This window comes from Monodon monoceros, unplaced genomic scaffold (assembly GCF_005190385.1).
Source record: "Monodon monoceros isolate NGI ecotype Baffin Bay Population unplaced genomic scaffold, NGI_Narwhal_1 Super_Scaffold_4, whole genome shotgun sequence".
In the NCBI taxonomy this organism is placed as follows: Eukaryota; Metazoa; Chordata; class Mammalia; order Artiodactyla; family Monodontidae; genus Monodon; species Monodon monoceros.
Window position 1 is genome coordinate 52,020,702 of NW_021703781.1, and position 134,094 is coordinate 52,154,795.

The 134,094-nt window shown below is 43.7% G+C and overlaps 2 protein-coding genes and 1 pseudogene across 5 annotated transcripts in view; all 3 read right to left on the reverse strand.

The window, feature by feature from the left end:
• Positions 1-21,724, reverse strand: part of SLIT1 (slit guidance ligand 1) — a 169,165-nt gene extending 147,441 nt beyond the window's left edge. The window contains exons 1-2 of one of the 2 annotated variants that reach the window (XM_029245813.1): positions 21,249-21,724; positions 557-628 (exon numbers count right to left, since the gene is read on the reverse strand). In XM_029245813.1, coding sequence (XP_029101646.1) covers positions 557-628; positions 21,249-21,445 — 269 coding nt within the window. In that variant the 5' untranslated portion in view covers positions 21,446-21,724. The remainder of the gene's footprint in view (positions 1-556; positions 629-21,248) is intronic. The other variant, XM_029245814.1, reaches the window with a different exon arrangement.
• A 38,267-nt stretch (positions 21,725-59,991) lies between these two features.
• ARHGAP19 (Rho GTPase activating protein 19) lies at positions 59,992-121,482 on the reverse strand. 3 transcript variants are annotated; one of them, XM_029245816.1, is made up of 13 exons: positions 118,851-118,909; positions 97,922-98,187; positions 96,523-96,603; positions 94,496-94,705; positions 92,056-92,282; positions 90,253-90,339; positions 79,136-79,201; positions 77,689-77,880; positions 74,241-74,339; positions 70,135-70,245; positions 69,518-69,596; positions 68,438-68,456; positions 59,992-60,037 (listed from the first exon to the last, which is right to left on the reverse strand). In XM_029245816.1, exons 1-12 carry the CDS (start codon positions 118,904-118,906, stop codon positions 68,443-68,445), a joined length of 1,488 nt encoding a protein of 495 aa, XP_029101649.1. In that variant the 5' UTR covers positions 118,907-118,909; the 3' UTR covers positions 59,992-60,037; positions 68,438-68,442. The 3 variants fall into 3 exon arrangements, with proteins under 3 accessions (XP_029101649.1, XP_029101650.1, XP_029101648.1); XM_029245817.1 differs by lacking the exons at positions 59,992-60,037; positions 118,851-118,909 and adding exons at positions 64,498-65,318; positions 121,423-121,482; XM_029245815.1 differs by lacking the exon at positions 59,992-60,037 and adding an exon at positions 64,498-65,318.
• LOC114908985 lies at positions 72,530-73,245 on the reverse strand (annotated as a pseudogene).
• Positions 121,483-134,094: the final 12,612 nt, after the last annotated feature.

A 134,094-nucleotide genomic window follows, 5' to 3' on the forward strand; every position in this document is an offset into this window, starting at 1 on the left:
TAATCTGATAGGACTGGTGTCCCTGTAAGAAGAAGAGACACCAGAGATCTCTCTGTGTGCACACACAGAGGAAAGGCCACATGAGGACGCAGCGAGAAGATGGCCCGGAACAGAGGCCTCCCACAAACCAACCCTGATGGCACCTAGATCTTAGACTCCTAGCCTCCAGAACTGTGAGAAAATTAATTTCTGTTGTTTCAGCCACCCAGTCTCTGGTCTTTTGTTACGGCAGCCTGAGCAGGCCTGGTCTTCCTTCACCCCAGGAGCCAGCCAATGGACAAGGCAGCCCCATCTTCCCAGGTCCTGCCAGGAAGTGACTACCGGTGCCCACTCCACACCCAATTTTCTCAGCCATATGGGAGACAGTGGCCACTCTGGGTCAGGACTTGGCACACCTCCACCCACCCGCTCACGGCATCCCAAGACTGACTGTGCAGGGGAGGGGCCCAGCTGGCCTACAACCCTACGACCCACAACCAGGGCTCTGCCATGAGACCACCGCTGAGGGGAGGGGGCAGGAGAAAGGTTACAAGCGGCAGCAGCATGCCATACTCACAGCACCCGCAGCTGCTTGAGTCCCGCAAAGTCATTCTTATGGATCCGAGTGATTTTGTTGCCGTTGAGTTCCCTGGGGGAGGAAAGGGGAGAAGGAGATGGTGAGCTGCCCAGGGTGCCCCCAGGCCAGGGCTCCGCTCCCTCTCCACGTGGCTTACGTCAACCATCTCACCAACGGGGCTGGGTGCTTCCCAGCCAAGCCCCGGGACCCCCGAGTCTGTGTCGTCCTAACAAGCCGGGACCTCTTTGCCGCAGACGTTTGACCAACAGGAACGCGCAGGGCACGGACGCACTGCCGAGAGTGCTGTGGAAGCCCAAAACGTAGCTTTTGCCCTGAAAGGGCTCAGCCTCGTTGGAGAGACAAGACATTCACACAGGAAAGAATTTAGAAACGAGCCAATTAGAGAGGCTCTTCAGGTAGAATCCTTGCTGAGCCTCAGTTTCCTCATCTATAAAATAGGGATAATAACTGTCTACCTCATAGGAGTAACATGAGTCATAAACAAGCAAAGAGCATGGCCTGCACCTAGAAAGGGGCCCCTTGGGGATACCAATGCCATCATCTGGTGGCACTGGTTCCCACAAGCTGTCCAGATTCCAAGCAGGAGAGCACAGGGAGGGCCATGCCATTTAAGGGGACTGAGGAAGTGGGACTCAAGCTGAGGTCCAAAAGACAAGGCAGATCTGTAGCAAGAGGGATGGAACGGACACTCCAGGGAAGGATAAACGCCGGAGTATCTGGAGGGCTGGGAGCCGTGGGAAGCAGGGTTGGGGGAAGGTGGGTCGAAGCCAGAGGGCCTGAGAAAGGAACCAGAAGAAAGACAGGGAGCCAGTGAGGCCTCCGGGCAGGAGCTGCCATGAGGCCAGTCCTGCAGCGGGGACAGGAAGGCAGGGCCCAGGAAGGGAGGCCGAGCCCCACAGTGACTCACACCACCAGGGCCTCCAGTCCTTACTCCCTCCCAAGACCACGTGCTCCTCCCTCAGCCCTTCCAGTCATGCCCTGGGCACCTTGGACATGGACCCCCCACCTCCCGCCCCCTCCCACCCAGCCTCCCGGGAAAGGTCACTCAGCCTCTGCTGGCCACTCCTCTTCACAGGGAGCTGGCCCAGCCTTGGAAAGGCAGGCCACTCCAGGGGTCAGGCACTCCACTCCCCAGAAAGTTCTTCCACTGAGCCACACACAGCGGAATCTCACTCAGGCCCAGCTCCAAACCCAGCTGTCACCTCCACATCTCACCTGGCTTCCTGTGCAGCCCCGTGTCCACAGCCACCCTGCTCCCTCCTCTTCCTCACCATCATCACGACCCCCGTACGCTTAGCAATAACTTAACTGTGCTCGCGCGCACACATCCACGCACACAGACACTCACACGCTCTACCTGCGGCCCAGTCTCCTCATTTACCAACTCTGGTCAAAGGTTCCAGGTGTTTCCGCCACCCCAACCCAAGTCCAAGCTACTCTGAAAAACCGCAAGCTCCCTTTCCTAAGAGTGTTTCAGAAGTGTGATGTTCTAGAGCTGCTTCCACTAAGAGCAAAATGTTATTGATTTCCACACACTCTGGGAACTAGGCTTTGCATACATCCTTACAAGATGCTGGAAGGTAGTTATCGCGCCCATCTTACTGATGAGGAAAAAATGTCTCAAAGAGGTCTTCCCGAGGTCACCACCTGGTAAAGGACAGAGCAGGGATCTGGACCTGTAGCCGTCTGATCCTAGGGCCCAGGCTTCTTCCACCAGGACAGGCTCTCTCCCCAAGTTGACAAGCTGATAATTTATTCAACTCATCACTCTCTCTGTCCTTCCCCTGGGCCTGGCTCCTGATCCTTTGGAGCAGCTGGAAAAACTCATTCCCTGTTCCTCAACTCTTTTCTAACAGGATCTCTCTGAGGGGTTTGAGGCCTCTCCAAGGTAACGGGGCCATTGGTGAGAGCACCAGACTGAGCCCCTTCCCGCCCTAAATGCTGGGAGGATGCCTTCTCCACGTGAGATGGGCTCTTTTCAACGTAAAGGCCTTTTTTGTTGAATGAAATATTCTTCCCCGAAACGGCCACCTCTGAGCCTCTCTTTGCTGCTCCCCCTGCCACACGACATCACTTCAAACAAGGAGAATGTCATCTCAAAGCTCTGAAGACTGGTTCCCTCCACAAGCAGGCAGTTCCCTCTGGGCTATCCTGCTCAAACTTTCATCCCTGAACCCAAAACCACAAGGAATTTGGGGTGTTTTTATGGGGTTTTTAAAAAAGATTTATTATTTATTTATTTGTTTATTTTATTCCTTTTTGGCTGTGTCAGGTCTTAGTTGCGGCATGCGGGATCTTTCGTTGCAGTGCACAGGCTTCTCTCGAGTTGTGGCGTGCTGGTTTTCTCTTCTCTAGTTGTGGCCCACAGGTTGCAGAGCACATGGGCTCTGTAGTTTGCGGCACGTGGCTCTCTCGTTGAGGTGCGCGAGCTCAGTAGGGGTGGCTTGCCAGCTCAGTTGCCCCGCGGCATGTGGGATCCTAGTTCCCCAACCGGGGATCGAATCTGCGTCCCCTGCACTGGAAGGCAGATTCTTAACCACTGGACCACCAGGGAAGTCCCGGTTTTATGTTTTTGATTATAATATATGTCATCATTGATTATAAAAGCAAAAATATTAAACTTAAGTGGACGTCGACAGAGCCATGGTTAGTTAAATTTCAGTACATCTGTGAAACTGAATGCCATGCAGCCATTTAAAACAGTACAGATCCCTTTGTATTGACAAGGGAAGATGTCCCTGATACAAGCCCCTGGGAAAAGGGTTTCAAGACAGCTTGTATGCCCCGAGCCCACTTATGTAAAAACTCACAGGCATATCAGTAGAGGTATATGCATAGAACCAGTTCGCTGGGGGCTGTTCGCTGCATGTGAGTGCCTGTAACCACTGAGTGCTGGGCCTTAAGGGAACTTCAGCTTCCTTTTCATACTTGTCTGCATTGTTTGAAATTTTTTAAGAGACATCTCTATTTTTAAAGTCAACAAAATAGGCAAGTTATTGTGCTGAAAAATACGAGTAATATATATGCATTAGTGAATTTTTTCAATTACCTTAAGAATAAAGAAAAATCACACATTAGCTCATCACCCAGAAAGAACGCCTTGTTAATATTCTGGAATATTTTCTCTCAAGCTTGTTACCTTTGGATGTAAGTTTTATCGAGTGGAGATAATATGACAAATATTTACTGAAGACTTGCTATTTGCAAAGCATTTTGCAAGGTTCTGAAGATACAAGAGTGAATGAGACATAAATGGTGTGCACGCCTTCTGCAATGTCATTCCCTGCTCGTTCTCCATTTACGTTTTGATTGGCATAAAGGATCCCTTCCGTTGGATATATCAAGTTACTGGGCATGCCCTGATTCTCTGTCACTGGAACATCTGAGCTGTTTTGGTATTGTTCGATTATAAATAATACCGCATAAAGCTTGGTGGGCATTTGGGAGGAATACGTTCCTAGAAACGGAATTAGTCAAAGGTCATGAGAAATCTTGAATTTTACAATCATTCACTCACTCCTTCTCATGGCAACCATGGTTCATCAGGCAATTGACTACAATAATTATTCAATTCACAGACGGCAAAACTGAGGCAAAGACAGATGTCAAGACTTGTCTGAACAAGGCAGGGCCCAAATGGAACTCAGGAATCCCTGAGGATGGAATTCCCATAAGGTGGGCAGGGTGGGGTGGGGAGTTCGCAGGGACTTCTGATGACATGCTCATCTACCTGCCTCTCTTCTCACCTTTGGCACCAGGCTCCACTGGGCAGACTCTGGGGCACATTCCTTAGCCATCAGTGGATTCCAACCCCTCCCCCTCACTTCCTGCACCCCACTCCACCTCCACTCAAGAAAAGACCTGGGACAGGCAGGCACAGGAGGACAATGGTACAGACAGCAGAGCAAACACAGCCCCTCTCTCCGGAGGCCCTGCTGGTGGCTTCCAGGCAAGAATGTCGATGGAAGCCCAAGCCGCCCCAGCCCCCAGCCTCCCCCATCAGCTTTGGTCTGTAACCTGGAGCTAAGCTAAGCGCCTCCTCTCAGGGGACAGCCCTCGAGAAGGCAGCCTGTGAAGCAGAGGCAGCTCTCATCGGGTTCGCAGGTCTGGGGCTGCAGCTTAAGGAGTCATTAGCGCCACTTAGGCTGAGAGAATGGCCTCCACAGTCCCCTCCCTCTCCCCTCAGCCGGGCAGCCCAACAGGATCGAGTTTCCAACCTCGAGGTGGCCCGGCCACCTCCCCTGGAACCCTCAGCACAGGCTGCTGGAATGAGGCGAGGAGGTCATTTTTCTCCGGTGCCTGATTCCTCCAACAGGTGCTCCTTGAGTGTCGCCATGGAGACCCCTCCCCAGCAAGCCGCCTGGGAAAACCAGAGAGGCTGCTGTGACCTTCAGACCTGTGCAGCCAGAGCAGGCAAGTGGGGTGGGCCCTCTGGGGCAATTCCCGGCCTCGCTTCTCAGGAAGAAGCCAGGACCCAGAGCTACCCTGGGGTCCCTGAGGTTCTTGCCACCAGGGCCCACATCCACCACTTCTCTTTATTGGGCGCCTCTGTGTGCAGGCTCTGAGCCCAACTCCAAGCATGTTTCATCTCATCTCGCCTGCACAGTAGCCTACGAGATGAGTCAAGTTCTCTCCGTCTTGCTGATGAGGAAACTGAGGCACAGATTGGTGAAGCAATTTGCCCAGTGCCACCCAGCTCATAAGTGGTGGGGCCAGGACCAAATCCCACCCAGGCCAACGTGAATCCAGGTTCTCTCCCCTTCATCATGATGCCTCGTGTTGCTGGATTCTGTAGAGGCCACCCCTCACCCTGAGCAATCATGCCTTGGACAGAGCCAAGGAACAACTTAGACAGACATCCTGGGGCCCTATAATAAGACCGTGTGCTCTGCCCAAACAACAACATCAGGGCAGCTTCCCAGCCAGCTGAGCTTGGGCTTTAGAGCCAGACTATCCGGCTTCAAATTCCTCCTCTACGATCACTAGCTGTGTGACCCTGGGCACAAGGCTTAACTTCTCTGCGCCTCAGTTTCCCCATTTGTAAAACGAAGATAATGATAACACCCACCTCTTAGAGATGTGGTGAGGTTTAAATGACTTAACTATTTCTAAAGCACCAAGAGCAGTGCCTGGCATACATAAACGCTCTCCGTATCAATATTCCCTGCTGCAACTATTTTTACTACTACTATTGTTGCTGTTGTTTTGTTTCCCTCAAGGACCACAGCACCACTAGAAGGGTGGTGCCCCAGGCTCAGCTCAGGCTGGTGCTGGGCTGGCTGTGCCATGCTGAGCAGGGAGGAGCTGGCTGCTCCTGCCCTGCAGGCCCCAGGATGCTGAGGCCCAGGGAAGATGCCCTGAGACGGTTCTCTCTCTTCCGAAAGTGATGGCTCTGCATCCATCCTTCTCCCCAGGAGGAAATACACTCCAGTGGCAAATGGCCCTGACTCCCATCCGTTCCTATGTGGTCCTAACCTGAAAGAAAAAACCTCGGTGGTGAAAGATTTGGGAGAAAATCCTCTGAAGCAAAATTACTGAGGAAAAAACAAAAACACACCAGGATTTCTCGAATCCTCTCGGGAAACAAGAATCTGATCCCCAGCATCTGGGTGTTTGTGATAAACCGAAAGAAACCACTGGATTTCCTAAAGCTGTAGGAACAAACACCCTGGGCCCCTCTTGGGGTGCTCTGGGGGCTACACGCCCTTCACAAGCATTTCTCACGGTTGGGTGGGAAGGCAACCGCTCCTGGTGCTGGTTCCTCCCCAAGGGCCCAAACCTGCAATGGTGATGGGGAGGCTCAGCTGCCCTCTAAATTCCCTTCCTGCCAGGTCTCCAAAAAATAAACACGCACGCTCTGACTGTGAATGAGACTGGCCTCCGGGCTGGGGAACTGTATTCTCCAGCGCTGTCCTTTGAAATCTTACCCTGGCCAAATCCACAGCACTCAGTGTCTGCAAAGTCAGACAGGAGAACCAAGGGAAGGAAGAATGTCCCTACCCAGCTGCCGCCCAACAGAGGTAGAGGGGCCCACACCCCAACCTGCAGGTGGACTGGCTGCATGGAGCACCCAGAGCCACCTAACTGGGCTCCCCACCTTCCCTCTGGCTCCCCTCCAATCTGTTCTCCAGGCCACAGCCAGAGTGATCTTTTCAAGATGCACATCTGATCATGTCACTCCCCACTTAAGCCCTTCAATGAACCCCCATCACTCTTGGAATCAAGAGAAAACTCTCCTTAACACCGACCACAAACCCCATGTGGCCTGCCCCACTCTCCCTGTTCGGATTTGCTCCCTCTGGTGGCAGGGCCTTTGAACTTGCCATTCCCTCTGCCTGCACTGCTCCCTCCTTCCACTTTGCCTCACTCACTCCAACTTTTCCTTCCAATTGGTCCAACCTCCCTATCACAGGCCCACAGGGCACTCTAACCCTCTCCTCTGCAGCACAAATCAGGGGCAATTTTATATGGATTTGGGACCTTCCTTGACTGGTATCTCTACCCCTCCCCATGTATAAGCTCCTTGAGGACACGGACTGCGCCAGTTTTTTCTCATTATTGTATCTCCAGGGCCTAACGTAGTACATGGCACCTGTTACCTGATAGATGTTTTAGTAAGTATTTCTTGAATGCAAGAATAAATTTGCATTCAAACTGACATATTCTAAATAGCACTGGGTTGGGTGAGTTTTCCATGTTTCCCTGCTCCCTGACTCAAAAAAAAAAACCCACACTCATTAAGAAATGCTCTCCCCAAATGGACATCAGCCAAGGAAAGCTTCACACAGAGAGGACACTGCTGTTTTACCAACAACCATTCCATAGCCCACAGGTTAAAAGACTGATTTTTCCTCAGTTCCCTTGTTAGGAAAATACCAGCCCCCAGGGCTTCAGCCACCCTGCTCCTCCACTTTCAACAACCAGCTCTTCTGCCTTAGGGCCTTTGCCAGTGCTGGCTGGGCTCTGATCCAGAGCCCACAGAGTAACCCACAGCTGGCTTACTCCCAACATCCTTCAGGCCTCAGTTTAAATGTCCCCTCCTCTAAACCACCCTCCCCACAGGTGTTCACTCAGCTCATCCTCCAGAGCTGGCATTTTGATTTGTGCATTTAATATGAGGTCCTTTGGGGACTTCCCTGGTGGCGCAGTGGTTAAGAATCCGCCTGCCAATGCAGGGCACACGGGTTGGAGCTCTGGTCCAGGAAGATCCCACATGTCCCAGAGCAACTAAGCCCGTGCTCCCCAAAATGGGAAATCCATGCACCACAACAAAGAGTAGCCCCCGCTCACCACAACTAGAGGAAGCCCATGGGCAGCAACGAAGACCCAACGCAGCCAAAAATAAATAAATAAATTTTTTAAAAAAAAATTACAAAATAAAAAAAGTATATATGACTGGCCTTAAAGGCCAGTCTCCCCTGCCAGGCTGTGAGAGGCAGAGGCCACATCTGTAAGCCAGCACCTGTGGGGGTGCCTGGCACACAGCAGTTGCTCACTAAATGTAAGCTGAACTATCCTGCCCACGGAGCCTGGCTGCTGCCAGCACATCGCAGCCGAGGCCGGCGCATCCTCCCATCAGCCCCAAGCCTTCCTCAAGCCTCAGTGGGTCATGATCCAGAGGCTCCTCCACCCCCTCAGCAGAGCCCACAGGCCTGGCACCAACCCCAGGGCTGGGGTCACCCTCCACCGTGTGATGAATCAAGAAGTCCCAGGGATGAGTAGTCAAGGGCCTCACACCACAGCAGATTTCCTACGGATCCTGCTCTGCCCAGGCTCCTGGCTCCCATCTTGTTTCCTTGGCTTGAGTACTAGCAATATCTATACTATCACAGCCAAGCCAGCTCATTTAAGCCTCATAATACCACCTGGTTCAAAGGTTTGCTATCAGTCTTGATTTCCAGATGAGGAAACTGAGGCATAAAGAATTTAAGTAACCAGCTCAAGTTCAGCCAGCTGGTAAGTAGGTTGAAAAGGCAAGACTTGAACCCTAGCATGTCTGACTCCAGGGCCCAGGTCTTTTTTTTTTTTTTTTTAATTGCTATAAAATACACATAACAAAATTTACCATTTTAACCGTTTTGAAGCGCAGAGCTCAGTAGTGTTAAGTACATTCACATTGTTGTACGACAGATCTCCAGAACTTTTTCATCCTGCAAAACTGAAACTCTGTACCTGTTAAACAGTAACTTCCCATTCCTCTCTCCCAAAGCCCCTGGTAACCACCATTCTACTTTTTGTCTCTACGAATTTGACTACTCTGGGTACCTCAGATAAGGGAACTGGCTTATTTCGCAATGTCCTCAAGGTTCATCCATGGTGTAGCATGTGTCAGAATTTCCTTCCTTTTTAAGGCGGAATAATATTCCATTGCATGTCTACAAGTTTTGTTTATCCATTCATCCATCAGTGGACACTTGGGTTGCTTCCACCCTTTAGCTATCGTGAATAATCCAGCTATGAACATGAGTATACAAATACCTTTGAGATGCTGCTTTCAATTCTTTTGGGTATATACCCAGAAGTGAACTTGCTGGATCATATGCTAATTCTATGTTTAACTTTTTGAGGAACCTTCTTACTGTTTTCCACAGCAGTCGCACCGTTTTACATTCCCAGAAACAACACACAATGGTTCCAATTTCTCCACATCCTCGCCACCATTTGTCATTTCCCAGTTTTTTTTTATAGTAGCCATCCTAATGGGTGGGAGGCGATCAGAGCCCAGCTCTTAACCCCAACTCCATGGTGCATTCTGTTCTGAGGCACAAACTGCACCTCCGTTCCTTCACTACTGAGGCCTGGCCTTGCTCTTGCCAATACCATTCTCAGGTCTGGGGCCCACCCCAAAACCACATCCCTACAGACAGGCCCCACTCCCTGGTGGCCACCAGGCCTCCATGCCCATTGCCTGCCAGCCCCCTCTCCACTCACTGCCCACCCTAGGCCCCTGAGAGGCCACCCAGCAGCTAACTCCCTGGCCCTGACCTCAACCTGCAACACCACCTCCTCGCATCCCCCAACTCTGCTCACCACCCCCCACCCCTAGGCTGGACACCCCTCCCTGTGCCAGCCTGCAACTTGGGTCCACCCTGTAAACACACACAGGAAGGAATCAATCTTGGCCAATTTCCCTTTATGTCCTAGTGCTAAGCCCCGACAGAGGTTTTGTAGGTGTTAAATGAATGTCTGATGAATGAATGAATGAAGCCAAGCCTTATTAAGATGTGTGGAGTGGTAGTCAAATTTAAAAATTAAACACAGGGCTTCCTGGTGGCACAGTGCTTAAGAATCCACCTGCCAGTGCAGGGGACATGGGTTCGAGCTCTGGTCCGGGAAGAACCCACATGCCACGGAACAACTAAGCCCCTGTGCCACAACTACTGAGCCTGCGCTCTAGAGCCCGCAAGCCGCAACTACTGAAGCCCACGTGCCTAGAGCCCATGCTCCACAACAAGAGAAGCCACCGCTATGAGAAGCCCGCGCACTGCAACGAAGAGTAGCCCCCGCTCGCCGCAGCTAGAGAAAGCCCGCGTGCAGCAACGAAGACCCAACACGGCCAAAAATAATAAATAAATAAAATAAATAAATTTATTAAAAAAAAAAATTAAACAGAAACACATCTCAAAGCCTCGAGACTCAGAGCATCACTTACCAGCTGACTGTTTAACCCAGGGCAGACGATTCCACCTCTCTTACCTTCTCCTCATCTACAAAGCAGGGGTAAGTGCAGTAGACTCTTATCCCCCTTATCTGGGGGTTCCACTGCCACAGATTCAACCAACCATAGATCGAAAATATTCCACACACAAAAAACAAATTCCAGAAAGTTCCAAAAAGCAAAACTTGAATTTGCCCTGCTCTGGCAACTATTTGCATATCATTTACACTGTATTTACAACTATTTATGTAGTATTTACCTCTTATTAGGTATTATAAGTAATCTAGAGATTATTTAAAGTATAGGAGAGGATGTGAGTAGATTATATGCAAATAGTACGCCATTTTATATAAGGGACTTGAGCATCGGGAATTTTGGAAACTTATTTGGTGCTGGGTGGGTGGATCTCCAGGAACCAGTCCCTCAGGGACCTGTAATGCCTTCCTCCCAGGACTGTTATGAGGAGTGAAAGAGTGGACGTGGGTAAAGCACCTGGCTCGGAGCCTGGGCACAAAGTAAGGGCTCTGAATGGTGACCACCAACACCATCACAACTCCCTCCTCGATGCTCTCCATCTCTGCTCTTTGACCTGTCATAGGTCCTCCCCTCCCCAACCCACCCAGAGCTCTGGCTCCTCTTTTCCACAGTCGCCTCCCGCCCCCTCTCCCCCGAGTGGGACTCCAGTCCACCTGCCCCTCTGCAAACAATCTCTGAGCGGCTCCCCTTGGAGCTCCCGTGCTTGTTCTCTCCTCCTGCAAACTTCCTCACCACCTACTCGCTCCCGACCATCTGCTTCCGCCTTCCACTTCTCCCAGGAAACCGTTCTGCCCAGCTTTGCCAGTGACCCCCCAGTCACAGTTCCAGAAGCGTTCCTTGGCCCTCATCCTCAGACAGACTGGCTGCTCTCCACACTGTTAACCCTCCCCCCACCATCTCCAGACGCCTTCTTTGGCTTTAGCAGTAACTGCATCGCCCAGGTTGGAATCCACAAACGTCGGGCCAAGGCTCCCCTGTGGACAGGAGCTCCTCCTGCCCCTCCCCCAGCTGCTGCCCCTCCCCCAGCTCCTCCCTGGTGGCCCTCCCTTCCTGCTGCCCTCTTAATGTGGGTGGAAGCCAAAGGCAGTCCTCCTGCGTCTTCAAAGGACGTACTTTCTTCACCAGGAGACCCCAGCACCAAGCAGTGTTCCTCGGATTGTGTCCTGGGCACCTCCCACATCTGAATCACCTGAATGGCCTTTGCCAAAGACCTGCTGCCTCAGCTACTCTGGAATGGGCCTGGGGATCTGCATTTTATACCAGCTTCCCGGGAGATTTTTATTCCCCGTGACATCTCTGTCTCACTGCCCTCGTGGGTCCCATTACTTCCCCAGGACACCCTCCCAACTGTCTCTCCAGCCTGAACACTCAACAGAGTGACCATCCCCTATTCCTGCCTCTAGGGTCATTTTTCACATGGCTGTTTATTGGTAATTCAAACAAAAGAGGCAGAAGCTAACTTCATGGCTTCTCTCCAGGATCAGTCACCCTCCCAACTTTACTCTGCAAAATCATCCTCCCAGCCTCGGGCCATAGGGTCCCCTGTGACGTTCCCATTTGCTCTGACGTTCCCATTTGCTATTTCTGCACCCTCTGCCTCCGTCCAGGCCTGCTTCCCCTCATGCCTTGGCCTCTGCTGTACCCTCCAAACTCTGTGAGGACTGTAACAGTTGCCTGCTGCTGTTATAACACATTACCACATACTTAGTGGCTTAAAACAACACAAATTATCTTACAGTTCTGGAGATCGGAAGTCTGAAATCAGTCTTGCTAGGTTAAAGTCAAGACATTCCCAGGGCTGCATTCCTTTCTGGAGGCTCTAGGGGAGGATCCATCTCCTTGCCTCTTTCATCGAGAGGCCGCCTGCATTCTGTGGCTCATGGCCCCTTCTTGGCATCACTCCAATCTCTTGCTTCTGTCGTCATATTTCTCCTACCACTGACTCTGACCCTCCTGCCTCTCTCTCTCTAGGGACCCTTGTGATTATGTTGAGCCCACCCATATAATCCAAAATCATCTCCCATCTCAAGATCCTTAACTTAATCACATCTGCGAAGTCCCTTTGGCCCTGTAAGGTAACGTATTCATAAGTTCCAGGGATTAGGATGTGGACATCTTTGAGGACCATTATTCAGCCTATCACAGTGATCATATTTTCTAAAACAAGGATCAGAATCATGAAATGTCTTACCACAGGTTTAAAAAAAAAAAACTCATTGAACACACATTTTTTTTGAGCACCTACTATGTACGAGGCGATGGAAACATAAAGATACATGAGACAGAGTCCCTGCCCTCAGGAAACTCAAAACCCAATGTACCCATCCAACAAACCACCTTCTTAAAAAGAAATAAGATTTTCTTCCCTACAGAAGAATTCCAATTAATAAATGTAGAACCAATGAGGGAAATAGAAAAGAAAAATTGGATAATAATGGTTGCAGGCAAGATCCGTTAATGGATGCTAAAATTAGTAGGTGAGAATTTGAGGGCAAAAAGGATATTACATATTCTCAAAGTATCTCCCCCCGCAAATATTTATTAATTGCAAATGGAAAGATAATGTTATAGTGGAGAAACCTGGCAGACACCATCTTTTTTTTTTTTTTTTTCAGTATGCAGGCCTCTCACTGTTGTGGCCTCTCCCATTGCGGAGCACAGGCTCCGGACACGCAGGCTCAGCGGCCATGGCTCACGGGCCCAGCCGCTCCGCGGCATGTGGGATCTTCCCAGACCGGGGCACGAACCCATGTCCCCTGCATCGGCAGGCGGACTCTCAATCACTGAGCCACCAGGGAAGCCCTGGCAGACACCATCTTAACCAAGAGATCAAGGTTAACATCATCAGCAGTGACACATATCAATGTCATCTACCCTCTGATAGGATGCTCTGGGAAGGGCACATCACCTCTGTGGCATTCTTGCCAAAAATGCATAACCTCAATCCAATCATGAAAAAACACCAGAGAAACACAAACCGAAGAGCAGTCTACAAAATAACTAACCAGCACTTTTTACAAATGTCAAGGTCACAAAGAACAAGGAAAGACTAAGGAACTGTCACAGGCTGAAGAAGACTAAGGAGAAATGACAATTAAATGCAATGTGGGATCCTGGATTGGGTCCTGTAATAGAAAAAGGACATTGGTGGAAGAAAACTAGTGAAATACAAGTCTACAGCTTAGCTAACAGTATTGTACCAATGTTTATTTCTAGGTTTTGATCATCGTGCTATGATTAAGAAAGATGTTAACATTAGGGGAAGCTGGGTGAAGGGTGTATGGGAATTCTCTCTGTACTATTTTGGCAACTTTTCTGTAAGTCTAAAATTGTTTTAAAATAAAAGTTTTTTTTAATTTTTTTTTAAGAACAAAAATACAGCAGTGATAGAAAAACTGCTGTCAGAAATCACAGTCACCATAACCAACTGGTCTCCCCACCACCAACCAGCTGGTCTCTCCCTCCATTTATTGTCCATACCAAAGCCAGGAAACAGAATATATTAAAACACCATTTTGCACTTGTTACTCTCCACTCAAAACCCCTGGAGGCAAGTGCTTAAAGGGTCTTGTCAACGAGACACGGGAGCACCTTGAAGGGGTCCCACTGGCCAAATGTGGGACACTCTGAACATCAAAATAATGTAGTAACATTATTACAAATTATAACCCAATGAATAAAATAATAATCCACAAGTCCATGCTGTTACAAACAATCTTTCTTACAGTAGAATGCCAACTAATAAATAGAGAAGAAATGGTGGAGTTACAAATTTCTCATCAGTGGAACCAAAACTAGTGAATGAAAGTTTGATGAGTAGAATACTTACATGGCCTGGAAGTGTCTCCCTGCAAGTCAATTATTAATAACAAAGGGGAAAATAGTAACTTTTCAGCAGAGAAGCCTGGCTGACACCAAATTACCAAGTAATCAGAGCTAAAATCACCAATATTGGGACAAACTGACATCACGCGTCTTCTGACGTGACCCACTGAGAAGGGCACAACGTTGCTCATTTAGCATTCCTGCCAAAAATGCATAACCTGAACGCAATCATGAGAAAAAAGCAGATGAAGCCAAATTGAGGGACATTCTACAAAATAACTGGCCAGTATTCTTCAAAAATGTTAAGGTCAAGAAGAACAAAGAAAGGCTAAGGAACTGGTCCAAATTAACAGAGAATAAAGAGCCATGACAAGTAGATGCCACGTATGATCCTGGACAGAACTCTGAACCTGAACAAAACAATAGCTACAAAAGGCATTACTGGCACAATTCATGAAATTCTAAAATGAACCACGGAGTAGATAATAGTATTGTATCGACATTAAATTTTCTGATTTTCATAGCCTTATTGTCCTTAGAAAAATACACACCGAAGCTTTTAGAGGAAAAAAGTTATGCCTCCAATCTATTCTTAAATGGTTCAAGGAAAAAAGGTGTGTGTGCGTGTGTGTGTGTATAATATATGATAAAGCAAAGGGGGAAAAATATAAACAATTGAGTCTGGATAAGGGATATACTTTTGTTGCAACTTTTCTGTAAGTTTGAAATTATAACAAAATTTAAAATTACAGTGAACACAAAGAATCTTTTTGGGTGATGAAAATATTCTAAAATTGGACTGTGGTGATGTTTGCACAACTAGATTTGTTAAACATCACTGAATAGTAAAAAAAAAATTAATATAAAAGTTTACACACACACACACACACACACACACACACACACACACACACACCCTCGGATGGCTCCCCATTCCCCAGCCACATGGCCTGAGCCTACCCGTTACTTTAATCTCCTCTCTCAGAACTCACCAGCACAAACGTTCACCCCACCAGCTGGATCTCCTTCCCAAACATACGGCACTCACTTCTGGATGCCCCCAGATTCCCTTGTCCTGGCTTCACCGCTCACTCACCTAATTCCTGCCCAACCTTCAAGGCCCAGTTCAAATCCCACCTCCCCATCACTGTAGGGATACAACTCCTCCTCCACGTCTCACTCCCATCTCCTCATCTCTAACATTGATGGAGTATTTTCTACATGCCAACGTTATTCTAACCACGCTACATGGACAATTTCATTTGAACTCACAGCCCTACAAGGTAAATGCTACGTTGCTCCCATTTTACAGATGAGAAAATTGAGTCACTCATGAGTCAGCCAAGATCTCTCAGGTGGTAGTTGATGAAGGCGGGATTCAAACAGGACCATTCTCACAGCAAAGACTGCGCTGGTTGCCACTGTGCTCTACGTCCCCACGGGCATCCTTACACATTTGTTCTTTCGCAGACAGACCTTTCTCCCCACCAGGCCGCAAGCTCCCAGAGGAGCAAGTCCATACCCTGAACCTCTGCAGACACTTCGCACACGGCAGGTGCCCAACAGCTGTTTGTCCACGGCAGGCTGGAATCCAGAGAGAAGGGGAGGGAGTCTCGAGCTCAAAAAAAGGAGCCAATTCTCCACCCCGAGCACAGCCCAGCTCCCTGGCTACTGCCCAAGGCCCGGCCGTCATCTGCTCTGGGTAATAAGTATTTGTATGGCGATAATTACAGCATTTGGGAAGAAAATCCCATTAAGCAAGAGCCCTGCCGAGCTGCTAATGCCGGCACAGAACTGAGACAGCAGCTCCAACAAGCTCCCGTCTTGCTCCCAATAACGCGGGGGCTGCCTGTCCCCGCAGCCCTTCAGCCGACCCCCAAAGAGCACAGCCGCCCCTGCTGGCAGTCGCGGGCAGCTTGGGCCACAGCAGCCAGCCCCCTGCCTCCAAGAGGGGGCACCACGAAAGGGGCAGCTCGGTCTCCGTGTGCCCCAAGGATCCCCGGGGATCCAGAGCGCCCAGTGGCTGCCTGATGAGGGAATAGAGAGCAGGGCCGTGCTGGGATCCGGTCTTGAGTGGCACCCAAGTTCCTTTCACAGCCCTGCAATTCTCTGTCACCTTAATAACAATAATAATACTACCATTTACTGGGCACTTGCTGTGTGCCAGACCCAGTGCAAAGTGCTTCTCCCAGCATCACCACATTTAATCCTTAGGACCACCCTCTGAAGCAGGTCCTGTCATCATCCCCATTTTATGGGCAAGGAAATGGGGGCCTGAGAAGTCACACTTTGCTCCAGAGCACTTATCCCAGTTTGCAGTTACGTGATTCTCCTCCTATTGTGTCATTCATCTCCATCTCTCCTGCTGGACCAAAACTCGGAGAGAGAGGCGCGGTTTCCATTTCTGTCCGGGAATATTCATTCGGCACCATGCAGACCTTCAAGAGACAGCTATCTGTTGAATGAGTGAATTAAACCCCATACCTTGCCCAAGGTCCCCCCAGCTGCTGAATGGCAGAGAGGGGCTAAAAAGCCAAGCAGTCTGGCTCCAGAGCCATCCACCCTGCAGAGACTCCCCGCATGACACTGACCCGCGCCTTGTCTCCAAACCCTAAGGGACGCGGGACAGTCCAGGGAAGGAGCATTCTGAGAGCCAGACCCCAGCTTGCAGTCCGGCCAACACTCAAATGCTTGCCCCCCACCGCCCTCTCTCCTGCCCCACCTGAACCCTCAAGCCTTTAGCCTGAGCTTCTCAAATAGTAAAACTAAGAGTCACAAAGCATTTTCACACACATAGAATGAGTGAATCCTGGCAAAAACCCTATGAGGTACTAGGTATCACTCTCCCCGGAGGCAGAACACCCACCATGTGCCAAACACGCCTGCAGGCCCTCTACATGCATGCACTCACTTAGTCCTCACCATCAACCTGCAACCGTCATCCCCTTTTACAGATGGGGAAACTGGGTCTCAGGTCACATGGAGTGGCAGCACCGGGCCGTACCACCAGTCACTCAGAGCCCAGCAATAAGCCCAGTGCACCTGCTACTAGAGACACGAGCTTCACTAGGAGGCAACTCCCGCTGCACCACGTGCGTCTCTACTGCCGGAGCCCATCGAGTCCTGCTCAGAGAGCCCAGGCCGGCCAGGCCCCGGGTGGCAGACGTGGCTTCTGTCTGGCCCTCTGACCCCTCTCACCGCAGCCACCATCCAATCAATGTTTGGAATTCCAACCAGGCTCCCAGACAATCAGCCTGGGGGTGCCCTGGGCAGCCTTCCTTGGTCAAAACCACCCACCCGCATTGAAAAGGGCCTCCAGACTCGGGGCTAAGCTGGGAGAAGGCATGGGCTTCCCAGGCCTCAGCAGCGGGCAGGGAGCTAGGGCAGTGGACAAACTGGCCAGGAGGCAAGGGGACATACCGAGGAAGGCAGGAGTGTAGGCCCCCATGGCCCAAAGAGCAGGAGAAAGTGCTGGACCTGGAGGCAAACAGAAGCCAGCAGGCCTCCCAGGGCCCTCTCTCCATCCTCAGGCCTCTCTCCTCTCTGCATCCTACACCCACAAGGGGCATCCGCGGCAAGCCTGGAATACAAGTGTCCAGGGTGGAGGGGAGAAGTGGTGTCCACACACACTGCACTCTCTCATCACACTCTCCTAAACACTTTTTTAAATTAGAAAAAAAAAAATCCAACTGAAAGGTCCTTGAGTGGAAGAAAAAACGATAGTGGCCATGGCTGGGCCCCTCTGAGTCTGGGCCCTGCAAAGAGACAAGCCCCCAGGCCTCCTCTACCACACTCCCAACCCTGCACTGGACTTCAGTTGTTCCACTGCAGTGAATTACTCAGCATCCCTTCCCCACCCGCCCAACAGCCCCACAGTCCCTCTGGCTGAACCAATTTCCTCAACAGCTCTGGAGCCTGCACAGCCTCTTCCCAGAAGGCCCTGCAGCAAACCAGTGACAATTTCTTCCCACTTGGGAAGACGGGCTGGACCCGGAGTTATGGAATATATGATCATAAAGTTGCTGGGCCTCACAGGCTGCCGGAGAAACTGCCCAGAAGACAAAAGGCGAACGATTGCACAGCTGCGGTCTATAAAAATTTCACAGCCTCGGAAGAAGCCACTGTTTCAGGCTCTGATACTGCACGACACCCATATTGATTAGAGAGAGCATATGCCACAGTTATTTTGAGCCTGCTCAAGGCCTCTTTTCAGGATGTTCTTTTCCTCTTCAAATGGCTCTTTCACGGCCTGCCTGTTGAAAAGGCAGGCTCCCTCTGCTTTCTCCAGCCTTTCCCAATCCAAGAAGTTTTGCACACAGCAAAGGTCAGACCTGATGACTTACCCCTGGATCTGAACCCTGAAGTCTCTAAAGGAAAAATACAGATAGAGAAAGGCCTTCCTGACCCTTCCCAACCTTCCCAGTCTCAAATCCCATCACATTCCACTCCACAGCATGTTTCAGACCCAGGGCAAAGCTGGTCCGTTCTCCCAGCAGGCCGGCCACACTCCCATCTTCAAACTTTTTGCTCCTGCATGCCCTGTCTGGGCTGCCTGCCCTCTCTGCTTGGCAAAATCCGACCCAACCACTGTTGAGTCCCAAAGTACCTTCAAAAAATGGTCCATCCTCTGGAAGCTCCTTCACCCCAGAAAAGGGCTTCTAATCCCAAAGCTTCCTCCCCACAGCCCCATTACACTGCCAGAGCTTACAGTTAGGTGCACCTGCCCGGTTCTCTCAACTGTACATCCCTTCAGGGCAGGGACTTGCTCACTCCCAGCTGGAGCCTCAGCACCCAGGGCAGTTACGGGCTCCACAAACACTTGCTGAATTAAGTAACAAGACTCTTCTCCTAATCCTATTATAATATTGGCTCTCAGCAAGCATCATAATGTACCAAGAATTTCCCATACATTACCTTCAGTCCTCACAAGAACCAGAGATCTTACGTATCAGCAGCCTCGTTTTCCTGATAGAAAGCAACTAAGGCTCAGAGAAATTAAGTCACTTGCCCAAGGTCACACAGCAAATAACTGACTTTATACCAGGAAATTTCACTTCCATCTCACTCTGATTGCAAAAGAGCTAGAGTTCATCAAAGTCAAAACAGATACTACCCTCAAAACTAAAGGTGGAGAGAGAGTAAGAAATGAAATGACTTCAAAATTCAGATCCAAAAGCAAAGGAGAGGGGCTAAAATTCTCAGACCTAGGCCGCTACCAGGGTAACAGCTGCAGGAGAAATGCCCCGAGGACAAGGCAAAGGAACAGAGATGAGGTCCAGAGGGAACATGGAGGGTGACCCTGCAGCCTCAGGGGTCCTTTAGACAGATTTCTGACCCTCCGTCCCTCTTCAGGGCCACACAGGATCCCCAAGGAATCTCTGTTTGTTCCAACTTCTCCCCATGCAGTGCCACAACACACACATACACTGATTCCCATCTAGATTGCAAATTTTCTGAAACCTCCAAGGGAATTTTTCAGTCTCAGCCAAGAGTCTGGGGCAAACGTGCTAATTGCTGACCTTGGTACAGAGTTTGATCCAGGAGACAGTTCCCAGGGCCAGATTTCTGCCTCTGACCAGCTGAGAGTCATGAAAATGTGCTCAAAAGTTCTCAAAATCTGTACGCCTTTCCTGAGAGCCACTGCAGGGACCCAGGAGTGTGAGAAGAAGGAGAAGGCAGATTTCAAAGGGGCCAGCAGCCTCCTCCGAAGTCCAGCTCAAAAATCCCCCAAGGCAGCCACCTCCGCAAGCGGCACAAAGGCCCTTCATGAGGGACTTCCCAAGCGGCGCAGTGGTTAAGAATCCGCCTGCCAATGCAGGGGACACGGGTTCAAGCCCTGGTCTGGGAAGATCCCACGTGCCGCAGAGCAACTGAGCCCATGAGCCACAACTACTGAGCCTGCGCTCTAGAGCCTGTGAGCCACAACTAGCGAAGCCCATGGGCCTAGAGCCCATGCTCCACAACAAGAGAAGCCACCACCATGAGAAGCCCTGCACCACAACAAGAGTAGCCCCCGCTCGCCGTAACTAGAGAAAGCCCACACGAAGCAACGAAGACCCAACGCAGCCAAAAAATAAATTAATAAATAATAAAAAATTTTAAATAAAAAAATAAAAGGCCCTGCATGAGACCAAAAATCTGCACACACAGCCCATGTACACGGGCTCTCCCAGGCTCACACTGCTGAGGTGACACCACAGAGACCAGGAATTCATGCAGATACACATTCTGCAAGAGAATCTGGGAAAACAAATTATATATGTCTATAAACACACACACATGCTAATCCCACCCCCCCACACACACACACACATTCTACAAAATTTGGTGAGTCTAGAAAGGGCCAAGTTTTCTCAAGAATTTAGAAGTGAGTGACAACAGCGTAAGAGAAATGATGGTTTTTATGACTTATCATGGTCAATATCTTTAACCTCGTATCTCCCACTCCAAGCTCCCGACCTCTCAGCATTATTTACGGGCTCCTTGTCCAGGTCATATCTACCCCTCCCTGTGTGCTGAATGTAACATACCCCAAGGCTCAAACCCAAATCCCTCAGGTCCACTGTCTGCCTGGGTTGGGGATGGCTGGATGTGTAGTAGGGGACAAATGCCTCACATCTGGAAGGAAAAAATTCTAAGACTCTGAGGCAAACAATGGGGAGAAAGGGGGAGACTAAGACCTTCAACTCCATCCCATCCTGCTGCCCATCACCAGCCTACAAGCCCTCAGAGCCCAAATGCACGCCTCCCACTCAGAACACAGCCCAAGCCCCATGTGCCCAAATGGAGACATGGTGCCTGGTGAGTGTGAGCTTCCCTCCTGGGTGCCAGGAAGGCTTTCTGGCACCAATTCCCAGACACCCTGGAGAAATAAAGTGCTGGCGCAGTGGGAAGGCCTGCCGTGCTGAGCGCAGGGTGCAGGTGTGAGGATGGGAGCTGGCAGCCCCGCGAGGGCCCTCTGAATCCCAAGAAAGGGAAACATTGGCGCTCCTGGCTCCTGGCTCGGGAAGGACCCTGGCAAGCACTGACTCATTTATTGGCTGCAGAGCCCAGGCCCCTACGGTCCTGCCCCCACCTTTAGCCCTGAATTGCATCGGGGTGGGAGGGCAACCTCGAGGCTCCCCGCGGGCTGCGGATGAGGGCCATACTCACAGGCGCTCCGTGTTCCGTGGAATGTTCTTGGGGACGGCCTGCAGCCCCGTGCCGTGGCAGTCCACCGTGGTGCCGGTGCAGGTGCAGAGGGCGGGGCACGCCGTGGCGCCCAGGCGCCACGCGGCTGCCCACAGCAGCAGCCAGAGCTCGGGCCGGACAAGCCCCGCCGAGGGCCCCCTCCAGGTCGTCAGCGTCATGGTGCCCGCACCGCGTCCCGCTTGCTTGCCAGACGGCAGGAGCCGCTTACCATCCCCGTCCGGGGTGGCCTCCAGGTGCAGTCCCGGGGCAGAGCCACCGAAGAGACCGCGGGTTTGTACGCTGCGCCTTTGCGGGCTGGGTGGCACCTTGCTCCTCCAAGCGACGGCGCCTGTGCGCGGACGAAGGGAGGGCGCCTCGGGCGGAGGGCGCTCGGCTCCTCTCCGGTTTCTCGCGGGCTGCGTCTCCCTCCCTCTCTCCAGCTCCCAACTGACTACTGCGAGGAGGAAAATGGGCAGGCCCCGCGCGCGCACGCACCCCGCGCGCACACACACACACACACTCACACTCACTCCCGCACGCTCGCTCCCACCCAGCAGTCATCCATCAATCGAAAAGCACACAACCAGAACCAGACTCCTCCTCCCCTCCCCGCCCCCGCGTCCCGACGACCACTCGGCTGCCGCTGCTAGCAGCTTACACTTTCAAAGGTGGAACCTCCGAGAGCGGGCAGGGGCTGCGGGGGGAGGGGAGCACACAGTTGGGCCCGTCAGATCGCGACCCTCTCCAGCTCTCTCTACACACACACACACACACACGCACACACACAGAGCGAGGATGCGCACACTTAGACGCACGCACCCGGCTCCCGCAGTCCCAGCTGCTGGTCCAGAGAGGGGGGAGGGGATCTTATTTTGCTGCCTGGACCCCTTCCCCAGGCCACAGACACGCTCTCCCCGACGGCTGAAACGGTTCTAGGGCCCCACCAGACTTGCTTTTTCAATTCTTGGTGAAAGGAAGCCCCGAGCCCCAGGTGACCTCTCCAAGCCACCTACTTCACTTAGCCTGGGACCTTGAGGGTGGAACAAGAGCACTGGGCGGAGGGGGCTGGGGAGTGGGCGGTGCACCAAAGCCCTCGGCCCAGCAAGCCTCCTCCCTTCCCTCAACGCAGTCTCTGACAAGATGGCAGCAACCCCACTTCTCCAAGGGGAGTGCGGAAGTTGACTCCCCCCAGAGTGATAGTGACCCTGATTTGAACAGTTGCACAGCCGGGAGATGTTATTTCTGCCCATCGGGCTACCCTGGCTTCCCAGAATATCAGTGGGGTTTGGAAATCCAGCAGATACCCTAGTGTGCTCACACCAGTGTTCCTCCATTTGTGACAGGTGAAAACAGATGAAAACGAATATTCAGTCCTGTCATGAAAGGACCACTGAGAAGGCCAGGAAAGGGCTTGAAGAGAAGCACCACAGGCCACCCACATCAGACCCTGGGCTTTCACAGTCCTCTAGGCAGGCACTTTGCTCACTGTAAGACCGATATGGTCATGGGTGTGAACAGGAAATGCAGGTGGAGAGAGGACTGACCTCAACCCAAAAAAGATAAGGACCTCTGCCAGATCAAGGAGAGCTGTGGTTTGTTGGTACCATAGGACCCATACATTGTTTGTCCATCAGTTGGGGCCCCTGTCAAGGCTGCTTAGAGCCCAGCAAGAAGAGTAGTTGAACAGGTCAAGAAGCACTTCGAAGTCAGAAAGAGAAAAACAAATACCGTATGCTAATGCATACATGGAAACTAAAAAAGCGGTACTAATGAACCTAGTGGCAGGGCAGGAATAAAGACGCAGACGTAGAGAACAGACTTGAGGACACGGGGAGGGGGAAGGGTAAGCTGGGACGAAGTGAGAGAGTAGCATGGACATATACACACTACCAAATGTAAAATAGCTAGCTAGTAGGAACCTGCTGCATAGCACAGGGAGATCAGCTCCATCTTTTCTTTGTGACGACCTAGAGGGGTGGGATAGGGAGGGTGGGAGGGAAGCTCAAGAGGGAGGGGATATGGGGATATATGTATACATATGGCTCTTCACTTTGTTGTACAGTAGAAACTGACACAACATTGTGAAGCAATTATACTCCAATAAAGATGTGAAAAATATAAAATAAAAACTTTTGGGAAGATGGAAAAAAAAAAAAGAAGCACTTCCCCTCACAGGTGGTGGCTACCTGGGTTTCTCCTTGGGAAAAAAACCAGAAGGAAAAGGTGGCTGGTCCAGGAGGTGCCAGGGGTAAGCACAGCACACTACAGTCTGTCAGAGCTGGTGATGTGGTACTGAAAGACCCCACAAGATTAAAGCTTCCTCACCCACCAGGTACCAAAAGCCTCAGGGGTTTTCTTCATTTTTCTTTTCCATCTTGATGAAAAATTTGCAGTATCTCTACTGTCATAAACAGATAGAACCGGGGCCAGTACATCATAACTAATGTGGCTGATTTTATGGGCTTCTGACAGTTCTTTTGAAAGTTTTCACAGTTTTATCTATGACCTCTAACTAGGGCCATGGGTCCTGGAGCACCAATTCAATGACAGTTCAGGGGGAGGGGGCTTTCTCAGGGGTCCCTGTGCAGTGTGATCTTAGGGAACCCTTCCACAAGTCAAGCCAGGGCTGCCTGCCATCTACAAGGGCCTCCTCTCCCCTCTCCTTCACGAATTCCTTCTTCCCCGCCACTCCACAGGGCGCTCAGCCCCTTTCCTCTCCCTGGTCCTCCCCAGCTGCCTCAGGCGGAGTTAAGTCCCTGAGCCTGCTGCTCTGTTTATCCCCTCTTAGCTGGAGCTCTGTTTACACATGTGGCTCCTTCCCTGACCCTCCTCCTGGGGCAAAGCCTTCCCCCACTCCCCACCCCTCACGGCTTCCTCATCTCCTCACTTTGGCACTTAACCCAGCACCTGGCATTTAGTAGGCCTGTCACAGCCGGCACTCAGACCGTCGAAGGCATCTGGTCTCCAACCTTCGGCTCCAGCAGTGCCTCCCTGGCCCCATGACCTCAGAGGGCTCCTCGGAAGCCAGGACCCATGTGGGGAGGACGAGAGTGTTGATTAATGGGCAACATGCCCTGGGGGCTTCAGACTGGCAGGGTGGAGGAGAGGCAAGAGGGGTGGGAGCAGACGGGGGCGGGGGGGGGGGCTGGAAGATTAGCTCTGCCAGTGACTCCTGAGAGCCAGCCGCTGCCCTAGAAGCTTCCAGACTAGGATGGACAGTGAGTCCCAAGCAGGCCTTGAGCCAAATTGTCACCGCCTGGCAAGGCCTGGCCTTTCCTTTAAAGGGGAGAAGGAAGGAGGGCTCCTCAGAGCCAGGACAAAGACTCCCCCTGCCAGCCCATCATGGGAGGCCCTGCCCCAGCAGCCGGGCAGCTCCCCAACTTGGCTCCCGTCCCCAGTTCCTCCACCCCAGAACCTGGCCGGCTCCCCGACTGGGGAAGCAGGTCACCGTGAATGAACGCAGCTCATTAACGTTCCCAGCACATTTCCTCCTTAAACAGCCACCTGACCAGCAACACCCCTGCCATCCCACCCCCCTTGCTTTTTCAGCTTCCTCTTGCATGCCCCTCCCTCTGTTGGATCTCCCTACCCACTGCCTACAGCCGGGCCACCTGCTCCCTCTGCACGGGTGGGGAAGAGGCAGGCCTGTCACACTGCTTCTGCCAGGAAGGCCCCTCCAAGCCCTGCTCTGCCCACTGGCCACCAGCAGGGCGACCCCCCAGGGGAAACTTGGGGCTGGGTCTCTCCAACCCAGGGGTGTGAGCCCCCTCTGCATCCCCTCAGCATCACATGCTCAGGACTTGAGGGGCCCCTCCTGCCTGTGACTCAGGGAGAAAATGCCCTCCTTCCAGCCTTCTGCACCACCAGCCCCTCTGGAGTGCAAGAAGGTGGAGATCCTGGGTGAGGCTCACCTTGGTTTGGATTTCCAAACTACACAAGGCAAGAATAAGACAGAATGCCTGCTATTTGAGCATTCATTGAACACCATTTATTGACTATCTATGTACTATGTACATTGTACTGGGACTCAGCAATTCAACAGGGAATACGAATGGCCCCACAGTGAGCTGACGGTCCAGCAGGGGAACAGAAAGAAAACCCCACTCAGCATGATAAGTTTGGTAACAGGGAATGTGGAAGTGCAGAGAAGCCAGAGTGTAGGACACGGGGTAAGGCTGGAAGACTCCCTGGAAGAAGAGGCAGTTGAGCTTAGTTTTGAAGGATAAATAGGCATTGGCGGGCAACAAAGAGGAAGAAAGGCCTTCTGGCCAAAGAGAACTGCAAGAGGTAAGGCACACAAACAGCAGCAGCATCTCAGTGGCCGAGTTGCAGCAAGTTCTGTAAGGCTGGTGCACGGCAGGGGGTTCAGGTGGGGAGTGATGCGGGCACATCCCAGAGGCCCTGGTGCAGCCATTCTCTGGTTTATTGGGCTTTCAGAATCTCCTGGCCTGTCCCTGTGCCCAAGCACATGCCTATATATGTGTGTGCTTGGAATGCACTATCCCTCAAATGAGAGACAGTGGCTTCCAGGGAGGGGACTGGGTAGTAGTAGGGGGATAGTTTCAGCACATGTCATTGTTGTTGTTGTTTTCCTACTGTTTGGATTTGTTTACCTGTGTAGTATGACCTAACCCCCCATTACCACCTATACATTGTTTTAATCCCCAGGGATGCTTATTATAAATGCCTATTCCTAGGGGCCACCCAAGACTTCAATGAGAATCTTCACTGTTAGCAAGCTGGAGGGTGAGGCAGTATATGCTGACGCAGGTGGTTCCAGAAACCATGCTCTAAGAATCAAGGCCTAGTGTGCTGAGTTAATGAGTTTGAACTTGGACCTGAAAACTCTGGGGAGCCATTGAAGGAAGGGGCCTGGCAGGAACAAAGGGTCTGAGGCCTGCCTGCCTCCCTCCTCCTCTCCAGCTTCCACACACTTTTAGTGAGGATGAGACACATCAAAGAGGAAGATAGCCACAGGGGAATGGAGAGGGACAACTGGAGCCAGGTGACACTGGTTACACTAGCTTCAATCGCAAGATGCCAGAGCTGGAAAGAGATTAATAAATGATCAAATCCAAACACCACTGGCCAGCTGGTGGCCCAGAGGCAACCAGCCTAACCTCACAAAGGAGTTGCAGGGGTGAGCCGTGAATGAGGCTGGATCTTGCTCTGCTAGGCCCACACCTGGGTAGAACCCAGCATCCACTCCATCCTGGGCTCTCCTCCGGACCCTGTCACTCTCACAGGGACTGAGGAAGCAGGAGTCCCTGGAAGGTCATAGCAGCAGAACTCAGGATATTTTAGCTTTCATCTCTAACCCCCTTGATGTACTCAAGTTTGAAGGAGGCTGGACCACTTGAGGCTGTCAATGACAAAGCCTGAAGCTGGGACACACTCCTAGACTTAAGATCAGTGGCCTTTATAGAAGCCACCATATGCATCCAGGACAGCTCTGGCAGATGAGAAGCACCGGGGGCAAGAGAGAAGCAAAGCGGGGAGGGGAAGAGGGAAGAGGAGAGGAAAGGGGGAGCAGGGTGAGAGTCCGTGCAGACAGCAGTTTGCTCACTCACTCATCAAACATTGATCGCTCGCCAACTGTGAGCCAGGCTTCGGGAATATAAGAGATTTTCGCTTGGGGTTCATCGGGCTTCTTGTATCTGGTTCATAGTTTTTATCAAATGTGAAAAGTTTTTAGCCATTGTTTCTTCAAAAGTTTTTATGTTCCCCTCCTCTCTTTTCTCTCCTTTGGGGACCCCACTGACACACATATTAGGCCACTTGAGGTTGTCCAATAGCTCACTGATGCTATGGTCATTTTTTTTTCTTTTTTGTTTTTTGCGTTACGCGGGCCTCTCACTGCCGTGGCCTCTCCCGCTGCAGAGCACAGGCTCCAGACGCGCAGGCTCAGCGGCCATGGCTCACGGGCCCAGCCGCTCCGCGGCATGTGGGATCTTCCCGGACCAGGGCACGAACCTGTGTCCCCTGCATCGGCAGGCAGACTCTCAACCACTGCGCCACCAGGGAAGCCCTCCGGTCATTTTTTTTTAGCCTCATTTTTCTCTGTGCTTCATCTTGGTGAGTTTCCTTTGCTGTGCTTTCACGTTCGTTATCTTTTTTTTGGCGCTGACTAACCTGCTGTTACTCCCATCTAGTACAATTTTTATCCATGACATTGTGGTCTTCATATCTAGAAGATCTATTTGCGTCTTTCTTTTATCATCCATGTATCTTCTCATGTTTCCCTCTACCTTCTCGAGCATATGGAATACAGTCATAATAGCTCTATCTGTGAATTCTATTATCGGTATCATTTCTGGGTCAGTTTTGATTGATTCCTTTTTCTCTTCATTTTGGGCCATATTTTCCTACTACTGTGTATCCTGGGAATTGCAGACTGAATGCCAGACATTGTGGATTTTACCTTGTAGGGTGCTGGATAGTCTTGTATTTTTAAAAACTAGTGTTGGGCTTTTTTCCAGAACAGAGTCAAGTTACTTGGGAACAATCTGATCTTTTGAGGCTTGCTTTGAAGCTTCTGAAGGCAAGACCAGAGTAGTCTTTAGTCTAGGGCTGATTTCCCCACTACTGAGGCAACACTCTCTGAATACTCTACCCAATGCCCTGTGAATTTGGCGGCTTTCTGCTCTGGCTGGCGTGAACACCAACTCTGTGGGAGCTCCAAGGATGGTTCTGCACTGGGGGTGGGATGGGGCACCACAGGGAGGAACCATCTGGAAATCCCTGGTCGCTCTCTCTCGCTCTCTCTCTCTGTGCAGCCATTTCCTCCCCCATCTCCCCTGAGAACTCTAGCCCCCTCGGCCTCCCGAACTCTCCCCTTCGACTCTGCCAGGTTCCACCTGGCTGCCCCTCTTGCTCTGTGGCCTGGAAACCCTCTCCGGGCTGTAAGCTAGGGGACAATTATCACCACACTCGTTTTCCCTCTTAAAGGAATCATCATCCCATAAGACCAGTTGTCCAATATCCAAAAACGGTTGTTTCATATATTTTTGTCTGGCTCTTTAGTTGTTTAAGGTGAGATGGTAAGTTTGGCCCATTGCTCCCTCTCGACCAGAAACAGAAGCTTGTGAGAGACTTTTAGCAATCCTCTGTACCCTCCAAACACTTCCAGTGTGATGTGGAGAGAGACGCAAACAATCACATGATTCTGACGAGTGCCCTGAACTGGCCAGAGAGGAAGCGGCCTCAGCCTCGAGGGGCTTCTTTCAGTTGAAGAAGCGCCTCCCACCCTCTGTGCGTGACAGTCCCTACGCTGGACGCCCTTCCTGTCATTCTCAGCCTGACTGGGTCCTCCTCATCCTGAGCAGCGCCTCCTCAGGGAAGCCCTCCCTGAGCCGCTTAGGGGTTAGGTCAGCCCCTGCCCTGTCGTGTGATCTCCTGGCTCCCTGCACCTCCCCGCAGAGCACGAAACTGTCATTTGTAATTACTTGTTTATCTAGCTCTCCTCCCGCCTGGGCTGAAGCGACAGGTTTGCATCTATCTTGTTCCCTAATGCCTGTTCAGTGCCTGGCACATGGAAAATGTGGGGAATAAGTATTTTTTACTAAAGTGTAGGGGCGTCATTCTGGAGAGGGGGGATCTTGAGAATAAAGGTGCAGAAAAGGCAGGCCTGCAAAGTCGCAGCAATGAAGAGGCACATTTGTTCCTCGGGGCGGCACAAGATGGGGTGGTGGGGAAAGAGTAGGATGCTGAGGGACGGGAGGCCAGGCTGAGACCCTGGGATGTTATCCTGGGGGCATTCATGAGCCAGTGGGCAGCTGCAAATGGTCAGTACATGACACAGGTTGGGTTCCCTGGGAAGAGCCTCTGGGTTGGAGAGCAGCTTGCGGAGTATTTATTAGGGAATGCTCTCAGGGTCACTGCCGTGGGAGGGAGGGGAAAGGGCATGGTCGGGCAGAGGGCAATGCTGAGCTGTGATGCTGTTTCAATGGCAGCTTTACAGGAAGTACTGAAGATGAGATGAACCTCTGGAGCTGTTCCAAATGTGGCAAGAGTGCTGGGCCTTTATCCAATGGCATTGACCAGACACTGGACGAGGGCTGCCCCTGGAAGGAGGTGTAACCTTGGGTAAGGCAGTATTCTTCAGCTAAGGGCGAGGGCTGACAGCTGACGGCCATCCTTGGGCAACTCCTGCAGCAGCTGGGGGATAAGTCCTTCATTTCCAGAGGTAGATCCAGGCACTGCATTGCAGCACCCACCACTCCACCTGTGCCAGTAGCATTTACGGGGCAGGAGGGGGCCGAGGGGAGCCCACAAGAGGGACAGCTAACTTAAGAGGCCAAGGAAGACTTCCAGTACTGAATAAAAGCAAAGATCTAAAGGATGACTAGGAATTAGCCAGGCCAGCAGAAGTGAGGGAAAAGTGTTCCAGGCAGAGGGAAAAGAGTAGGAGACGGCCCAGAAGCAAGAACAGGCACAGGACGTTTTGGCATGATTGGAAGAAGATTTTTCAAGAGGGAGATGAGACTGGGGTTGTAGTCTAGCAGAGGCAGATCCAAAAGGGCTGAGTAAATCTGTTAAGGAATTGGGCTGAATCCTGAGGGGACTTGGAAGCCACCTGGGGGCGTTAAACAGAGGAGTGAGATATGATTGCTTTTCTCTCCTCTGCTTGTCCTCTGATTCAGCCACTTCTGCCTCCTGTGGCATATGGGAGAGAGAAGGCCCTGTTTGGAAGCACATCGTAAACCCTAAACACCCACATGAGAAGGAGGAGGCAGCCTTCTCTACTGGAGCCAGGCTGCAGTCCTCCAAAGTCCAAGAAAATGACAAAAATTGGCATCTGGGAGCTCATTAATCCCCTCGTGTCTTGGAGGCCTCATCTGTAAAGAATAATCCTAACAGCTAACACTTCCATTGTGCCTATAAATTCTAAGGGCTTATATTTCAAGAGCTTTGCATACTAAATCATTTAATCCTCCCAACAAACTTATGAGGTAGCTACTATTTTTACAAATGAGGATGTCAAAAGCACAGAGAGGTTTAGAGACTTACCCAAGGTCACACAGCACATGGGTGGCAGAGGTGTGATGTAAAATGGGGATAAGATCCACCTCCTAAAGAGGGTGTGGGAATTAATGGAAAGTACCTACAAAAGTGTCTTATGCTGTCCTGGCATGTGGAAAGTGTGTTCTTTTCAAAAACACCCAAAACTCGTAAGAGTTTTAGGTTAGGGAAAAGGTCTGTCTAGAGAAAATTCCTTCGACAAACACTATATAATTGATTTTGTAGGACGGCCTTCTCTCCTTTTTCCTCAGCTCCTTCTGCAAATGATGCTTTCTGGGTCTGCCTAGCAATGTAACCGACACAAAGTCCAGATATTCTTCGAGCTTTCCTTGTCTTCATAGACCATGGGTGGGGTCTTCTAATCTCAAATGTAGTAATCCTTCTCAAACTGAACAAAAACCTAAGTTCAGCAGCTCATAACCTAAAAACATCAAATGCATTTCATTGTAAATCTAATTTCTTTTTTAAAAAACACCAAAATGGTAACATCATTAGAATTATAGGTGATTTTTAACCTCCTCCTTTATACTCTTCTCTATTTCCCACATTTTCTACAATAAACAGCCTATAAGCAAAAAATTTAAACATTATTTTATAAATAAAAATGTAATTACTGGGCTTCCCTGGTGGCGCAGTGGTTGAGAGTCCGCCTGCCGATGCAGGGGACATGGGTTCGTGCCCCGGTCCGGGAAGATCCCACATGCCACGTAGTGGCTGGGCCCGTGAGCCATGGCCGCTAAGCCTGCGCGTTCGGAGCCTGTGCTCCACAGAGGGAGAGGCCGCGACAGTGAGTGGCCCGCGTACCGCAAAAAAAAAAAAAAAAAAAAAAAAATGTAATTACTAAATCTGTAATTATTGTCTGAATAAAATTACCATTAAGCTTAATATACCAAGTATAATGATTTTATGAGCAAATAAATGCTAAATAACACATTTTACGTTTCTGCACTGACAGAGCTGCTATAGATCTGCAGAGGGTGCTTAAAAAATAAGTGATGTCTTGTATTAAATATCTAGAACAGGCAAATTCATAGAAACAGACAGCAGACTAGAGGTTACCAGGGGCCAGAGGAAGCGGGGACGGGAAGTTACTGCTTACTGGGCAGTTTCCGTTTGGAGGGATGAAAAGTTTTGGAAATAGTGGTGATAGTTGTGCAGCATTATGGGTATAATTAATACCACTGAATTGTACACTTTAAAAAATGGTTAAAATGACATTTTAAACAATTTTTATATATTTACCACAACAAAAAATAAGTTATGGCTCAGTTAAGGGAGAAGATGTGGCCCAGAATGCCCTGTCCTCCCGCTGGTCCTTGTCTCCTGCTGCCCAGGATGGGCCCAATAACTGATAAAAACAATAGTGATCACTAACAGGGACTGCCACCCAGAGATTAAATAACTTGCTCACCATAGATCACCCACAGGGTAGGGGATTTGGACTTGAACGCAGGCAATCTGACTCCAGATGTCACACCTTTAACCACTTCTCTGCACCCCACCTGACAGCACTATCTGCTGTACATGACATGAATCACCGGCAGGTAACCCTGCAGGGAGGGGCTGTTACCCCTACGTACAGACAGAATCCGAGGCTTAGAGCGAGCTGCTTGCTGGGTTATCCAGCTGGGTGCGGGAGCGGGGGCAAGGCTGCATTCTCAACCCCCGGCCGGTGGGTGGGCTCGTGTCTGCAACGGCCAGACGACGGTGTAAAGGACCCATTGCGAGTGGAAACAACCTGCGCGGTATTTAAACTGTGAGGGACTAGGGGAGGGGGAGTAGGAAAGGCTTGAAGGGGTTTTCAGGGAGGGCAGGACAATTTTTTAAACTGATTGTTAGGCTGCTTTGCGCTTCTGCCAAGCCAGTTTGTGTCCTTGGAGGGTCTCTCAGCGTCTTCAGTGAACATTCTTCAACTGGCCTGGGCTGGCCGGGGCAGTGGCCTGGCACCTAGGGTCCTGGGAGGGCTCAGAGACACTTGCCCCCTTTGGGCTCTGCCTGGCGGGAAGCGCATGGGGCGCTGCCGTGGGTTCCCAGGGCAGAGAGAAGGGCGAGGGAGGCGGGACGTGCAAGGGTGGGGTGGGGCCGTCTGGACCGGCGCCTGAGGGTGGGGACGTCTGCTAAGCGGGTCTCGGAGCAAAGCGAAACCAACGGCTTTTGTTGGATCCAGCAGAACAGCGCCTCTGGACGAACGCGGGTGGGAGCGGGCGGCACAGAGCCCCGCTGGGAGATTTGAGGCACCATCTGCGTGAGACTGAGGGCACACTTGCACCCAGGCAAGCTCCGGGTTGGTCCAGCTCTATGAGTAAGTCTAGCAGCCCAGCCACTCTGTCCTGTTTCCCCCGGTGGGGACAGATGCATAGCACTGCAGCGTAGCACAGTATAACACTTCTCCAGAGATAAGCATTGCAATGCCCCCATTTTACAGGTAAGGAAGTAGAGCCCTAGAGGAGAAGTAAGGGACCCAGGTCACGAGCTGATGGGGACAGGGGAGAAATGCCCTCTCCTTACCTCACCACAATTTGTATATTGAGAGTGTGTCTGCCTTCCCACCTATCTAATCAGCTTTCGTGCCATTCATGTTTACAGTCTAGCACCCACCCCGATACCTGGAACTTAGTAAATGCTCAATAAATGTTTGTGAAATTAAGATGAACTGGGATAAGAAACTGAGGTCCTCAGTCTTTGAGGAAAGACAAAATTTATAAATCCAGGAATAATAACAGTTGTTCCCAGTCAGAGCAGCTAGAGTCTGGATAAATAGACCCGACCCAGCTGTCTGGAGAGGGTCACCCAGGCAGCTCCACTCCTTTTTGCAGTGAAAATAAGTTCTGCTGCCTCCAGCTGCCCACCCCCAGGGGCTTCGGGTGAGAAAATCACCTGAGGGCTTTGCCTTAAAACCTTAGAGTTGGAAGGAAACTTCCATAGCCTCTATTTCAGTCTATGTAATGTTTTCTTAAATTATTTTCATTAAGTTCATTCAATTCATATTTATGTGCATCCACCATGAACAAGGCCCTGTATTACTGAAACAAGAAGTGTGATCCTTGTTAAAATTAGAAGCAAGTTTATAAGTCAGGAGTTTTCTACAGCCGGAAGTATTTAGTCAGCAAATACAAGCCTTCAATACAAACTGTACATACAGCAGCAATTATTTCAAAAAAAACAAAGAGCTAAGGTTAAAGATGTCATTTTTTTTTAGAGAAATTATTTGCTTCTGAATGGGAAAAAACAATTTCTAGGCACAGAGAAATGATCAGTGGAGTAGGGAGGTATCTCAAGCCTTTTTCTAACAGATATAGACAAGGTCAGCTCTAGGACAACTAACCGGGAGCTGAAGATTTGACATGTGGCAAAACAAGCCTAGACAAATCCCTGAAAAATCAGGAAAGAATTAGAGGGAATTCAAGAATTATTCAAGCCTGCAGAAAACAAAGCTCAATTAAGTAATTGAAAATAGGAAATATTGCAAAAATATGAAAATAGTGAAAGGTTAGAGGATGAGCTGCCTGGTTGTATGGGTGTTGCTTTTCTTTAAGTCTTGCTCCTGATATCATACCTCAGAGTCAGAGTCTGAGTTCAACAGCTCCCTGAGGGAGACTGTTCATATTTGATGCAATTCAGTGCTTTGTGAGTAGAAATCCAGCTAAACATTCATGTACCCTATGATCCAGTAAGTTCTCTCCTGGAGATATAGATATAGATTACTGTCTTAGCTTTGGCAGCTATAACAAAATACAGTAGACTGGATAGACTGGGTGGCTTGAACAAGGCATTTTTTTCTCACAGTTCTGGAGGCTGGGAAGTCCAAGTGCAAGTGGTAGAAGGGCAGGTCCCTCTTCCTGGCTGCCTTCCTGCAGTATCTTCACATGGCAAATAAGAAGGTCTGGTGTCTCTTCCGCTTCTTGTGAGGACACTAATCCCATCTTGGGGGCTCCACCCTTATGACCTCATCTAAACCTAATTGCCTTCCAAAGTCTCCACCTCCTAATACCATCACATTAGGGGTTAGATCTTCAACACATGAATTTGGGGGGACACAAATGTTCAGTCCATAACAATACCTAACAAAAATGAAGGGTGTAGTCCACCAAACAATGTATACAAGAATATTTATAGCAGCCTCATTCATAATAGCCCAAGCTTGGAAATGACTCAAACGTTCAGCAACAGAACGGATAAATACATTGTGGTGGATCCGCACAATGGAATAATGAGCAAGAACAAACCACATGGAAACATGAATGAATCACACAGGCATTATGCTGAGTGAATGAAGCTAGATACATGAATACATAATGTTTAACTCAATTTACATGAAGCAAAACACAAGCAAAACTAATCAATGGTGATAGAAATCAAAATAATGGTTGTGTTTGAGAGAACAGTGACGAAAAGGGGCATAACAGAGACTCTGGGTTTCTAGAAATATTCTGTATTTTGATCTAAGTGGTGGTAGTGTGCGTGTGCGTGTGCGTGTGTGTGTGTGTGTAAAAATACACCAAGTTGGGACTTCCCTGGTGGCGCAGTGGTTAAGAATCTGCCCACCAATGCAGGGAACACGGGTTCAAGCCCTGGTCCAGGAAGATTCCACATGCTGCAGAACAACTAAGCCCGTGTGCCACAACTACTGAGCCTGTGCTTTAGAGCCCACGAGCCACAACTACTGAAGCCCGCGCACCTAGAGCCCATGCTCCACAACAAGAGAAACCACTGCAATGAGAGGTCTGAACACCACAACGAAGGGTAGCCCCCGCTCGCCACAACTAGAGAAAGCCCATGCGCAGCAACGAAGATCCAGCGCAGCTATAAATAAATAAATAAATAAACTTTAAAAAAAAGAAACACCAAATTATACACTTAAAATTGTGCTCTTTCTGAAGGTTATACCCTAATTAAAAAAAAATCATTTCTATCAGGGATGACAAGTACATGGTGGGCTTGCCCATTAATTGTCCATTAATATTAATTAACCACCATACTCCTTTTCGTTGAGCTCAGCACTGGAACCATTCTCAATTCAGCACTCCAGCCAGTCTGCTTTGAGACAAAAACAACTGATGCTCCTTCATGTATACACAAGTATCTTAAGAGAGAAAGTTTGATGCTATCATCTTCAATTTGCTTCTCCACACTTTGGGGAAGTCTGGTGGCAGGCTCCCTAAATTCCAGGCTCAGTTCCCAGGAGAAAGTGGCTTTGGAAGAGCAGATTTGGAAGCTGGAGAATGAGGGTGTGAGGGGCACACAACTGGGAGGAAGCCCCCTGACTGAGGGCTGGGGGATTAACTCAGTACCACAGGTTAACAGTGGGGCCCAGCCACGGCGAGAATTTGACTGAGGCCCACTTTCTACCACATAGAACAAACTGGTCTTTCTCTACTAGCAGAGAATGAAGGAAGAGGAGGGAGGGAAAGGCTGGACTGCAGAAAATAACACCCTCTTGATTTACCCAAGGTCCTCTGGCAGCTGGAAACGTAGCCGCCACGTCAGCAGCCACCCCAGCTCATCTATGTATTTTCAGGGATGCTAACTCTTCCTGTTCACTCTTCACAGCTTACAAAATCTTCTGCATCCTCTATCACACAACCACGTGATCCGGACAAAGTGGAAATACCTCCCCTCCCCCCGGCATTTGAGGTTTTAAAACTGAGGTTCAAAATGCTGGAGAGAGTGTGGAGAAAAGGGAACCCTCCTACACTGCTGCTGGGAATGTAAATTGGTGCAGCCACTAAGGAAAATAGTGTGGAAGTCTCTTAAAAAACTAAAAATAGCACCTGTCACATGCAGCACGTTCGTGGGGAACCTGGTGCAAAACCATTTGTAGAGGATCTGCTTCTGGGTCAGGGTTTCATACGTAGCAGAGCAGCTCCCTTGCTGTGAGCTATTGAAAGTCATCCCTCAATACAGGGTTTGTTAAAAAAAGGGAGGGGGGGGAATTTTTTAAAAACTAAAAGTAGAGTTACCATATGATCCAGCAATCCCACTTCAGGGAATATATTCAGAGAAAACTATAATTCGAAAAGATACATGCAACCCAATGTTCATAGCAGCACTTGGAAACAACCTAAATGTCCATCGACAGATAAATGGATAAAGATGATATGGTATATATATATAATGGAATATTACTCAGCCATAAAAAAGAATGAAATAATGCCACTTTCAGCAACATGGATGGACCTAGAGATTATCATACTAAATGAAGTAAGTCAGAAAGAGAAAGATAAATGTCATATGATATCACTTATGTGTGGAATCTAAAATACAACACAAATGAATTTATTTACGAAACAGAAACAGACTCACAGACATAGAAAACAAAGGGGAAAGGGGGTGGGGAGGGATAAATTAGGAGTTTGGGATTAGCAGATACAAACTACTATATATAAAATTAATAAACAACAAGGTCTTACTGTATAGCACAGGGAACTATAATAAACCATAATGGAAAAGAATATGAAAAAGAAAATGCATATATACGTATAAGTGATTCGCTCTGCTGTACACCAGAAACTAACACAACATTGTAAATCAACTATACTTCAATTTTAAAAACTTAATTAATTAACTAAAAGAACAATGATAAAGACAAAAAAAAACAAACCCTGAGGTTCAGAGATATTGTGTAATTCATAGACACCCTGCTAACCAAGTTACAGATTCAAGATTGAAACCCAGGCCTGCCTTACCCCCAACCCAGGCTCCTTCAGTTTGAGTTTTTATTTTTCATCAAAGCTATACATGCACAAAAATGGTCATATTCAGGGACTTCCCTGGTGGCGCAGTGGTTAAGAATCCACCTGCCAATGCAGGGCACACGGGTTCGAGCCATGGTCCAGGAAGATCCCACATGCTGCAGAGCAACTAACTCCGTGTGCCACAACTACTGAGCCTGCGCTCTAGAGCCCTTGCTCTGAAACAAGAGAAACCACCGCAATGAGAAGCCCGCACACCACAACAGAGTAGCCCCCGCTCACCGCAACTAAAGAAAAGCCCACGTGCAGCAACAAAGACCCAACCCAGCCAAAAAATAAATAAATAAAAAATAAATAAATTTATTTTTTAAAAAAGGTGGAATGCTTCTAGAAGATTTGTTATGAAAATAGCAGGTCCCGCACCTCCCGCCCTGTTTGCCTTCCTTGGAGCCAACAACCTTGACCTCTTCAAGCTGATTGATTTGGAATTTATGTCCATAATGTATGGAAAATAGGTTCACACCATGTTGAATCACTGTGGGGTTTCAGCACACTGAGAGCACAGAGAAGATCCTACAAGCTTCCAGAAAGAGTAGACATAATGTCACCTACAAAGAGCTGGAAATTCGAATGGCCTTGATCCTGTCAACGGCAACACTGACGCACAGAAGGCAGTGAAAAATACCTTCAAAATTCTCAATGAAAATGATCCTCAACTTAGAATTCTATACACAGCCAAACTATCAATCAAATGTGAGGGTAAAATAAAGACATTTTCAGATATTAAAGGTCTCAAAATATTGACTTTTCCTGTACCTGTTCCCAAGAAGCTTGTAGAGAATACCCAATCCCTTACAACTCACCTTGCATTTTACTGTTAGTCCTTTTCTGTTTTCCCTACTCTTATAGGTCTTAACACCTTTAAAAAATCCTTTTTGTCAGTTTAATAGGATTTTAAGAGAGAAAAATCAGGCGGACTCAATCAATTACCATTACCCAGAAGTTCTCTGCTCTTATTCATTTTCATAAGCAATAAACACTTTTTCAAACAAAATCTTATGCAAAAGACAAATATCTAAGACACATGAAAGCCATACATATTGCACTGGTTGTAGCATGGTTTCTCTCCATTGGCTAACTGCTAAGAAAGTTGCTGCAGCTAATTGATGGAAAAGGAATGATCGAATTAGAACAACACTATTTTGTACCCATACATTAATTAATGGATCTAGGCATTGTGTATCAGCTGCTGTTAACATCACCCCTACAGCACACACACAAAATGATAATGAGACATGGTGTGTCTTTTGATGAGAGAACATGCCACCACCTGGAGTTGCCAAAAAATCAAAACCTGAATCGATCAAGCCTCTGGATCCAGCTATCAATTTACTAGAAATACAGAGGACAGAAGGACACACTGAACTGCATCATCAGTGTGCACTCCGCAAAATCCAGACTGGGCAACATCGACTGTTCGAATGCCCTGGGTTCCTCAACATATAAATTAAAAGACGGAAAAAAGGGATGGAGGAAGAATCTTTGGATTAAAAGAGATTTAAAAGATATATCAAATAAGAAAGTGGGTAAGTGCACACCCATGTTCATAGCAGCACTATTCACAATAGCCAAGAGGTGGCAACCACTCAAATGTCCATCGACGGACAAATGAATAAACAAAATGCTGCACAGACGTATAATGGAATGTTATTCAGCCTTAAAAAGGAAAGAAATTTTGACACACACTACAACATGGATGAACCTTGAGGACATTATACTAAATGAAATAAGCCAGTCACAAAAGGACAAACACTATGATTCCTCTTGTATGAGGTACCCAGAGTAGTCAAATTCAGAGAAAGAAGGTAGAATGGAAGTTACTGGGGCGGGTGGGGGGGGGGGGGAGAAACTTGTTGTTAAGCAGGTACAGGGTTTCAGTTTTGCAAGATGAAAAATTCTAGAGATTCGTTGCACAACAATGTGAATATACTTAACACTGGTGAACTGTATACCTAAAGATGGTTAAGATGGTGAATTTTATGTTGTTTTTTACTACAATTAAATTTTTTAATTTAGTTTCCAAAAATTTTGAAATTTTTTGGGCTTCCCTGGTGGCGCAGTGGTTAAGAATCCGCCTGCCAATGCAGGGGACATGGGTTCAAGCCCTGGTCTGGGAAGATCCCACATGCCACAGAGCAACTAAGCCCCTGTGCCACAACTACTGAGCCTGCGCTCTAGAGCCTGTGAGCCACAACTACTGAAGCCTGCGTGCCTAGAGCCCGTGCTCTGCAACAAGAGAAGCCACCACAATGAGAAGCCAGTGCACCGCAATGATGAGTAGCTCCCGCTCGCCACAACTAGAGAAAGCCCAGGTGCAGCAGCAAAGACCCAATGCAGCCAAAAATAAATTTTTAAAAAAAGAATTTTTAAAAAACTTTTACTACAATTAAATTTTTAAACTTAATTTTCTTTAATCTGCCATTTAACTTTAATGGCAGATTAAAGAAGGTGCCTATGGTTGATTATATTATATAGAAATGCAAGGAAGTAATTACCGTAAAAGTTGGGATGAGAGCTATTGAGGGGAGAGGAAAGGAGTTGCATACTGGGACGGGACATGAAGAGGCTTCTGGAGCCCTTGACCTAGGTGCTAATTGACCAGAGTGGTCACCTGATAATAATTCATTATGCTATATATACATTTGTCTCCTGCAGCTTTCTGTATCTGTTTTGAATACAATTAAAAAGCAAGACAAAAACACTGAAACGAAAGAAAGCTGCTGCCGTCCTGACTGTCAGCATATTCTGGTCAAGCAATCCTTTCATCTGAATTAACAGAGGAGAGTTCGGAAGTGAGGTGGCCGGAAGCTGGGTCTGCCTCACCTCTCCCTCTTGGAGTCCTTTTGCAAAGCCCCGTGCTGCCACGTGTCTCCTCCCTGCCTTTGAAGCCCAGGTTCTGCACACAGCCCACCCACAGGGACATGCTCACAGAGCTACAACAGCTGAGCTCTGCCTGGGGTCACAGAGGGAAACAGGACTGGGCAACATGACAGCCAGGTTCCCACTCACATGAGTGCAGAAAATAAGCCTTTGTTGTCAGCTGTCAAATTTCATCTTCTGGTTCCCAAATTCTCTAATGTGAATTCTGCTAAAATCCTTGTGCCACCGTAATGTGCCATCACAGGGTCAGGATTGCAACAGCTTTCTGTCAGTCTACGCAATGGGTGTCCCAGCGCAGAGTCCCTGCCAAGCAACAGCTTGCCCGGGAGGCTGCTTGGGGGCTGTGGTTAAGAGTACAGCTCTGGTTCAGGCTGCCTGGCTTCAAATCTGGGCTCTGCCCCCTGACCTGGGGTAACAGCTGATGGTCTCGGGGTCTCTGTCTCCCCACATGTAAAGTGAGGCTTGTAAGTATTTATTTCCTAGGGTTATTATGGGGCCTCAAGCTGAAATTTGTCAAGTCTTCAAAAAGAAAGCCTGGCTCAGGGTAAGGAATCCGTACTTATTATTATTATTGTTATTATTCCATTTAAAGGATGCAGCCCCAGGCTCACAATACCAGAGAGGGAAAACAGAGAGGAGAAAAAGTTCTCCCCCAAACTTTCCTTACGTCCTGGGGGTGGGAGAGCTTGTGAAGTTTTGCTGCCTCCATACCTGTCCATCTGACTGCTTGCTTGACACCCCAAACTCAAGAGGACTAAACCCTAATTCACGCGCTTCCCCTCCCCCTCCCTCCAACCCTGATGCTCTTCTGGTGCTTTCTCTCTCTCTGGGATTTCCCTGGCGGTCCAGTTGTTAGGACTCGGTGCTTTCACTGGCAGCATGGCAAAAAAAAAAGGAAGGAAGGGAGGCAGGGAGGAAGGAAGCGAAGAAAAAAAAGGAAAAAGAAGGAAAAGAAAAGAAAAGGGAGACTGTTTCCCCCATTTACATGCTGTGGCCCAAGGGAGCCTTCTAAAGCACTTGGGGTCCTCCATACAGGAGCCGCACGACTCTCCCCACCTGCTCCCCTCCCCTTCACCCTCCCTGCCTGCTCCTCAGGCCAGCGGGGGTGGACCTGGACCAGGATTGTTCCCTTGAACTGAGGCAGCCATGGAAACCTGGCCCTCTGGCCCCACTGAGCCAAAACCTCCGCTGCAGGTCTCCACGCCCATTCCTAAGGAGCCTCCGAGTCTTCCCCCGCGGCTGGAACAGTTCTTAAAGACATGTAGCCCATCATCTGAGGCATCTCCTCCACTCACCGGACTCTGAGGCTAGCGCAGAGGGTCACTGCACAGTCGCTTATCCAGTGAGTGCTTATTGAGCACCCGCTCTGGACCTGCCACTGAGCAAGACGGTTGGGCCACCTCAGTGAACAAACACAGTAGACACAGCCCAAGAGCCATTCTCCCCGTCCTCCTTGCTAACAAAACCAGTTTTGTTCAAACCCCCTTGGAGTATTTCCTAATCACTCAAAACCCATCATGGTACTTTATTCCCCTTGTCAATGCTTGATTTAACAATGGGCATTTCTAGCCAATGGAACTTAAGGGGACAGCTACTGGGGAGCTGCTGGAAAGGTTTTCCTCACTCTACTCAATGGAAGATAAGGAAGAAATACCTATGTTGGCTGATGCCTGGAGCTGGGGTAGCCATCCTATGGCCTGGAGGGAAATAGGTGACACTCTGAGAAGGGCAGAGCTGAAAGACAGAAAGAACCTAAAGAACCTAGATCCTTGATGACACTGTTGCGCTTCTGAATTCACCACCCTGGATCTGCCCTGCCCCTGGTTTTCTTGTGGATTGCAGTGATAAAGGCCCTCATTGTTATGATTTGTTTTTTGAGGTATAATTGGCATATAACATTATATTAGTTTCAGGAGAACAACGTAATGATTCAGTATTTGTATACACTGTAAGTCTAGTCAACATCTGTCACCTATACACAGTTACAAAATTTTTTTCTTCTGATAAGACTTTCTTTTTTTTAATTTATTTATTTTTGGCTGTGTTGGGTCTTCGTTTCTGTGCGAGGGCCTTCACCAGTTGTGGTGAGCGGGGGCCACTCTTCATCGCGGTGCGCGGGCCTCTCACTATCGCGGCCTCTCTTGTTGCGGAGCACAGGCTCCAGACGCACAGGCTCAGTAGTTGTGGCTCACGGGCCCAGTTGCTCCGCGGCATGTGGGATCTTCCCAGACCAGGGCTCGAACCCGTGTCCCCTGCATTGGCAGGCAGATTCTCAACCACTGCGCCACCAGGGGAGCCCTGATGAGAACTTTTAAGATTTACTTTCTTACTTTCAAATATGCAATACAGTATCATTAACTATAGTCACAATGCCCTACATTACATCCCTGTGACTTATTTATTTTATAACTGGAAGTTTGTACCCTTTGACCTCCTTCCCCATTTCACCCTACCCCTACCAGTCCCCCTTCCCCATCTCTGGCAACCACCAATCTGTTCTCTGTATCTATGAGATTGAGGTCTTGGGGTTTTTTTAGATTCCACATATAAGAGATCATACAGTATTTGTATTTCTCTGTCTTATTTCACTTAGCATAATGCCCTCAAAGTCCATGCATGTGGTCACAAATGGCAAGTTTTCATTCTGTTTTATAGCTGAATAATATTCCATTGTATATACATAGCACATCTTCTTTGTCCATTCATCCTTTGATGGACACAGGTTGTTTCCATATCTTGGCTATTTTAAATAATGCTGCAAGGAACATGGGGGTGCATTTATCTTTTCGAGTTAGTGTTTTCGTTTTCTTCAGATAAATATCCAAAAATGGAATTGCAGAATCATGCAGTAGTTCTATTTTATTTTTTTTTGAGGAAACTCCATACTGTTTTCCATAGTGGGCATACTATAAGCCCTCATTGTTTAAGCTGATCCTGGATGAGTTTTCTGTTACATGTAGCCAAAAGCCACCTACAAGGGTGAGGCAGGAAGTTAACACTTCCGAGCAATTGCCGGATACCAGGCACCAAATCCCAAACCTTAAGTCTTTCTCAGGACCCCCACTTCCATCCTACGAGTTGGAAATGATTATGCCTATTTTACAGCTGAGGAAGCTGAGACCTAGAGATGGTGAGGAAATTCTCTGTCATACACTGAGTGACTGGTAGAATTGGAACCAAAACCCAAGTAGTCTTCAGCTCTCTTTCCACTACACCGACAGTGGGGATGGGTCTGAGCATCACGTTCATAAGAGCTCTCCATCACAAGGACAAGGGATGTGAGCCAGGCCAGCCTAAGCTTCAGAGCACATGTACTGGTTTTCATCTCTCTCTATCTCATCTTTGCTTCTCTCTGACACCATGCCCTCAGACCAGCTGCATCACTAGGCTAGAATCACAGCCATCAGCAGCCTTAGTCTCATATCCCAACAGTCAAGGGCCAAAAAGGACAAGGGTCACATTTTCCCCAGCCTGAGTTTTATTGGCCAAACCTGGACCACATGCCCCGGCTTGGGCTACTCACTGTGTAAGTCTGAACGCTGGTGCCACCTCCTGGTTCTGTGGCTTGGATGACTCAACCTCTCTATGCCTCAGTTTGCCCATCCTGAAATGAGGAAAATAATAGTACTTGCTTCACTGGGCTGCTGTGAGGATCATTCATCCATCCAAAAAATACTTAATGTATGCCAACTACATGCCAGGCAGTGTGTTAGGTGCCGGAGCCACAGGAGGGGACAAAGAGACCCCTCCCTGCCCTCATGAAGTGTATAGTCTAGCAGGAAAGACAGATATGAAACAAACAAACGTGTGAATGAATATCTCTATTACGATGTGAAGTCTTGTATAAGAATAGACAAGAATAGAGCTCTGTGGGAGAGAAAGAAAGGGGACCTAGCTCCAATGAAACGAGGAACGTTTACAGAGTCGGGCACTGGGCTTGGTGTGGAGTAACCATTCAGTCCACACTGAATATAGGGACATATATATATATACACATATATATGTGTGTGTGTGTGTGTGTGTGTGTGTGTGTGTGTGTGTATATATATGGTTTTGTTTTTGGTTGCGTCAGGTCTTAGTTGCGACACGTGGCATCTTCGTTGAGGCATGAGGGATCTTTTTCGTTGCAGCACCCGGGCTTCTCTCTAGTTGTGGCGCACAGGCTCCAGGGCGCGTGGGCTCTGTAGTTTGCGGCACGCAGCCTCTCTAGTTGAGGTGCGCGAGCTCAGCAGTTGCCCTGCGACATGTGGGATCTTAGTTCCCTGACCAGGGATCAAACCCACGTCCCCTGCATTGTAAGGCAGATTCTTTACCACTGGACCACCAGGGAAGTCCCCGGTGATGTTATATAGGTTTTTACTCGGCATCTTCCCAACCATCTGGTCTCCCCACAGCTACTTCCCACGAGGAGAAAAGCTGGTGACTTGCTGCCCTGCTCTCCATCTCTGCGACCAATTACGAGCCTCCTGTGGGACGGAGAGAAAGTACCACACACGTGCTGGGACAGCAGAAGTGCGGCAGGTCCCAGGGCAACCCGTTCCTGATGGGCAACACAAACCCAGCTCTCGCCATCTCTGCTCATCGAGAATGGCATCCCCTTCCGGCTCCAGCTGAGGTCCCAACCAGGAGGCCTGCAGAGGCCCAAGTGGCTTCTCAGGCTCCAGGGTCCCCCAAGCTCCTTCCACTGGCCCCAAGTCAAGCCCTAAATGAAGGAGTGCTGCAGAGAGATTTCCTGCGTAACAAGCCAACTTTCCACTCACCAGGGCCAGGCTCTGCTATCTCCACAGCTCCTGGCCAGAGGGAAGAGGGCCCTGCCCTGCCCCAAGCCACGGGGCTGTATCATCGTTTCCTGGTGACCGCCTCTGGAGGGACCATTTGCAAAACTCTTAGGGATCCAAGATGTGTCTGTGGAACACACTGTATCGCCACCAGGCCCCTCTGGGGCTCTCTTCCCATCCCTCCTGTACAGATGTGCTGTTTCTTTAGGGAAGAAGGGCTGAGAGCTGCTGGGTTGGATTAACTGCCACAAACACTGACTCTGTTCCTGCACCCCCATTGCCACCACCCTGATCTCAGCTCAAGGCCTCATGATCCTATTCAGGACCCCAGTGTTAGCCCATCCAGTCTGCCGGCCCCCTGGCTCTCATTTCCCACCATGGATGGCCAAAGGGGCTGCCTGGAGCACACGTCACTCCTCCGTTTGCCACCTTTGATGGCGCCTGGATCTGAACAATCCAAACCAGTCCCCTTGATGTAGCTGGCAGGCCCCTGTGCTCTGGCCCCCACCTTACATTTCCAGCTGTGCCTTCTCAGTAAACCAAATGTATCATGCAGGCTTTGCCCAGAGTGTCATACACTCTTTTCATCCAAGATTTTCCCAATATGTGCCCTCCTTGTGCATTAATTTATTCATTAAATAATGAATGCCTACTATGTGCCAGCCCCTGTGCTTGGCTCTGGGATGTGATGGTGAGCCACACAGCCACTCCCCAGGAGTTCATGGTCCAGTGAGGGAGGCAGACATCACTGAAAAACCAAGAATCACCAGAGTTTATAATAATCACCCAGAGTAGTGAGAGCTGTGAAGGAACCATGTGGATGCTGAGGAATTAACAGAGAAGTGTGACTCTGCTGGGAGTCCAAGAAGGTGTCCCTGAGACGATGCTCACCCTGACATTGGATAAAGAGTAGGTGCCATGCGGACAAGGGCTTGGGGGAGGGGGAGAGCTTCCAGACAAAGGCCCTGAGGCCAGAGGGCACCTGCAGGCTCTGGGATCTGAGAGCCTAGGTGGCAGGTGGGCAGAGAGCGCCGAGATGGGCTGGAGAAAGAAGTGGTTACAGCCAGCCAGCCAAGAGATTGCCCTTGACCCAGAGGGCCTGGGGGAGCCCTGAGGGCTTCGAGGAACTCAAACAAGGCTCGAGCCCTCTGGATCAGGAGGGGTAAGAATGAAAACAGAAAAGCCCGGTGAGATATGATACAGGCTGGACTGACATCACCACAGCAGAAATGCTGGGTCAAAGGGGACTTTATTTTTAAACTTTGTATTATGGAAAAATTTTCTAATATATAAATGTGGAGATAACAGTATAATGAACTGCCCTGAACCCCTCATCCAGCCACTTCAGCAATAATCAACCCAAGCTTGCTTCAGCTACACCCACCCACGCTGCTCACCCCCACTGGATTATACTGAAGCAAAACCCAGATGCCATATATTTCACCCATAAATATTTCAGTATGTATCTCTACAAAAAAAGGACTCTTTTCAATCATAACCACATCATCACACCTAAAAAAAATTAATGATAATACAAAGGGAAAATTTTAAGGCTTGATACTTATTGCCAAACTACCATTCAGAAAAAAAGTCATCCCCCCCATCTCCTTGCACCTTTGCCAGCACTGGGTGTTAGAAGAAAGCGATTTCCTCACGTGGTTCATCCTAAAACCTGAGAGCTAAACCTCCAGATTCATTTCATGAAAGGAGGAAGCTACATTAACAAGTCTGTGGAAATCTAATGCACACAGCCAGCTGATAGCCACATGTGGACAGCAAGCAGGGGTTCTCAGGACAGGAGATGGTGCATCCCCACAGCCCCTGCGGGCTTCCCAGGGCAGGCCTGGTGCACAGCCTTCCTCTCCCACATTTGCCAAAGTGGTCCTGAGCCAATGCAGCAGATTGAAAAAGGGCTTCCTTAGAAGTGAGAGAGGGACTTCCCTGGTGGCGCACTGGTTGAGAATCTGCCTGCCAATGCAGGGGACAAGGGTTCGAGCCCTGGTCCGGGAAGATCCCACATGCTGCAGAGCAACTAAGCCCGTGCGCCACAACTACTGAGCCTGTGCTCTAGAGCCCACGAGCCACAACTACTAAGCCCATGCACTGCAACTACTGAAGCCTGCGTGCCTAGAGCCCGTGCTCCACAACAAGAGAAGCCACCGCAATAAGCCCGTGCACTGCAACAAAGAGTAGCCCCTGCTCGCCACAACTAGAGAAAGCCTGCACGCAGCAACGAAGACCCAACACAGCCAAAAAAAAAAAAGAAGTAAGAGATTCCAGAAATGGTCAGGTCTGCCCACCGACACCTCCACCCAAGGTTTTCCTATTTGAGCTGAAACCCAGGGACTCCCTGTCTTGCCCGTCCTCAGGTTTGTTCTCCCCCCTCACAGTGAATCATTGGCCTCACGTTCACTCAAATATACAAAATATACAACCTGCACAGATGGATTTCCAGGTTCAGGGAACGGTTCTATCTTCTGCAGTGCAATGGCAGCATGCACAATTCCAGAACTCTCTGCCTAGTTCCCTGAGCTGCCTGAGCCCTGGCGTTATCCAGTCAGGGTGGACCTCCTAGTACAGCCATCTATCCTCAGCCCCCGATAGAGGCAGCTTTCCTTCTTCCATGCTCTCCATCTATTTACTGAGCCCTGCTATGTTCCAGGCATTGCGCCAAGCCTGGGAGATGCAAAGGTGAATTAGACCCAGGCCCTTCGCGGAAGGGGCTCACCATCTCCGAGAGAGACAGTCATATAAACACGGTGCAATTTGATCAGAGAGAGAGATGCATTCAAGGTGCTGTGGGAGTTCAGCCGTGGAGCAAAGAGCTCTGTCTGTGAGAGGAAGGCTTCTTGGGGAACGTATCTTTTAAGCTGGGTCTTGAATGACACTGGGGAAAGTCAAGGTAGGGGAACTTGCCCCATGGATCCAAAGCAAATAATGCTCTTTGGACACGAGCAGCAGAACTAAATTACGAACGCAGAACATTGTATTTCTTTGATCCTGCAATTCCACTTCTATAATTTACCTAATAGATTTATTCACTCACATGTGAAATGACATATGTTCAAGGCAACTTAATACAGCATTGTTTGCAAAGCAAAAGATTAGAAATAATCTAAATATCCATCAGTGTGAAGATTCATTTCCTGTAGCTGCTGTAACAAAATCTACAAACTTGGTGCTTAACTCAACAGAAATTTATTCTCCCATAGTTCTGGAGGCCAGAAGTCTGAAATTAATATCGCTGGACTGAAATCAACGCAATGGCAGGATTGTGATCCCTCCAGAGACTCTAAGAGAGAATTCTTTCCTCTCCTCTTCCAACATCTGGTGGGGTTGCTGCTGGCGTCCCTTGGTTTGTGGCCACACCACTCTGCCTCTGTGATCACCTGCCTCCTCTTCTTGGTGTCAAATCTTCAATCTCCCTCTTTACAAGGACACATGTGATTGCATTTAGGGTCCACACAGATAAGCCAGGACACTCTCCCCATCCAAGAGCCTTAATTTAATCACATCGGCAAAGTTCTTTTTTGCCATAAAAGTAATATTCACAGGTTCCAGGACTTAGGATGTGGCTATCTTCTTGGGGGCCATTATTCAGCCAACCACCAGATGCACCCACACAATGGAATATTGTGCAGACATTAAGAAGAACGAGGTATCTCTCTGTGTACTAATGTGAAATGGACTCCAAGGTATATTTTAAAAAATTAAAATTTATATAATTTAAATATATAAAGTTTAAATAATTTTTTAAAAATTAAGTGAGAAAAGCAATGAATTCAAGGATTGTGAGTAGCTCATAGAATCAAGAAAAGAAAAGCAAGTACAGAATAGTTTGTATGGTGCACTACCAACCTACATAAAAACTACGCTATGTGTGTGTGTGTTTGTGTGTCATCTCCAGCAGCACACACAATACATTGATAATAACGGATACTGCTGCGGGAGGGAATGGGGAAGTGGGGGAACAAATGCAGGGCCAAGATTTTTCTCTGAATATCTTTTTTTTTTTAAACCAGCCTTATTGAGATATAATTTACGTACCATACAATCCACCCATTTAAAGTGTACAATTCAGTGGCTTTTTAGTATATTTGCAGAATTGCACAACCATTACCACACTCAATTTTAGAACATTTTCATCACCCCAGAAAGAACCCCCTGACTCATCAGCACTCACTGCCCACTTCCCCCAGCGCCCTGCCTCCAGCCCTAGGAAACACGAATCTACTTTCTGTGGATTCTCTTGATGATAGATTTACCTCTTCTAGACCTTTTATATAAGTTGAATCATATAGACAAAGTCCCAAGAGTCACTGTATCCATGTCCGGCCAACAGTCACAGTTTCCATCCCTGAAAGGGTTAGACTACTTCTCAAATTCAATGCCAGTCCCCCTTGAGTACATTTGTAAAGTGAACTTACAATAATACCCATATATAAAATAAGAAGAAAAGAGGAGAACAAAGAAATTAGTTAATACACTAACAAACACACAGAGCAAGTAAAGGAAAAAAATGTGCATGGCTGCTACATAGAGTCCCCAGTCTGCAGCTGGTCGCAAGTCCATAGTTGATATTCATAAATTCCTGCTTCCTTTACTCATTCATTTAGGTTCCCTTCGCTGCCTACCAATACCTCAGCTGGTCAGGGTCCTTTACTTGGCGGACCTTCATTGCTGAAAGATCTGAATCCTCAGTGGCCCCATCTTTTGTTGGTTGCTATAGTTTTCCATTAACTTCTACAATTTATGTGGAAGTACTAAGAGGTGCCCCAAAGTTGCAGATATAGTTGTTCTGCCCCGTTGCATAGCAGCACCCAATTTTTCCAATTTTTTGGTTTGAGGAGCCCAAAATGGCCAAGTGGCAGACTCAGTTCAATGGAATCATTGTGGTGTCCCCTGACGGAAGCATTCTGCCATCAGAACTAAGGCCTTCAAACCAGCAGAACTCAAAGTTACACAGACAGGGGGAAACAATTCTGCAGGTAAGTTATTAGATGTAACAGTGAGAGGAGACCCTCCCATTTCCACCCCTTGACTACTGCGGAGAAACAGCCACAGATTCAAAGCACATAGTGCATCCCGTAAGACAGAACCCCAACTTTTCAGGCCAACTGGTAACATAACCGAGTCTTCAGTAGGCCATCCCATAGTTCCATCAGGCCAACTGCTTCTGGGTTTCGTGGCATGTGGTGGGACTAGTGAATTCTTATGTGTATGAATCTGTTGCTGCACTTACATTGCTCTGAAATGTGTTCCCTGGTCAGAAGCAATACTATGTAGAAAGAATACCAGGACAGTGAATGAAGTTTGCTGTGAGCACACAGATGGTTGGGTTGGCAGACGCATTTCAGGAAGAGGTAGCAAATCCATATCCAGAATAAGTGTCTATTCCAATGAGGACCAAATTGATGCCCCGCCATGATGGAAGAGGTCCAGTATAATCAATCTGCCACCAGACGGCTGGCTGACTGATTCCCTCACCTCCAGGAATGGTAAGCTTCTAAAATGTCTGGAGGGCATTTCTTTCCTTTTTTTCCTCATTCACTCAACAATTTTCTGAGCCCCCCTGGGCCCAGCCTGTAAGTGGCACTGCAGGGGCTGGGCTCTTGGCCACTGTGTCAAGCTCAGGTTTTTTTTTTTCTCATGTACAAAGGGATATGAGAAACAGTATGGCTGCAACTGCCACGTCTCAAACAGAATGGCACAGCGAAAAGAGCACTGAACAGGGAGTCCAGAGCACCTGACTTCTAGTTCTAGGTTGGCCATCAACACCCATGGGATGTGAATTGCAGCAAGTTGCCTCACTATGCTCAGTTTCCCCATCTTTGAAACAGAACAAAAGCCCCAGGATAGCAGGTACCACTGGTAGACCAAGGGTGTGATGGTTGGACCAGCTCCCCTTGGATGCAGGCCACAAGGGAGTCAGTTGTCCACAGAGGATTTTTTAAATTGTCAACTATGGGGAAGGGGGAAGGGTAAGCTGGGCCGAAGTGAGAGAGTGGCATGGACATATATACACTACCAAATGTAAAATAGATGGCTAGTGGGAAGCAGCTGCATCACACAGGGAGATCAGCTCTGTGCTTTGTGACCACCTAGAGGGGTGGGATAGGGAGGGTGAGAGGGAGGGGAGATGCAAGAGGGAGGGGATATGGGGATATATGTATACATATAGCTGATTCACTTTGTTATACAGCAGAAACTAACACAACAATGTAAAGCAATTATACTCCAATAAAGATGTTTTAAAAAATTATCAACTAATAGTTGATCTGCTTTTTATTATCGCCATATACCTGCAGTTCTAAAGAATGTCAATGAGAAAATACTCCTCACCAAAAATGCCTTTTGTTTGCCTAAGTTCTAAACAATTGCTACCATTACTATTGTTTTACTAACATATGTATAAGCTTTATATTAGCATGCTTTTACTACTTATCCTTTAATAAACATATTTTACATGGATATTAACTTGGAGAACTCCCAATTATTCAATTGCCCCAGACACACATGGACCCAGCTACATGTGTTTATTTCTAGAGTAAGTTTATAATGGAATCTTTTCAGCTTACTTCTGGCTAAAATTTAAACAAATAAATTAAAGACGGAGATTGAAGAGTGGTTCCCACCCACCCGATCGCTAACTCCTAAGGCATTAACTGGGGGAAGGTCACCTGCGCCATCTGGTGGCCGAAATGGTGATTACAGGCACATGTACCTGGACGGTCTTATCCCCGAAGGCAGCTCAGGGGAGTAGTGTAGTGAGATGTGGTGGCTATTGAGCTCTTGAAATGTGGCTTATCAAAATTGAGATGTGCTGTAGGTGTACATAACATACTAGATCTTGAAGACTGAATGCAAAAAAACGTAAAATATTTCACAATTGTTTATAATGATTAAATATTGGTTTTATATTTATTGCATGTTGAAATGCTAGTATTGGCGCAGGGAAAGCAGCAGGGAGGTTTAATTAGACAAGCCAGGCCCAGGGCTGATTGCATCCCAGGTCTGTCTAGACAACAATGAGCATGTCCCTTCACTTCCCAGGGCCTTATCACATTTAATCATCAAAATCATGGGATTTCGATGATTAAATGTGATAAGGCATGTAAAACTCCTCAGGTGCAGTGGGTGCTCAATAGAAGTTGGTTTCCTTCCTCTCAGAGCTGATCAAAGTGCCAGGAAAACTAGAGGAGGTGGCCTCCCCTGAGCACCAACAGAGGCTCTTGATTTGCTTCTCTTTTCCCACATTATTGCTAAGTTGCAGGTGCCTTAGCTGAGTAATCAGGCTCCCTAACTGTGGAGGACCAGCTCCAGCTGTGGCCCTCCTGGGCAGCCCCCAACCCTTGGCACCAACTAGGCACTCTGCACCCTTCCAGGCAAGACCGAGTCTGCCTTTCTGCCTAGGTGTCTCGCACTCCACACACCTACTCCTCCCCTTCCCGCAGTGAGCTGCCCCTCCCCTCCAGCCCCTGCATTCCACACCCACGACTGGTCGGTCACAAAGTGCTCACTCACTGCCACCTCTACATCAGCAGTTCTCAGTGTTGTCCCTGGTCCGGCAGCATCAGCATCACCTGGGAACTTGTTAGAAATGTAAACAGACCAACTGAATCAGAAACTCCAGGGGAAAAGCCAGCAATGCTGCAACACATCCTCCAAGTGATTCTGATGGTCAAGTTCAGAGCCACTGCTCTACAAAACCCCGCTCAGCCACCAGGCCTGTTCTCAGCTCCTATGTCAGGTCTCACCTTCTCCCCTGCCACCCACTCCATCCTGTGACCCCCATTCTATTGTGGAGAAACTCTCCCAATACTTGAAACTATCCTATTCTCTTCCCCTTCACCACCTTGCCCACAGTAATGCTGACCAAACCTCAGTCATAGCAAACCTCTGTATTTCTGTCACACAGGCAGGCCACTTTTCTATTTCTTACTCAACAGTTTTAAATTTGACACTAGTTCAAATATACACTTTAGGGACTTCTCTGGTGGTGCAGTGGATGGGACTCAGTGCTCCCAATGCAGGGGGCCCAGGTTCGATCCCTGGTCAGGGAACTAGATCCCACATGCATGCCATAACTAAGAGTTCACAGGCCACAACTAAGGAGCCCTGGAGCCGCAACTAAGGAGCCTTCCTGTGGCAGCTAAGACCCGGCACAACCAAAAGTAAATAAATAAACAAATATACAGTTTAGCCTGGCCCTAAAGAATCTATAAATTCAGACAGAATACAAGTTATATTTTTCTGTTGCACATTAAAATAAGCACTATAAAATTTGGAGAGTTCATCCAAAGTACCACCTAAAAGTCGTTTTGGGGAAACAGTGCCTTAAGTGTGGCCTGGCTCTCCCAAAACACACTCTACCCACCCTGCCCATCCCCCAGAGCCTCAATTTCTCCTTTGCCTCTCATCTAACTCCACACTTCCATCAGTACTACCTTCCTGGACCACTTAGTCCCACCCTTTCATCCACCCACCCATGACTCTGACAACCCTGAGGACTCCCCATGAAACATCATCAGCCCAATAAATACATACGGGATGACTGAACTCTGGGCCACCAAGATGTCCACGTCTGCTCCACAGCACCCCAGACCCCCATCCTTACATACTCTGCTCTATGCAGTACCTCCAGGAAGTGTCCCTGGGCCTCCCTGCCCCAGTCTTTTCACCTTCTCTCTAAGAGCTAAACCCTTAAATCATTAGTACACAGTTAAAAATAATTTCCTTCATGCCCCTCAAAATCTAGTCCAGGCTGATCTGGACTAGACACACGCACACACACAGATTTTCTATTAGGGTATAATATACATCGAGGAAAGAACACATAAGTGTACAGTTCAATGAATTTTCACAAACTGAACACACCTCTGTAACCAGCACCTGAGAACTTCCTCTTTCCCACTTGCCATTAATTACTGCCCACCGTCCACTCCCACCCGAGAGTGAGCACTCTATCTTCTAGTAGCATAGATTCATTTTGCTCATTTTTGTATTTATATAAATGAAATCATATGGTATGCACTTTTATGTCTGGTCTTCAGCCATATTGTTATACATAATTATAGATCATTTGTTCTCATGGCTGTGTAGTATTCAAAATTCCACTGTATTACTTTCCTATTCCTGCTGTAGCAAATCACCACAAATTTAGTGGCTTAAAACAACACAGACTTATTATCTTACGGTTCTGATGGTCAGAGGTCAGAAATGGGTCTCCTTGAGCTAAAATCAAGGTGTCGGCAGGGCTACATTCTTTCTGGAGGCTTGAGGGAAGAATCTATTTCCTTGCCTTTTCCAGCTTCTAGAGGCCACCCATATTCCTTGGCTCATGGCCCCTTCCATCTTCAAAGCCAGCAATGACTGGTTGACTCTTTCTCATATCACATCACCCCAACTCTGATCCTTCTGCCTCCCTTTTCCACATTTTAGGAATCTTATGACACTTGGCCCACCCTAGTAATCCAGGATAATCTCTTTAAGGTCAGCTGATTAAGCCCTTAATCCATCTGCAACCTTAATTCCGCCTTGCTATGTAGGATAACATATTCACAGGATGTGAACATCTGGGCGGTGGCCTTATTCCACCTGTCACATCCACCACGCATCTGTCCATTGTACTGTTGATGAGCATTTGGGTCCTTCCAGTACGAGACTGTTGGTGAGCATATTGCTGTTGGGTTTAGACATATCGGTGGAATAACTTACTTACAGCTTAGGTGGCCAGCTTTAGCAGACACTGCCGATTTTTCCCAAAGTGGCTGAACAAATATAACACTCCCACCAGCTACATATGCATTCTACTTGTGCTCTGTGTTGCAACACTTGCTATTTTCCATGGCTCTCACAGACACCAGATGCTTCCTTGCCCCTCTGCCTTTCTTCATGTCTGCAGGGCCCAAAATGTTTCACCCCCAACCATCCATGCATTTCCATTGCTGTTTCCAGGAAGCAAAACATTGTTGGATAAAATCAGGCCATCTTCTGACCCAAATTACAAATTTGTGTGGCTACCTGTGGGCACTTATGGCCATTCAACAAGCCTATTACTTATAGAATCTTACGATGACAGCAACTTCAGGGGCCACGTATACTCCATCCTCCCACTCAGAGCAGTTATATCACATGCACCATGATTGGTCTCTCATGTGCCCTCCAGAAAAGCTTCCCCAAATCTCTCAGCTGGACTCTGTGCCCCGCTCTCTGCTTCGACAGCACTCAGCTCTACCTTGCCACCTCCCACATCACATTAGAATCCACTGTCTCTCCCAGTGTGCTGTGTCACAGGGGCAGAACCCAGATGATTGGACACAGCTCCTGCCCTTGCATCTATCGCTCAAGGCAGGAAAGCTCAAGATCTCCTGTGTTCCTTAGTGACAGGCACCACCACTCTCAGCACATTTTCATCCAGGAAGGAACCAAACAGCTTCTCCAACAGATGATCTTTCTATTATTGGACAGGTCTGATCCAGTTCAGTACATTTACTAAGAGCCTCCACTGTGCCAGGTGTTGTATGAGGCATTGTAGAAACAATATGAAGAACAGCTCCTGCCTTCAAGGAACTCAGGTCTCCAAAAGCCTCACTCTTCTCATTTCCTGCCATGGGCCCCAAAAACAAGGGTCCTCCCTCCTCCACCTCAAAACAGATACAGTCAGCCAGGGAGTGAAAGGAGGCAGAGCCAACACACTAACTACAATTTAGGAGATGGGATTAGTGACAAAAATAATCTCCAGTGATAGAAATGAGATGGTAGCCTGGGGCAGGCACAGGGGGACTGACTGTAAAGTGGAACAAGAGAACTATCTGGAGTGATGGGGATGTCATACCACTTAATTGGGGCGTGAGCTACAGGGATGTATGCATCTGTCAAAACTTATCAAACAGTACGCTTAGTAGAGTTGATTTTAAAAGAGAGATGGTTTCAAGTCTCCACACTGCCTCTCACTGCCACTCACTGGATGGATCATCTCAGCCCCAAGTCACCATCTTTCCAAATCTGTTTCTGTCTGTAAAACGTTGTTTGTGAGCTAGTTCAATGATTTTCAGGACTGATTTTTAAAAATCTTACTCTAAGCCAGAGACAAGGGAGCTCCCTGGCTGAAGCGGGCATGGGGAACCTAGTGTCCTCAGACCCCCTTCCCTCCTCACAAGGACCCTGAGGGGGCACCATTACTGCTAAGTCCCAAACAGATCTGACTGGCTCTGATTCTATGTCTGTCTCTGCTTCAGACTAAATATATCTCCTTTTCCTCCAAACCAGATGGTTTCCAGATTCCTCTGGAAAGAGCAGACTTGGGAGAGGGAAGCAGAGACCAAGAAGAGGACTATCCTCTCCTCTCCACTCTCCTCCTCTTTCCTGGTTCATTCAATGCAATACACACAGCAAGTGTTCAAGAAGTGGCTGCAGTACAAGACCCCTCATTAATGGTCAATTTCAGCTACATTCAAGGACTTCATAAAGCCTGGATTACTGGGGCATGAGGTTTCCACTAAATCCCAGGGGCTTTTCATCAGGGAGAGGCAGAAGGCCCTGGCCCTGGGCCTCCCAAGCTGAACGGAATGACTAATGGGTCCTTATGCCCAGGACAGTGGGTCATGGAGGAGGGAGGTTACATTTTTAATGTTTTCTCTCCTTTTCTGATTAGCACAGCTTCCCTTTCTGCTTTCAGTAGTTCTCTGCATCTAGGAATAGAAAAAGCCTTTTTTTTCTTTTCATTAGACCTTGTCAGTTTTATTCCAGTGGGTTTTTTAAAAAATGAAATAACAACTTTACTGAGATATAATTCATATACCATACAATTAACCCATTAAAAATGTACAATTAGGGCTTCCCTGGTGGCGCAGTGGTTGAGAGTCCGCCTGCCAATGCAGGGGACACGGGTTCGTGCCCCGGTCCAGGAAGATCCCACATGCCGCGGAGCGGCTGGGCCCGTGAGCCATGGCCGCTGAGCCTGCACGCCCGGAGCCTGTGCTCCGCAATGGGAGAGGTCACAACAGTGAGAGGCCCGCATACCGCAAAAAAAAAAAAAAAAAAAAAGTACAATTAAATTTTTTTAATATATTCAGAGTTGTGCAACCATCACCACGATTGATTTTAGAACATTTCATCATGCGCAAACAAAACTCCATGCTCATTAGCAGTTATTCCTCATTTCCTCCCAACCACCCCAGCCCTTGGCAACCAATCACGAATCCACTTTCTGTCTCTATGGATATGCCTGTTTTGGATATTTCGTAACAATGGAATCATACAATATGTGATCTTTTGTGTCTGGCTTCTTTCATTTAGCATGTCTTCAAGATTCATCCATGTCATACAGTATATTAGTACTTTATTCCTTTCTATTGCTGAATAATAGTCCATTGCATGGCTATACCACATTTTGTTTATTCATTTGTTGATGGACATTTGGGTTGGATCCACTTTTTGGCTATGATGCATAATGCTGCTTTGAAGGTTTGTGCACAAGTTTTTGTGTAGACATGTTTTCATTTCTCTGGGGTATATATCTAGGAGTGGGGTTGATGCATTATATGGTAGCCTTATATTTAACCTTTTTTTTAAAAAACAAGCCTTCTTAATACCCACAAATTTCAGTTTCCACACTTCATAGCTACATTTTCATCCATATGAAAATACAGGACACACACACTACCTACAGTAAATTCATTAACTTAAAAAATATTTTGATGGATCACAACATGAACAAACACTAAACGGCAGCACCCCTCTGGGAGAGAGGCAATGCTTGGCATACACCCTGACAAAGTCCCCTTGCAGGAACCCCACTGCCCCCAGGGCGGCAGCCCACTGGTACACACCTGTGAGCTGGATCACACTGAGGATTCCCAAAGCCAGCCATGAATGGCAGGAGCCAATCCCAGAGAAGCCAAAGGATAAACCTGTCACTGCTTTTCCTCTGTCCTCCCCTCTCCTCTCCAGGGCAGTCTCAGGACTAAAAGAAAAGAGAAGATGTGGCCACAGAAGTTGATGGAGTTGAGGAATAGGTTCTGGGGGAGAAAGGACAGACTAGGATTAGAGCCCCAGGGGGTGTGGAAAATAGTAATAAAAGGCATATATGTAATTTAATATTTTCTAGCAGCCACATTAAAAAGATAAAAAGAGATAAAATTAATTTTAATGGTATAATTTTATTAACCTAATATATCCAAAATGTGAAGAAGTAATCAATATAAAAATTATTGAGACATTTTTATATTTTCCTTTTCTTAGGAAGTCTTTGAAATCTGAGTGCATTTCACCCTGAGAGAAAATCTCAGTTTAGAATGGCCACATTTCAAGTGCTCAATATCCACATGTGGCCAGAGGCTACCATATTGGGCAGTGCATATGGGAGAGCAAAGAAATGAGGAGACTCTCCCTGAGTAGTGCCCAGCAGTCAGGTGGGTGCAGGGAAGTGTGTTTCAGTGGACGCCCACCCTCCTGTGTCTGGACACCATTCCTGGAAGGCACACAGCTGCTGTCATCCCAGGGCCAGCACTGAGCAGCTCTGGAGAACGCGCTGTTCAGAACTGGGACCCAGCCAGAAGCAGCACAGCAGCGTGCAGATGCCACGTGGGGCTCATACGCCAGATCCCAACCATGGAGAACTTGTGCTTGGCTCCCATGTGTTTTTAAATCTCTTGAAGTGGTTGTCGTTTTCATGACTTTACATTTCCTTCCTGGCTCCTGTAGACATTGGGGTATGTAACCCCTGCATAAGACCACAGTTCCTGAAGTCGGGCAGCCCTGCATGTTAACCTTGACTCTACCACTTTTTAGTTGACAACAGATATATTAAACTCTTCATATGTGTCTTTTACTATAAAATTGGAGGTAAGAATACTTCAGAGATGTATGATTTTAATGAGACAAGGAATTAATTGGCTAGTACAAAGCTTGGTGCATAATAAGCACTCAATAAATTGTGGCATTCATTTCTCATTCACAGACATGAATTCCTTAGAGTCCATACTATTTTCCTCTTCCAGTATTGGAAAACTAGGAAGTACATGCACAGGAAGAGTTCTTAAAAGCAGCCCCCACTTCTATACATTGACATTGAGGATTGGCTCCTGTGCTCACAATTTTAAGGCAGTCTGTTTCCCTTCTCTGTTGCCCACCAATATGGCTCTACTGAATTAAGCATTCTTCAGTACCGAGGCATTGAAAAGACTGATTTCCAGGAATAAAAGGGGAAAGCTAACAATGACACCAAGGGCCCCTCCTGCTAACCTCCATGCTGGTTCCAAGGTCGAAGTCTCTGGGGATCTGGGCATTGGATGCTGCAGATAAAGGATAAGATATTAATGAACAACTTGGCCATTGTTCAACCCTAATTTTTGCTTTCTGTTTTTGCTTTTTATGGGGAAATTAAGAGGCTGGGACTTAAAAGAAGCATCTAAACAAGCTTGATGGTCCCATCATGACCCTCTAGCCTGGGGCTCAGGCTTCTTCACCATTCCTACCCGCCCCATGCAGTGTGCTTCTAATTCAGGAATGTAAGTGGGAGCAAAAGTGGGCAGCCCGCCACAGGGCACAAAAGCCCTGGAAGGGGGGAAACTAAGGAAGATTCTTTCTTCCCAGTTCTCTCTTTTCCCATCACCCCTTCCCACTGTTTTTTTGTTTGTTTTTGTTTTTTTGCCACACCGCACGGCACGTGCGATCTTAGTTGCTCAACGAGGGATCAAGCCCACGCCCCCTGCGTTGGAATCGCAGAGTCTTAACCACTGGACTGCCAGGGAAGTGTCCCACTTCCCACTGTTTAATGCACGTCTGCTTCTTCATTCCTTTCTGTGATTCATTATTAATGATTATGTGCTCAGCACTGTACCAGGCATTTTGATCCTCTTTCTGTTTTCCAGAATAACTCCTGTCCCTCCACCCCTTTTTCTTTTGCATTACTCTTGTTTCCCGTGTACTATCTCTAAGAGTCACTCCACATTTCACTCTAAAAGAACAGAACTGGCTCCTTCTTCTATAGTAAATAATACAAGTTGGTCCTTAGGGGATGAGGAGAAAAGGGACAGTTTGAGCAGCACCTAGGGAGCTAACACAGCTCAAGAGGAGCACATGGGCGGTAAGGGAGCAAAGACAGCAGCAGAGTTTTTATTTCTATTCCGAATTTAAGTAATTCCTTTGTTATCAAAAATAACTATGTCAGCATCAATAAGCTGCTGATTATAAAATGTATCCTTGGCAGAGAGAGAAAGAATTAACATTGAATGGATACTTGCCATCTGCCAGGCACTGTGTAAGGCTAGTGGTTCTCAGTATTTAGTGGTCAAGGACTCCTCTGGGATTCTTGTGGAAGCTCTGAAATCTCTCCCTTAGAAAAATTCAAACATACACAAAATTTTACATAGAATTACAGGAGCAAAAGATTCCTGAAGCACAATCACAGCCTCCAGATTAAAACCTTTTATGCTAAGTCCTTACCTCTGAGAGCATGGCATCATTGAGACGATATTGTTATCCCCACCTTACAGAGGAGGGAACATGCCCAAGCCCATATACATAAGTGGCAGAAACAACATTTCAACCAGAGTTGTCTAAACACTACAACTTGCTGGCCTAGATGAAAATGTCACTTGGTTTTTACTGTTACTATAAATATCACTCCTTATTTTTAAACGAGGAAATAAAGATTATGTGTGAAACTAAAATCTGTGCAAAGCATTCTAGACTCAGCCAAGGGAAATCAGGAAGCTCAAAATTCCCGGAGGTTCCAATCCCATTTCCTATCAGCCAAAAGCCCTACTCCCCCTGAACCCACCCACCCAGCTGGAAAACAAACCAAAGACGCACTTTTCTTAGATTTCATATTCCTCAGAACAAGAGGCAACCTCTATAATAATAGCTCAATTAAACTCAAAAAAAAAATTTTTAAGAGGCAACCTCTCTTTAAAATAATCCATCAGGGACTTCCCTGGTGGTTCAGTGGTTAAGAATCCGCCTGCCAAGGCAGGGGACACGGGTTCGAGCCCTGGTCCCAGAAGATCCCACATGCCACGGAACAACTAAGCCTGTGTGCCACAACTACTGAGCCTGCGCTCTAGAGCCCACGAGCCACAACTACTGAAGCCTGCGCACCTAGAGCCCATGCTCCACAACAAGAGAAGCCACCGCAATGAGATGCCCACGCATTGCAACGTAGAGTAGCCCCCACTCGCCATAGCTAGAAAAGCCCACACGCAGCAACAAAGACCCAACGCAGCCAAAACTAAATAAAATAAAATAACTTTATTAAAAAATAATAATAATCCATCAGTCAAACGTGAATTAAGAGACCAGTCAAAGCCTATAGATATGAAACAAAAGAAATTTAATTTCATAATATTACATGAATATAAAAGAAAAACAACACATATGTTTCTTTACAGTTACATATATATATATAAATATATATATATGATATAGTTGAATAAGAATGAAAAATAAAAAATGGTTAGACAGTTAAGAAACCTTGTTTCTCTTGTTGAGCAAGCTTGGGGATAGCGAAAAGGCAATCCTTGCTATGAAGAAAGGACCCTGGGGGCAGGAGTGTTTTTCCCAACCAGTTCTGCTGGTCCCCAAACATGTCTGGGGGAGTGCTCAATGGCTCTTTAGCACCTGCTGTGGCCACGCACACTCCAGTTTCCATGGTAACCCAAGCACTCAGGCTATTAAGTACTTACTCCACCTCCTTGCTAGCCCACGCATCCACTCTCCACCTGTGGAAGGAGTTCAGCATTACCTGTCTAGGAAAGCCAGCTCTCCTATAGTGAGTTTTAGATTGGATTAATTACCACTGGTCTGAAAAGCTTGTGCATCTTAGAAACCCAAATCTTCCCCAAATTCTAGAGCAATCCTGCCAATTGCTAGTATCCAGTTTGGATCAAGGTCCTGTCTTCAGTACCAAGGCTTCCAGATGCAGGAGGGCAGGGATGAGGCTCTCTCCTAGGGAAAGGAGTTCTACTTAGAAAAGACTTCAGAATGAGAGCCGTCAGTTTCAAGCATCTGTGCGAGGCCCTGTATGAAGGAAGCAGACAAAGTCTAGAGAAGTCATTCCTAAGATGGCTTCCCCAGTTATGCATGGCCACATAGCTAGTCACTCTGGGACCACAGGTTCTCCTAGAAAGCAGTGTTTTAAACCGTATCCTAACACAGGTTTCTGTGAGAAAAGCTGAACAGAAACATTGCTGTTCCAGAGGAGAGAATGGCCCTGCTCTGACACTCTGGAACCACTGGCTTTCTTACAAGCCAGCAAAACAGCCACCTCTGGAACACCCAGTGGTCAACAGTTAACCCTATACTACTCCATTTCCCAAGGGTACCGCCTCGTCATTCCTAACTCTGGAAAGACATTCAGGGTAACGAGCTTGTGGAGGATCAACTGCGGTTTCAGTTATGATCAGATACCACCTCCTTTAATATGTTTTGGCACTCAGGTACAATCAGTATCACCTAATCCTCTATTCACTGCTGCAATGGAGTCTTTCAAACCAGATTCATTGGTCCCAGTGCAAAAGTCAACCATTGTAAAAGGTTAGAAACTCCAGTGCCCATGGTTTTCACTGATTCAACCAGTATAGCTCGCCCAGTACAGATGTGAATCAAGGAAGTGGTCTGCATTTTTTATGCTTGAGCCCTCTGGCATAAATACACTGCCCCATATTGATATCACATCAAAACCCATTGCAACTGACCCCAGAAAGAAATGAAATTTTAAAAGCAACAAGAGGCATTTCCAAAGAGATTGTTCCAACACAAAAAATAAACATAGAAAACAGAGTTTTAAAATATTATAGATTTTAAAAATTGTTAAATACTGGCTCAAAAATATCTGCCCACCAAGTCAGAAGGGCAACAGTACCCTTCTGTTGCAAATGCTGAAGGGTTTTTGTTTTTGCAAAGATTCCACAGGATTAGAATAGTTACATATTATAAGGCAGAAGGTTACACTGTTTATTTCTCAAATTTGGATTCCAACTAGTTCACAGCTTCTGTTAAAAAAGAAAAAAGAAGGAAAAGACCTATCATACCCTTACAGCAAGGGAAATCATATTTAATAAATACTTTAATGAAACACACATACCCAAATACCCAAATAAACTGCCCAAGGGGGCAAGCTATATAAAAGCATGTGACAGACATCTCTCACCACCCCAGCCCTGGAACACGAACCTGGATCACCAGTTGCATTCAACCAAAGAAAGTCTCCTAAATCTCAGCTACCTCCCTTAAACAGAACCACAGAACAAACTCGATGACAAGGAGGTATCAGGTCACTGCTCTGCTCTCTCCACCTATGCCAGACCATGTTTAACAGACCACACCACTACGGAATGAGACACTTAGACAAATAAAGAAAGCAAGTATCAAGTTAAGGGAGAACACACTTTAGCCTAGGGGCTTCCCTGGTGGCACAGTGGTTGAGAGTCCGCCTGCCGATGCAGGGGACACAGGTTTGTGCCCCGGTGGGGGAAGATCCCACATGCCACGGAGCGGCTGGGCCCGTGAGCCATGGCCGCTGAGCCTGCGTGTCCGGAGCCTGTGCGCCGCAACAGGAGAGGCCACAACAGTGAGAGGCCTGCGTACCGAAAAAAATAAGAAGAACCCTACACAAATGAACTTGCTAATAAGTATTTTTAAGAATTATATAAAACTGCTCTAGAGAAAGGGGCTTCTGAGCAGTTTTATACTCCTAACCATCTATTGTTCACAATCTATCAAGTTGGACAGCCAAATTTTACATTTTTCTCTACTACTGCTGTTACAGCAGCAGAAGAAACAGAAAATACGGAAGCCAGGACTGACATCCGGATGCAAAACCAAACTGTGCTCCCCAGACTCATCTTTTGTTTCAGCAACAATACAGCATTTCAACTGTTTAAAAACAGGTCAGCAAGTCATGGTTTGCTGGGCAACTACCCCCCAACTGAGGCCTGACTCAGTTCCGGCACACAGGGTGAGAAAGGTTACACACCTAACAGAGCAGGCACAGACTAACATTCCCACCTGCCCTGCTGCTCTCTGGGCAGTGAGTTCTCACACTAGATCAGAGCCATGCCACTGCTCACCTCAAACACATGTGAACATCCCAACACGGTCAAAGCTCCAGCCCATCTCTGAACTACTCCCTATGCCCATCTTGACAAGGAGAGGGGTGGGCCAGCAGCCACCCTTGAACATGGGTGATAAACCACAACTGCTTCCAAATAAGAGCATTGTCTACTTTAAATCTCTCAGCCCCATGGAGACTGATGCTCACTTCCTCCCTCTGACTCCAGCTGGCTCTCAGGAGACGGTCCAGCCTGCACACCTGATCCCTTAGAAGGATGCAATATAATCCCACCCATCAAGAGTTGTCCTGGCCATAAAGCCAGCCCCATCCTAGTCCCTCTCCAGAGCTTCCACTACATACAGGAGTTTCAGCAAGTCTCAAGTAAGCTGTTGATGATATTCCTTGAGTCCCAGTGATTTGTCACAGAAGTACTGGCACCACACTGGCACCAGAGATGTTTTAGGCGAGAGGAAACTGAATGAAGGAAAGGAGTTCAGCAACCACACAACTATTTTTTTTGCGGTACGCAGGCCTCTCACTGTCGTGGCCTTTCCCGTTGCGGAGCACAGGCTCTAGACGCGCAGGCTCAGCGGCCATGGCTCACGGGCCCAGCCGCTCCGCGGCATGTGGGATCTTCCTGGACCGGGGCACGAACCCGCGTCCCCTGCATCGGCAGGCGGACTCTCAACCACTGCGCCACCAGGGAAGCCCCACACAACTATTTTGACATCACTGAGGAAAGGGGAAGAGAAGAAAGGAGAGAGAATGGAGGGAGGGAAGAAGGGCCACAGTTTAATATTATTTGTTTAAATATTGTATCATTCTGAATTTTCCTTTTTTGATACTGCAGGCCAAATACCTACAATCTCAGGCCCAAGAAATAATAAAAAAATTTCCAGGAAAGCTATAAATTCTTTGGACAAAAATAGGTATTGAGGAGTAAAGCCTCATAAGTTAAAGAGCTTTCCCAAAGCTTAAGGTGAAAAAGAGAGGAAAGACATCTGGCTTAGAGCCCATTTTGATTTTTTACCTTTTAAAATACACAAACAACAAATAAACAAGAAACAATAACCAAAACATCCCCCAAAACTATCGAAATAGAGAAAAGCCCAAGCTATCAGTTAAAAATAACATCAATCCACCAGGACTGACAGCACTTTTTAAAAAAATCACTGGCAGTTGAGCACAGATTTCAAATGTTTTAAAAATAGAATCTGCCTAAACAAATACATGGAATGAGCACAGGAGTCTGCCTGGTTCTACTCATTTACTGTGCTGTCTAAGCCGATTTGGCTGGTTAGTGGTTTCCCCATAACGTTTTTTTTAAAGAGAGAGAGAGAGTCGCTAGCACTGGTTCAGCAGGCAGAGTCTGTAGATGTCACCCACTGAGTGGGGCTAGAGGCGTCAGTCAAGTCACAGGATTAGTTGGCTTTCACAATTCAACATGCAGCAAGCAAGCTGCAAGTCCAAGCTTCTCTGTGAGCAGTAATGGCACCTGGCCCACAAAAGAGAAAATTCTGGGTGGACAACAGGAAACCTCTGGATCCTTCAGAGGAATCCTAGGCTGAAAGAGAAAAAGGAGCATTAAACACATTTATAAATATTTATTTCTGCAAACATTCCACCCAAAAGCTAGAGAAATCTATACTTATTTTCTAAACTGAGGGAGAATTGTTTACTCTCTACCAAGTACACATCACTTTGTCCTCTTGCTCTAATCTCAGTTCATTAAATCATCTTAATGGCAGTAACAGCTACCTGTACTAAGTGCATAATTTGTGCTAGGTGTTGCTCTGAGTTCTTTATGTATATTGCCTCATTTACCCTCACAACAACCTGTGCATGAGGTAATGCTCTTGCTAGTTTACAGGTGAAGAATGTGAAGCCTACACAAATAAACTTGCCCTAAGATATACAGCTATTAAGGCTGGGAACTGAGGTTAAGAATCCGCCTGCCAGTGCAGGGGACACGGGTTCGAGCCGTGGTCCGGTAAGGTCCCACATACCGCGGAGCAACTAAGCCTGTGCACCACAACTACTAAGCCTGCGCTCTAGAGCCCGCAAGCCACAACTACTGAGCCCACGTGCCACAAGTACTGAAGCCCGCGTGCCTAGAGCCCGTGCTCTGCAACAAGAGAAGCCACTATGATGAGAAGCCCGTGCACCGCAATGAAGAATAGCCCCGGCTCACCACAACTAGAGAAAGCCCGCGCACAGCAACGAAGACCCAACACAGCCAAAAATAAAAACAAATAAATAAATTTTTTTTTAATTTTTAATTTAAAAAAAAAGGCTAGGAACTGAACCCAAGCTTAACTGAATGCAAAGCTCATGTTCTTACCACCACTACACCTCACCAGCGAATGTTTACTAAATGCCTACTAGATGCAAGGCAGTCATTACTGGGGGGAAGAGAAGAAGACGGGGGCCACGAATATATTAAGTCTGGCCTTTGTCTTCCAGAAGAGAAACTAGCTACAGCGATAAGACAATACATGTGAAGCAAATATCTATGATAAATCACATTAAATGTCAACATTTCAGTAATGTCAATAAGAGTTCAAAGGAAAAGCTATATCTGTCTGGGTTAGCCAAAGAAGGTTTAGAAGAGGAGGTAGGGTTTAGGCTGGGCTTTGAACAATGGGTAAGATTCTGACTGCTGAAAATAATGCCCATTAATAAGTAGGTGCTGAATCAGCAGTTCTCATCAGGGAGTGATTTTGCCCCCTCCCATGAAGGGGACATTTGGAAATGTCTGGAGGCATTTTTGGTTGTCACAACTGGGGGAAGGGTGCTACTGGCATCTAGTGGGTAGAGACCAGGGATGCTAAATATCATACAATGCACAGGACAGCTCCCCACAACAAAGAATTATCTGACCTAAAATGTCGATAGTGCCACTTGAGAAACCCCATGCGAAATAAATGTCTTTGGGAGTACACTATTGATGATAATAAAATTGCATTATCTTCTTCAAAAAATACTTGTTCCTGGGCTTTCCTGGTGGCGCAGTGGTTGAGAATCCGCCTGCCAATGCAGGGGACACAGGTTCGATCCCTGGTCCAGGAAGATCCCACACGCCGCGGAGCAACTAAGCCTGTGCACCACAACTACTGAGCCTGCGCTCTAGAGCCCGTGAGCCACAACTACTGAGCCCACGTACTGAAACTACTGAAGCCTACGTGCCTAGAGCCCATGCTCTGCAACAAGAGAAGCCACCACAATGAGAAGCCCACGCACCACAATGAAGAGTAGCCCCCGCTCGCCGCAATTAGAGAAAGCCTGTGCACAGCAAGGAAGACCCAACACAGCCAAAAATAAATAAATAAAATAAATAACTTTTTTAAAAAAATACTTGCTCTTTTTATAAAATCACCATCAAAAAAATCTTGGATTGTATTCTTTATGTAAAACAAATAGATGGCAGGCACTTGGATCTCGGGGCTTGGAGACTGAACAGAGATATCAAACAGAACAGAACTGAGCTGCAGAAGGAGACCAAACTGCTAAGAGGGGGACAAGCAAGAGCAGGAACAAGCAGAGAATTTAAGACAGAGCACTGAAAAACATGAAGAGGTGGAGGGGGAGGCAGACAATAGTAAAGCACTGCAGAGATGAAAAAAATTAAAGAGGAAGGAGGAGAAGGAGAATAGTGTGAAGTCATGACAGCCACAGGTGTTCCTAGTTAGAGGAAGTGGGCAGGGAGAGGGTAACGTGAAAATGCCACTGCTTAATCCAGTGGGAGGTCATGCATTATCTGTGGGCCTCCACTTTTCTGAATCACTATCATTTTTAAGAATCTTATAAAAACTATATAATCTCTCCTCCAGAAAAATGTACATATGCACCTACACATAAAATTCCATCAACAATACCAGGAACTTTATTAGAGCCCTTAGCAAGTCCACAGTTAACAGGAAGAATCCTGCTCTAAAACGTCTTGGTAAAATATTAAACTGACTTTTTTTTTTTTTGGCTGCGTTGGGTCTTTGTTGCTGCACGCGGGCTTTCTCTAGTTGCAAGCAAGCAGCGGCTACTCTTCGTTGCAGTGCGCAGGCTTCTCATTGTGGTGGCTTGTTGCAGAGCATGGGCTCTAGGCATGCGGGCTCAGTAGTTGTGGCACACAGGCTCAGTAGTTGTGGCACACAGTCTTAGTTGCTCTGCGGTATGTGGGATCTTCCCAGACCAGGGCTCAAACCCGTGGATTCTCAACCACTGCACCACCAGGGAAGTCCTGACTTATTTTTTTAATGCATTTCTTTCTTCCAAAAGTAGAGCTGTCGACATAGAAAGACATTTCTTATCTTCAAAAATGAAAGCAAGAAAAGGTGTAATTGATACAATGTATCCTTCAAAAATAACTTATGCTGGGACTTCCCTGGTGGTTCAGTGGTTAAGAATCTGCCTGCCAATGCAGGAGACACAGATTTGAGCCCTGGTCCGGAAAGATCCCACATGCCGCAGAGCAACTAAGCCTGTGCGCCACAACTACTGAGCCCGTGTGCCTAGAGCCCGTGCTCCGCAACAAGAGAAGCCACTGCAATGAGAAGCCTGCGCACTGCAACGAACACCCAACGCAGCCAAAAATAAAAATAATAAAAATAAAAATAACTTATGCTTGGTTTTGACTTATGAAGATACAGGTAGAAATATTTAGACACAGAATCCAAACGCCAAACTTACCTCAATCAGACAGCCCAGCCTAGAAGCCAGAGGCAACAAGGAAAGAAAAGAGAGTTCAGATAATTCATTCAAGGATAAGTAAGAAGACCATACTGAAATCTAACTTCCTAGAAAAGAACAAAGATTTATCTATAAGGATTGGGCTTGTGTTCTCTTTCTATTGCTGATGTCTCAAATAGTAATTATGCTCAAATCTCTGGTAAAATGAGCATATCACACCAGAGATCGCTTCATCTGCAACACAAGCCTTATAAAACAAGACCAAGCCTCACCCAGTTTTCTTCAGTAACAATTACTACTACTTGTTAATGCTTTAACAATCACAATGTGCTTCCAAAACATAATTTCAATTGAGCCTCATAAGAAATCTGGGAAGTAGATATAACTATTATCCCCATTTGCAGAGGAAGAAGTAGGCTGAGAATGAGTGGTTTTCCCAGGCCAGAGGAATGATGCCTCAAATTAGGTCTAACTACAAATCCCCTGGCCTTTCCAGTTAGCCACATGGCTTCCTCAGAGGAAAGCACAGCAGCCACTGCACTTCACCAACTGAGCCTCCGACAATCAGCAGTCCCAGCACTAAATAATCCTTTTTACCCTAAACATCCTCAAAAACATGTTGTATGATATGATTTCCAGGGTCCTTCAGCATGAGCTGTTTATCTGGAAAGCTTTATTGAATAAACAAAGCTAAAGTCTGCGCAGAAAAGGAACATAACTGTTCCATGTTTACTGAACATCTTCTCAGCACTCCTGTACTTGGTTTCACAAGTTAGTTTACACTTGCTTTTAATTTGCTTAACAAGTATTCTTAAGATATTTTTCACGTGTCCCATCTGTCCAAGAATGCAGGGACCGTGTGGGTCTGTGTTCACAGCTCTGCCCCTCAGCACCTGGGACAGTGCTGAGTAGTTGCTCAATAACCATCTGCTAAATGAACTCAAGGGCAGGACCCAGCCTTATAATTTTTACATCTCTTCTGACTACAACCATACCACACTGGGGATTCAAAATATGCTACTGACTAGAGACAGAAAGGAACTACATTCATAAGACACACAGAATAAGTACAATTAGTACCTTTTTTCCCCTCTTTCTTCCCCTCAGACCATTTCAGTCTTGTTGGTGTCATCATGACAGCTGGAGAGCCAGAAAATAACTGTAACAAGAAAATTTTATAGTGGCTTAAATGTCCTAATGTCATTTCTATAGACAGACTTTACTAACAGAGGAATTATTTACTTTTTCAATTTCAATATGAAGAGTTTTACCAACGTATTTAGATCTCATTAATCTTAACTGTTTTATTTCTGGCTTAATGAAGTAACCATTCCTGGGATAACTTGAAGGACCACTCCACACGTACTGCAGTGCCGAGCAGGCCTGGCTCAAATGTTACCCACCCTGTGGAGTCTCCCAGTAAAAACTGCTCCCTCGAGCACTTTGTGTGTGGAGCTATTTCACTGCATTTGTCATTTCTGCTTATGGCTGGCTATATCTTCCTTGAACTCAAAATGTTTGTTGAATGAATCAATGAAAACCTACAGAAAGAAGTCAGCATAAATGAAAAGACTGGGGAAAAGGCATAGTTGAATATGGCCCAAAGAAACACAGTAAAACAGACGACAGTATATTAATTTTCTTCCTTTCTATAAATGAACACATACAAAGAGAAACTACAAAGAATAGTATCTTACTAAATTTATATTTTCTTTGCTGGCTCTCTTCAATTCATCAATGGCTACAGATTCTGGAGTAGGGTACTTGTTTTTCTTTTCTGACATCATCTGATTTCCCAGGACCTTCCGCTGATTTAGGAAGAGAAAATATTTGATTTATAAACATCTACAATATCTATATTATAATTATACTGGTCTTCAAAACTATAGTTTCTTAAGTTAAAAAAAATCTCAGCTCTTTGATAAATTCCCCCAGGCATCTTATACAAGAGAGGTCAAAGCATGTTACTAAAAAACCTGAGATCACTGCCTTTCTTTAGGTGATCACTATTCCTCTTTAAACCAATTAAAGGGCTGAAATGTTAAAAGCAACTTTATAGTTGATTTAAACCAACTAATACAGGCCAATTACAGTGCTCCTGAGGCCATAAAAGAAACACCAGTTACCTACCAGTATAATTTTTTCCCTAAAGACATATTGTCTCTGGCACCTTTTAAGAGTCCCCTCCTCCCCCTCCCCACTAAAAGACACTTACACTGGGTCCACTCAAAGATTCTGCTTCCCTGTCATGTCCTCCTCACACAGGATTGGAAAATTTGGAGAAATTCTCTAATAGTTTCTAGTACAGCCATAAAAGGGTACGGGCCTTCTTAAAAGGGTCACATGATTATACAGATATTCAGAGCAAGACTAAAAGCCCTTTCATCTCTGAACAGCTTAAAAGCTAATGTAACCTACTGTATCAGTTGACAGTGACAATTCTACCATCTTTGAAGAAATCTTTCTTTTTTCCCCTTAGAGAATAAATTTGAATTCCAAAAAAAGGAACATATCAAAACTAGAACATTAAACTTTAAAATATAAATATTAGTAGGCATATTCTGTAATAAATCATTTACATGAGACGAATTTTGGAGGAAAAAAAGTCTAGCCAAAAACAAAGTATCAAAGCAGGATAGAAATCAAACAGCTAAAACACAGAAGTGCTAGAAAAATAAGGCCAGTACATCTTCCTTTCAGAAGTCAGATATCACCTCAGAGTAAGCTGAACTGGGGATACCAGGAGCCACAGGACTAGCTATAAAATTCAGCTTCCAGTGAATTTTTTAACAGAAATTTCATTACTCCTTTGCTATCGAGCAGAAACCTGCATCTATTATTAGCTTGAAAGTCTCTTCATTTATAATGAAAACAGTTTACCCTTCTGTCCTATAAAACTTGCTAACATTGTGTTTAAAATTATTTTTCTAAAATGTTTTCTCCTGATACAATTATAAACTCTTTTATAACTCTAAAGTTCTAAATGCTCTGAAGAGGGCAGCTGCCAAGAGGATACTATATTTTTACATTTCAAGCAATAATTAGCAACACTTCTAGAACCAACTGCAGGAGAAGAGCTCACTATGAAGAGAAAACTATACCCATCTAACTTCAGTTAAAGAAACATGTTTGACTAACACACAGAGAAACACTTATTGGACTGTAACTTTTCTTGTTACCAATCATCTCTATGACAGGAAGTCAGAGGGAATGACAGACTTCCAAGTAAAATGAACCAAGGATGCTCATTTTACTTGCCACGTCTAAGCAGGTGAATACACTTTTGGGGTTCTAGCAAAGGGAATTTTTTTTAATTATGGTAAAATATACATAACATAAAGTTTATCATTTTAACCATTCTCTGGTGTACAGTTCAGTAGTGTAAAGTACAGTCATATTGCTGTGCAACCATCACCACATCCCAGAAATTTTTCATCTTCACAAACAGAAACTCTGTACCCATTGAACAATAATCCCAATTCCCCCCAGACCCTTAGTCCCTGACAACCACCATTCTACTTTCTGTTTCTATGGATTTGACTACTGTAGGTACCTCATATAAGTGGAATAATACAATATTTGTTCTTTTGTGACTGGCTTATTTCACTTAGCATGATGTTCTCAAGCTTAATCTATGTTGCAGCATGTGTCGGAACTTTCTTCTTTTTTAAGGCTGAGTACTGTTCCATTGTTCATATATACCACATTTTGTTTATCCATTCATCCATCAACGAACACTTGAGTGGCTTTCGCCTTTTGATTGTAAATAATGCCACTACAAACATGTATACAAATATCTGTTCATATCCTTACTTGGAATTGCTTGATTATATGGTAGTTCTATTTTTAGTTTTTGAGGAACTGCCATACTGTTTTCCATAGTGGTTGCACCATTTAACGTTCCCACCAACAGTACACAAGGGTTCCAATTTCTCCACATCCTTACCTTGCTATTTTCTGTTTTGTTGATAATAGCCATCCTAGTGAGTGTGAATTGTTATCTCATTGTGGTTTTCATTTGCAGTTCCTTAATGATAAGGGATATTGAGCGTTTTATCTTCTTCAGAAAAATGCCTATTTAAATCCTTTGCCTTTTTTTTTTTTTTCTTTTGGGCCATGCTGTGCAGCATGTGGGATCTCAGTTCCCTGACCAGAGATCAAACCCATGTCCCCTGCAGTGGAAGCGTGGAGTCTTAACCACTGGACCACCAGGGCAGTCCCTGCACATTTTTTTTTTTTAATCCACACTTTTATTTATTTACTTTTCAGTAAGTTTAAATCCTTGAAGGGTACAGCATCACATGGATTCTGTGTCCAATGGCCTTAGCAGGAAGGTTGCTTTGGAATTTGGCACAAACCATGCCACTGTTTCCATGAGCACGAGTTATCTTTCCCCAGATTACTCTGGTTTTGTTAGGTTTTCCACCAGGAGTTACTGTGTTGTTCTTTGCTTTGTACACGTAAGCACATCTCTTGACTAGATAGAATTCAGTTTCATCTCGAGCATATACACCTTCAATTTTCAGAAGAGCTGCGTGCTCCCTCTGGTTCCATAGATCCCGCTTATAGCCAGCAAAAATGGCCTTGGACCACAGCCTTCCAGACATATTTGTCATTTTAGAAGTCCTGTTCCCAGCAGGCCTCCACAGGGTCCAAGATGGCTGAAAAAAGCCCTGCACATTTTTTAATATGGATTGATTTTCTTTGCTGTTGTTGTAAGAGTTCTTTTTATATTCTGGATATTAACCGCTCATAAGATATATATTCTGCAAATATTTCCTCTCATTCTGTGAGTTGCCTTTTCACTCTTTTTGATGTCAAGCAAACCTAATGTCCCAAGGCTACTGGCCCCAGTGGATAGGATTGAGTGAATTCTAAACTGCTATTAATGATAATAACTACAACCAAAATTAGAGTAAGATGAAGTTGCAACTGCTAACAACTACAGTTTTAAAAATACACACACACATATATATATATATATATTACAAGGTATTTTTTTTTAAGAGCACAACTTTTAAGCAAAGATCTCCTTAATGTCGCTGGATTTATAAACGTTAATAATGTTAAACAATTTTAAAAAGAAAACTTGTAGAACGCAGAACAGTGCTAATCTCTCTCCAAATTAACTAGTTAGAACCTTGCCTTTGTTTATGCCTGGAAATTTGAACCCCATAATCAGCTATCTACTGCCACCTGCTGGCAATATTCCTTAACTACAAGTTCAGATCATCAATGAAGACTCAAATAAATTGAACCTACAGACAGCGATGGTAGCAACATCACAGAAGTACATATTGCATGTTTTAAAAACAAGATTTTTAAAGAATTTGAGACAAAGGAAGAGAACAAAACAACTGATCAAAATATTAAGCTCACAAAAATCTGAGTTACCTAAAACTCATTAGCCTATTAGAAAATCCATTTCCAGTCTCTGTCAACTTTCTCACTTTTCCATAACTTTAGCAAATTGCACAATGAAGTATGTAGCACAAAGCAGGTCATGAACCAAAAGAGATTCTCTACTCAGGGATGAGGACTCTGTCCTCAGCCCCAGAAGAGACAAAAGGACCTTTATTTCCTTTATCCCTTACTTCTCCAATCATAGAGCCCCTTCTCTGATTTGAAACACAGAAAAATGCTTTGAAAAATAAAAGCTTTTCCAAATTCTATTCTTTTCCCCTTACAAGTGAAGCCTTCATAGAATCCCAAAGAACAGAATAAAACTGTTTATGCATAAGAAGAGTCAGACTGTTAAATTTTCTCACGATCAATGCTGAAAATGACAGCACAGTGTACCTACCTTAATAAGGCCACTGAAGGACCGTGAACGGGCCCTCTTCTGCACCCGGAGGGTAGAAGGTTCTCGTCCTGGTGTTTGGGTCTCAGAATGCTTATTAAACTAGAAAACATAAAGAACATTTTGTTAGTAGTCTCCCATCAAGAGATAGCATTCTGTGACAATCAATAACTAAGTGGAAATACCCAGAAAAGCCCAGGAATAAGTGAATCTGTACATACATGGATTAGTAGGTTGGCAAGCAAATCACAAAGGCAAAAATTATGCCACCAAGAAGAAGTCAAAATGTATTAAACTAGCCTGAAGGTAAATTAAATTAAATTAAATAATACACACCCCAAAACAATCAAATTGGAATCAGATCAAGCTTCTGGAATCAGATCAAGCTTCTAGAATTAGATCTAACTACCAGTTTATAGCAAATACAGAGGACTAAGAAACATCTTAAGTAATACCACAGGGATGCAATCAGCAAAATCCAGACTGTGGGAGACAAAGAATCTGGTTTCTTTCACAAACAAAGTGCAAAGAGAGAGAGAGGATGGTTTATGTGTGTTTAAATGCAATGTGCTATCTGTATTGGATCCTAGAACAGAAAAAGATATTAGTGTTAAAACTGGTAAAATCTAAATAAAGCCTGTAATGTTACTAGTAATGTACTAATGTTAATTTATTAGTTTTGACAACGTTAGCATTAGGAGGAACTAGGTGAAGGATATGTGGGAATTCTGTACTTTCTTTGCAATTTTTCTCCCAACCTAAATTATTTCAAATTGAAAAGTTTATTCAAACAAACTTCAGCAATTTTTAGGGAGGAAAAAAATAGGAGGGGAAAGAAGGATGGACCTATATATTAAAAGAAACCTAGTAGCTGTAACAGCTCCAGAAAACGCATACCCTTTGGTCATGCCACTTCTAGGAAATAATCTGCAATGAGAATACTTATGAACAAATATGTATAAACTAAAAAATGACCTAATTTCTTTTTTTTTAAATTTATTTATTTTTGGCTGTGTTGGGTCTTCGCTGCAGCGCACGGGCTTCTCATTGCAGTGGCTTCTCTTGTTGCAGAGCACGGGCTCTAGGTGTGCGGGCTTCAATAGTTGTGGTGCACGGGCTTAGTTGCTCCACGGCATGTGGAATCTTCCCAGACCAGGGATTGAACCCGTGTCCCCTGCATTGGTAGGCGGATTCTTAACCACTGTGCGACCAAGGAAGTCCCCAAAATGACCTAATTTCCCCTAATATGTCCAGTAGAGGACAAACTGTATATATATATATCAGGTTATATACAATAAAATATATGCAACCATTAAAAATGTTTACAGTCTTTTAATGACATGGAAAATGCTCTGATATAATGTTATATGAAAAGGGCAGGATAGGGCTTCCCTGGTGGCGCAGTGGTTGAGAGTCCGCCTGCCGATGCAGGAGACACGGGTTTGTGCCCCGGTCCGGGAAGATCCCACATGCCGTGGAGCGGCTGCGCCCGTGAGCCATGGCCGCTGAGCCTGCGCATCCGGAGCCTGTGCTCTGCAACGGGAGAGGCCACAGCAGTGAGATGACCGCGTACCGCAAAAAAAAAAAAGGGTAGGATATTTTAAAAACTGCATATGTATTATGATCTCAATAAACAAAAAAAATATGAAATACATATTCATGGAAAGAAATACAAGAAGGAAATACTCCAAGATGTTATCAGTGGTTATCCTGGATGATAACAGGTGATTTTTAATTTCTTCTTGACACTCTTCTGGAGGTTTCGATGTTTCTGTAGTGAGTACTCATTATTTTTATAATCATGGAGAATAAATTATGTATAATCATCAAGAACAGTAAAAGTATAGTTTCTTCAAAAATAAATGGCAATATTTTAAATGTATGTGAGGAGTTTGTAAGCATGCATGAGAAAATGCTTAGGCTGTAATGTTTAATGAAAAAGGGAGAAATAAAAGAAAGTATATGGTATGATCATAACTACGTCAAAATATTGCCTTGGCCAAAAAGTTCGTTCAGGTTTTTCCGTATGGAAAAAAAACTTTTTCCATATTCCAAAATATTGCATTGGCCAACTAACTTTTTTGTCCAACCCAATATATCCACAGGAAAAAGACTGAAAGAAATACCCAATATGTAAGCACTGCTAGGATGAGTGATTTATTTTCTTTTAATCCTTCTCTATAATTTCCTATTTTTCTAAAAAGAGCAAAACTAATGTTTTTTCCTTTGTATAATCTTTAACCCTCAGTGTTCTTGATGAGGGAAGTCATTTACACCTGTCCTACCTGAATTACTGGCTTAGTTTCTACCAAGAATTAAATCACTACACTGCTTTAAATCTGTTAATACTACTTGGCCAACACCCTCTAAAATTCCAGTCATAGCACAGTTTGCTAGATCTCAAAGTAACTTCAAAGAGAGTGACAAAGGGAATTCCCTGGTGGTCCAGTGGGTAAGACTCCGTGCTCCCAATGCAGGGGGCCCAGGTTCAATCCCTGGTCGGGGAACTAGATCCCACATGCATGCCGCAACTAAGAAGCCCACATGCTGCAACTAAGACCCAGTGCAGCCTAAATAAATAAATATTAAAAAAACAAAACAAAGAGAGTGACAGAAAATTTCTCTTAAAGGACTTTGTCAATTGTTAAGAACAGCTCAGTTCAACATTTCTAAGCACTTGTTTCTGTCTGGCCCCATGCTTGAGGTTAGATATAAAAAAATAAATAAAAACACAGACATCCCTCAAGAAAGTTCCAGTCGAATAAGAAGTAAGAGGCTGACCTTGCCTGTTTAGCTAAAATTCAAGAGGGGCTGAGACAAAATAAATTTCCTGAGAAAGAAACTAACCAAGTCATCAATATTTACTCAAGCTATACTTTGAGTCTCAAGATAGCAAATGAGAGACCTAATTTTGCTCCCATAGCTCCAAAAAAAACAAACTCAGCCACTAGAATTCCTATTTCTAGTATCACACTAGGCCCTTGATTTAGTGTTTTCTAACTGCAAACAATGTCACTAGTAAGAACTACCACTTTTTCTCTGCTATGGCAGCCACTTTACATAGATTCTTTCTAATCTTTACAACCATGAAACATGGGCATTCCAATTACCATTTTACAAACAAGAAAACTGAAATTCAGCAAGATTAAGTTATTTGCCAAGAAAATATGAAGGGTTTAAATGTCATACATGACCAAATTAGAGAAACTAACCACATTGGATCCTTCTGCTTACTCTAGAAATCCAAGAGCCTCCACCCCTTTCTCTAGTGGGGCAATAGTACAGAGATCACCACTGAGGTTCCATAGACAAGTTTGCTTTCTTGGCTAAACCAAAGCTTGGACCAGTAAGAGACAAAAATTAAATGAAATTCTTAATAATATTCCCTAGTGATTCTACAAGCAAAAATCACATTCCTAAAGCCCCGTCACTGTCTCCCTGCATTTGGCACCTGTCTGATAAGCTGTTTCTTCTTTGCCGACTCTGGCATATTGTGAACATGTTGGAACAATTCTCTTAGTGCCTCTCCTGTACGCTGCTGGGTCTCCTCCTGATGAAGGCAGGAATCTCGCCGGTTCCATTTCTGAGATCTTGTCACTTGGAAGGAGCTGGTATGACACGAAGCTATCAGATCAAGATCATCCTATGGAAAATTTAAAAGAAAAGTGAATTAATATATCCTGCCAGCTTTGTTTCCAGATTCCCACCACACTGGAACAAAAAAAGGGGAAATGTGGGAAACAAGGTATATACTCTTACATGTAGGAACGAGAAAAATCTAAATACTATCATCAGATAAGGAGAAACCTACAATTATAGACTATATCAACAGCCCATTCCCATGACCTGCCCAGAAAACCTAAATTCATTTAGAATATTGTCACCAAAAATTATATTTATATAATAGTCCAGTTTTCAGAGCATCCTTTAATCTCACGTAATTTTCATTGGTATCCTATGAGTTAAGCAGTGAAAGTATATTACTCCCATTTCATTGAAGAAGAAATTGAAGTTAAGCTATAAGTTTAAAATCATCTAAAAAATCATCTAGATACTAACGTGACAGACCCATCTTAGAGACCAAGTACACTGGTTCTTGGCTGGTGCTCACATGACAATATGTGATAACTACACAGCAGTGGTAGAGGAACAAAAACAACTCTCTAAGAAAAACCATACTCCAGTTAAACTAGCTGAAATAAAATACTGTTTTCCTGGTCACACCAAATATTTGCTGAATGAGAGGTAGAAACCAACAGGAGCAGAAAAAAAAGCATAAGATGACAGCTTAAGTTTCTAATCAAGACAGACTAAAAAAAAAATCATCAAAAAGTGCTTGTGATGTTTTTTTAAACTTCTCACTTTTAAAACTCAATAATCATGTAATCTTGTTAATTAATAAGCATCACACATTTGCTTTCTAAAGCTCATAAGGTCTCAAGTCTTCTAGACATTTCAGAGTGTTACCTTACCACCAAACTTGAAAGAATGTATTACATAAAACTACTTTCATAACTAAAAATATTTAATACATTTGCTATTTACAGACTGTTTTTTTCAACTATAACACATTTTATTTTCTTATGTCTTTACTTTGATTTCATACTTTGTTTTAAAACTCCACTAATTTGGGCTTCCCTGGTGGCGCAGTGGTTGACAGTCCGCCTGCCGATGCAGGGGACATGGGTTAGTGCCCCAATCCGGGAAGATCCCACATGCCGCAGAGTGGCTAGGCCCGTGAGCCACGGCCGCTGAGCCTGCACGTCCGGAGCCTGTGCTCCACAACGGGAGAGGCCACAACAGTGAGAGGCCCGCGTACCGCAAAAAAAAAAAAAAAACTCCACTAATCTTAACTAGCTCTCTCCTTGTTTGGGCTAAGAGCAAATTCCTATTCTTACCTTTGATGCTTGCGTTCTAGAACCCAAATAGTTCAATCTGGCACATTCCCGAATATAAGCAGGAGCCTGGGCAGGATATAAAAGAAAAACAAGAACAAATGGTTAGCAGAATCTAAAATTCTTTCAGGTCATAAGGACAGGGGTTCTTAAAATGATCTGACTGGCAGATTACTCTGGAAAAACAAAAGATCCTCAAAATACCCTATTTCATAGTTTCCTTTTTCTTGCCACCAAAAAGATAGCTCAACAAATCCAACAGGAAAACTGTGACAAGACACTACTGTAGTTTTAAAAATCATATATGGCATATGTGTGTGTATATATATAATTTTTTCAAATTAGCCACAACAGACATTTGTAGTAATGTTTATATTTGACAGAAACTACCCCCAAATCCTTACAAATTTCAAGTGGTCCCTAAATCACATTTTAGAATCACTGTATAGAAAATACCATTTAGAATTACTATGGAGTAACAACAGACAAGGAGGAATTTAGCTTATTGGTATATTACCCGGAATCCTGTGATAAGTATCCTGATACAGTCCTAGTAGAAGTGTAAATAATGCAACCACTATGAAAGAGAATTTGGCAGCATCTAAAAAAATTACATTTTCATTTACCCTTTAAACCAGAAATTTCACTTCTGAAAATCTATCCTGAAGATATTACTCCAGAAATACAAAACATACTTGCATAAGATTAATCAAAATATTAGACACAACCGAAATGTCTATTAATAGGAGGATGGTTAAATAAACTTTTATACATCCATACAACAGAGTACTATGCAGTTATTAAAAATGAGAGAAGGGAGGGAGGGAAGAAACACTTTACGAACTGATATGAGTGATTTCCAGGATCTGCTGTTGAGTGAGAAAAGTTACAGAGCAGTGTATGAAGCACTTGTGTAAGGAAGAAGAGGAAATAAAAATATACACACATATACACAATAATTTGTTTTTACAAAAAGAAACACAAAGAAAACACTAAGAGAATAAACCAGAAAACAATGAAAATGGTTAGGGAAAGGACTGAAATTTCTCTAAATATACCTTTTTGTGTAGTTTTGACTTTTTAACCATATAAATATACCAGAGGTTCAAAAAATAAAATTAAACCCAAAAGGAAAAGAGGCAAACACTAAACCTGTACAACAACAACAAAAAAATATATCTGCGTATCAAATTGAAAAAAAAAAAAAGGGACTTCCCTGGTGGTCCAGTGGCTAAGACGCCATGCTCCCAATGCAGGGGGCCAGGTTCAATCCCTAGTCAGCAAACTAGATCCCACATGCCAAAACTAAGAGTTCGCATGCCGCAATTAAAGATCTCACATGCTGCAACTAAAGATCCCGCATGCTGCAATGACGTTCCCGCATGTCATAACTAAGATCTGGCACAGCCAAATAAGTAAATAAATATGTTTTTTTAAATGATAACATAAGCACAGAGAAAGGAATTATTCCACCTCACTTTTGAAAACTGTATTCTGACTATACAACCTTAGTGAGATATATTCAAGGGAAAAGGACCTGTAAGGAAATCCTAAACTTCCATCAACAGATTTACAGAAGTTTATTGTTAGTAGTAATAGTTGTATTATTTTGAAATTAATTTATTATATTGTAGGATAAAGCAACTAACATATATAAATGCTATTAAAATCTGGAATTTACAATGTAAAAATTTACATTTATACAAATATAAAGTAAAAGAAGTCAAGAAAAAGCTCTGTAGTGTTAAATTATACTCCAATAAACATGTAAAAAAAAATCCTCTGAACAACTATTTTAATCCTCTATTTTACTTTGAGGAAGATATGAAATTATTTTTTAGGATGTCTCAAATAGAGGGAAAAAAAGAAACCCTGATAAAGATTGAAGATGTATCTAAAACTACTGTCTCCATCAACAAAATCCACGTAAATACCTAAAATTCAGTGGAATAGCCAGTACATACCTAATTCACAGCCTGGAACTTCTGAATAGATCTGACCAATATATTTTTTTAAAAAACCTTCAAAACTATGTCAACAAATCCTGTTAATGTCTTGAAAATCAGAGTCCTGCTGTCAAGTCTCTTAAGCTATCCCTTATCTCTTTCCACTCAGCCTAGTGTCAAATATAGATGAGAGAAACATAGTCATTGCTACTAGCCTAAGCACATGTACTTTCTCTTCACAAATGGTATGTAATTATTTTGAGCTTAAAATAAATGAATAACAATATTATTTTTAAAATTTTTTAAAAATCTGAATTGGAAATACTAATATGAACTAATGATTTCTTTTTAAAAAAATTTTAATTCTATTCCTTGCCCTCAAAGAGTCTAGAAGCAATGACACCCAAGAAACAATCAGTACATATGCCCAGTGTCAGTGGAAGAAACTAGGGCTCCCTGAAGAAAATAATTGATTCCAGGCCCAGGGTAGAGCAAGTATAAAGTAAGCTGGGGACATTTATGCCAGGATGGAAACACTCAAAGACTAATGGAGTCCTGTCAAAAAGACACAGCAGGAAGCAGCTTACAAGGACTATCACAGGCCAAATTTGGTACAATTTGAATATCAAAATTAACAACTGAAATTGACTAACACTTTGAATAACTAAAAATCCATGAGTCTACAGAGACTCATAATAAAAGAGACTAAGAGAGAGAAGGAAAGCTCTTCTCCAAAGAAGAAAGTCAGCTAATAAAGATTAATAATATAATTAGAAAATCACTGTTTTGTGATACACAATATAGTTATACTGTCCAGCAGGATTATCAGTGGATGCTAAACCATTATATTAGTTAATTGCCCTGCAGGTTACTTACTACTTGCAAAGGGGAAAATGTACCTTTATAATTGAGAGATGTGGCAAGTAGCAAAATTAGCATTACTGAGAGAAAGACAATCTACATTCTGTGCCTCCTAATGTGATGCAATATGATGTATACAAACATCACCTATGAATCTTTGCCAAAAATGCTTAACCTGAATCTAATCAAGCCTCTAAACCTAACTTGTGGTTTATAGGAACTACATAGAAAGGGATAAAGGAACAGGTTAAATAACCTTGAAAAAACAGTAAGACAAATTTAAAATGTGGAATATTCTACAATAGGCCTGAATGCTTCAACAAATCAATGACATGAAGATAAAGGGTAGTAATTATTCCAGATTAAAAGTGATATAATAATCAAAAGCAACACATAAGCCTTGATCAGTTTATGTTTTGTTTTGGTTTTTTACATCTTTATTGGAACATAATTGCTTTACAATGGTGTGTTAGTTTCTGCTGTACAACAAAGTAAATCAGCTATATGTACCCATATATCCCCATATCTCCTCCCTCTTGCATCTCCCTCCCACCCTCCCTATCCCACCCCTCTAGGTAGTCACAAGGCACCGAGCTGATCTCCCTGGGCTATGCGGCTGCTTCCCACTAGCTATCTATTTTACATTTGGTAGTGTATATATGTCAAGTTTATGTTTTTTATATATTTTTAAATAAATTTATTTATTTATTTTGGCTGCATTGGGTCTTCGTTGCTGTGCACAGGCTTTCTCTAGTTGCGGCGTGTGGGCTTTCTCTAGTTGCGGCGAGTGGCGGCTACTTTTTGTTGCAGTGAGCGGGCTTCTCAATGCTATGGCTTCTCTTGTTGTGGAGCACGGGCTCTGGGCGCGCGGGCTTCAGTAATTGTGGCACGCAGGCTCAGTAGTTATGGCTCGCAGGCTCTAGAGTGCAGACTCAGTAGTTGTGGCGCACGGGCTTAGTTACTCTGCAGCGTGTGGGATCTTACTGGACCAGGGCTCAAACCCGTGTCCCCTGCATTGGCGGGTGGATTCTTAACCACTGTGCCACCAGGGAAGTCCAAGTTTACATTTTTTAAAAAAGCAGCTATGAAATACATTCTTAGGACAACTGGGGAATTTAAATATGAACTGAATATTAGCTGATATGAAATTCTTGTAAATCTTCTTAGATGTGATAACAATACTGTGACTGTTAGGAGAATATTCGTATTCTTAGGAGACGCATGCTTAAGTATTAAAGGACAAACTATCATGATATCAGTGGTTCAGGCAAAAAAAAAAAAAAAAAGCATGAATATATAGAGGACTTCCCTGGTGGTGCAGTGGTTAAGAATCCACCTGCTGACACAGGGGCACATGTTTGAGCCCTGGCCCAGGAGGATCCCACATGCCACGGAGCAACTAAGCCTGTGCACCACAACTACTGAGCCTACACTCTAGAGCCTGTGAGCAGCAACTACTGAGCCCGCGTGCCTGGAGCCCATGTTCCGCAACAAGAGAAGCCACTGCAATGAGTAGCCCACGCACGGCAATGAGAAGCAGTCCCCGCTCGCCGCAGCTAGAGAAAGCCTGCACGTAGCAACGAAGACCCAACGCAGCAAAATCAATCAATCAATAAATTAATTAATTAATTTAAAAAAATATATATATATATAGAGAGAGAGATAAAGCAAATATGGCAAGTGGTGACATTTGTTGAATCTGAGAGTTATCTGTTTCACTATTTCAACTTTTCTCTATATTTGAAAAACTTCACAAAGAAGTTTTCAAAAAAGAGTCTCATGACAAAGACATTATGCTATATATAGTTTAATTTTTACCTTGGTAAATTATAAAGCAGAGCCAAAGGAAATTTCCTCCAAACAAGAATATGACAGCCCACATCACCTATTCTATAACTTCATTTAAAAACAAAACAAAAAAAAAAACCTCTGCCCCAAAAAGATACTATGAGCTGAAGGGATACTCAGAAAGGGAGCCAGAAGCAGACAGGTTTAAATGAAAATCTGAGGGTCCGAGGTATTTTACAGTTCATAAGACTTCCCAGATAAAATGGGAATTGGCCTCAACTATATATACGTCATAATTCCCTAGGAAAAGATGTGGTGACTCCTATTGAAAAGAGAGAAAACCAGACTAGGTCAGATGGACTGATAATAGTAGAGGATAGAACTATAAATAGTTAGGAATAATTTTAGAGAAAAAAAATTCAAAGAACACAGAATGAGGCAACATAGAATCTGAGGATTAGGAGGTAAACTGTCCACCCAAGGAAACCTGAGAACAAGAAAAAGACAACAAAGGGACTTCCCTGGTGGTCCAGTGGGTAAGACTCCACGCTCCCAATGCAGGGGACCCAGGTTGGATCCCTGGTCAGGGAACTAGATCCTGCATGCATGCCGCAACTAAGAGTCCGCATGCTACAACTAAGAAGCCCACACACCACAACTAAGAAGCCCGCATGCCGCAACTAAAAGATCCCACACGTGGCAACGAAGATCCTGAGTGCCGCAACTAAGACCCGGCGCAGCCTAAGTAAATAAATGAATAATTTTTTTTTAATTTATTAAAATAAAAAGGAAGACAACAAAGCACAAGAAGAACAAATCTGGGGTAAAGTTGGACCTCAGAATAAGTATAGAGCACACAGAACAATCAACAATTTTTCATCCAGGAACAGCTCAGGGAAGAACCTACTCAGCCAAAGTGGTGAAGCAGATGCCCACAAGGACAATGATTCTGACTCAAATCCAAAGAGAAAAGTCCTGAGACTAAAATAAATCTCAAAAAAAAAAAAAAAAAAAAAAAGACATTCTTTGTCTCCTTTAGAGATAAACAGAGGCTCAAAGAGTGCTCACACTAGCCTGGAAACGAAGGTAAATAGCAAATAAGAATCAAAACCCCAAGGATGAGGAGCTAAAAGAGGGATCTATGGAAGAGAAAGGAAGAGTAAAAATAGAGAATGTCTGAAAGAAACTAATAATTAGAACTTGTACCAAGCCAAATTACATCTAGGAGACTGTACTCATGTTTTATCTCTAAGGTTTGTACAATCTGTATTCTCAAGATCCTCCACAGTGATATGTTATCTGACATAGTAAAAGGGACTTTGCTGGTGTGATTAAGTTAAAGACCTTGCAATGGGGAGAGTATCCTAGGCTATCCAGGCAGGTCCACTATAATCACATGGGTCCTTAGAAGCAGAGAACCTTTCCCAGCTGTGGTTAGAAGGAAACATCACTATGGAAGAAGGATCAGAAAGACACAACATTGCTAGCCTTGAAGATGGAGGTAGGGGACTATGATCCAAGGAATGTGGGCAACCTGTAGAAGTTGGAAAAGGCAAGTAAACGGATTTTCCCCTAGAACATCCAGAAAGGATTGCATCCCTGCCAACACCTTAATTTTAGCCCAGTGAGACTCATGTCAGACTTCTGACCTACAGAACTGTAAGATAACAAATTTGTGTTGTTTTAAGTCACTTTAAAAAAATCCTTCACAGTGAAGTACAACTTCATTGCATATTTGAATTGTACTGGACAATGAGCAAGAGAGAATGGGCTCTACAGGTAAACAGATCAGAAGGTGGAAAAGCTAGAAACCATGAGATTCAATAAGATCTCTGAGAACCCACCTCTCTTTCAACTTGTGAGTGGTGGGCTATGAAAAGTTAATCTCATATCAGTGGTAACAAGAGAACTCAACAGAAGGAGAGTTCTATTAGGAACTGCACCTAGAAATTCCCCATCTTGATTCACAACTACTGTCAGTTAATTGCACTCTCCGTACACACAACTCCTCTCAACTTATTCCTATAAATCCATGCTTTGGAACTAGCTCTTCCCCTAAATGAGAAGTATATAAAGAACTGGTTTTAAAGATCTTTGTTCATCATTAAAAACCATTCTTTCTCCTGTTGTCCTATGTCTACTGCTCTAATTCACTTACCTAGATCTTGATTCTAATTGACCATGATCTTTGACTTCAGCACCTAAGCCCCAGATACATCCCTGACCCTTTGTTTTACAGCCTACTAAATCAAAGATTCTGATCTGTCATTTCTAAACTCTGGACATTGGATCACTTGCCATCCTGTAGTGGGTAAATCCTACGGTGGCCTCCATGTTCACATTCTGCATAATTCCCTCTTCCTGAGTGTGAATGGACTTGTGACTTGTTTCTAACCAACAGAATATTGATGACTGAATGTTGCTCCTGTGATGATCAGGTTATATAATATGCTAAAGTGATGGGATGGCATAACTGTGATTAAATTATGATATATACATTTATAATACATTATATATATAAAATATGTATTATATATAAGATATATATAAAATATATCTTCATCTGAATCTTGTTAGCACATACTAGAGAGACTCTCCTGTTGGCCTTGCAGAATCAAGCTACTATAAAGTAAGAAGAGAGACAAATTGAAGGAAAAACTATGTTAAACAAAAAGGAACCAAAACTAGCCAGAGCAACTAGGCAAGAAAAAGAAATAAAAGAGAGCCAAATTGGAAAGGAGTAACATTATCTCTGTTCATAGATGATATGATCTTATATGTAGAAAACTCTAAAGATTTCAAAGAAAAATTGTTAGAACTGATAAACAAATTCAGCAAAGTAGCAGGATACAAAGTCAACACACAAAAATCAGTTGTATTTCTATACACTAACAATGAACAATCCAAAAAGGAAATTAAGAAAACAATTACATTTACAATAGCATCAAAAAGAATAAAATACTTAGGAATTAACTTAACCAAGGAGATGAAAGATTTGTACAATGAAAACTACAAAACATTGCCGAAAAAAATTAAAGTCAACATAAATAAATGGAAAGACATCCCCTGTTCATGGATTGGAAGACTTAATACTGTTAAAATGTCAATACTACCCAAAATAATCTACTGCAATCCCTATCAAAATTCCAACGACAGTTTTTGTAGAAATAGAAAAATTGGGACATCCCTGGTGGCGCAATAGTTAAGAATCCGCCTGCCAATGCAGGGGACACAGGTTTGAGCCCTGGTCCCGGAAGATCCCACATGCTGTGGAGCAACTAAGACCATGCACCAAAACTACTGAGCCTGCACTCTAGAGCCTGCAAGCCACAACTATGGAGCCCACATGTCACAACTACTGAAGCCCGAGCACCTAGAGCCTGTGCTCCGCAACAAGAGAAGCCACCACAATGAGAAGCCCACGCACCGCAACCAAGAGTAGTCCCCGCTTGCTGCAACTAGAGAAAGCCCACACACAGCAACAAAGACCCAACGCAGCCAAAAATAAATAAATATATAAATAAATTTATATATTAAAAAAAAGGAAATAGAAAAATCCATCCTAAAATTCATATGGAATCTCAATGGACCCCCAATAGCTAAAACAATCTTGAAAAAGAACAATGCTAGAGGACTCACATTTCCTCATTTCAAAACTTACTACAAAGCTACAGTAATCAAAACAGTATGGTACTGGCATAAAGCTAAACATATAGACCAACTGAATAGAATAGAGTCCAGAGATAAACCCTCAAATATACGGATTTTCAACAAGAGTGGCAAGACTATTCAATGGGGAAAGGACAGTTTTTTCAAAAATGATGTTGGTAAAACTGGATATCCACATGCAAAAGAATGAAGTTGGACCACTACCTAATACCATATACAAAAATTACCCAGAATAGATAAATGTAAGATGTTAAACAATAAAACTCTTAAAAGAAAGTAAAGGGCAAAGGCTTCACAGCATTGGATTTGGCAATGATTTCTTGCATATGACACCAAAGGCACAGGCAACAAAAGAAAAAAATAGACAAATGGGACTTCATAAAAATTTTAAAATTTTCTGCAGCAAGACACTATCAACAGAGTAAAAGGCAATCCACAGAATGGGAGGAAATACTTGCACATCATAAATCTGATAAGGGATTAATATCTAGAATATATAAAGAACACCTGCAACTCAATAACAAAAAAGCAAACAACCCAATTCAAACATGGGTGGGAATTCCCTGCCGGTCCAGTGGTTAGGACTTGGTGCTTTCACTGCTGTGGCCTGGGTTCAATCCCTGGTCAGGGGACTAAGATCCCACAAGCCGCATGGTGCAGCCAAAAAAAAAAAAACGGGCGAAGGACTTGAATAGACATTTCTCCAAAGAAGATACGCAAATAAGCAACAAGCACATGAAAAGATGTTCAACATCACATCACTAATCATTAGGGAAATGCAAATTGAAACTACAATGAGTTACCACCTCACAACCATTAACACAGCTATAATCAAAAAAATCCCCAAAACAAAGTAACAAGTGTTGGTGAGGATGCAAAGTAATGGGAACCCTTGTGCCTTGTTGGTGAGAAGGTAAAATGTAAGCATTATAGCAACTATGGAAAACAGTATGGCAGTTCTGTTAGAATTACCATATGATCCAGCAATTCCACTTCTGGGTATAGAGTCATACCTCAGGATCCAAGGTTACTGGTTCCAGGATTTCCCCATGGATACCAAAATCCACAGATACTCAAGTCCCTTATATAAAATGGCACAGTATCTGCATATAACCTATACACATCTTCCTGTATACTTTAAATCATCTGTAGATTACTTATAATACCTAATACAATGTAAATGCTATGTAAATAGTTGTAAATACAATGTAAGTGATATATAAATAGTTGCTGGTGTGCAGCAAATTCAAGTTTTGCTTTTTGGAACTTTCTAGAATTTTTTTTCCAAATATTTTTAATCTGCCATTGGTTGAATCTGTGGATGGGGAACCCACAGATACAGAGAGCCAACTATATACCCAAAAGAATTAAAAACAGAGTCTAGAAGACATATTGTATGTCCATGTTCAAAGAAGCATTATTCACAAGCACTAAATGTGGAGGCAACCCAAGTGTCCTCAACAGATGAATGGATAAGCAAAATGTGGTATATACAGTGAATGAAATGTCAGCCTTAAAAAGGAAGGAAATCCTGACAAATGCTACAACATAGATGAACCTTGAAGACATTATGCTAAAGGAAATAAGCCAATCACTAAAATTGATTGATTCTACTTTTATGACATACTTAAAGTGGTCAAAATCGTACAGACAGAAAGTAGAATGGTGGTTGCCAGGGCCAAGGGGAAGGGATGAATGGGGAGTTATGTTTAATGGGGATAGCGTTTCAGTTTTGCAAGATGAAAAGAGTTCTGGTGATGGATGGTGGTGATGGTTTACATAATAATATGAATGTAATTAATGCCACTGGCCTGTACACATATAGTAAATGTTGTCATATGTATTTTACCACATTTTTCTTTTTTTTAATTGAAGAAAGACAAAAAAAGAACCAGAACTGAGTGATCTTAAAAATTCTCAGCCTTGGGCTTCCCTGGTGGCGCAGTGGTTGAGAGTCTGCCTGCCGATGCAGGGGACATGGGTTCGTGCCCCGGTACGGGAAGATCCCACATGCCGCGGAGCGGCTAGGCCCGTGAGCCATGGCCGCTGAGCCTGTGCGTCCGGAGCCTGTGCTCTGCAACGGGAGAGGCCACAACAGTGAGAGGCCCACATACCGCAAAAAAAAAAAAAAAATTCTCAGCCTTTCCAGATGGCAAAAGATGCTAAAATTAAGAAATTCACCATCAGGAAAGTATACTCTAAAGAAAAGGCCAAGGATGTGACTATGCAACTTTTTGCTAAAAATCTTAGAAACATTAAAAGGTCAGAATATTCAGTTACACAAAGGGCCCTTTCAAAGAGTAAAAGGTATGCCTACCAGATACTCTCAATCCAACCAGAGGGCCTCCAGGAAGCTTAAAGGTATTGTCCCTCAGCCTTCTCAGCAAGAGTCCAAGAAAGAGATGGGTTTATCTTTAAATTTATCTTCTGAGTGAATCCCACTAAAATCCACAGAGACCCACTAAGTTATTGAGAAAATCATGTTGACAGACACACTGCTAGTTTGTACTAAAAAGGACAATAAATACAAGATGAAAGGAGGCTGTCAAAATTCTACTGGCTGGAAGCAGACAGGATAAAAGTACTCTGCTTCCAACATCTGCTGTCTTTCATGAAAAAGGAAGGATGACTCGGGCATGGAGCCAATTGCCCAGGGGGCAGAGCCCTACTCAGCTTCTAGGTACCTCCATATTCTTCCCCACCTTAGTTGTTCCCTCTGAGTTTTACCACTGTCCGATCTGGTTTCCATTTCCAGTCAGGGCCTTTCTTATCTAGTCATCTTTATAGCCCTCTCAGGATCCCACCGTGTTCCATCCTCCTTGTCCTGTCACTACCCAAATCCCATTCATTACCTACCTTAAAAAGTTTCTGAGAGTGTTTAATCATAAAAGTCATCCCATTGTTTAACTTTGTGATATTCTCTTGAAGGTCATTTGCAGTGACCTATTCAGAGCAAAAGAAACCAAAAAAGGGAGTTGAAAAGCTGGGAGGTAGAAGGCAGATATTCCCATTTACTTATCAGTAAGCTAATTCTTTCAAACATATGATAGTTTCTATCTCCAAGAAAGCTGACTCTAATACAACATTTAATTCTGGAAAGGTTTTTTGGTTCAGCAGGTTTCCACTAGAGATGATATAATCTAGGAAGAACCATGTGTCCCTGAAGTGATCAGGAAATCCTTGAGAACCAATCTTCATTTCCTAATTCTTCCTGATAATCAGACATACATGCAGAGTTACTAAAGAAGATCTACCCTGGGAAAAGGGGAAAGAAGAATAGAATCTGTAACAATCACCAAGGACATTGCTCTCTAGAGAAACTACAGTTTCTCCAAAGACGAAAGAGAACTGTCACTACTAATTGATACCAGAGGTGACATCCGTTTCTTAAAAACACAGTCACATGGTCACTGATTACCTTCTGTTGTTTCCCCTGCCTTTTTTTTAAGCACTTCAGCATATCTACTATCCCAAAGCCCGCATCCTCAACATGTATCTTTGTTACTTAATGTTTGCTTATACTAAGACCTCTCTCACAGGCTTCTCTTTACAGTCAATGCTTCTCTTTACAGTCATAGATCACTCACTCCTTTTCAGTCTCAGTGAGCTCGTTCTAAAATTCTTTCACTATGAGGCTTTATCTCCTTAACATGGACAAATGTCGGTGTGTCTTTTTCTTCTCACACACCTCCCCCTCATCAACCTTTCTCTGGGCAGAAGCTCTTCCTGGCCCAGAACTTTATATTATTTTTTCACTAGTTGCTTGTTAGGCAAAACATCTTACACAACCTCTCTCCTTTATCTTCCTTTTCTCATTTCCTATAATCCCCAAAATCTTTTATAAGTCACTATATCCCATCTATTTCTATTATCTTCCCAACAATCCTGTCAAGTAAGTGGAAAAGGTGCTATTATGCCCAGCTTACAGAGGAGGAGCCTACGCATAGAAAGAGGAAAGGACACAGTTAACAGGGGTTTGCAGCTTCCAACCCAGTTATCCTGACTCTAATTCCATCATACAATAAAACCTATTTTATGAATGGACAGGAATATGAAGCTATGTGCTTCCAGGCCAAGAATTAGTTCAAAAGCCTTTAGATAATGTACTTCTCGTGTAAGTCACTAAGAAGGGCATGGTCTCAGTAATAAGAAGCATATTCAGCTTTATTTAAGGAGAGTATATCTATAGGATATAGAAAAGCTACAACAAGGCAGGATTGCTCTCTGTGTCATTTTATCTAAAAGCTCAGTGACACTATCCTGTAAGATCATACAGCTCTATTCTAAATTTATACCATTCAATCTTCAGAAATCAATTTGATTTCCCAAGAAGGCTTTCATGTTAAGAAGGAATTTACATTGACCAGCCAAAATCAGTATTCTAGTTTATTTAGTAGCTATATTTTCCACTAAGAATTTCCACTAATAAATTGCTAATCAGGTCTGTCAAGAGACTGACTTATAATTTATAAGCAAGATTAACAGGAATTGGCCCCCTCAGGTTTAATAACTCTTAAATGAACTAATAAAGGAAGTTCCTAGCCTTGTAAAGCTGAAGACTAGACCTTGGGCCCTTGATAACCTCACCAAGGTACAGCCATAGGACGAGGGCCAGCCCAAGAAAACCAAGCAGTCTTTCCTTTTTCCCTCAACACTTACATTTTTTGGCCACAAGACATGGGGCGCAAACATAAGGGCAAGGTTATAGGCAGACATCTTATTCTTGTCTTGTTTCTTTGCTGTCTGGTACAGGAGATCAAGCAATAACTTCAGCAAGTTACGATTGGGTGGAGGGAGAATGAGGAATAGCAACTGAAGAGCCTCAATTTGCCGCTCTTTATCTGGTACATTGGTCTTGTTTCCTTTATCATCAAACTGCATCAAATCTTGAGGACAAAAGAGGTGATTGCAAAGGAGGGAGAAAATACAAGCAAGAAAAAAAATCAATGCTCCTACTATTTATTATAATCAAAGAAAGAAAAAAAAAGAATCAAGCATAAATAGAGATTATAGCAAAATATAATAACAAAATAATGTCAATACAACTCAATAATTAAAAGAGAAAAACCCCATCAAAAATGGGCAAAAGACTTAAATAAACATTCCTCCAAAGAAGATATACAAGTGGCCAGTAAGCATTTGTATACTCAGTATCATTAGCTATCAGAGAAATGTAAATCAAAACCAAAATGAGATACTACTTCATAACCGGAGGTGTGGCTATAGTCAAAAAGACTGACAATAACAAGTGTTGCCAAGAATGTTGAGAAAATTAAACTCTCCTACACTGCTGGTGGGAATGTAAAATGGTGTGATCACTTTGGAAAACTGTCTGGCAGTTCCTCAAAAAGTTAAACATAGAGTTACCATATGACTTAGCAATCCCATTCCTAGGTATATACTCAAGAGAAATGAAAACATGTCCACACATATCTTTAATAATGCCACCCCCTTCACATTTCCTCACCAAGATATTTTACTGCTAAAAAAATATGAGAGTGAATTATGCCCTGATAACAGGATGATCCAGGCAGCTCCTTATGGAGTCAGAATCATTGTTTCTCCCCTAACAAGCTACACAGGTGATCAATAAAAACAGTCCCCTAGATAATCAGAATTTCAAAAGACACTGAAAACCATTTGGGTATAATTCATATAGACCTGAAAATGATAACAACGTGTTGTTGAAACTGTTTAACTTCAAAAATAATTCCAGGTTTAGGAAAGGCAGATAATATTTCTAGAAACTGTTCCCTGTTAATATGAAATTGAAAACAAAAATCCCTCCCAGTTATCAGCAAGGGGTACCAAACGATACACCTGTGCCATACCTCAGTATGATATCAAAGAACAGTGAATCATGGGGTGGTGGAGGGGCGGTTTCAGATACTGCACTAAATAAACTCAACAGGAAAGCAAACAGAACAAGCATTCTTCATGTTAACCCTTATAAAAAGAACTTATCAATATTTCCCATATCTTTTTCAAATATCCAACAACTTTATTTCTCCCCCAAAATAACTGTAAAGTTATGTAACATTCTAGTAATATTTTCTCATTTGTATCATCTAAACTGTTCCTGAAAGTGCTAAAAAAAAATCTAATCTTATTAGATTTTAGAAATTCAAAACTCGGTTTTTATTTTAAGTAGTAAAAATTATTCAAAAGAAAAAAATTTTCTATTTATTTTCCTTAAAATTAGAAGCAAGAGTAAAAGACTCAAGGGTAGAAAACTAAGTAAATATAGTATGGATGTGGATGCTGTGTGCACTTAGAGCCTACTGCAGCATAACAGCTGTGCAATTTAAGAATGAATAACACAAGCACAAAGGAGAAAGAGGAAACTATTTATGAGCTGAAAATGGAACATTCTCCAAAACACAGTAAATGAAAAAAGCAAACCACAGAACCATGTGTATAACACCCTACCATTACATAAAAAGAAAGAAAAAGAATATATGTAGGTGTTTGTAAGTGTCTAAAATATCTCTGTAAGGATACATTAGAAATCAATAGCATTGGTTCCCTCTGGGAAGAAAAACTGAGTGCTGGGAACAGGAGTGGGAAAGAGGCTTTTCACTGTATACTCTTTGAACCTTTTGAATTTTAATTCATGTGAATGTATTGCCTATTTAGAAAACAAGTAAAATTATTTATAAGAAGCAAATTTCCAAGAGTAGAGATGATCTCAACTGAGGCATATTAATACTTAGCAAAAGCCTCAAACTAAGGCAAATATACAAAACTGTGACTACTGATTTGGGTAATTGATTTGGGTGTGTCAATCAATCCAGTGAAAAGCATACATTAATTAAGCAACTAAAATGTTCACAGCACAATGCTAGGATCCATCAGGAATACAAAAATAGGTAAAATCCAGACTTTATCTTCAAAGAAGTTTATTCCACAGAAAAAAATTTTGACCAAATCAACCATAACTAGCCAATGCTTATGAGTATTCAGAGAGCCCAGAAATATCATGAAGTCAAACAATATTAACAGAAGCATTGCTGTGGGTTACAAACAACAGAATATTCCAGATGACTTTACTAAATTGAAAGAAATGTATTCACATCTCTTTCTCACCTCCTATACTCACCAGCAATTTTGAGGTGTGCATGGAAATGTTTATGTGTCAGCAGGGGCTCAGGTAACTCTCCTAGAAACATCTTCAGCAAGGTAGCAACATCATTTGAGTGAAACTCCCCTGATTCCAAGTCGATATCAGTTCCATTATTGAGAGCATCCCTTAAAATCTGCTGTCGGACACTATTCCCTGGTACTCTAAACAAACCCTCTACTCTCAAGTCTGTTCAGCATGGAAGAGAAACAGAGGACATGAAAAAGGAAATAAAAAGAGGAATTATGATTAAAATAAGTCATCTAAAAGACTACTTTATACTTGAAAGACCCTTTACAAAGAACTTGAAGGACGTTTCTGTCTTTCTTCCCAGATTAGTTTAGAACCTACTGGCCCCTGAGGAAACATATCTGAACATTCCTGAGTACCCAGAGATCTCCCAGACTGAGACGTGGTCCACCCAGGAGTCACTGAACCTCCTGAGGCACACCTGGAAACTGAATTTAACCTTTTTTTTTTAAATTTTCTGTTGAAATATAGTTGATTTACAGTGTTGTGTTAGTTTTAGGTGTACAGCAAAGTAAGATATAGATATATATATATATTCTTTTTTAGATTCTTTCCATTATAGGTTATTACAAGATATTGGGTATAGTTCCCTGTGCTATACAGTAGGTCCTTGTTGGTTATCTATTTTATATATAGTAGTGTGTATATTGTTAATCCCAAACTCCTAATTTATCCCTCCTCACTCCCTGAATTTAACCTTAATAGTCAGAATGGGCTTGAAAAATAAGTTGGAAGAAAGCCAAATCTCCCTGAAGGCCCCTTCCCGTGGGTCATCTCAGACTTTGCTGGAGGGGCCGAGTTCATCTGTGGGGGTTCATTGCTCCTGTAAAACAGTTTCCCAGCCTAAAATGAATCTAGAGTCTCTGTGCTGCCCCAGGAATTAAAACTCTAACCTATCAGATCACCTTTCAGTCTAAGAGATTCCCAGAAGCTCAGGGTCATCCCAACTAAACGATTCTTCCCTCCCACCTATATTTTAAGCTAATCTAAGGGGATAAAAAAGATGAGACATATTGTTTTGGTTTGACCTGGAAGAAGCATGAGAGTTATGTTTTTAGCTTAGGTCCATATTTCTTTGTATAACCCCCTAATTCAGGGGTCCAAGTTCAAATGCCTACAAGGCCAGGCTGGTAACAGTAAATGAATGAACAGGAACCCTAACAAACTGAGGAGCACCTACCTGTGCTCCAGCTGACTGTGTCCAAGTGGCAACAGGGCCCAAGGATGCTAGATCTTCCTATTATTTCCTATTATCCAAAGAAGTTGAAAACCTGGACTGTTTCCATTTTAAAAGACTGATAAGTTATTTTATTTTTAATTTAATCCTTTGCCAAACAAACAAAATATGAATATAGATGACTTAAACTCTTAGGCTGTCAGTTTGCAACCTCTGCTCTAGCTCCTAGCACAATGTCCCATATAGAATAAGACATAAATAAGTGTTAGTGTCAAATTTATCAAGACATCACATAAAGCCACACATTTCATATACACTCAGCTCTGCCAAACACTTAGAGCAATGAAATAACCAGTATGACTACTAAAAAAATGAAAAAGGAATTAAGTGAAGAGTATATTTTAATCAGAGAATTCTAGAGATGAAAAGCATCTTTGGCAATAAATTATGCTCCCTGGAGTAAATGTTATAAAGGAGCAACGTATTTTTTTTTTTTTTTTTTTTTTTTGAGCAACGTATTTTTACAGAAGAAATGTCTCTTTCAGTCAAGGGGAAATTGTGATTTCATAGACACTATCTAATGTATATATATCTTTAAGAGTATAAAAGAAATCAATACATGAGATGAAATTTAAAAGGAAATATATTTAGAAACATACCACCTGAAATTATCATTGATTAGTGTCTTTGTTGATGGTTAATTGTCACCTAACAATTGCTAACTCAAGGATGTTAGCTCCCAGTAGAAAACTGACAATTCTTCATTAACAAAGAATGACAAAATTTCAAGTAGTCTTACTTTTGTGTAGATATTCAATCAGTTGGTATATACGGGCAATGCCTTCCTCTGTCAGTGGGGATCCAAATATTACTCCTTTTTCTGAAAAAAACCATACAATAGAACAAAGCTATATTTTCCACAAATAGTACAAAATCAGCATACTTAAAAGCAACATACCCCTTAAGTATATTATGTTACAGTTTAGCAAGTATTTTCACAGGGTCAGTAAACAAAAACCTTAAAGTTGGAAGTGTACCAGAAAATGTAATCAGAAAACTCTCAATCAACTCTCTGCGAGTTTAATCTTAGATGGTAGGTTCCTTGAAGGCAAAGACCATCTTCTTATTTAAGTAACAATACCTAGAATATTGATATGTAATTTAAAAACAAACAAAAAATAGAACTTAGACCCATGATTGTCAGAGCATGATAGATTATCCACTAGAGTTGGTATAGGGTCTGATCTGTTATAATGTTTAAACTTTTTTTGCTGCCCTCAGGATTTCCTAATATTTAAAAAAACAGGGGCTTCCTTGGTGGCTCAGTGGTTAAGAATCTGCCTGCCAATGCAAGGGACATGGGTTCGAGCCCTGGCCCAGGAAGATCCCACATGCCGTGGAGCAACTAAGCCCGTGTGCCACAACTCTAAGCCTGAGCTCTAGAGCCCGCGAGCCACAACTACTGAGCCCACGTGCCACAACTACTGAAGTCTGCGTGCCTAGAGCCCGTGCTCCGCAACAAGAAAAGCCACCGCAATGAGAAGCCTGCGCACCGCAACAAAGAGTAGCCCCCGGTCACCGCAACTAGAGAAAGCCAGTGCACAGCAACGAAGACCCAACACAGCCAAAAATAAAAAATAAATAAATAAATTTATTTTAAAAAATAAATTAATTAAAAAAAATTAAAAAACAAAATAGTACCTCTTTAACATCTTATCAAAAGCAGTGTTAATAGTCATAATTTATTATATATATCACTAATAACTTATTTCTGAGAAGGCTTTTTTTGGGTGATTCATAGGTATTTGCCTTATCAAAGCATTCCATGGAATGAAAACATTTGAGAACTACTGCAATAAAAAAATGTTCAAACTTTCTTTACTGTACTCACCAGCTGTGAAACTTTGTATCTTTAATATTATTTTAGTATAGTATTAATAGGGCATGAAAATCAAGGTGCCCCTGATAACTACCTAAACTAATCATGTTATGTCTTGGGGACTGATATATATGCTTTAATTTATCTAGACCGTTTTTATAATTTTTATTAATATTACTTAAGGTTTTACTACTCATGTAAATGAAAAATGACAAAAAGTGCTTTATAATAATAGAAACTCCTCCATGAACATGCAGATGTTCAGAATGAAGCCCAGGGAGCAGCTGAGACCTGCCCCCTTCACAGATACATCTCCTACCCTTTCGCTTGAGAGACATTAGAGACCGGAAGAATCCTGATGCCGGGCCGGCCCCACCAGGCAACTTAAGGTCCACTTCTCCCATCAGCTGAGCCAACTCAGTTCCAGGCAAGTCGATGAGCCTTGTGATATTGCTGACCACCAACTCGGTGAACACCTCAGGTTTCTCATGTCGGAGTTTCTCCACAAAAAAGTCAGGATTGAAGATAATGGGCTGACTTCGAAGGGAAGAGTCATTGCAGATAACAAAATTGCAGATGGCATCTCTGAAAACATGAAACAGAAGAATCTTTGGGGGGATAATTTTTAATATGGGTTTCGCATTCCCTCTCAACCATACAATTATTCATTCTTTCTGTGGGCTAATCTACAGACTGGTCTTTTGAAAACCTAATCCCCAATCTGCTGACTGCATAAAAGAAGACAATTTGGGCTTGTTGCTGTTTAGGTTATATCCACCTAGATACTTAGAATTTTAGTTTAAAGAAGACACCAAATAGCCTCTATGATATGACCTGAATTTGCCTCTTAATTTTAGGCATTCACTGCAAGAAGATAGAGATCCTTACAGCCTCCTGAGTCTAAAAGTATATTAGAACTGGCAGTCACACAGACCACTTTCCTTATTAAAACAGTCAAACCCTAAACTATTACCATTAAATTCTTGTAAAACATCAGACCTGCAGCTGTTCCCCCAACACAGCAATGGGTAGTCATTAAATTAAGGCCTTCCTGGGAGTATAGCCAGCACTGTATGGTATTTTCCATCCAGCGATTAACTGCTGACAGTAACACAGGCTAGTCGCAAATGCCACAGAAACCATGTGACAGTGAGCATGAGACTACTGAAGAGCTAAAACTATATCTAAACAGTATAGTAGACATTTTGAAAACATTTACTCTACCCTTAGGCTTCTTTGGTTCCTGGGTCCCTACACAGGCAGGTGTTTCCTTATAATCAGTCCCCTTCAACTGAGCCAGGCGCTTTGGATTCTGTTCCTCATAACCAAAAACCCTTCACTAGAATGGAAGGCACTTACAGGTACATAAAATAGATATTAATTCAGCCTTGCCAAGGTTCAGAAACGGGTTTTATTTTAAAATCCTTCATTCTGGATGGCTTTGGCCCATCGTCTAAGTCCAAACTTTGCTCAGACAGGTTCTTCCTCTCTAAGGCACTTAAAAATATTCTGTATTTTGCTTCTAATTTTACTCTTCTATCACTGAGTAATACTCAGCAGATATGTTCTGTTGGCCCCTGATCTTAGCTGGTTTTCCACTCCTAAATTATTTGGGCTATACTTCTAGCAAAGCTCCTCTGACTCTCAGAAATATTTTCTTCCCTATTGTTTTCTAATTTTAACATGTTACATATAAGAACTGTATTATTCCATCTCTTGTAGCAGACACATAACCACTTGTTTGTATCCATTATCAATCATCTCTAATGGCTTATTCTAATTTTCATTATATAAACAGCCATCTATTATACAACCAATGAGTAAATGTAACACAAGCCAGAAAGGACAAGTCATCACATCTGTCAGACAAAGCTGAAATCCACCTGACTCAATCAAACATTCCCACAATAAAAACAATCACAACTTAAAAGTTTCCACAACACCCCAGGTACCAAAGCACTGTTCCAGGAAAAATGATATCTCTAAACATTAAATATAACTAATCTTTAACACACTTTGCCAATACTACATGGAACTTTTTTTTTTCTGGCCACACCACATGGCATGTGGGATCTTAGCTCCCCTGCAGTGGAAGTGCGGAGTCTTAACCACTGCACCGCCAGGGAAGTCCTACATGGATCACTTTTAACATGGTATAATGAAAACAAGGCATGGGTAAATTTCAAAGTTCATCTCTACTTCCCTGAAAAGTTATTACATAATTTTATTCAACAGCCCAAATCTTCAGTTGGTGGCTACTAAATTTCTTTTCTCTAAAATGATAACACAAGAATTTACATAAAAATTATGTGTATTTTCAAGCCAAAAAGTCATTAAAGAAAGAGAACTTAAAATGCTGTTTCCTCAACCTTTTTATACACTAAGGTTATTTTTCCTGTATAAATTCCTGTATAATTTTCCCTGTATAATCATTGGCAAATGATTATAATACAAGCCAAATAAAATCAAAAGCAATTTCATCCTAAGCATTGACAAAGCCTTTCTTTTTAATGTCAGCTTATTTCAGTCAAGAAATGAGTCAATAGACAACTATTACTTATAATCACTGCCAATGAGAAATTACTACTCTACTGAGAGAGCCAGAAAATCATGAAATGGGTTAGCACCGAAAAGAGTCTTATAATTTATCAGATCTAAGCTTTTATGGATGTCACATCCCTTTTAATTCTGAAAAACAGAATTCAGATCAAATTAATTCTAACATATAAATGTACATGAATAGCATCCATTATATTCTTAAAGTAGAAACACATACATACATATAACCTCCAGATCTTTAGTTTACTAATATCCAGAGTAAGACTCAGTTGAGATTCCAAAACTTATATCACAGTTGACCTTCAGGCACTAAACTGGATCAAATAGACAAGTAGAAAGGAGCCGGAGGCACAAAACCCTACTACATCGTTTCTCAACAGAATCCTTTCTACCTTGCGGTCTGCTCCCTCCGAAATAGGTAGAATAGGTAGGAGAATAAATAAGTTCAAGGCTGCCCCTACCTATTCACAAGGAACACAAGAAAGAGACACCTTAGGAGTCCTAATACACAAGTAACAAACAAGCAATCTCAGTTTCTTTTCCCCTTCTGCTTTTTCTCCCCTTCATTCCCATAATCATTCACTTTTGTTTTGTCTCACTTTAATTTCTTTAACCTAGTTCTTTTTTTTTTCCTCTCCTTCACTTTTTCTGAGTGGAGCATGTGGTAAAACAAAAAGTAAGGGAGAGAAGTGGTTAAGAAAAGGAAGTAAAATGGAAGATAAGAGATGGAAAAGACAGATATAGTAGGTTATGTTTTTAAATTATCCCCATATCACAAAGTCCGCTAATCTCTTTCCAAGGAATACATAGTACCACAATACAAAGCTGAGAATATCACAGAACATGGTCAAGAACTTAAGAGAAGGGCTAAAGAAAAAGAAAAATACTATTTTTAAGCAAAAACAACTTCCTCCTCTACAGTATCTAATTTTAAAACAAACTCTAAGTTTGCTCAAGTTTAAGAAAAAAATTAATTTCTTACATAAATGCTGAAAGCTTCTGATGAGGCATTGGTAAATCGAAGAGACAGGAAAAAAGCTTTCTCCTTGTTCGTTGTAACAAAGAAACCCTCCTTTCCCTGCCCCATCACAGCCTACACAAATTCCAGACATGTTAGAGGACACAAGGGCACATTATGGGGCCTGAAAGGCAGTACTTATTAGGACTCTAAGCACTCATCTGCAAGTAGGAACAAAACAGAAATTAAAAACTGGACCAAGTGAATTGTATTTGCCAACACATAGATGAAACGCAAGAGCAGTCTCCCATCACACTGAAAGTTGTATTAGACAAAACAATCACACAATATAAACAGTATAAGGACAAGCAGTTTTATAATATAAAAGGAAGGGTGATCCCTACCTCACGTCATACACAAAAAATAAATTCCAGACAGAATAAAGATCCAAATATGAAAAGCCAATTTTTTAAATTTTTATTGGAATATAGTTGCTTTACAATGTTGTGTTAGTTTCTGCTGTACAGCAAAGTGAACCAGTTATACATGTACATATATACATTCTTGTTTAGATTCCCTTCCAAAAAAGTCAAACTTTAAAAAGAATAAATTAATGAGGCAGAAAAAAGACTTCTTAAACATGACATAAAATGCACAATCCACAAAGAAAAGATTGAAACATTTAACTACATTAAAATTTTAAATGTCTGTTCAACAAGTAACATTATAAACAAAGTTCTCAAAAAATGAAGTCACAGTGCCTCTGGAGAGAGGAACTGGATGAAAGAACAGGAGTGGGAGAGAAACTTTTCACTGTATGCTTTTTTGTATTTTCTGGATTTTTGACTCGTGAACATACTACCCATTCATAATAAATAAATAAATAACAAATAAATGTAAAACTTTAAAAGTAATAATAAAAGACAAGCCATAAACTGAAAAAAAATTTGTCAAAAGATATAACAAAGTAATTCATAGAAGAGGGGTCTAAATGACTAATAAACATGAACAGAATCTTAACTTTAGAAGTTATCAGGGTAAAGAAAATTTAAAAATGGTATCTTTCCCCACCCATCATTTTGGCATAAACTATCAAATTCAGGCGATATCTTCTTATTCTTAGTTTGCTAAGGGTTATTTATTTATTATCATGAGTCTGTGCTTAATTTCATCAAAATTTTTTGACAATCATATAATTTTTCTCCTTTATTTTGTTTATGTAGTGAATGAATGATTAATGTTAAACCAGCTGGGCATTTCTAGAATAAACCCAATATTATAATAATGTATTATCATTTTTATATATTACCGAATTTGGTTTGCTAATAGTTTGTTTAGGTTTCTCCATTTATGTTCATAAGTGAGATTATCGTGGAATTGTTCTTTCTTATATTGTCTTCATTAGGTTTTGTATCAAGGTTGTGCTGGCCTTACAAAGTGAGTTGGGGAGTGTGTCCTATTTTTCTGTTTTCTGAAAAAGTTTGTGTCATTTCTTCTTTAAATGTTTGATGGAATTGGCTGATGAAGCCATCTGGACTTAAGAGTTTTCTTTGTAAGGTTTTTAATTATATATACTCAATTTATTTTGTGTTACAGAACTATTCAAATTTTCTATTTCTTCTTGTATTAATTTTGGTAAGCCAGATATGTCTAGGGTTTTGTCTATTTCACATAAATATTCAAACTTTACTGGCATAAACTTGTTCATAATATCCTCTTAGGAACTTTTTAATGTGTCCAGGTTCTGTAGTGATGTCCTCCTCCTTGTTCCCGATATTGGTAATTTATGTTTTCTCTCTTTTTTAATTTATGAATCTTATTAGAGATTTAGCAATTTTTATTAGCTTTGTCAAGGTTCCAGCTTTTGGTTTTACTGAACTCCTCTATTACATGTTTGTTGTTTATTTCACTAATTTCTGCTCTTATCTTTATTACTTCCTTTCTTCTTTACTGGATTCAGGATAAGGTGGCACTGCAAATCAACGGGGAATGAATGACTTTTTCACGAAATGGTGCGGGGACACATGGACATCTATAGGGGGAAAAAATGAAAATTGACACCTATGTCACTATACACAAGGTCAATTCCAGGTGAATTATAGATCTAAAGGTGAACAACAAAACAATAAGCCTACTAGAATGTAATATAGAAGAATATATTATTGAACTCAGGGTGGGGAAATAATTTTTAAATAACACATAAAAAATGTTAACCAAAAAGAAAAAGATCAATACAATTGACTTCATTAAAATGAGAACTTGTGTTTATCAAAAGACACCATCAAGAAAGTGAAAATGACAGGCACAGAGTGGGAAAATATATCTACGATACATACAGCAAAAAAATGGCTCATATCTTGAATATATGTAGACTTCGTATTAATCAATAAGAAAAAATAAATAGCCTAATAGAAAAACAAGCATGAGATTTCCGTAAAATCTCATTTAAAAAGCTACTCAATATCATTAGACACCAAGGAACTGCAAATTAAAGAACAATGACAGGGCTTCCCTGGTGGCGCAGTGGCTAAGAATCCGCCTGCCAATGTAGGGGACACGGGTTCGAGCCCTGGTCCGGGAAGATCCCACATGCAGTGGAGTAACTAAGCTCGTGGGCCACAACTACTGAAGCCTGCACGCCTAGAGCCCATGCTCCGCAACAAGAGAAACCACCGCAATGAGAAGCACCGCAACGAAGAGTAGCTCCCACTCGCCACAACTAGAGAAAAGCCTGCACGCAGCAACGAAAACCCAACACAGCCAAAAATAAATAAATAAATTATTTTTTAAAAGACAAAAAATAGGGCTTCCCTGGTGCGCAGTGGTTGAGAGTCCGCCTGCCGATGCAGAGGACACGGGTTTGTGCCCCGGTCCGGGAAGATCCCACATGCCGCGGAGCGGCTAGGCCCGTGAGCCATGGCCGCTGAGCCTGCGTGTCCGGAGCCTGTGCTCCGCAACGGGAGAGGCCACAACCGTGAGAGGCCCGCGTACCGCAAAAAAAAAAAAAAAAAAAGACGAAAAATACAGTGTTTAGAGATACAGTCTCCAACTTACAATGGTTCAACTTACGATTTTGCAACTTTATGATGGTATGAAAGCAATATGCATTCAGTAGAAACTGTACTTCAATTTTGAATTTTGACCTTTTCCCAGGCTAGCAATATGTAGTACAATACTCTTTCGTGATGCTGGACAGCAACCATCCTGTACCCATACAACCATTGTTTTTTCACTTTCAGTAGAATAGTCAATAAACTACATGAGATATTCAACACTTTATTACAAAATAGGCTTTGTGTTAAATGATTCTGACCAATTATAGGCTAATGTAAGTGGTCTGAGCATGTTTAAGGTAGGCTAGGCTAAGCTATCATGTTCAGTAGGTTAGGTGTACTAAATGCATTTTCGACTCCATCATAAATCAAGGAAGATCTGTACTTGCTTAAGTAGCAAAATTGTAAAGAGAAGCAAAGATGTATTTACCATTCAGGATAATGGTTACCTTTGGGGGTTAGTGATTATGAGGAGGCCAGAGGGCATAAGGGGAGTTTCTAGGGTGTTAGCGCTGTTTTTGTGATAAAGTATTCAGCTGGGGGAAAGGGGAGTGGTTCATTTGAGGTAAATCTGGAAAATGTTAACATTTGTTGAAGCTGGGTGTTAGAAAGAGTACTGATTATATTATTACTTGTATATATAACCAACATCCTTGATGACAAATTTTTTTAAGAAACCAAGTATTTTTGACCTAAGTCTTGCTACAACTTGATGTAAATATCACAGAAAATCTAAGTACAGTATATACTAAAGGTTAATTTCCTCATCATAAAGGTTTTTGCATAAATGTCTAGAACCAGGCGAATTAGTAGTTAAGTATACAGGCATACAGAAATAGCAAGGACTCCAGTATTTAAATGTATATACTAGGCAACTATCCCAAAGAGTAATAGAGGCAAGACCTACCCCTCAAACAGGGTATTTTTTATTACCTATAGTCTGCAATGATTACTTTTACCACTAGATGGAACTCTACATGTAAGGTGATATGCTTAGTGAAAGGACTGGAAACAAAATTCACAGCTGAAAAATCAATTACATAAAAATGAAATGCAGGTGCTTTTGAGGCATGTTGAACCCATGAATCTGCAAAATTCAAGGAAGTGGGAGAAAAAAACAAAACCTGTATCCTGCAGATGTATCTTTTGGCTGACTACTACCAAAACTCCATACCCACAAAACTAAATGTTTCCTCCCTAGTGAATTGCTTAACTTGATTTGTTCTCCAAGAACCACAATCTTGGCAACATCTATCAAAATATGAGCTATATTTAAAGTTGTCTAAACCTGACTTACCACCCTGAGAGAAGTATGCACTCTCTTACTACTTTTTCAATCTCTGGCTCTGAAACATGGCTTTAAATGTGTCACTTTATTGGAAAGCTGTTAGATATGAATACAAGTATTAAAGAAGAGGCTATTATTCTTCCCTTTTTCTACATGCCAAAGTTAAACTGGTATTATGAAAGTTGTACATAAAAAGAAAGGATAAAAGTAGGTCCCGTGTGTCCAAGCTGGCAGGGTTTTTATAACAGAAACAGTTTAAAGTTGATAAGTAGTACCACAGTTTTTCAGGAAATAATATACAATTTCTTAAACAAAAATTTTGAAACACTTACATCCCAAGATCTGCCCTTAAGAGTAGCTGTCCAAGGTTTTGTAATATGGACCTCTTATCACTAATTTAGACTCCAATCATCTACAAAAATATATTTGGGGCTTCCCTGGCAGCACAGTGGTTAAGAATCTGCCTGCCAATGCAGGGGACATGGGTTCGAGCCCTGGCTCAGGAAGATCCCACATGCCGAGGAGCAACTAAGCCCGTGCACCACAACTCCTGAGCCTGCACTCTAGAGCCCACGAGCCACAACTACTGAGCCTGCGCGCCTAGAGCCCGTGCTCCGCAATGAGAAGCCATGATAATGAGGAGCCCCAGGCACTGCAACAAAGAGTAGCCCCCGCTCCCCGCAACTAGAGAAAGCCCGCGCATAGCAACAAAGACCCAACACAGACAAAAATAAAAACAAATAAATAAATTTAAAATATATATATATATATTTGGCCCCTATATTTATTTGATCCCAACTTGAACTAATTTCAGACTACTAGAGCAACTTGATCTGAATTAAAGTGGCAGATGAAGGAATTCCTGATTGCTTACCCTCTTAACCTAAACATTCTGGAAATGTGATCAAGATTTTGCCCTATGAAATGACGATGAAAACTTCTCAGTCAAGAAGGCTAATTATTCTTCCTACGAGCACCAATAACACAAGTTTATTAACATATATTTAACTTGTCAATTTTTATCCCTTTGGGTGTCACAAGAATTAATATTAATTCTGTTGCTGCCACCTCCGTTACTTTTTCTCCCCCTTTCTTTGGAAGAAAGTTTACTTGTATTAGAAAAGTAACAGCAAAATTCCCTATTCATTTGGAGAAAGTTCTATAGGAATCTTCACTGACAGCACAGTGTCTCTCGTATCATTATCTTAAAGCTGTTTACCCCTCAAAAAAGTATAGTCAAAGCTTCAGGAGACTATCTTTTCCTACAGACTTTAAATGCCATGAGCCTCAAGCAATTAAAACCAAAGTATTTCTACCTAGGGTCAGATTAGGTTCCAAAAGACTACTTCTAAATCCACTTGTTCCAAAGTCCAGAGTGATATTAATACTATCCAAGAGACAGCTAATGCTTTTGCTCTGGCATATGACTTGTTCATATCTATATAACTTCACATATTGAAATTTTTTAAGAGCTTTAATCTCTTAGTCAGTATTCTACGAAACTAATCGTAAGTCTCTTCATCAACCATCATAAGAAGGTGAATTGCTTTTCTGAGGCACATGTTAGCCAAACAAGAAATCAAAGCCACTCACATGTCATTTAAATTCAAACTAACCGTGATCTACTGAGTGCTTTATAATTTTAAGAAATTGTAAGGTACAGGAACAAGAAACTAAACTAAGTCTCTGGCATCCAGAAGCTTAAAATTCACTAAACACTACAAGATACTATGTTTTTTCCACTATGTCTGTTTTCAAAAATACAAGTGGTCAATTACAGGTGCAATTAGCACATGGGCACCCAGAAGACCCCATGAGATGACTTTAAAAATTGGGTTGCGGGGCTTCCCTGGTGGCGCAGTGGTTGAGAGTCCGCCTGCCGATGCAGGGGACACGGGTTCGTGCCCTGGTCTGGGAAGATCCCACATGCTGCGGAGCGGCTGGGCCCATGAGCCATGGCTGCTGAGCCTGCGCGTCCGGAGCCTGTGCTCTGCAACAGGAAGAGGCCACAACAGTGAGAGGCCCGCGTACCGCAAAAAAAAAAAAAACATTGGGTTGTGAACAATTTTTCTTTTATTGCATTTGCACCTAAATGTTAGTCTTTTAAGTGTCATTATTTTAAAGAGATCTTGGGCATTTTGCTAAAACTCCTTTGAAACTGGAAGCAAGTATGAGACTTTTTTCACTGTAGTAAATCTTAAGCAACCACCACTTTGGGGAAACACAATACAATACGCTTTCCCACTCAGCACTGTGAGTGACACCAACTGTTGAGATGATGAGATATTGAAAAGACAGATTCTAATATATGAGATTTTACAGTGCATGAAGTATATTAATACTTTTGAAATGAAATTTTTACAATTTAAATATTCAAATTTCTTTTCAACACTTTTATTTCTTAACACCTAAAAAGAATCTATTGTGTCAGCTAAAATATTTATGCTTTAATAAATTTAGGCTTTATCCTCTGTACAATCTTTTTTTTTTTTTGCTGAGTGCAGGCTTTCACTAGCTGTGGTGCGCAGGCCTCTCATTGCGGTGGCTTCCCTTGTTGCAGAGCACAGGCTCTAGGTGCACAGGCTTCAGTAGTTGTGGCTTGCGGGTTCCAAAGCGCAGGCTCAGTAGTTGTGGTGCACGGGCTTAGTTGCTCCACAGCATTGGGATCTTCCTGGACCAGGGATTGAACCCATGTCCCCTGCATTGGCAGGCAGATTCCTAACCACTGCACCACCAGGGAAGCCCCTCTGTACAATCTTTTTTTTTTTAATTTATTTATTTTTGTCTGTGTTGGGTCTTTGTTGCTGTGTGCGGTCTTTCTCTAGTTGCAGCGAGTGGGGGCTACTCTTCGTTGCAGTGCGCGGGCTTCTCATTGCAGTGGCTTCTCTTGTTGCAGAGCACAGGCTCTAGGCACGTGGACTTCAGTAGTTGTGGCACACGGGCTCAGTAGTTGTGGCTCACGGGTTCCAGAACGCAGGCTCAGTAGTTGTGGCACACGGGCTTAGTTGCTCTGCAGCATGTGGGATCTTCCCGGACCAGGGCTCGAACTCATGTGCCCTGCATTGGCAGGTGGATTCTTAACCACTGCGCCACCAGGGAAGCCCCCCTCTGTACAATCTTAATATACATACCCTGGGTTCAAATTTTCAATGAAAGTTTAACACAATGACATAACTGTATGTTTCACATTGGTGTACTTATTTTTAATATTTAAAAGCCATGTTTATTCGATGAAAAACACGGATTGAAAGATGATTGATCTCTTGCTTAGGGTCATCCTAACAAATGAAGCAGATTGAACGGCAGATCTAATTAAGGAGAGCTTGGTCCCAAGGACAGCAGCCACAAAATGACGTGACCAAAAGAAAAAAATAATGTAGACCTTGTTACTTGAGTGAAGAAACTATTAGTGCAAGCAATGCAGGGATTGTAGGGATTCCAAAATTCAGAGAACTTAAAAATGCTAAATAGACTTAAAAATACAAAAGCTAGCCACATTTCAAAGGGCTTATTATAGTGCATGTAGTGTTCTCTGATTAAAGTTTGACTTTCTTAGAGAGCAGAAAGTATTTGATGATAACATCAAGAATGTTACTAGGGCTTCCCTGGTGGCGCAGTGGTTGAGAGTCTGCCTGCTGATGCAGGGGACACGGTTCGTGCCCCGGTCCGGGAAGATCCCACATGCTGCAAAGCGGCTAGGCCCGTGAGCCATGGCCGCTGAGCCTGCACATCCAGAGCCTGTGCTCCGCAACGGGGGAGGCCACAGCAGTGAGAGGCCCGCGTACCACAAAAAAAAAAAAAAAAAAAAAAAGAATGTTACTAAATGATATTCCTGTACACTTTCTTGGTTTCTCATCTTCCCCTATTTGTTAGTTTCCTGTTATTTGGTGAGTTTTTCTTTGGTGTCATTGTTTTTACTTACTTGGTTTTATCCTTGTAATTGTGTTCAGCATAAAAATAAAACAAGTGGGACTTCCCTGGTGGCACAGTGGTTGGGAATCCACCTACCAATTCAGGGGACATGGGTTCGGGCCTTGGGCCAGGAAGATCCCACATGCCGCGGAGCAGCTACGCCCGTGCGCCACAGCTACTAAGTCTGCGCTCTGGAGCCCATGAGACACAACTGCTGAAGCCCACGTGCCGCAACCACTGAAGCCCAGGTGCCTAGAGCCCGTGCTCCACAGCAAGGGAAGCCATTGCAATGAGAAGCCTGCGCACCGCAACAAAGAGTGGCCCCCGCTCGCCGCAACTAGAGAAAGCCTGCGCGCAGCAATGAAGACCCAAAGCAGCCAAAAACAAATAAATAAATTAAAAAAAATAAAAAATAATAAAACAAGTGAAGACCTTCATTATGTAATCCCAATGTCATTCTTTAGTTACAATTCCTAAATTAATGAGGTTCCCCCCTCCCCAAAGGTACAATTAAAACACATGTAGCAATTGTAGCTGTCATAGGGCATGCAATTACAAATTTAATATTAAGAACCACGTGATTTCTATATTTCATTCATGAATTTTTTTTCTCTTTTCATTGATACTGATAGAACCCAACTGAGACACCTTTATCTCTAAACGGATAACATTATTTTAAAGCATGTCAAATAATGTTTTACTTCTTTATTGTAACACATTTCAGAAACTTGGACAAAGATCAACCAAATCATTTTAATTTTCTATGGTGAAAAATGAATGGAGCAAAAAAAGAAAATTAGGATCATATAATCAGGAACATTTTTGAAATAGATGTAGCTTTACATGGTATGTTGGACAATATTTTCTGTTGAAGTGGGGAAAGTTTATCTGTTATAGCTTGGCTCAGATCATTATCGTACTTTGTAATCTTACTGAGTCCCAAGAAATTTGTTTTATGCTATGTAATATACCCTGGTCAGTAAGCAAAAGAAATAAGGCCCAAACTTAATTAAACTTATATGCCTAATCTATATACCTTTAAAGGAAGCATCTCATTTTCATACTTTTGAGTATACACAATATTTTAATTACATATTAATTTTTCTAAAACTTAAGGGTTAATAAATACTACAGCATAATAAAACTCAGCTGGCAGGAAACTGAATTTTTCTGTGATTCTAACTGTTTCATTCTTGCAATAACAAAAAACTGGTGTCTAGCTTTCAGGTAATAGTTCAGCTTGACAAATCATCTGTATTTAATTTCATAACTGATATTGTTATTTATGTTTTCATCTGATTATCTTAAAAGCTATGGCTTTATACAGCATTACAGTTTGATACTAACACATTTCCCATTATAAATGTACTGTCATTAACGCACTCCATATTTAAATAATTATTTATAAGGTAAATCACAAAACTTGTAAGCTTCTGACAAACTCACTCTTTTTTTACCCATCACTATAGTTTTATACTTAACTACAGAAAAGAACAATGGTTTTCCTACAAGATTTTAAGTAGTGGCTAAAGACTGTAACACAAAAGATGATACAAGATCATTAACTGCCACATGCATGGTACAGTCAATGAAAGCTCTAAGAGTTCAGAGTTAGGAGAGAATTTTTCACCCTTATACAAGAGTTGAAATTTGAGGTACGTCTTAAAGATGAGAAGGGTTTGACAGTGGAGGAAAAAAAAAAAAAAGATAGGTAGTACTTAATTAAAGGGCTTTTTTGTTTGGTTTTTTATTTGGTAGGTTTTTAGGAAACATAAAATGCTTTCTCCATACATTAGTGGCAAGCCCTTTTCAAAACGAAACTTGAAGCAAAGGAGGGTGCACAGGGGAGTTATGAAGATGGGTGTAGTGGACAACTGCCGTTTGAGCTTCCCACATCTGTTTTCCCGTTTCCCCTTGAGCAACAACCTCTTCCGATCCTTTAATTTATGTAGTTTGGTGGGCTGACCCTACTCCCTGGCCACCAGTGTGAGCATATGACCCAAGCTCACATCATCGGAACATTTTATCCTCCTCACTGATTCAGACAAAGGCCCGCAAGTCAAACCAGGACAAAAAGACTCAATTCCAAGACTCTTGCTAGATGCTAAGATTGCTAACCAGATGGAAGATTGAAGCTGTTGGTGGTCCATTTCTGCCACCTTTTTGTGAAGAACCTGCCCTTTTATAAAGCAAATACAGAGATCAGATCTAAGAGAGTAAAAAGCAGATGCCTGGGACATTGAGATTTGAGATCTTCAATACAGATTGAGCTGTGCTTGATCTACGCCCTGGACTTTTGTTTCCTGAGCTAAGCAGTGTCTCTTTGTGCTTAAGCTAGTCTGTTTCTGTCACGTATGCCTGAAAGAGCCCTAACACACAGAGATGTGTAAGAGTGTCTGCCCACAGTACGAGCCCTCCTTTCCGTGCCTCCACCTCCAGAGGACAGAGCGGGCTTCTTGAGTACTCTGCCTCCCTCCTCCTCCTCTGGAGCCTCAGTTCTCCAAGATCAGTCTTGCAGGCTTCATCACCGCTGCCTCCAAAGTCTGCCCCTGCGGCCGTGGCTGGCAGCCTCTACTATTAAGTCACCCTCTCTTCTTCATATTTTCCTTTTTTAATTTTTGTCTTTTCCCTTGCACTTCTCCCTTCCACACCATTTTTCCAATGCTTCCTAGTTTTTCACAAGCCAGTCCTGTTTTTTTGTACAAATTGGAACTTCTTTTCAGCCAAATCACAGCACATAGCATGCAACCTTTGGTTCTTCAACTGAACTCATTTCAGCTATTTTCACTCTTCCACGTTACTCGGATTCTTTAAAAAAAAAACCAAAAAAAACATAAAACTTCCAAACTTAATGCTGTTATGCCAAATTTAGAGCTAAATTCTGGAAAAGAGGGTATTACTCCAACTGATAATTACAACTGGAAGCTACTCTGGTGCAAAAGATCCATGTGCAATACCCAATCCTAGAACTAGACCAAAAAAACATTACTGTACGTTAGACCTTGGCAGAAATGTAGTAACTCTTTTAAAATTATATATATTTCCCATCATTACAAACACAAATTTCTAAAACCTCATATAACTACATGCCAGTAACCCCAAGTAAAAAGATATGAAAAGTTAAAGTAGCTTGCTCAAAGGCACGTACTGCTTTAACTGAGGGAAAAGTATCAATAAACAACGTACCTGCTGGAATCTTTGCATGTTTGAAATTACAAAGACCAATAAGGTAATACTATATATCTTAGACATCAGCCTGGCTCAAAAAAATAAAATCAGATAAATTATATTTAACCTAATAACTATTGTTTAACAGTCTTGCTTCAGGCTCTTTATTCCAGAAAACTGTCATTCCATTTGGAATGCATATAGACCTTTACAAGATTACACACATAAGTTTGTCTGAGCAAATTTAAGCACCAATCACCTTCTTGTCCTCTGACTTGTTTCTGTCCCTCCTCATTCATTCAGATCCTACACACCACCTCATACTTTTCTATAGAATAGACTTACGTAGTGTTGAAGCAAAGGGAAGCTAGGAACTTGGAGATAAGATGATTCTCCATGTGCCAGTTATCAATTTATTGCCTCTCACCCATCATTGCCTACTCTGCAAAAATGGAGCCAGAGACTTTTAAGTTTTCCTTTTCCAGCTGGCACAACGTTAAGCATTATGAATAAAGAACACTGCAGAGACAGTGTAGGAGGCAGGGCCTTTCCCTTTCCGGTTCCAGGCTGCTCGTCTAGGCAAGCTCCTGCAGCATGCACAGCTTCTCCACTGATAGACTCCAGTTTACAGCAGCCAGCAGCACCCACAAGCCAGTTACTTCCCCGCATGACACCTCCCTATTAACAGCTTTCCCCAGTGTCCTAAAGTGTTCTGGCAGGTTCCATAAGGTGAATTTCCAACAACTTCCACCACAGCAACTTCTCTGCCATTCTGTGAGCCACAGCCATGCCTTCTCCAATAAGGTGGGATCTCTGCCCTAGGGTGCCTCTTCTTAGTACATTCTATCTCAGCCCTGTGGATAACAGTGGATTCTTTTCTTTTTTTCAGCTTTATCAAGCTATAATTGGCAGACAAAGTTATAAGATATTTAAAGTGTACAACATGACGACTTGGTATACACAGCTGATTCTGATTTCTCCCATTTGTATATTGTTTAGAGAGCTCTTTACTTCTTATTAGCCAATCCCTTGTTACTCCAATCCCGTTATAATCAATAATTCTTTATACTAAACTTTCTTTATTCAATTACTGTATAGTTTCTGTGTCCTAGCTGAACCCTGACTGATATAGCAGGTAAAAACTAGCAAAACATCAGCACAAAATAGATGGGCTCTGGCATTTCTAGAAACAGCCCATTCTAAAAGATGTTTAATAAAACGTAATTAAAAGGGTTCACTCCAGGTAGCCAGACAGTATCTTCAGGAAGAAAGTACTGATAAGTGCTGATTTGAAAAAAAAAAAAAGGGAGGGACTTCCCTGATGGCTCAGTGGTTAAGAATCCACCTGCCAATGCAGGGGACACGGGTAAGAGTACTAGTCTGGGAAAATCCCACATGCCACGAAGCAACGAAGCCCATGCGCCACAACTACTGAGCCTGCACCCTAGAGCCCGTGCGCCACAACTACTGAAGCTCGTGCACCACAACTACTGAGCCCACGTGCCACAACTACTGTGCACCTAGACCCCGTGCTCCACAACAAGAGAAGCCACTGCAATGAGAAGCCCATGCACCACAATGAAGCATAGCCCCCGCTCACTGCAACTAGAGAAAGCCCATGCACAGCAACGAAGACCAATGCAGCCAAAAATAAAATTTAAAAAAAAAGGAGAAAGCAATAATCTAATCAATCAGCTGTAATGTGTCTCTTTCAAGGATGAAATGGGAAAACCTGACATACATATCAGGTATATTCTTTTTTTTTTTATTGAAGTATACTTGATTTACAATGTTTCAGGTGTACAGCAAAGTGATTTAGCCATATATATACATATATATGTATATATACTCTTTTTCAGATTCTTTTCCATTATAGGTTATTAGAAGATATTGAAGATAGTTCCCTGTGCTATACAGTAGGTCCTTGTTGGTTATCTATTTTATATATAGTAGTGTGTATCTGTTAATCCCGAAATTCCTAATTTATCCCTCTCCCCCATCCTTGCCTTTCCCCTTTGGTAACCATAAGTTTGTTTTCTCTATAAGTCTATTTCTGTTTTGTAAATAAGTTCATTTATATTCTTCATGCAAATTACCTAAATTGCCTTTATCGAATGGCTTGTAAGCCTGAATAGAGTCAGTCCCCAAACCCATCTAACGGATAAAATAGTTTCTGGACTTGCAATAACAAAAAAGACTGCCACTCTCTGAGGACTTCCACACAACCACCCAGCAACCTCCCTCTTTTGCACTGTTTAATCTCACAAACTCTACAGCTAAAGGTTAGAGGCAAAGAAAGGTAGGCCACTGACCAGTTTATACAGATTAACTTTAAAATTCTATTTTCTTCTTCCCCCCCTCCTTCTACCAAGACTGGCCTTGTCTATAAATATAATGGTCAAACTCTCTAAGCCAGATAACTGATAAAAATGTAAAATAAAAAGATTCAGATTCAAGAAAGACCCCTGAAGAATCTATTCCTCATTACCGTTCATAGAATTTCACAGTACAAATAAAACACTGGATTCAGGGAGTTCCCTGGTGGTCCAGTGGTTAGTTAGGACTTGGCACTCTCACGGCCATGGTGCCAGGTTCAATCCCTGGTCAAGGAACTAAGATCCTGCAAGCCTCCAGGGTTGGCCAAAAAAAACCACAACAAATTGGATTCAGACATTTAAACCATGTTTTCCGCTTGTACAAGCGAGAACAATTTTTCCTAAGATCAATAGATTCTATCTACCACTTTTCTCAAAGGACCACACTGCTGTCTTATAAGAGAAAGAACAATATAACAAAAAAGACTTCAGGAAATCTACGGGGTAGGTAAATCAGCAGGATACAGGACACTTTCACCATCTTCAGGCACCTTCCTTATCCTCCAAAAACATTTCCAAAATGGGATGTAAGTATCCCAAAGTCTGTTCCAAAGCTCCTTAAGTTCCATGGGCAGGCTTGGGCTCCAAAACTTAGACGCTGCCGGCCTATTAACTGTCTCCAGCTTTTCACAAGTGCTATCACTTCCGCGGCTTGCTCTGCCTCCCTCCACCCCTATATGTTCCCGTTTGCTTTTTCTGGTTCACAGTGGGTTTCTTTTTTTCCAGTGAATATTGAGGTTAGAAAGCCTGTGACTCTTTGTTATCAATTTCCCCTCTTCATCTAATAATAGTTAGTACTTTCTTTTTATGTCGTTTTTCAACTCAAAAAGTACTGAGCTGTATTTCCCTACTGCCGATTGCATGGGGAGGTGGCTATATTTCTTTTCCTGCTTTAGCTTTTTCTTTTTCTCTCTTTGGCCCTTAAGAGTCTCTATTATTTTTATACCACTACTGGTAGAGTAGACACCTTCTATTTGTGGATTCTCCTTATTATTAGGTGCAGGCTTAAAATAATAATGAAGAAATAGAAATAGAAAGCTAGACAGTTCTGAACAGACGATCATATATTCTCCAACATGCAAATATGTGTTGATCTGTGCAAATCAGACTCTTTCCTCTTCTTTATGGAATACAAGGGGCCACACCACCAACAGAATATTAGAAAGGTTAATATCTGCAGAACATAAAATAATTTGCATGGCATTTATCACCACAAGGTAATATTTTATATCTTAAAAATGACAAAAACTATTATTCATTCATTATTGACCACCTAGACAAAGCTAACTGTTGGGAATTCGTAATAAAAATGTACGTGTCTCGCCCTAAAAAGTTTTAGAAAACTCAACTTCTCTTTTACAATATGAACAGTTTCAGGTTCAGATAAGATTCTGGGAATATCTACTGATCATGTAACTAATACTATAGCCCAAAATTTAAATTCAAACAGCAACTTCCTTTAAAGAAATTCAAACAGTTCCCACTACAGAAAGGTATTTTGTCTTCAGATTTTCATCACAATTCAAGATTTGAGAGCAGGCTGAAGGATGATCTAATCAAATTTATCAACCCCCCTCTATGGTTTCTGGGCAAAAAAAAACGATCAACCATTTATAGGCAGCTCCAAGAGGAAAAACCTCTTCCCTATAAAATAGTAAATAACGCATTCAACCACTCCCATCTCTGCTAAGGAGGGATTCCAGTGCCCACTCACAAACCCAGCTTTCCAAGATTTGGAATCTCCTATTCAGTATAAACAGCACCAACAGACACAAAGCCAAAGCACCAGGGCAATGTAAATAAGCTCACTCTACTGAATTCTAATATACATTTACTCAATTAAGACAACTGAGGTCTCAAAGCTGGGGTAAGACCACCTGGAAATTCTTTCTAGGAAAAGCTAAATTTCAGTGTGCCTGCTTAGGAGAAAACACTCTAAAAATAAAGTAATGATTTCCTAAACTGCAGATCCCTCTGATCTGGTCTTTAATTATTCTACTAGGAGAAAGAAAACGTATTACGTATGGAGTGGTTATTATCTACTAGGCTCAACGCTAAGAGCTTTAAAAGGATTGTCTGATTTAATTCTGACATTCTCTGGAATAGACATCATTATGTCCATTTACAGATGAAGAAACTGAAGCTGAGAGAAGTTTAAAAATTGGCCCAGGGCTTCCCTGGTGGCGCAGTAGTTGAGAGTCCACCTGCCGATGCAGGGGACACGGGTTCGTGCCCTGGTCCAGGAAGATCCCACATGCCGCAGAGCGGCTGGGCCTGTGAGCCATGGCCGCTGAGCCTGCGCGTCCGGAGCCTGTGCTCCGCAACGAGAGAGTCCACAACAGTGAGAGGCCCGCGTACAGGGAAAAAAAAAAAAAAAAAATTGGCCCAAGTATTTTATTCTTTTTGGTGCTACTGTAAATATGATTCTTTTCCTAATATACTTTACAGATAGTTCATTCTATCTGTATAGAAACACAACTGATTTTTGTAGGTTGATTTTGTGTCCTGCAATTTAAACTTGTTTATTTCTAACAGTTTTTTTGTTAGTGTCTTACGGGTTTTCTCTATATAAAATCATGTTGGGACTTCCCTGGTGGTCCAGTGGTTAAGAATCCGCCTTCCAATGCAGGGGACGCGGGTTCAATCCCTGGTTGGGGAACTAAGATCCCACATGCTACGGGGCAACTAAACCCACGTGCGGCAACTACTGAGCCCGCGCGCCACACCTAGAGCACCCGCATGCCGCAATAAAAACAAGAACAAAAGACAAGTGTTGGTGAGGATGGGGAGAAATTGGAACATTTGTATACTGTTGGTAGGAAAGCAAAATAGGGCAGTGGTATAGCAAATAGTATGGAGGTTCCTCAAAAAAATTAAAACTAGAATTACCATATGATCCAGCAATCTCACTTCTGTGTATTTATCCAAAATCGCTGAAATCAAGATCTCAAAGAATTATTAGCACTCTCACGTTCACTGAGGCATGATTAACAACAGCCAAGATGTGGAAACAACCTAAATGTCCATGAACATACAAACAGACAAGCAAAATGTAGTATACACATAGAATGGAATACTACTCGCCTTTAAAAAAGAAAATTCTGCAATATGTGACAACATGGATGAACCCTGAGGACATTATGCTAACTGAAATACGACAGTTGCAGAAAGACAAGTGATTCCACTTATATGAGGTATTCACTTACATGAGGTATCTAAAATAATCAAATTCACAGAACTAAAGAGTGGAATGGGGGTTGCCAGCAGCTGGAAGAGGAGGAATGGGGAGTTACTAATTAACAGGCATAAAGTTCCAGTTAAGCAAAATGAACAAGCTCTTGAAATCTGGTGTACAACACTGTACCTATAGTCAACAGTACTTATTGTACTCTTAAAATTGTACCAACAGGGTAGATCTCATGTTAAGTGTTTTTACTACAATAAAATTTTTTAAATGTTTAACTGGCCCAAGGACTCAAACCCATTTCCAACTGACACTCAAATCTGTGCTCCGACTTAAACAACACAAACTGCCTCGGAAGAGATTAAAAAGTACTGACTGACAGCGTTCTCTCTCTGCGCTGTTAGACGTTAGGAAATTCGCTTAACAGCTCTGGGCTTGAGTTTCCTCACCATCAACATGAGTCTCAAGGCAAAGGCAAGCAGCGCTGCCACCACCAACTGGTCGGTTTGCAGCCAACGCCGCTGGTAGTCCCCCAACGGGCATCAGCAGGACCAAGCGGGGGCCCAGCTGGAGCCCAGCGTCGCGGCCGGACCACCGCGCCTCAGCTCCCGCAGGCGCGAAGATGAGAAACGCCGCGGGAGAAAGGAACAAAGCCCGGCCCCGCTGGGTCACCGTGACCCGAGGGAAGGGCATCAGTACGACCAGCCCACGGCCTCGTTTCCAAGGCAGCTGGACCAAGAGCTTGTCTCACCTCCGGCCAGATTCGCCGGCTGGCACCTCCCCTTCACTCCGCGCCTCAGTCGCCATCTTAGTCAGTAAACTTCTTTCACCACCCCCATCCCCGACCCCGCCCCCCTGCCTTTGGATTGGCTAAGGTGTTTCCCCATCTTTTACACGATTGGATGACTTGACCGGCCCTCCTCAACTTAAACAGCTTCATGATATTATAGGTCTATTCAAATAACTAACCGTCCTTGGTCGCCCCCAGTCTTGGCGGAAAAGAAAGGAGGGGGGAACCCAGCCCCGAGGCCTGCCGGGAGTTGTAGTTTCTCATTTTGATTAACCCTTCGGATTCCACCGACTTTTAGGTTCAAGTCAGAAATACCAAGCCAATGCTCAAACTTTGTCCTGATGTATAAAACTCAGAATTACAGATCTGTTGAACTTGAAAGTGACTTTAAGAGTCACTCTCTAAAATGCAAGATTCGTTTTCTGTCCTGATACAGATTGATATACCCAGAATTGTAGGTACAGAGTGGGAGCCAAGAAGTACCTATTATATTTAGTTCACAGCCTGCTTTCTTTAGACAGCATACCGGGGGGATCACTTCTTCATTCCACCTACTCCCTTCCAGCTTCCCAAAGAACCCACAGAGTTTGCCTCTCTGATCTGAATCATGGAGATAAAACCTGCATAATTTTGTCCCTGGCTGAGCTTTAATCCTCAGTGGGAGAAATAACCATAATTATGCTTGCCCTCCCTGCCTCACGGGCTTCTGGTGAGGATTAACTGAGGCAACAGATGCGAGAACATTGTAAACTTAAAGCATTAATTTTTTCTCTGTATTATTTTTCTCTGCTGGATTTTTCTAGGAATATTTTTCCTGTTGTTCCTTCTGCATCCTTTCACCTGAAGATCTCCCAGCACTCTCCTTCTCTTTTACTAAGCTCTATCCACATATATTTTAGTTTCTCAAAAGCCTTTGCTCTGTTGTTTTTCTGGCTGGCCTGCTTTATTACATTTCACATCTCAGTTTAAAAGTCACTGGTTCAGGGAATTCCCTGGTGGTCCTGTGGTTAGGACTCTGCACATCCACTGCCAGGGCCTGAGTTTGATCCTTGGTAGGGGATCTAAGATCCCGAGAGCCGTGTGGTGCAGCAAAAAATAATAATAATAAATCAAAAAATAAATAAAAGTCACTGGTTCAGATGCCTTCCATGCCCCCCCCGAATAAATCAGTTCCCCTACTAAACTTTCACATAGCACTTGTACTCTTCCTCATAGTTCTTATCACAACTTATATAGTTTGTGTGACCATTTGTTTCACGGGAGTGTTCCCAACTAGACTTCCTGCCACATGTGGGTGGAGGCTACATCTATTTTGCTCCCTGTGGCATGTGGCACATAGTGGCCTTCAAAAAATATTTTTTCAGCAAATGAATAAGTAAATCCTCAGGCTCTATTATCCAAATCAAAAATTGAATCAAGTATTCTAATAGATTATTTCAATTGATGAATTTAAAAGTTTGGTAAAAGTGTCTAAATAAAATTGCATTTAGTTTTATGTTTAATAAATTGTCCTTATTGTACAAATGCATGGAAAGAAATGCAAAATTCAACAAATACATATCAGTGAAATTTTTCACTGAACCCCAGACAGCCTTGGAAAATCCAGGTTGCATAACTGCTGTATATACAAAGCAGGGAACCCAAGGCTCAAATTCTGCCCTTTCCCTGAAGTGTGAACAGGTTTCCCTCCCCCCCGCTGGCCCCATGACACCCAGGACATCAATTAATCGACTGACTGAATTAAACTGATGCTTTCACACAGAAGAAATATTCAAAACTTTAAACTATTACCACTACAACTAGGAAGAACACCATATTTCTGGTTCATCTGTTTTGCTGACATTTTTTACACAAAGTCCTTCATGTTTGGGGAACTACACACCGTAGTTAAAGAGCATGGGCTCTGGAGTTAGTGAGCCTAGGCTCGAATCTGGCTCCATCACTTCTAGCTGTGTGACCCCAGACAAGTTACTTAACTTTCTGATTCTATTTCCTTTTCTGTAAAGTGAGGACAATGGTAATTCTCAGAGGCGTATTGTGAAGATTAAGTGAGATAACCTCTGAGGAGCTGCTTCACAGCAGAGTGTCTGGCACACACTAAGTCTAGATAAATGTTCAAGGTGAGATGATGAATATTAAGAATGCTAAACTCCACGGGAATTCCCTGGTGGTCCAGGGGTTAGAACTCCGAGCTTACACTTCAGGGGACACGGGTTCGATCCCTGGTCAGGGAACTAAGATCCTGCATGCTCTGCGGGTGAGGCCCAAAAAAAAGAATGCCAAACTCCCTTCTCAGATAACACTTCTATCTCCATTGCTGTGTGATAAGGACCATACATTACACTTGAGGTTACAGTTTAATCGGTTAGCCTGGAGAGGGGAGTGTCCCTCCTCAAAACCAGCTGTCCTGTTGTGACTTCTGATTACAAGAAAGTATCACTGCTGAGTGCTCTAAAAGTACCCCCCAGCTGACAAGCCTGCACACCCTGTTTCTGCGAGGATGTCACGGCTCCCCTGAGATCATCTTCCTTACCCGGTCTAGTTATTGATTGTTAGAGCGACGATAAGCACAGCTGTACAGCAGGCATTCTTGAAAGTTCAGAAAGTCCTCTTGTTTCCAACAGCCTGGCTGAACAAAAGGTCACAGAAAAGTGGCCCCAGCCCTCAAGGAGTTTACAGTGAACTCAGGGAGACAAAATGGACACACGTAAGTCACATACAACAAAAGACAGTTTAGAATTATGAAAGACTAAATACCAAAGTAGAGAACAGACTCGCAAGAATTCAGAAGTGTGGAGAAGGGAAGAAGGCCAGGGCTCTAAAGGATGGTTGAAGAGCAGAGGCATGGACGTGAGTCTGCCACAAATGTGACTGCAAATCCATCTACCTACCCCAACAGACCTGGAGCTTTGGGCAGATGTGGTATTTGAATCTTCTTTGTGTTTCCAGGCCCTGGCCTCAACGGGGGCGGTGGTGGGGGGAAGGAGGAGGAAATATAGGAGGAAAGCAAAAGAAGGAACAAAATGGAAGAGAAAGAAAAGAAGGATCTGCCCATGACCCCAGCCCCAGCATCATCCTCTCCCCTCCCCACCTCTAACCCCACCCTCCAACAATGCAAGTGACTTGGAGTCCCCAGATGCATCTGTTTGCCACTTTTGTTCTTGCTGTTCCCTCGGCTTGAATTAAAGCAGGACATTTTGATGCCCACACCAAAATATAAAAATATCATGTGTACAATAAGCATTTCTGAGCCTTACATTAGTAATGAGCCTAGATAGGGATAGGGCGAGGGTGCTTATTGAACATTAAAAAAAGAAAAAAGTCTAAAAAATGCAATGATTTGTTCTCTTGTCAAAAAGGCCAACAGTCCCACCAAAATATCATGTACTCACCTGTAATATCCCTTTCTTTCTTTCCCCCTTTCCTTTGCCAGAAAACTTGTATTTGTTATGATAAAGTCTTTGGAATCATTATTTTAATGTCTTTTTCATCATCTGTTAATATTTAGCTCTTTTCTTTTTATATTGTTTAATTACACAAGAAATACATGAAGACATTTTCCTTGTTAAAAAAAATTCAAATAATACAGGTAAAATCTCCTTTGTTGACCTCCCCCGACATTCTAGTCCCTCCTCTAAGAAACCACTATTTTCTGTTTGTGTCTGTTCAGATCTTTTTCTATACAATACATTTATTCAACAAATATCTATTGAATGCCTACTACGTGCCAGACACTGTTCTAGGCCTGGAGATACACGCATAACAAAACATCTCTCTCTCATGGTGTCTCATTCTAATGGTCATACGTACATACATAGAGAAATGCATAATTTTAATTTTTAGATAAATGGTGAAATGCTGTACATATTATCCTTATACATGCATCTTAGAGATTTTTCCGTGTTCTATACCTAAATCTGCCATTACTCTTCCTTTTTTCTTTTTTTGGCCACGCCACCCGGCTTGTGGGATCCTAGTTCCCTGACCAGGGAGAGTCCTAACCACTGGACCGCCAGGGAATTCCCTGCCCTTACACTTTGAACTGCTGTGTAGTATTCCACATTATAGATGCTCCCTGGTTTATTTTAACCATCCCCTCCAGGTGTACATTTAGATTTATGTCAATCTGGGTGGCAAGCACTGGAAACTGACTTTGGCTACCATAACAGAAACTGGATTTGTTGGAAGGATACTAGGTTGAAGAGCTGGCAGGAAAGAAGGGGACTAGGGAGCTGGAAACCCAGCCAAGGTCAGTCCATTCAGTGCCACTTGACTCTAAGCATAGTCACCCCTCTGCTGATTTCCCACCTGTTCGTGGGTCCCCACGTCACCCCTGGAGAGGCAGAGTCATCAGGGAGAACATCTGATTGACTTGGCCTAGGTCGCTTGCCTCTACCCTTCTGCCTGGGGGAAGCTCTGTCTCCCAACAAAGCTCTCCCAGTGGGGAATTACCTACAAAAATGGGAAAAAATTAAAGGACAAATGTGTGCTACAAATTATTCCCAATTTTTTACTTCCTGGGGCACCTGATTATTCTGGGCTGGGGCAGAGCTTAACCCTTCAGTCTCCTTCAGACACAATAAAGACTAACATCTACATTATTCCACATGTTGAAAAAATAAAACTGTCCAGCTCTGCTACAGAATCCTCTTCGAGATTGGCCACAGGGCCGGAGAGCGGGGGAGGGAACTCAACGAGATGAAGGAAAGAGGAACCAGTTCTGTGCAGCTAAAAGTGACTGAGTTCAGGGCTGGAACCTTAGAGTAAACGTTCTGGGGTTCATTTTCCCCAGCCAGGATAACAAGCTGGGAAACAGCCAGGTCAGTGGCCAGAGGCTGGCCGAGGAGGACTGGAAGCGAGCGCAGCCCCGGGGCATTTCTGATTGGAAGTCACCATCTGTCAGGTACTGGGCTCAGCGCTGGGGCTACAGAGTTGAATGGCCCATGAATCCTACCTTCCAAAAGCTCAGACTGTAGTTGGAGGGCAAGGGGGCCAGGCTCTCTGGGCCACAGCAGAGGCAAGGACCAAATTCTCTGAAAGCCTGAAGCTGCCTGGCCTGACGTGGGGCGGGGTCTGAGGGAGGCAGCAGTGGTCCTGAGTCTTACAGGGTGAGTTGGAAGACCCGCAAACCGACCAAATCGTTTTGAATTGGAATCTCTCTGGTGCTCTAATCAAAACCCCCAAACCTCAGGTGAGGAGGCCCCATGTGCTGATGGTAAGTTTCAAAGCAGTAACATACATGTGATGTTCAGGAATGGGCCAGTACATTATGAACTCTCCGTGCTGGGTGTTATCTCCACTGTCATGTGAGCTGAAGCCTGGAGGGATCCTTTTTTCCTGCCACTATAACCCATTCTTGTGGAGGCTGTTTCGGTATAGAGAGAAATTTTGCACATAAAGTTTCTATAGCAACTAAGAAGGGTAACGAGTACATTATGAACTCTCCATGCTGAGTGTTATCTCCACTGTCATGTGAGCTGAAGCCTGGAGGGATCCTTTTTTCCTGCCACTATAACACATTCTTGTGGAGGCTGTTTTGGTATAGAGAGAAATTTTGCACATAAAGTTTCTATAGCAACTAAGAAGGGTGAAGTTCAGCAAAGGCCCAATGGCTTCCCCACCTCTCTGTCCTGTAGACAGGAGCCTTCAGAGGCAGCTTCAAAGTGTCCCCCAATCAAAATCAGAAAGGAAAGGAAATTGTCCTTTAGCCCCCTTAGGCCTCTGCAGTCATCCTCAACCATAGGATCCATCTTCTTTCAAGGCTGTAGGAAGAGAGGGCTGCCTTGCTCATTCATTCACACTTCAGTGTGAATTAAACCCAAAGGTACCTCTTCTGGAACATGCAAATTTAAAGGACCACTTTAATTGTGAAATAAAAAGCTTGTCACCCAGTTAAAATAATTTACACAATCATGTGGATTAGGAAACCTGAAAACCTTCTCGGGAGGATTCAATAACCGTGTCTCAGATTACCGTTTTATATTTGCTGCATTTCTAGATTTGTTTATATGATTGATTCGTTTTGGCTTCTCCCACGAGGCTGTATGTTCTGTGGGTTAAGGAGTGTATTTGACTTTGCTCACTCAACTATTTATTCAATGAATAGAGGATCAAGTGAATCAAATAAATCAAAGAAGTAATAAGTGAAATAGTGAGGTCACTCGGGTCTTGAAACTACATCCCACCACTACTGGACATAAGTTTTTGTTTCAATGCACCCAGCATCACTTTAGGGGTCCTCTGCTCTTCTATCCTCTGTGCGTTTTGTGTGGCATTGATGCCATCTCTGGCTAAAGGAGTGGGCAAAATAACTCTGGCCAATCAGAGGACTCTGGATTTTACAGCCTAGGCCAGCCCAAGTAAATACGGAAAGGAAGTATGCAGTAAGAGCCCCACTGGGGGAAATGAATGGGGTGGGAGGGCAGAGGGCAGGAGGAACCACTGCCCGTTGGAGGAGGTTTGTAGCTGCACTGAGTAAGATTTAGATGGGTAGAAATTTGGGGGGATGACATTCTCTGCAAAAAGAACAGGACTAAACATGGGGAGACAGGAACATATTAGATGCATTTGGAAGCTGGCAAGGGCCCAGTGTGACAAGAGCAAAGGGCTTCTGTAGGGTCAAGATAAGGTTGGATGAGTGGACCAGGGCCAGGCCTCTGAGTTCTGAATACCATGTTAAGAAGTTGAGGGTTTTACTCAGGAGGTAATGTGGACCTATTCAGAGTGGGGGTGGTGAGTAACCTGAGCAGGGCTGGGCATTAGGAAGTTGACCTGCCAGAAGAGTGGATTAAAGGGAAAGAAGCTAGGGCCCAGACACAAGTTGCATGAGCCCAGTCAAGGAAACATGAAGAGCATGGGCAACGGGACCAGAAATAAGGCATGAAAACTGGCAGAGGCACTGGAGGAAAGAAACAGACCTTGGCGAACAAGAACCAGGCAGAGTTAAAAGACCAGATTGCAGAACCTGGGTAACAGCACCTGGGTAGTGGTTTGAGAAGGTCAGGCTTTGGCATCAACCAAAACTGAGTTTGAATCCTGGTTCTGGCTCTGGTAGTTTGTGTGACCTTGCACAATTTTTCTTAACTCTGGGCCTAGGTTTTCTTATCCATGAAAAAGGATAATACTAAACTCAGAGGTTATTGGAAGATTAAAGAAAATAATATCTGTAAAGTGCTTTTCTGTATAGCTAATGGATACAAAGTTTCTTTGGGGGGGTGATGCAAATGTTCTAAAATTAGATTATGGTGATGGTTGCATAACTCTGTTAAATATACTAAAAAACATTGAATTGTACATTTTAAATGTGTGAAATTTATGGTAAATTATATCTCAATAAAACTGTTAAAAAATTAATCAATATATGGTAGTTACTATTATTATCTGCTTCATTTCCTGATCTGAGTACTTCCCACAGGCCTTGCCTGACTGGCGTTGCCCTCCAAATCACCTTTGAAGATTTTCTGATTATATTAGCATTGTCTTTTAAAAGTTCCTGGTTGACTTAAACAAAACAGAATGTTGGACTTCCCTGGTGGCGCAGTGGCTGGGAATCCGCCTGCCAATGCAGGAGACACGGGTTTGAGCCCTGGTCCGGGAAGATCCCACATGCCGCAGAGCAACTAAGCACCTGCGCCACAACTACTCCGCCTGCACTCTAGAGCCCGTGAGCTACAGCTGCTGAGCTCGCGTGCCACAACTACTGAAGCCCATGTGCCTAGAGCCCGTGCTCCGCAACAAGAGAGGCCACCGCAATGAGAAGCCCGTGCACTTCAACGAAGAGTAGCCCCCACTCGCCGCAACTGGAGAAAGCTCGTGTGCAGCAACGAAGACCCAACGCAGCCAAAAATAAGTAAATTAAGTAAATAAATTTTTTAAAAAAGATAGAATGTTATTTCTTTCTCACATAGAAGAGATCTGGAGGCAGGAAGTCTAGGACTGTATTTGTGTCTTCAGACCTCGTTTGAGATTCCTTCAAATTCACTGCTCTTTCATAGTTCAATATGGCTGCTAGAGCTCTAACCATCACATCCACATTCCAGGAGACAAGATGAAAGAAAAAGAGAGGCACTTGGCCCCCTTCCTAATAGCGAGATTTTCCAAAAATACCATACACTTCCCACTTACACCTCACTGGCCAGAACTTAATCACATGGCCCCATCTAGCTGTAGGAGAAGCCAGAAAATGTGGTCTATGGCTCTGGTGCTGCTACAACTTGGTGTTGAAGGGAAGGATAGTAACTGGGAGGCAACCTGCAGCTTCTGTTAATAACTACTATTTAACGAAGGCAGAATATAGAAAATATATATGTAAATGCATAAAATATATCTGAAAAGAATATACAACAAATGTTAATATACTTTGCCTCCAGGAAGGGAAACTGGGTGGCTGGGGACAGGAATGGGGGGAGGGCTTTCTTTCACTGTACTCATTTTGATCTTTAGAATTTTGAACCACGTGGCTGTATTATCTATTCAAATAAATAAAACTAAAGTTTTTTTAAAAATTCTGAATTATACTACCTGACCATGTCTCTCCTGATTTCCGATTCTGTTGACACTCAGGCATCCAGACAGACACAAAGCCTCTGCAGATCCAAGACTGTCTTCCCTTGACACCTATAGCCAATCACTCTGTAAGTTCGAGTATCTACTTTTCCATTCCCACTGCCATGGTTTGGCAAGGGCAGTACAGTCTTTCTACAGTCCCAGAAATAAAAGCGTTAACTGCATCAGCCTATGTAGGATCATCCTAATAGTCCCTGTAGAGATGTGTTCCTGACATGGCCATTTTTTTACCCATGATCAACATACAATGAGTGTGTGTGGGGGGGGGCTTCCCTGGTGGCGCAGTGGATGAGACTCCACACTCCCAATGCATGGGGCCCAGGTTCGATCCCTGGTCAGGGAACTAGATCTCACATGCATGTCGCAACTAAGAGTTCACATGCCATAATTAAGGAGCCCGCCTGCCACAACTAAGGAGCCCTGGAGCAGCTAAGGATCCTGTGAGCTGCAACTAAAAAGGGCCTGCCTGCCACAACTAAGACTCAGCACAACCAGATTAAAAAACAAAAACAAAAACGTACAACAATGAGGGGTACTTCCCTGGTGGCGCAGTGGATAAGATTCCACACTCCAAATGCATGGGGCCCAGGTTCTATCCCTGCGCAGGGAACTAGATCCCACATGCATGCTGCAACTAAGAGTTCGCACACCACAACTAAGGAGCCCTGGAGCCGCAACTAAGGAGCCTGTCTGCCACAACTAAGACCCGGCGCAACCAAATAAATAAATATTTAAAAAAATACAATGAGGGTGTAGTGGCCCCTTGTCTTTTCATCTTTCATTCTTTTTTCCTGTTCTAATGGTAGATCGGGCTGGGCCTAGTATTACTCAAAATCCATCAGAGAGGCTCTCAGGCCTTCAGTTATTCCATTGAATCTCCATAGCTTACACATTTTAAACAATTCCTTGAAACTGCTTGCACTAGGTTTCCCAGGGCTGCTGTAACAAATTACCACAAACCTGGTGACTTAAAACAACAGAAATTTATTTTCTCACAGCTTTGGAGGCCAGAAGTCTGATATAAATAAGGTGTCGGTTGGCAGGGCCAGTTCCTTCTTGGGGACTCGGCAGGAGAAGCTGCTCCATGCTCTCTCTTAACTTCTGGTGATTGCTGGCAATCCTTGGTGTTTCTTGGCTTGTGGCAAACATCACTCCAATCTCTGCCTCTGTCCATACATGGCATCCTCCCTGTGTGTCTCTGTGTCCAAATTTCCCTCTTTTAAAAGGATACCAGCCACTGGATGAGGGCCCACCCTAATCCAGTTCGACCTCACATTACATTGATTACATCTTCAAAGGCCCTATTTCCAAATAAAGTCACATTTACAGATTCCTGGTGGCCATGAATTTGAAAGGGAGCCTATTCTACTCAGTACATTACTCCAGTCTCCACCTCTGGGGCTGCATCCCTCTAAACCTTCTTTCCAATCTTGAGTCCTTTCTACTTTTATAAATGGCAAAATACTCCACACTGTTGCACCAGTGTTAGCCCAATCCTTTAATCCATTTTAACTACTGAGTTACAGACCTGACTATTCCTAGCACCCCGTTTAACCAGTGGACAGTTATCTCCCCTGCCCCATAAGCAGTCTCTAAGACATTTTCAACTTCTGCCTTCCCAGTGTTTCCAGCTTTCTGTAGCTGCTACTCTACAGAGAGGTGTTTAATAACTCATTAGCACCTCTTTGCATCTCAGTGTGAATCCCCTAATCTCTTAAATTCTCTCAGTACAAATCCCTCCTCCCCAACCAGCCCAGCTCCTAGAGCCTCCCTGTCTGGGAGCTGGAAGGCAATGAAGGGAGGGGAAAAGGAGCAAGCCTGTGTCTGCTTTGCTGCTTCCAAGGCCCATCACTCGGGGATGCTGCTGGTCTCTAAAACAGTGGCAAGCCCCAATCCTGCCATACAGTTGGAAATCCTCCACATTGGGCAAGAATTTAGTCGACGCGCAGCAGATTGTCTACATCTTTTCAACCCTGGAGTGTGAATCCACAGGATTGCCCTGTCAGGCATTAGGTAACATGCCAGCAGGGTGTACAGTTTCTCCCTTCCTTCCCAATAGTCAGCCTGGAGCCAGCCCTCTGCGCCCTGGGCAGTTCTAAAAGCAGTCACAAAAGTAATCACCCCCTTTCTGTGGCTTATTTTTTTCTAACATTTATTTTTTTCTAAAATTTTTCAGTCAACAAAATTGAAGGAATTTGACAATGAACAATCCTATTACCCAGCACCTAATTCTACCCAGATTCTACCATTAACATTTAAAAAATTAAGCTATACCTCACAAAACATAAAATTCACTTTAAAGTGAATTTTAAAGTGTACACTTTTGAAGTGTGTGCTTCAGTGGTTTTAAGTGTATTCACTAGATTGTGCAAACATCACCACTAATTGCAGAACATTTTCATCACCCCAAAAGAAATCCCACGCCCATTATCAATCAGTCCTAATTCCCCTCTCTTCCCAACCCTGGCAACCACTCTTCTACTTTCTATCTGTAGATAGAAAGATTTGTCTATTCCAAACATTTCATATAAATGGAATCATACAATAGGTGGCCTTTTGTGTCTAGTTTCTTTTGCTTAGCGTAATGTCTCCAAGGTTCACTCGTGCTGTAGCATATAACACTATTTAGCTCCTCTTTTTTTTTTTTTTGCGGTACGCGGGCCTCTCACTGTCGTGGCCTCTCCCATTGCGGAGCACAGGCTCCGGACGCGCAGGCTCAACGGCCATGGCTCACGGGCCCAGCCGCTCCGCGGCATGTGGGATCTTCCCGGACCGGGGCACGAACCCGTGTCCCCTGCATCGGCAGGCAGAGTCTCAACCACTGTGCCACCAGGGAAGCCCTATTTAGCTCCTTTTAATGATGAATTATATTCCATTGTATGACTAGATAACATTTTATCATCCATTCATTTGCTAATGAACATTTAGGTTCTTCTAGCTTGGAGCTATTATGAATAATGCTGCTGTGAACACTCGGGTACAAATATTTGTGTGAACATGTTTTCAAATCTCTCATGTATATACCTAGGAGTGGAATTGCTGGGTTATACAGTGACATTAACATTCTACTATACATGCTTTATCATATACCTACCTGTCCTAACCATCCTTCTATCTATATATCAATCCATCTCACATTTTTATGCACTTGAGAATAAATTGCAAACATCAGTATACTTCACCCAGCATGTCTATTAACTAGAAATCAATATTTGTGTAGTTTTTACTTTTCATGTAAAATTTACATACAGTGAATTCTAAGTGTACGATTCAATGAGTTTTTAACACATGCATACACCTGGGAAACTTGGAATCAAGATATCAAGATATAGGACTTGCCTGGTGGCTCAGTGGTTAAGAATCCACCTGCCAATGCAGGGGACACGGGTTTGAGCGCTGGTCTGGGAAGAGCCCGTGCACCACAACTACTGAAGCCTGCGTGCCTAGAACACTGCTCCGCAAGGAAGACCCAATGCAGCCAAAAATAAATTAAATAAATTTTTTAAAATTAAAAGAAAACAGTATGACATCATTCTATATCAATAAACACATATCACTGTAAGAGGAAGCATCCACTCAACAAAATAAAATCAATTCTTTTTCTTTATAGTTGTGGAGAGCAGGGGCTACTCTTTGTTGCGGTGCATGGACTTCTCATTGAGGTGGTTTCTCTTGTTGCAGTGCATGGGCTCTAGGCACACGGGCTTCAGTAGCTGTGGTGCGTGGGCTCAGTAGTTGTGGCTCGTGGGCTCTAGAGCGCAGGATCAGTAGTCATTGGCAGGCGGATTCTTAATCACTGCGCCACCAGGGAAGCCCTGAAATCAATTCTTAAAAAAAAAAAACAACTGTCAGAACTTTTCCCAATGTGGTTGTACCACTTTCACACACACAACGATGCATGCATTAGGCTTACAAATTTTGAATCAAAAAATAAAAACAAAAATTTTAGACTGCTGCTAATTATTTTCATCTAAAAATTTTAGCTAATTAGGTTCAGAATATTCTAGCTAATAAGTGCTGCTTTGACCACACTCTCAAATGAATGACTGTAAATGAGGGGATGCCTTAAATTTACACAAGGTTATATGTCAAATATATTTCAAATAAAGAAATAGAGAGGATGACCCGTTCATAATAAAAAATGCTCAACAAACCAGAAAAAGAAGGGAACATCCCCAACCTGAGTAAGGCCATCTATGAAAACCCAGAGCCAAGGATTTCCTTGGGGGCGCCATGGTTAAGAATCTGCTTGCCAATGCAGGGGACACAGGTTCAAGTCCTGGTCCGTGAAGATCCCACATGCCGCAGAGCAACTAAGCCCATGTGCCACAAACTACTGAGCCTGCACTCTAGAGCCCATGAGCCACAACTACTGAGGCTGCGTGCCACAACTACTGAAGCCTGTGCACCTAGAGACTGTGCTCTGCAACAGGAGAAGCCACCACAGTGAGAAGCCCCTGCACCACCCCGAAGAGTAGCACCCTGCTCGTGGCAACTAGAAAAAAAAAAGCCAGCAAGGGAGACCCAACGCAGCCAAAATTTAATTAATTAATTAATTAAAAAAAAAACAAAACAGAGCCAACATCAAACTTAATGGTGAAAGACTGAACGCTTTCCCCTAAGATCAGGAATAAGACAAGGATGTCTGCCCTCACCACTTCTCTTCATCGTGGTTCTAGGGGTTTCAGCCAGGGCAATTAGGCAGGAAAAATAAAAGGCATCTAGATTAGAAAGGGAGAAGTAAAACTTCATCTCTGTCTGAAGATGATGTGATCTCACATACAGAAAATCTTAAGGAATCCACTCAAAGGAGGTGATGATTTTTATGACACCCTGTGGAAGTCTCGATCCCCAAGATTTAAAAATTCATTTGCTGGGGACTTCCCTGGTGGCCCAGTGGTTAAGACTCCACACTCCCAATGCAGGGGGCCCGGGGTGCGATCCTTGGTCAGGGAACTAGATCCCGCCTGCCGCAACTAAAGACACAGTGCAGTCAAAAATAAATTAATTAAAAAAAAATTCATTTGCTTTCTTCAAACTGCCTCTTCCCCTTTTATTCTCACATTCTTCCCTCCACACCTGACAAAAATAAGCCCAACTCTTTTTTTTAACAACTTCCCACCTCTTTCCTCCATCCCATTCTTCCCGAAAAGTTTGCTCCTGTAATTATCATCTTGGAACTGCCCACCAAGACCCTTGTTTCTATTTATCTGGATCCCCAGGCTCCAGTCTCTCTCTTTCTAAATCATGCTACTCCCCTGCTCCATATTTTAAAGTAGCTCTCTACTGCCTGGTTTCTGTGTTTGTGTGTGCATGCTTTGCAGCTAATTGTTAAAACAGCTTTATTGACATATAATTTGCATGTCATAAAATTCACTTATTTTAATGATTTTTAAAACTTAATGGTCCAACCATTACCATAATCCAGTTTTAGAATATTTCCGTCACCCTGATACTATCCCTTCCCTGTAAAGGTTGGTCCACCAAAAATCTACCTACAAGTGTAATGTTTGGAAGTTAGGCCTGAGGGTTTGGGATCTTGAATAAAGATTTTAAACCTCCAGGCAACGTGACGGTAAAGGATCGTTTTCTACCTCTTTCTGTTAAAAAATGAAGTCTTGGTTAATCATTAAGCTAACCATGATATCATGAAGGGTTACGGTGGCCGTATCTCCATTTCCATCCAAATAGCTGACCATTTTCTTCTCTTGCTACCCCCTCAGAAAGGATACTCCCCTACTGGGCTGAGGCATTCTTCTTAAAAGAACTTTCTAGCTCGCCGCCCCTCCCAAGACAAGCAACCTCCTCTCAAGTAATGACAGCCCCAGTCCAGGTCCCCACATGCCCACACTCCTGATCAAAAAAGCATCAATCAGTGGCCTTTCTTTGCCAATTCCCAATCCTCCACCCCCATCGCACCACAAGGTCTCCGTCTTCCTTTTCATCTCTTTCAGCTTCGTTTGCCTAATCTCCAGACAGATCCCTAGCCTGACGCCTTCTCCTCTCCGTCACTCGCTTCACTCGCTCTGCCATCACTTCCCAAATTGCCAGCATCCCGGACCTCAAAGGTGCAAATGCCAAAAAGAGATGAGTTGACGCGCCTAAGGGAGAGAAGTGTGTGGGTGTGTGGGTGTAAGTGTCCTTGCTTGTGTGTGGAAGAAACCAACAGAGGCCACGCCGGTGTCCATCTTCTGGAAATACCGATCACGCCCGGCCGAGAGAGCGAGGATCGGCTCCCCAGTGCCCCCCGCAGACAGCATTCAGGGCTGTAGAGCTCAGAGGTATCAAGGCTTCACCCGGGACCCCTGCCCAGAGGGCGCCCCGCCCCTCAACGGTACGGCGCAACCCCTCCCCGGCGCGGTGGTAGGGGCCGGCTGCAACGTCACCCTTTGTTTACAAATCAACCCGAGCCGGTAGGATTCCGGCTCCCGCGGCTGCTGGCGCGCGGCGAGAGTGCCTGGCGGGCTCCGGCTTCCGTGTCCGCCCCGGCTCCGGCTTCGGCCTCAGCACCGCGCCCGGCTCCGCCGCGGCTCACCGAGCCCCGGGGGCAGCCGAGCCGCCGGCGACTCCCGCAGAGCTCCGGGTGTTCGCGCGGGGGGCCATGCCGTGCCGGAGGGAGGAGGAAGAGGAAGCCGGCGAG

What these genes read in the sequence shown, in the direction of transcription:
- ARHGAP19 (XM_029245816.1), bottom strand. Translation starts at nt 118,906, where the DNA reads ATGGCGACTGAGGCGCGGAGTGAAGGGGAGGTGCCAGCCGGCGAATCT. An exon ending in GATTGAATATCTACACAAAA is followed by an intron (nt 94,706 to 96,522) that starts GTAAGACTACTT and finishes CATGCTGAACAG; the next exon opens with ACTTGAGAGTAGAGGGTTTG. An exon ending in ACTCTCAGAAACTTTTTAAG is followed by an intron (nt 79,202 to 90,252) that starts GTAGGTAATGAA and finishes TATCCTGCCCAG; the next exon opens with GCTCCTGCTTATATTCGGGA.